We start from the raw sequence: 144,179 nt of genomic DNA on the forward strand, positions 1-144,179 counted from the left end.
GAAAAGGAAGACATACAGACACACAGATGTAAAACTTTATATATAGAAAATAGTTAAAAAAAATTTTTATCGTATTGGGAATTAGCTCGTTATGAACGAAGAAAAATATCACTTAATGTCAAAATTAGAAGGGAAAAACAAAGAATGGCCTTATTTTGTAAATTTTTAACAACAGCCAGTGAGAAAACCAAAAAGAAAAAAAAAGGACATAGAACATATGACTGTAATGATAAACACGTCAATCACAAATATGTGTTATGAATATTTTGTGTCATTTTTAAACTGTGAACTAAGCGTAACTTTTAAGCAAAAACAATATGTACTTTTGATAAAAAACAATGGTTCTGAAATGTGATTTCTTTTTCCTTTTTTTCACTAATTGTACGATTTTATTTCTTAGGAATTTTTTTTTTCTGACATGGACAATTTTAGTTCCATCGAGTGTTCTGAGACTTTATAAGTGAGTCGTTTTATTTTATTTTAGAAACGACTGTATTTTAATTGTAAATGTCTAGGTATTTTTTGTAAACGACTGTGATTTTTCTTTAATTTTTAATTCTGTGGAATGGTAAAAGATGATGCACTATGCAGCCGACCTACTTGATGACGTGGTCAAATGAGTTTCCACGAATCTGTGTTTTGTTATTTGGAATTTTGTTGTTAGTGAGATGAGACTTTGTGATTGCTTATAGGATATTTTTGTATTTTTTAATTTATTATTTTATGTAATTGATGTGTTGTCAAACGGTATTGGCAGAATTTTCTTGTTCTTTGACATGTATTTTTTTTTCGCAGAATGGTGAGGTGAAATCTTTGCTTGTGGGGTCTATTGAAAGAATGATTAATAAAAGAAAGAACGTGTTGTTAATTAATTAATTAATAATCATAACAGTAATAATAAAATAGGGAAAAAGAGAAAGAAATAAGATTTAAACAGAGTAATAAATAATAATAATAATAATAATAATAATAAAAAGTTTCGGAAGAGTCAAAGATTCAGTCGGTATTAATTTTAATTTTCGAAAAGTAGAATAAATGTTCTATTCGACATGAGTGACGTTTTGACCACATAAGTAAGGTAGAAAAAAAGGATAAATATAGGGCTAAATAAACTATATGAAGAAATGAAAGAAAAAAGTGGGGCGTGAATGGAATTTAAATTCTGTGGCAAGCATGTTAGAATTTTGGAGAGGTGTTGAATTACATGGGTAGTTATTAATTTCATTATTCTCGAGAAATGATTCGAATTTTATTTTTTTATCGTGATTTCTATTGATTTCGAGTAAAATCAACATGGAGCAACTTTGAGTACTTCATGTGTGGAAATCCGATGTTTTCCGTGAAGCTATGTGTCTTCAAGGCAGGTTGCGCTTACCGACATTAGAAAAAAAAAAGTTTTTTCTGACATAGCAGTAAACGGAATGTATTCTGTCCAGCGTGAGCGGATCTAGTTGTAATCAACTTCAGAGAGCAAATGAAATGCCCTCTGACATGGCGTAAGGGGCAGAGGGGGTGCAATGGCTGACGTGGCCACTATGTAGTGAATCTGAGGATGGAGAAAAAGAAAAAAAAAGATAGAATAGATGCCGCTTATACGTAAGAATTTTCGAAGTAAAATGTTACCCCATTGTGAATTAAAGGTACGAAAATTAAAAAAAAACAAAACAACCATGCTGGGTGAATTTAATTGGTATTATTAAATTAAATTATTTTGGAATAGATTTGGTTGGTTTAGTTATATTTTAGGGACGTTTAGCGCGTAGTTGCATTTTTTTCATGAGAATTACAAGGCAATTAGGCTGTAGAAAGCAGTTTTTCTGTTGTTTTATTTTTTTTATAAGCCACGGTATTGTCACAAATTAGAAAATTTGGCAGGGGAAATACTATTTTAGAGTAATGAGTACCCTGTTAAAACAATGCTAGTGGTTCCAGTGAGTTGGAAGATGCCACGTAGGCCCAAGCAACGGCAATAAGTCTTGTCCAACAAAAGTCTGGCGTGCGAGGTCGCGATAATTCCTCAGGGTACGGAGCGACTGGACAGTCGGTACCAAGCCTAATCACGGGGAGATAGAAGAAAGGGAAAGATGCAGATTACGTAAGGGACAAGATAGAGCCTTATTATTTTTTTTATTTTTTTTAGAGGAATGTGTGAGGGATATCTGGGTTGGAATCTTGGGACTTGCTGGAAATGCGGAAAATCACAAAGGGAAAGCTACTTAGTTAGAAATCGATGCGCAAGTAAGCTTTGGCGCATTAGTTAGGGAGTGATGATTCCGTATCTTGTCGGGTTCCAGGAACTCAAACAGGCTCCGAGTGAATCAGTGTGAAGGCGTATCTTGGCTTAGACCAACCAAGGGAGTTAGTAGAAGAGCTTTGTGAAGTCCCGAAGTAGTAGATAGAATAGAACAAAGCTCTAGTAATAGGACCACTCAGAGAAAGACGTCAGGGCATTACAGTAAAGGAAAAAAAAACTGGGACTTAGGCCTATGCTGAAAGTCGAGAACGCGAGTGGGATGGTTGGGTCGGTAGAGCATCAGACTTTTAATCTGAGGGTCTGGGGTTCGAGTAACCATGCGATAAAGCTACCACCAACATGGAGCATCCGACGTTCTGGTCGTAATTGCGATATGCTGGCCCCATTTCGAAAAAGTGATCGAAAATGGAGTCTCCATTTGTTTGGCCAAGTGGTCCAAATAAAGAGCAGAGTCAGTGGAAAATATCCAACAATGCGACCGCCTAGACAAGATGTATATCTGCAAAGCTGTATCTTTGTCTAACTTGGAAGCAAGTTAATGTCGAGGAGAGACTTTCGAGAAGCAGCAGAAGGGTTGATAGTGTAGTAGAAGAGTACTGGTGCCTGATCTTTCTTGGAAAAGGGGTGAGTCCGGAAAGTGAAAAAATAAAGATGTACTTCGGACATAATTATTTTTTTTAGTTAGTTAGTTATTAAAAATGTATGGCTTGCCATACATTTTGATAAAAAAGGGGTGGAGGAATGTTAACTAGCATCTCTCCCCCCCCTCTCTGGCTTTCTTACTCTTTCTATTTTCTCTCTCTGTGTCTCTAAAAGAGAATAGAGAAGGAGAGAGGGAGAGAGAGAGAGAGGTGAGTAAACGTGGAGGTAGACACGTTTACCAGAACCAAAGGTCAGCTGACCAAATTACGTATGTGTGACGTGGTTGGCTAGATCTGTGAGATTTGATTTGAGCTTTGAAGAAGACGGACGTTTTTCCGTGGTCTCCCCCTCTTAACAGGGGAGGGGGGAGACGAACGCTGACGTGGGTGAAGAAGAACCACACAAGCAGATTTCACTTTACACCTGCTGCAGGACCTCTGGGGAAAGTGAAATAAAAAACTATAAAACACATTCATCGTCTTGGAGTGATAAATCTTCGTCAAACAGGTATCAAGTCTCCCTCCAGGATGAGAAATTTCCAGATGGTTCAACAGCGAGAAGAAACAGAGGTATGTTCAGAAATTACATGTCACTCACACGATTCCCTTTATGATAATCAAACACACAACCATTTATATTGGAGACAATCATACGCACACGGAATCTTTGATGTTATACAGTGTATACACCCAAACGTAAAAAGTGCCCCTAAATGAAGAACTCTGTATAACATATTCAAATGTAACGAAAGTTCAATTTGGTACCCCTCAAGGATAACCTCGATGATAACGAATATATAACACTTATAGATTTTTTTTTCCTCATTTCTTATTATTTTCCTTTATTTTATTTTATTTCTATTTTTTCGTTCTGTATTATTCCATAAGTTTTAAGCAAGCTTAAATAGAAAAGAAGCAACTTCCATTATTTACAATTATCCCCACGCTTGTAGCTTATGGGGAAAAGATTCATCGTCTAGGGAAATAGTCGGCCCAATGTCAGTTTCGCTTAGAAAGAATGGGTCTGGTTTGGAACATTGACCCCTGATGTTGGAGAATGAGACATGGTACTGGGGTTCTACGTTGGAAGGAGTTCTGGGTTTGTTTTATTTCTGTAAATTTTCAATAATTGAGTTTTAGGATTTGTGAAACAGGTCGACAGACTTGGTTAGAGCAGGAAAGAGAGTGAAAGTAAGTAAGAAAAAGAAGTGAAGAAATATGTTTTTGTGACATATGATAAGGTAAAGTCGTAATAATCACCCACTAATATGGCATCGAAAAGCTACTAGAAGCTACTGCATGATCCAGAATCTATTCACCAAATGGCAAAACAGCAGCCCCAGTACGTTATACTTGCTGATAAGACGATCCTTAGTGGTTAGTCCAAGGTTCGTGTTCCTGACTATCAGGCTTATAACGTCAGCCCAGTAAAACGTTTATCTCCAGCACCCTTATTAGTTACATGGTTACAAGGATAGAAATTCAAGCAGAAAATTTCCGACGTCTCAGGCGACTGCTCTCACAAAAATACTGCAGACCTAGAATACAGTTTTTGTTCTCCCTTTGTCAGAAAATATCACCCATTCTAAAGGAAGACTGAGAGACAAATTAGAAGAAGCGAGATTTATGGGAGCTACCGACAACGCATTTACTTTTTATTTGTAAAGTATCTTAAAAAGAATCGCGTCGGCAACTTTTTTTGTGTAAAAGAATGTGAGCAGACGTTAATTCAAAATTGGAGAATGTGTTTATTTTGAAGTAAATACCAAGCGAATCACAAAACGCAAATTGACAATGAATTCCAATAATATATTTTAATAGTAGTATTTGGGAGAACGTTGGGCAAGTGTAGAAAGAAAAACAATTGGATGCATTAATTAACACAAAATTGATAGAAAAACAACCTTTTAACATCTTTTTCTTTTAATTAATTATTGCTTACCAGAATTCAGTTACCTTGTTTACGTATGTAATTCTTGAGCAAATCGGCTGCATTTCCGACTTGATTTATATGAAAAATTGTCTACCTCTTTTGCTAACGTTTGACGCTAGACGGTACATTTATTAATATGACTATTTTAAAAGTATACTAAAAGGAATGGTGTCGGCAGCTTTTTTAATTTTCAGTTGCGCGTAGCCCGACAAACTGTCTTGAATTGCATATATATCCAACGGGGGCGTGAAAATCTCTGGCATTAAACCAAAACGCGGGATTATTTAGGAGGATGAAATTGCCGAGAGCGACTGCTTTATCATCAATTGTGGGGCTTTCTGATGCCATTACCTCATAGATATAGATGTGATAATGATCTACTTGCGTGAACCTATTTCTAATTCTTGGAAGAAATTTGAAGAGGATATATAATTCATATATATTTAACGTTAGCGTGTAATTACTTGCCAAAAAAAACAAGGCACGGGATTTACTCTCTCAGAAAGAGTGCCGAACACCTTGTCAAATCATCGTTAGAACAAATTATGACGAAAACCTATACCAAGACTTTTGAAGCCTTGACATCAAATTACTGTGGAGGAAGGATTTCTTAAACATAAACAGTCTAGCTTCTCAGGCAGAGTTTACCACCTCTTTACGCAATTTAGGGTTGCCTAGCGGATAATTTGTTCTAGTTTCGTACAGTATAGATGCAGCATTCTTGTTTACATCGTCGTGCCCACATAGTAATTTGAAGGCTCACTAAAAAAAATTGGCTCGTTTTCTCGGGCTACACGAACTGGCAACAGTGTGTATAATTAAATTATATTGTATTTGCATTTCCTTTAACAGGCTGCTATTTTCCTGGCCTTTTTTCTTGATTGAGAGAATCGGCAAGCATCACCTCTGATATATCTTTGACTACACTACCTGACTCTGGTGTAACGCACATCCATGCCCCACACTGAAACGTCTATCATCTTGTTATATTAATAAATATAAGAATTACCTTTAAACCCCAAGCTGAAGAGCCATTGCTCAAAAGGACTAGATACTTTAAAAGGGCTGATTGAGATCAAATCAGAGACGCTACTGAGTAATATATTTTCTTTCCTAGATAAACGCTATGTAAGTGGGGCAAGTGAATAAGGTCATAGCAGAAATTTAAGAGCATGTTCTTATACGGAAATTCTATAGTAAGCCATACACTCTCCAATGGTTCACGTCAAGCTTGACAGTTTCTATTGCATGAAAACAGAAAGCGTATTATCAATATGTGTTATTTACCATATCTGGAATAAAAATTAATTGTGGCATTGTGAAAGTTTCCTCCCTGGCTCCTTGAACACTTTCACGTGAATGGGTGGTAGGGTGAAAAGAAAAATTTCCAATAACGGTAAAATCCAAGAAAAGTTGTTTAAAGTTCCGCATCCACAAGTAAAAATCCAAAGGAATTGCGTTATTGGAAGATGTTTCGATGTAATCCAAAAGGCTGAATTCCGTGAAATAATTCACAAATGGGTACAAGGAAAAAAGAGTGAGTTCAAAATATTATTATTAAAGGAAAGATAAATTGTGCGTATAATGACGAAATGGAGGATTTTAAGACACATTTTTTAAACGAATAAAGAAACAGAAAATATGAACGGTGATTGAGTTATTTTGGATTACATTGAAACATCTTCCAGTAACGCGATTCCTTTGGATTTTTACTTATGGATACAGACCTTTAACCAACATTTCTTGGATATTACCATTATTCTATATTCTGCTGTTTACCAGACCATCCGTTCACGTCAAATTATTTTCTCTTTTTTCCCTATTCCCTCTGCTTAACTAGTTTTTACCAAGTAAGATCTATGGCTTACTTGTAGTTTCACTAAATACTTTGCAAGCAAAATAATATTCCACATTTTGCTAATTCCTTCCCTCTGATGAGAAGGAAAGTATTTCTTTCGAAACTTCGCGAACTAAGGATAATCCACTTAAGAACAAATAATTAGTGCAACATATTAAAAACACTTTAAGAAGAGTTAAAAACATATTTAAATTTCAAAAAGGAAACACAAATTATTATCAGGTATGTGTCCTATTTGGTTTTATTGAGATTTTACATCTGGTTAAGATTACTTTATAAATAATTAGTATTTAATATTTATAATACACTTTAAGTTTGCTATTTTAGATTACCTTGGTAAACTTAATTGTAATTCTTATTTCATATATATATATATATATATATATATATATATATATATATATATATATATATAGTGAGACAAAGGGAGACATGTGAAGATATTGTTCGTTTCGTTTTCAGGATTAAAGATATATGTTGATCGTCTTAAATGGTAGACGACCATTTATTCCCTTCAAGATATTGACAAGAATCAATATATCTATGATAGAATGTGCCATGTAATGAAACAAAACTTCGCATGCTTACTTATTGACTACTTGGTAAGTGACAAGTACAGATGCTTTTGTCTACAGACAAATAAACTTGGCGCTTTTATTTTAAGCATAAACATGAACCTCCATATATGTCCCTTCTATTTTATTACGCTCTTTTATATCCACACATTATATATATTGATAAGTAATATATTAATATTTACCCGTATTCACATTAACTTTTATAAGAAGATATAATATTGTATGTATCGATTTTCAGTATTTACTGAAACGGTGATACATACGTGAGTACAGCAAGATAGTAATGATGGTCCATATATTTTCATTACTTCGTAATGTATACAAATAATCTACATCTATAATCTTATAATTCAAATCTATAAGAACACGTTTCTGAATATTTCAAGTGAGGATTGGTTATTCGTATGATTTAACTTTCTAAACTAGTGTTCTCATCTTAAGTGTCATTTTTACAACGTTTCGGTCGATGTAACCTCCGACGTTGTTCAGGTGTATCTTGTCGAACTCGGCAATGTTTCTGTCGACATCGGGAATCTGGACGGAGTTTTGAACAGAACAATTAATTTACTTTACGGGGGTATCATGCCCTCGTTCCGTTAGCCATGACAGAATAGAGGTTCTAGGTAATTAGCAATTTCATTTTTCGATCGCCTACACTGACAATTGAACATTCAACTGTCAGGAAAATAACACTTTTACTATTGATTTTTCCATGTACTCTAACCACTGACTCACACTGGGAAAATCACACTCAAGATGAGAAGAGCAGTCGAAACAATCTAAATGATACAAATAAATTTGTTGTCTGTAGTTCTTCAGCTGATTTACAACGAATCTAATGCGCTGAATCCAAACGTCACATTGGTTTTGGTTAAACAAACCAGGTTTTTGAGTCATGGACACATGTTTTTTACATTTTTGTTTACATGTACGCATGTGTGGAGCATTTTAGAATACGGTGACAAGGGTAAAATGTAGTATGAAATAAGTTTTTTTAATGTTTAATTACAAGAAGTATTCAATTCCAATAGATCTGGGTGATTATATCGAAATGGGATCAGTTTGAAGTCATAAAATCGAAACCCTCCAGAAATTGGTGCTCAGCATACACGACGAAATTTCATCAACAACCGACTCGTGGACAGAGACAGAATACTCTTCCCACCGCTGTACATCAAGTTACGCATCAAATTTCCCAAGGCTCTGAACAAGGATGGTGACTGCTTCACTTACTTGTGACAGGTTTTTCCAGAATTGACTATGAAGAATTTGAAAGCTAGCATCTTTGACGGTCTTTAGGTCCTGCAGCTCATTAGATATCCAGAGTTCGAAAACTCAATGAACGAAGTGGAGCTTAAAGCGTGGAATGCATTTGTTCTGGTAATGAATAATTTCATTTGCAATAATAAGGCCAGAAACAACGTAAAACTTGTCAACAGAAACCCAGGTTGCAACGTGCGCATCTAGATGCACTGCCTATTTTTACATTTCTGAGAACTTGGGTCCAACGAGTGACGAGAAGGAGAAGGTATTCCATCAGGACCAGAAATCAGGGTCGCTAGGATGATGGCTGACTACTGTTGTAATCTGAATGGAGACTTCTCTGCTGCTGAGTTTTTCATAAGTTTGTAGAAACGGAAGTTCAAGCCCTGAAGTTTGAACAATGGTGAAGCGACATGCACTTTATGTGTACTTACCTTTATTAATGCCCACCATTTAGTTTCCAGTAATCGATGTTTATGTCAGTTAATGAATATATATTATTGGCAATATATTTTTTCTCTTACCAAAATATTTACGATGATATGTGTTGAAAAAAGTCAACTGATAATGCTCCAAAAATGTAATCTATTTTGTCACAGAATCTGATTTTTTTTAAATCAATTAACCCGCAAACCTTAACTAATGGAAAGAAACGTATGCAGTGCAAAAATGCCCTAAATCTGATGCAGTGCAAAAATACCCTAAATTAGTTGTAAAAATTTAGACAACATTCACAAAGTAAAAAAATTGTTGCCCAGTCTAATATGTTGTATATTCTGCAGATTGGGCGTTTACTGTTTTCCTGACTCTTATCTATCATTATCTGGAGTTCTTACTGTTTACTTGTAAGACGGCAAAATGAACTGGTTTTCTATTTTAAATGCCACAGAGAAATTTATATCTACTCTTTCCCAATTCATTTTGTCCATGTATCTTTAGTATGTTCAGTGAAGTTGTTTGCACGGTAATAAGTGGACTTCTTTCTCTATCCACTCATGTCTGTTTGTGCATTATTTTCTGTTTTCACATATGATACGCTTTATGCTTTCGTCTATTTGCATACAGAAACAACATTTGCATTATTTTATGTTGTTTTATTCCATCTTTAATTTTATATAATATGTTGTAATTGCATTGTTTTGCCTAACTGTGATGATAAACTTTTTAGTGTTTCAGATGTACATTTCTGTACATTTTATTGTGTCCTCTACGCAGTTACCAATACTTATCAATTCTACTATGTTTTCTTTATCTACCTATATAATAAAATAATGTCGTTTTCCCCTTTATTTCTAAATTCCAAAATCTTAATATGCAACACAAAGTAAATATATCTTTTGTCATTTCCATTTATTTTTTAATCTGAAGAGGATTTTAACCGAACAGCTTTTTAATAAATACTAATATTTTTCACATTATTCTAATTATTGTTCTATTCTTGCATGTTAGTTTCAAAACGTTTCGAAGTTTGTAGGTTGAATGTTCATTTCCTATTACGGGTTATACTAAAATTATATGCAAATTATATAAGACTCCTAGAACGATAAAACAATGTTTCTATTTAGAAAGAAGACAGAATGAAGAATAGTATTGTATTTCATGTTGAATCTCATAAGCCTTAATGAATGAAATCTTTCCTTTCCCTTTTGACGTCGTATACAAAAAAAAACTTCAGGACGTTGTTGATTCGTGAAGTACCAAGTATAAATGGCATCACAAAGCTGGGGGGGAGTTCGAGATGGAATCACAAAAATCATCTCGAATAACATCTTGACAAAGGAGAGAAATATTCTATTATTTGATAAGACTTTTAGACGACAAATAATAGTTGAACTGAAGACAATTTGAGACTAGATTGGGCGCTAAATGTAAATGCTACTTAAAATTCGTTCACTGAAAAGAAAGAACTAATTTGTGAATAAAATGTAACTGACAGTCGTTGCAATTCTTGTGCTTCAACAAAAATGGACGTTTACCCGAGGACGTCATCATTCACTCGTTATCTCTGCCATTGATGTCGTCTTTAGATTTGTCACTCTGCTTACCGGAATTCAAAAAGTTCTTGTGGTATCAACCGATTTTGCATACGATTCGATTAAAAGTTGGCCAAATGTATTGTTTTCCTCCACTATTACCCTCGCTATTTTGATTTATTTTTCGTTTAATGATCGGTTTTTGTGATTTCCGACCATCTTAAATCCATATTATACGAGGTATTTTTAATGCTATGCCATCGGAAACGTTTATAACAAAAAAGATATTTAACTAACCAGGATAAAAATTAAACGTCTTGTTGAAATTTCGTCAAACTTTTATCTTATCCGAAACTTACAAAGATCAAATTAAAGTTTATAATAGATGTGGGACGTCATTGTCTTCAATAAAGGCAATGCAGCGAGTCTCTATGCTGATCAAAACTGAAGGTATTGCTAAAAGTGTGAGTCTTCTCCTTCTTATGATCTTTTCCTTTACCTATGACTAAATATACCTTTATTAAATCAGTTCTAAGCTAAAGTATGACCGATATTCCGGTCAAGTGTTTTTATAACAATTCGTCAAGCGATGTAAGCATTAGGCTTTACACAAGCAATAAAGACAGTGATAAACTTGACCGAAAACATAACTTCTACTTTGGTGAAGGTAATAAATGTTTTGAGGTCCGTTATTGCACAGCGTTTTTTTCCTATCAAATCAATTGTCATTTAAGAACGCACACTACCGTTTCCGTCAGCTGAAAAACTGCTCAATGGTTTTAGTTTCAATAGGTGAATGAATAAAGTTGTTCAATTACTGATTTAGGACACATACTGATCAATAGTTTTAATTTTACTTGTGAGATATTTTAATTTTGTTATAATATTTTACCTACAAACATATATACTCTTCAAGCTATAAATAGCAACGGCTACTGATATAAACGAATTTAATAATTCAGTAAATTGAACTGTATATTTTATAGTACTGTTCTATGTTAATAATTTTGATAACATAATTCCTGTATCGTGTCTTTACTTCTGTCCTATAAAAAGGTTACAGAAAATAGTATGTTTCCATAACAGAGTTATGTCTATTCGCACACTCATATGTATAGCCACAACAACACAACTTCACCAGAAAAGCATTGTTTTAATATTATATCGCAAACACACACACACACACACACACACATATATATATATATATATATATATACATATATATATATATATATATATAATCACACGATTTTGATTAAAGAAAATGTCTGAAATTTAAACCTGAATCTTAAAGGATGTTTAAAATGTAATTGATGGAAGCTTGATTTATTAGTGTCTAAGAATCGTTAGGTATATTTAATGTAAATCTAAATATAATAAGTTCTTAAATGTACCAATATTATGAGCTCATAAAAATGTTTTTTAAATACCTGAAAGAAACTAAAATTGAAGTAATATTTATTAACATCCTGTATATACCAGCAAAATTGTACAACCGAAAGGCACGTGTTATTGCTAGTAGTTATAATAATCGACTTTCCTGGGGTTTGACACATTGGATTGTTATTTTATAATTGCCAATTATTTGCTTTTTACACAAAACCAAATAAAAATATTTCTCAATTTTGTAATTATTATTTTTTCTTGAATAAATATCGCTTAATGGATAACTTGCAATTTTAATTTGAATCATTTTTTTTCTTCGAACATAAATTAATGTCAAGATTTGTCTTGTTCTTTTCGCAGTTGTTTTCCTCTATTTTTTCTCATTCGAACTTTTGCGTCTTTAATTCAACATTCATACGTTTTCGTTTTGTATATTTTTCTCATATGCTTGTTCATTAACTGCCCACTTTTTATTATGTGCATCCACATATTTCAATAAGAGGCTTTGTCTGTTGGTGCTCCGCACTTAAATTTACAACAACACCATCATCACTAAGTTGAACAAAAAATACCTATTTTTAGATTATCACAAAGACGTGATTGGCAAAGTAGGTCACTTGATCGATTAGGAAAACGGAAGTAAAGAATAAAGCCGTTGGTTAGAGATAATAAATTCATGTTCACATTAGATAGGCGTTGCCGAGAAGAGGGAAATGAACTATGTAAATTACTATGAACCTATGACGATCTAGAGCCTATATAAAGGTATAAATGCGATGAGAACGAATGTTAAAAGTAACTATATTGTAAAAAACTAATCTTTTTCTTCTTCCGTTCATCGATTTTAGTTTTTCCTTTGAATTTGTTCCGTTTTGTATAAAGCAGAAAACAGATACACTCAACCCAGTAGCTTCATGCCGTTTACACCAACTCCAAGATAAATAAATAAAAAGGATTATTGCACACAAATATGTAGAAACCACAGTTGACACACAATAAAATGATTCCTCTTCGTTCGAAACGATTCTCTGAGTGAACCTAACCTGTATGAAATACTAATTTCCAATTAAAACGGCAATTCAACAACCCAAAATTTGGAAATCTCATTGCATTTAATAACAAGACACGTAAAAAAGATGGCAGTCAATTTCCCCGATACTTTTACGTCCTATGAAGTAAATGATAACTCAGGCACGACGAAGCCCGCATACGCATGACGTCTTTTAAACTGACGCACGCATAATTACACTGACAGAAAAAAAATATGCGTACAGACACTTATAACACTCGTGTCTTCTTCAACTCTGCAAATATTCTACAAACCCAATAACATTTAATTTTTCAAACCAACGGTTTCTAACTCAGAATAGTTTTCACACCAGTTTATGTTTTTAAACATGTTTTTATCTCTTTTGCAACCCGCTTTTCATGTATTTAGCACTTGAAAACTGATGCTTGATTTTCTATTCTTAATAACATGTATGTTTATATATGTTATTCGTCACTTCAAACATTTTAACCGTTAACGTTCGTTTTCTTTCATTTTTAAATACTCGACCATTTATGTGATATGCATGTAAAGAACTTCGCTACGGGCCTAGAATACGAGAACTATAGTTTTATTTAGGCCATAAAGTAATGTCATTAAAAGGCTCTCTTACTTCCAATATAGCTTCTGACGAGAGAAAAATAACCCGCGGAAATATAAATAAGGCCACTAAAACAATATATGACACTGAATAGATTATGTTATTTTAAAATTAATAAACAAAGCAATAGTTTGGGCAACTGCTGGATTTTGTCTTTTAAAAGGGCTAATCAAAACAACAAAAATACGCGTAAACTGATTCAGAAATGAAATAATAAAGTTTTTGTAAGTGACTAGATTTCATAATTCAAACGTGAGTAGTTCAGTTGAAAAGGTTCAAGCCACCTTCCTTTTCATTTTTAGCGAGAAAAAAAGTGTAGAATTTCAAATATATCTATTTTGATGAAATTTAAACCACATGTAAAATTTTCCGAGAAAGCGTTAGCCTCACGGAAGACGCCAGGGTGGACTTGCTAATATTCGATTGTAAGATCGACTATTATTATTTAAAGTTAAATGTAGATGCTTATTTAAAGAAGTTATTATGAAAGAACATTATTATTATCAATATGAAAATTATGTTGTGTTAAAGGATAAATAATATTTCTACGTTTGGGTACGTAGTGGATATCTTAAGAACAATAAATAAATGTAAAGGAACGTAAAATACATACACAAAATAGGTTTTCAAACAATAGATTTGACCAGAGAAAACGTGATTGAAATGTCACCTGCTAAGTGTAGTCGAATGACATAAGCACAAAGGATTAGTTTTAATATATAGAGACAAGTTAGTTGAAAAAAGATAGTTAAAGAGGAGAAGTCAGAGAGTCCAGACTGGATTTAGAAGTCGGGACAAGAATTAGTCTCTCTTATGACGCTAGGAAGCGGCGTATTCCAAGATGGGCAAAATGTGAACTAAACGTTGTAATCTCTAAAGATGTCCTGCCGAAATCAGAGAGTAAATGTTATTATATATAAATATAACTATTGTTTCATGTCGTTTTTGAACAACCAAGTATGTGTTTATTTGAACAGATTCACATGAACTCTTGAACATACCATCATCACCCGACATCTTAAATGTACAGACCGTCTATTATATAGACTGCTATGATATACATTCTCTTCGTCATTCAACATTCCCCTTTTCGTTGTCATGCACAAGCATTCGTTTGTACAAGTAATTGCCTTTCTCTCTCTGTAAACAATACTTCCACGTCCTTGTTTCGTGTCAGCACCACAACGCAAGTTATACGTCTATAAGATTGGGCCTGTAAACGACAACGTAACATCTGTATAATTTGGTACAACCATTTTATACACACAGAATATATACACGCGTACATAGCACACCTGTAACGTACACACATTCCACTACGTAACAGAAGTTATCAGAAGTTAACGGAAGTTTTCCCGAATATATATGTTAACCTATATATCCTCAATGTTTATGTTAACCTATGTGTCAAATATTTACGTGGTCCTACCTTTATGAGTGGAGAACTCCTGTTTATCTTCCAATATGCATATCCGATTTTAATGAAGTTCAAACCATATAAGACACTTGTTTAAAGATTTTTCCAATATATCAGCTTCTGCGACTATATTAGAGGTGGGTCGATAGAATAGGAGCATTAAAAGCAAAAACTAATATGTTATTACGAGCATAATGATATTAGTGCTTGTCGTTCAATTCCGATCAACGTCTGGTCTTCGTGTTAATCACTACGAAACTTAGTAGCTTTATTTAAAATAAATATGACATAAAAGTTTTCGTAAAAAAAATATTTATCTTATTCGCATGTAAAATTCACTATGAAAAATATTAGCTTAAAGATCTTTTTGGGAACAATTTATAGAAAATGCCCCTCACTTTATAATAACTATTTAAAATAAGAGTGTTTATTAAAATATATATTTTACATTATATTTACTTATTTTTATTTGAATACATATTTGTTTAGACAAAAAAAAACAAAGAAACAAAAAAGTCACGTACTGCTAAATGTTTATTTCCTTGGGTAGCAACAGATGCTAAAGGTGCCCAAACGCTATTTTACAGCCTTAAATCTTATTACTTAAACATTTACTTTCCCGGAAAATCTGCTGAATTAAGTTCATAAAAACAAAACAAAAACGTCAGGCTAATGTACAAGAAATTCATGTCAACGGGTGCTTTCATACATATACGCTGTGTTTAGTCTAGCTAGCCACTCAATCAGATTCTTTGGTATTGCCTTACGGGGATTAATTTGTCGAATTGCAGGGCTTCATCCAAACAAAAGTTTGGCTAACTTTTATTTCCTCTTATTCTGTTTTGTTTTATAAAAGGCGAAGTATCTTTTTTGTGAATGTGTCTTATTAATAAGCAACATGATTTTTACACTTGCTTACTTAGAATACTTTTTCGATATCAATTTAGATGTTGATATAGTTTAGCTTTTTATTTAATTATTTTATCATTTTATATATTATACTAAAGTAAACTTTATCGTGTGTATACATTAGTTTGCTATTTCATAACTACAGTTTACAGTTAAAAAAAACTATTAAACTTCAGAAATAAAATAGGAAATAACTATATACAGAATCAGCTTATTATTATATTTTATATGTGGTTTCAAAGGAAAGATGTTGATTAAACTTACTTATCTGTGTTATCGTTCGAGTAATTAAACAATAACAAGCTTAATACTTGATTTTTTTTAAATAAGTTACCATGAGCCTTGGCGCCATTGTGAATGCAATTTGAGTTGTTTGGTAAATAAGTCTAATATTATGAAGAGTGATTCTATGTACTATGAATTGACAGCCTGTACTGCTAAAATGAAACTAATTCCGGAATTCCGTTATTCCTTGAATACAATCACGAAGTCATGTGTAGTCAGGAAACGTTTGTTGTTTAGTTTTAAGATTACATGCAGTATGTAGTATGTAGAAAATAGTATGAGTTAAGAAATGAAAACATAAACGATGGCTTAAAATAACATCACCTATTATAGAGAAAAACGGTTATTTGAGAAGAAGAAGAAGAAGAAGAAGAAGAAGAAGAAGAAGAAAGGGCTTTAATGGATAGAGAGTGAAACTTTGCTACTTTCTTTGTGGGACTATGTATTTAAAAAGTTGCTTGTTCGTCATTCTTCATTATTACATTTTTATTATCACCTGTGGGGAGAAGTGAACATTAAACCACTAGAATACTGTTACCCAGAACTGATTATTTACTAGCACTTTATTCGTTGCGCCACGGGTTCATACTCAGTGGAAAATTACGTACAGATTAATCAGTTCGACATGATGACCAGGCAGAAGGCTGAAGATTAGTTCGGCCAAAGTATTGATAGAATAATAACAGTTGTCTGAATGATCCAAATTATATAAACTATTAATCCTAATGTAAAAAAAATTCCGAAACCTATCCATCTTTGTTAGGAGTTCCGAGTTGTAGAACATGAGGGGACGGGGCCTAACGAATAAATCAAATAATATATACGCCCTGGTACTAATTCGCGCTCGATATTGGAAGTTCTATTATTTTTTTAAATTTTAAATGCTTTACATGATAATTCAAGATCCATAGTACAAGTATTAGTAATTCTATAGGATAGAACCCATATCGAACCAAATTACGAATTACAAAACAAGCCTGAAATTGCCGAGCCGTTGCCGAACAGTCATTTATTACTGATATTAAATAAAGCAACTTTTTCATTTTTCCTTGACTTAATTAACTTGCTTAACTACAACTACTACACCTACGTGTTAAGAATGGGTATAATAATTTTTATTAATTCAATTAGTGAAATCAACTTTATTTCTTTTCTTTTTGTTTTACTTCTTTTTTAAGAAATGTCTCTATCTTTTTTTTAAAGAAGACTATTTTTATACGCCGAACCTATTAGTGTATTCATATGCTTTAATATCCTTTTCATTTTTATCGGTTTTCAAATCGAAAACTGTTTCAACCATTTCTGATTTTTCCTCTAAATAGGAATCCGAAATATTTAGGTTTATATGAGTCTTCTCCTAGACAATCACCGAATTATTTTCTGGTGTTAAATTCCTTGGAGAAAGGAACCACTTACTTAGGAATCCACTTACCTAGAAATAAATCTTTATATGAAAACCAAGCTTCTGTATTGCATTATTTCGATTCGATTTTTAGTAATGTCGTATTATGTTAACTTCAATATTAGAATCTAATGAAACATATTCTCAAAATAAGAAAAGCCATTCTGCGGAATTTTCTATGCAATACTCATATATATTCAAATAACTGGTGCTTGTCTATAATTGGGCCGCAACATAATTTTTACAAGAAAAATCTGAAAAAATCTTTATAATGTACGTACTTGTCACTGCATGAAGGTGTGATATTCCAAAAATCACGTAAATCGATCAAGTAGTTGTTTTTATTTAAGAAAATCAAATATTATCACACGTTTTAGCGAAGAATTGCTTCACGCAATCTTGTTTGAGACTAATACGCTAGTAACGACACCTGTCGGAAATATAGGATCAACAAGGGCAGGCAATTCACTTGGAAGCAAAAATTACAAAACCCTGTAAATGTCGTAAATGTCGAAAACACTTTTTATAATACAATATAATAAATTAACTTATTTAATAAATAAATAGACTTCTTTTAATAAATAGAATGCCAAAAACACTGGGTTTTTTTCATTTGAAAACAAACTTTAATAAGCGGACATGAACAACGTAGATGAAAACATACAAGATAAATCAATCAAACATATTTTTTTTAAAGAAAATCAAATTTTACGGTTTCCAACATTTAAGAATAAAAAAAATAAAAAAGTCGATTGTCTGCCCTCGTTGATCCTATATTTCCGACAGGTGTCGTTAGTAGAGTATCAGTCTCAAACAAGATGGCGTGAAGCTAAAACGTTTGATAATATTTGATTTTCTTAAATAAAAAAAACTACTGGATCGATTTACGTCATTTTTGGAATATGACATCTTCATACAGTGACAAGTACGTACATTATAAAGATTTTTTTTTCAGATTTTTCTTGAAAAAAATTTTTTCGGCCCAATTATAGACAAGCACCAATTAACTAAGTAAAACCTTTTCTGTCACGATAATTGAATCTGTCATTACAGGTGTGTTGACTGTTGGCCGCCTTAATTTTCTTTAAACATAAAAACAGAGAAATCAGAAAGAAAAGGTGAAGGATTTCATGTTTTCCAAATCTTTTTCGACCCCTAAAAGCATATTACCGCTTGAAACGTAAGGGGGTACTATTTCGCATCGTGTCTAACAGAAGAGTATGGAGAGTTAAGCAGTGAGCTGGCCGTTTACATTACATTTAAAACTAATTAGGATATTACAGTCAGGGAAGCAGGAAACAGAGCGAGTACTAAAGCTTATCTAATCGACGATAGAAACTATTTGAGTAGAAGATTTTCCAGCATATATGGGCTTCCAAAGTTAAGTAGTGGGATTTTGCTACGTGTTGGGTTATTCGAGAATATGTACGTCGAGAGGGCTTAAGTGCTCGAAGTTCATTAGAGCATATTCCATTATAGTACTTCTAAAACAAGCACAGCAATGCAACATTGCGGCGAAGGGATAGAGGTCATAGCTTAACCGACAGTACGGGACTTATTAGAGTTGATTTTACCCTAGTAGAGACTAGTCGTAAACTAGCCTACATGTGAGAACAATACTCTATGCATGAGTGAACTGTGGTTTTGTAAACATATATGATTCTCTCTTATGTGAGTAATTTTCAAGTTCTGTAGAGGGCGTCAATCTTCTTTGCAGCAGCCTTGGCAATTTCCCTAATGTATTTGTTCCAATTCATGATGCTTGTGAATGTTACGCCGAAGAATTTATTGGCCATAAGGCATGATGTTATTTGTCATGGCAGTCGGTGGTTGAGAAGTTTTTTTTGTAGTTGTTAAATGAAAGAAGCTTAGTGTTAGTACATTAAATGTTATCCATTTACGGCCCATTCCACTACAGACTTAAGATATTGTCTAGCGTTTTTAGTATTGCTTTGAATAAATATACATATTTTTCTCGTCTATTATAGAGCATGGTGTCATCAGCAAAGGCCTAAGGATCAACCAAGCAGCACTGCATCAATAGCATTTTGTTTAGATTTACAACTATCGGAGAAAAAACTAGAATTTTCTCTTGTCTATCGAGGATCTGATTATGTTACGTTATTTTCAAATTTACATCATGACAAAGAAAAAGAAAAATAGAAGAAAAAAGAGAAAAAAAACACAGACATGCCTTTAAACTTTAATCTAAACCTTATTTTTCCGAAGGCAGATAATAACTTAATGTTTAACCTATTAAAATTTGGGAAATACTACAAATTTACTTTTTTTTTACTCCTCTCTGCGTTTATTTTAACCTCACACTTCCCTCTTCACATTTAAAAAGAAAACTTATATATTTTGTTTTTATTCTAAATATCATTGTTATATGTCTGTGTTTGTTTACTTAGAAATAATGCAAGTGAAAATTTTGCAAAAAACTCGGCATGCATCAAACAGAAAATAAATTTTCTTCGTTTTATAAAACAAACATAAAATTACACAAAAATATCTGTGAGTAGTTAGAATTGTCAGACGAATTAAATTGCAAATATTTATAGAAAAATTAAGAAAACGAATCTATTTCAAATTTTTATACCGATTTGTACGTTTTTCTTTTCTCTTTCGTTTTTATCATCTTCCAGCTTTTTTATTTTTTTCTTTCTTTTTTAACTTCACAGATCTAGACGTTATTTGATATGAAAAATTGTTTATAAATGAAGATAAGATGCTGTTTACTTCATCGTTGATTATTGGGATCAGAAGTAAATGTAGTTCATATACCTTGCAATGTAAGTGTTTTGTGTGTGTTAATTTATCTTATTCTTTAGTTATGATTATCACTGGAAATTCTCTTTTTGTGTATAAAACACTGTTTTTGTTGAGCGAGAGGTCAATTTTCATTGGGAGTAGTGAGAGCACTTCACTAGGATGTTGAATATTATTTAGAAATTAATTCATATCCACTCGACCTGAGAATACAATTACAGGTTATTTCGCCCAAGGGAAATCATGGAGCCAGAGATAGTAAAATTAAGCTGAGATATCGCAGTTTACTGGAGAAAGTGATGCAGTTAAGTGGATGAAGAAAATGAAATTGGTAGTTCAGCAATATAAGTAAAAGACCTTGCTTGTTTTATTTCTCTGCACAACGATGCGCTTGCATACTAACTTGAGAATAGTACTGAAGATTGGTTATTAAGGTCACATATTAAAAATGAGATAAGTGGGTGCGTTAAATGGAATGCGTTTTAAAGCATATGAAACGATTCAAGTGGCGTAGAGAATTAGTAGACGTTTAGACCAATATAATCAAAGGATCGAGTAGACTATTCCAATCAGGAGAAGTGGTTAAATTAAACAGACAAACTAGCTTTTATTATGGGATTCTGAGACGACATATATGTTGCACTACTACGGTTACCTTATGTAGAGTCAGAAATAAGAATTTGCGGGATTATGAGAATGGTAGCGAGTGCACAAAGCCCTACACTGCTAAACAAGTATCTGGGGCATTAAATGCCGCACGGAAAAAGCCGCTTAGAGCTAGAGTAATGTACTAGGATTGTTGAAATTTTGGACGGATTGCAATTTGTTGTTTTTCGTTTGTTGTTTTACGGCATATCAACCCTTTTCAGGTTATTTAATGCTGAATACAAAGATTGAAGAAAAAATTTTTAATAGAATATATTTGTTGTTTTCAAGTCTGTTTCTATTTAACCTATAGTTGGGACCCTAACAGGTACTACCACTCCGGATCAGAGTGGACCTGGGAGCAATGGCAATTAAAGGGTGGCTCCACACTCCTCAAAGCCTGCAAGCTGGGGTCTCACTACTGGATATAGTTTAAGGTCATATCCAGCACCGGACACATTGCAAGATATTGCTTACAGGCCAAGTAAACGAGTAACGGAGAACTTCTACGTAAATAGCTACATCGCCAGCAGAATAATGGCGCAGTACCGATTATTGTCTAATAAAATAAGTAGCAGTTAAGGATACAGACAGAGTGGCACTTGTCGATATCGGATGCATCTCTATTTGACTCAGTTCTAAACCTGTGTTTAAAAGCAGTTGGAGTTGCCCTGTGGAATAGAAAGGAAATGACATGTAAAGGAGCCTTGCAATTAAAAATAAAATTATGGATAGTATGAATGAAAATGAAAAAGATTAATATGGATCACATTATTGTTGGACATGACGCCATAATTGAAACCGATGTAATCAATGAGTTGGGGAATGTGCGGTGAGGTTGTTTGGAGACGTATACTGTGCCATAGCTATCTGTGAATTGAACGTGTATAAAATCAAGGATAGAGATTTTGAAACAGATTACGATGGAAACAAATAAAACATCCACTGAAAGTGCTTGGAAGAACGCCGATGTAAACTTAATTTACATTAATTCTCTGGATAGCAGAAAAAGACTTCAGTTTCAGAAAGATCTGAAAAGATAGATGAACTGATACTTCCTTACCATGAAAGTGCGAAAGGAAACGTGAGTGAACTTTAATGGCAGTATTCCAAGCCATAAAATCAGGCCAGTCTTAGGGGGAGGTTTAACCGTTTTGTAGTGAATAATATGAAGAGCAATATTATATACGATAGTGGTGAAAAGTTTAGAAAATACGTAAGGTGACCTTAAATCTACATGCAGTTTCACGTGAGAAAGGAACCCTGGTCTGCTATAAAAGAGGACATTACTGCTTGACACGATTCGCATCTGGATATAATGTCGCACCAAGTATTATGGCAGTAATTCAAATACTGTACTCATGAACATAAGTATGAAAGTCCACTGATTCGTACATTGATGATATAATGATAGATGTGACAAAGATATCGACAGGTGAAATTCTGAAATGGAATTTGAACTGACAGCAGCGTCGACTAAAGCTCTGGATGGAGGAGCCTATGCATTAATCTGATAAATTGAAAAGGTAGTAGCTAATTAGTTCAGAAAGAGAAAGAAGATAACAGAGATGACAGGAGGAATGAGTAGTTCCTTATCTGCAATAACTTGTTGGGGTAAAATCAAGATGTTATATAGTTGCAAATAGCATGCAGCTATGTTACTAGAAGAGCAAGTGAAGTAGATTGAGGGGGCAAGGTAGATCATAAATTGTCTACGTAATAGAGGAGATTCTAGTTGATGTAAAAAGTGGACTCGTTACAAGAGCTTGGTACATGCTTGAAATATAAACAGGAGTTGTAAAGTGCTATGTTAGCAGTATTACAAGAGCGGCTGAAGATACTTTGGTGCAGCATCGATGAGGAAAAAGTGTGATCATAATCAAATTACGTGGCCGAATTAGATATCAATTTAGCTATAAAGTAAGAGTTGAAAGAGATCAAATCAAGGATCTATTAAGCCGCTGTACTACGATGGGTGATAGCAAAAGTCTGCTCATAAAGGCTTATGGGGAAATGTTTGTAAAGCGGGGATATTCAATAATTGGCGAGTTGATATCCAAATTTGACTATAGAATGAAATTAGTGTTTACAACTTCGGAGACAAAAAAAAACAAACAGATCCGCTAACACGCATAAACAAACGGTTGTTAGTTAAGAAGAAAGCGGTCTCGGTATGTTATCTGAACTGTAGCGCCAGGAGAGTTGCATAACATGCACCACATGGGATGAAACTTTATATTTAATACAAAAGGTTGGTCCACTTAAACTAGGAGAAAGTCCAGCAGGTGGTGCAGAATTGCATCCGAATTCGATCAATCAAACCTGTCCTAATATACATAATCTTAGTTAAATTTGAACTGCTAACAATTGGATAAGGTGACTAATTGATATAATACATAATCGTGAACTGCATAATTGCCAATAATTGTGCGGAGAACTGAAATACTAACAATGTACAGGAAGTTACATAGGAGTAGGCAGCTACGGTATCAGAGGAATTGGAAAAAAGTTAATGCTTGAACGAGATCCTGTAATCACAGACAGGAAATGACTATTTAAAACTTAAGTATTACAGGCCAAACAAAAAACTTGTTCCGAACTTAGGCGTGACAGAGCAGACTAAAAGGTCATTTTAAACTTAAGCGGTACAAAACGAGAAAAGGATAGTTCTAAGCAAAACCTCACATAAATGGTTACGGTGATGTAAACACTATTTCGATCTTAATCTTCACAGACCGATAAAAAGTTATTTCAAGTGTAACAGATCAAAAATAAGTTGTTACAAACTTAAGCGTCACAGAAAAACGGAAAATACATTAAACATTATAGTTGCAAATCGATAAACAGCCATTATTATTATTATATGTGAAAACAATCTACGTTTTTCATGAATAGGATGCTATTTGAAACAGAAATGTGGCAGAAGTGTGACAGACAACTTCTATTCTGTCCATGCAGAAACGCATTTGAAAATATATTTATCCAACAAAATAGTTATAAATTTATAAATTTCTTGTGAAAACATTTAAAAAGCACTCACGAAAAACTAAAACTTGTCAAAAGAAATTATTTTTGCGGTGGGAAGTCATTATCTGAAATTTTATTTATCGACTTTTCTCTGTTAGAAAAGATGTCGTCTTGCGTATGTTTTGTTGTTAGGATTGAAACATTCCAACATTTGCCGTAGGCGTTAATTATACATTTGGAATGAATAAATAACAGACTTTGACGAAAAATCACAAATAATCACTAATGGAAAGTGTTAAGTTATAAACATTGACTTCGACTGTTAATAACTTTGCGGCAGTTTTATAACATGTAGGAAATGATAGACCCTCTTACTTATCTTACATATAAATATGTACGTAGTCGTCAATAGACATTTTCGCTGTACCACAGTTCTTAAATATAGTTAGAAAAACAAGTCTTATTTTGAGGTCTAAACTCAAATATCTAGACGATAGTACACGCTACTAACCACTTAGCTGACAGTAAGAGAAATCTCAATGTAATTTAACTTGTAAACTTCTTAAGAGCTCTCTTTGATAGCAGAAAGAACAATATATCATAATGTTGTGGATAAACTCTTTATGAATTGGAATCTTTCATCGCCAAATTGTTGTGGCCCGGGAAGAGTCACTAAGAAAAATACAAACACAGAGATGAGTTAACAAAGATAAAATATATTGAAAACAAAAAATGGTGGACTACGAAAGTACACTGACAGCCTCGAGAGTCGTAATTCAGTTAATTTATAGTTAGTGTTCATCTTTAGCGCATGGGTGAGGCCATAGCACCCCCTCTCAAGCTACTTTGCTCCGATAAAAAAGCTTCTTTCGGTTAATAGTCAGTGGTCGGAAAATTTTCTTTATTTTCGATCATCACATGTGTTTATTGAGGTTAATCACAACCGAATGTTTTAAAAATGGTGTCGATCGAAGTTTCCTCAGCATGTAATGTTTATATACTGTCATATAACTGATGTTATATTTGGTATTAGTGGTGTTTTACGTATACGACTTGTACTTTAAATGATAGATCCGATACTCCACCCCGTTATAATGTGATTTAAGGTCTTACCATTCATTAATTTTTTAATGAAATCCCAATTCCATTATTCAAGTTTAGTTAATTTTCTATTTCTGTGTTTATCTAAATAAGCTAAAATATTAGAAGTTGGTGAAGTCGAATCATCTTCGTATTTGTCAATCTTAATGTTTTAGTGGATTTAGGTTCTCTAAACACTTCAACCTATTTTGTGTGCGTTTAAACAAAACATCTTTTGATGCAACTCTATTTGCGACTTTTTTATGTTCTGCTCACTTTTTAATTGTTGCTTTTATCGGCATATTTTTTTTATTTTTACTGTCTTCCTTGATTTGCTGTATGCAATTAATTTTAAAAGTTGTTGATTGTTTTATATAAATTGATTTTAAAAGGATTTGGTACAGTACGATTTACTTTCTTTAATATTCTTCAGCTTACTTGTTTTCTAATTAAAAATGTTTGCTGATAAATTCCAAGTTTTAAAATATTTATCCAATGCAAACCAAGTAGATTGTAAACTTTTGATTTTTTTTTCAAACGCGGTTTGTTAAATTTTCGCCACGTATGCAAATTTATAATTGACATATCGGATCCAATGTTTTTGTTAAATATCTTAACAATTACGTATTTGCGTAAATTCCCGTCAGACTTTTCGCTAGATCTTGTTTGTCTGAGTCTATTTTTTTCGATTTAAACAATGCGACATTTTATCTCGAAGTTTGCTACAATTTTGACAATTAGTTTTCGAAATGGGAAGAATATTTACCAATACAGTTCGCCGGATCTGTAACTTAGTCTAAGCCGTAATTTTTCTAGTCTTTGAAAAGTCCGTTCATTTTTAACCTATAGGCAGCCATTTTCATTTTTCTTTTTATATAAATAATCCTTTGTTTTATAGTGACATTACTCGTTTTTTCTTTTTTGAAGTTGTCACTTTTTAGAAGTGTACTTCAGTTTCCTGACGTAAGTTACACCCGACTCCTCGGTGATTTTTAGTAACCTCTCATGCTTTAAACTCTTTAGCAATCCTCTGTAAGTTTCTGTAAAATGAGATTATGTTCGTTTTAGGGTTTTGCTACTCAGTCTAATCTCAGCATTTTTTGCAGACACTAGTTCTTGAGCAAAAATGAGACATTTGAAATTATCTACCGATAATTTCTCTATCTTAAAATCGTCGCAGTACTTATTAACGATCGATTGTATGAAAAAGAGATGAAATTGGACTAAAAAGTTCTAAGTAAACGGTTTCTGAGAACTGCAGATCCATAGTTTTTTGCTTTTTTTAGGTAGAATGTAATCTACTAATCTACTGTGTTCTGTAGTTTTAAGCTTTCGTAAAAGCAGGCAAACCTTTTTCGCATTAGGCAAATCTATGCAATGATAGAAAAGATCTACACAGAATCTAAATAATGTGTTGGACATCTGGTCTTGGTCTCAAGAGTGTTCCAAATCGTATTTTGCGAAAATACTGTACCGCTGTCCTGGTTAGGTGTATAGCTTAAACTATTGAGAATTAATTTCTGATTCTTTTGTATATTTTCTTCCATTCGAGCTGTTCTCGTTGTTGTTGAATTAATCTTGCTTCTGTTTTCTGCTGGTGTAGTATGTTGTTTCTGAGGAACTTGTTCCTGTTAAAACATAGTAAAAATTACATCTTCAATGGCCTCCATTCTGTAGCCGCCCATTTCTACTTATCTAGTGTGAAATGTACTTACTCGAAAAAAAAGGGTTTTGCAGTTTAACGCTGTACGTTAAAAGGACATCTTTTCTCAGAAAATAACTTAGTTCGATCAAAACGAGCTTACCGCTTTTTATTCACTTTACTTTTAAGTGAAAACTCTTTGTGTACAGACTTTAGGCATTTTTTCGGTGTCCAATAAAAACGACTTTTTTCTTTCTCGCGTTAATTGCAAACAAATTTGGTCTTTCCGTACTACGATAGTTTTGGTGAGCAATTATCAGTACAATTTTTCTTTTCCTTTTTCCGTTAGTTGAAACTTTCATTGGTCCTTCATTTCGTTAGTTGAAACTTTCATTGGTCCTTCATTCCGTTAGTTGAAACTTTCATTGGTCCTTGATTCCGTTAGTTGAAACTTTCATTGGTCCTTCATTCCGTTAGTTGAAACTTTCATTGGTCCTTCATTCCGTTAGTTGAAACTTTCATTGGTCCTTCATTCCGTTAGTTGAAACTTTCATTGGTGATCCTTTTTCCAATTTCAGTTATTGTTTTTCATGTTGTGAATTAGAACGTCGTAAACACTGGAGAATTTTGAATTCAGCTTTCTCGTAGATTCAGTTGTTGTGAATATTTCCTTTGAAAATCCGAACTCCTCGTTGCCAAGTTACTGTGGGCATTCTCTTCGAATTCGAATCTTTTTTCGCCAAGTTGTTGTTGTGGTCCTGGAAGGGTCACTAACGAAAACACGAACGGCGATGAGTTATAAAAAGTAAAATATATTAAAATATCAAAAACAGCATATACAAGAGAAACCGTCGTAATAACGAAAACTGCCAAGATTGCGGACTACGAAAGTACACTGATCAGTATTTACCACTTTCCCGCTGCGGGAAGATGTGATACAAGGTTAGAACAACTGCCGATAAACGTGTTCCTCTCAAAAGTCAGGAGGGTAAACCTCTTAGGGCTACATAAAAGATTTTGCATCAATCCGAAAAAAATATGTTATCGGACAAATTTCTATCGGACTGATTGTCGAGGTTCGAATCTCAGTGCAGTACGGAATTTCGAACGAAACTCTTAATTTACTTCACGAAAAGCATGTCTGTTTTCCGTCAGCCATGATTGAATAGAGGTCCTAAGTAATTCGCAATTGTATTTTTCGGTCGCCCACACTGAAAATTTAAACCGTCAAGAGTATATCGCTTTTGCAATTGATTTTTCCAAGCACTCTGACTGCTGCGGCACGGGTCTTTACGAGTTCAACAGAACATTTCCAGTTTCGACAAGATACATCTGAAGAATGTTGGAGGTTACATCGACCGAAACGTTGTGAAAATGAGATTCAAGATAAGAACAGTAGGCCGACGAATCCAACTAATACGCGAGACATTCTGTTATGTGTGTTTGTGTGTGTGTTTTGCGGTTAATAATTATTTAACTTTGAATAGAGTGTTGTCCAGATACACTGAATGAATATATGTGCGTATGTATATATGCGTGTGTATAGTATTAGTAGTAGAAGGAGGAGGACTATCGTTTCAGAGTGTATGATGAGTAACACCACATCGAGGTATGTGACTGTAGAGGCAGGTACGAAAGTGAAAACCATGCTCCTAATTATTGAAGCCATCGCTTTGCTTTCAGTTCTTATCTTCCCTTGATTTGAGATGTGTTGGATCAGTTCGCTGCAAGATTCTCCTAGGAGTAGGATAATTAATGTTTATTAAAAAAATAGTATTGTTTAAAGCAACTTTAAGAGATTATAGTTAAGCTGTATGTATTGAATTGAAAGTGAAAGCACTCATTTAGCACACATGCATGATTCCAAACTCTCTGTTTAGAGAATACCTTCATGATCATTGATTAAAACGGGTTGTTTACACGGTTTCATAAGTATCTAAATTCACTTTCATCGAAAGATTAATTCCCGGTGGTCGAAAGGAAAAACTCTATTCCGCAAAGTCAAATTTAACTGGGTTCGTATAACATGGTCAGCAGTAATTGCTACTTTCTGCAATAATTATTGCATAAGCAGTAAACACTAGTTTCTGTAAGTATATAGAAAATTATTAATATTTACAGAAAAAAGATTATTAGCGCAGGATTCATATCTTTAAGCAATATTTTCACTCACGTTGACCCGAAAACGATTGTCTTAAGTCAACAAAATGAGAATATTCTTCCATCATGATAATGCTCGTCATCAAACAGCATTACTAACCAATGATCTAGGAGTAGTTGGTTGGAAAATCTTACCACATTTTGAATATTCTCTAGACTTCGGATTATCACTTATTTCAGGGATAAAAACATTTAAATGAGCTTAGGTTAACACCATAAGCGGAGGCTAAACATGAATTAGACTCATATTTCGCATTAAAACCTTGTGAATTTTACATTTAAGTTCATTTACAAATTGAATAAAATTATAGAGAGCAAAGTTCATTATTGTTATGGGTCGTTATTATTATTGGTGAAATTAATTTTTTTTCAAGATGAAATTTTAAATCGAAAGATTTTTCCACTGATCTAATATATATACATATATATATATATATGCAAACATACATATATACATACACACACACGCACACACACACATATATATATGTATATATATAAGAAAGAAAATTAAAACTGTAAGTCGAAATTTACAATCAAAATGTATTGTTCGACTGAATACTCCAAAAAACAGTCTATGAAGTCCTTATTCCGCAGAGTTTCAAATATATATATATATATATATATATATATATATATATATATATATAGATATATATATATATATATATAGATATATATATATATATACATATAAAAGAGTGTAGCCATCAAATTTTTTTTTTTCAGATTTTTATCATTTTTTATTTTAAAATATTTTTATAACGCGTGTCAAGTCTTGTTTAGTTCTCTTCAGATATTTTTATATAATGGTTTTTTTAAGTGAAAGTTTGAAATGTTTTTTGGAAACATTTTAACTCTGACAACACTGATTGTGTTTTTCAGAGAAATCTCAGACTTTTTGTCACCAATAGTCGGTGTGTTGCTCCAGAGTTCAATCAGAGTTAAGTCCCTTTAGTACTTATAGTAGGGGGATTTTGGTCTATTTGGTGGATATTTTTATGTGAATTTATGATTTTCTTTCTTTTTTGATGTGTGCGTATGTGTGTGTGTTAGTGTGTGTCCGTGTGTCAGGGCGAGGGTTGTTTATTGTGCGTGTGTGTGCGTGAATATGTGTGGGTCAAGACCCGTGATTTTTTCTTCCACATGTGTGTGCCTGTGTGTGTGTGTGTGTGTGTGTGTGTGTGTGTGCGCGCACGCATGCCCGTGCGTGTAAGAGGGAGACAGAGGCTTGATACTTAGATAGGTATAAGGTCGGTTTTCAATCCAAACACACATACATAACATATATGTACTCAGTCATCCAAACACAAGCACACGCACACACACAAACAAAATGGAAAATAGATAACATACGATATATACACACACACGCACACACAATCACACACATACACAAACATATATATATACATATATGTATATATATACACATGTTACATGATAAGGGCTGCCCCTTTTCATGTAAGTAAAAAAATAGGGAATTAGTTAAATGTAAATATGAAATAGGATAGTCAAGGATTCGAACTTGCGAAGCTAGATTTGGAATTGAGAATTCCAATCATAAGTTAAAATAAACACAGAATGTTATTATAAATGAAATGTCGAGTAAATTGTTGATTCTGTTAAAATATTTAATAAATACAATTTTGGCTGGAAACTGTTCACATTCTTAGAAAGAATGCATAATAAAATATGGGTTACAGAATTAGACAAGTAGATTAAATTCCTTTGTAAAACAACATAGAGATTGGGAAATTTCCTGGTCGTCAGAAATGGTTTCAAAAAGGTGCAAATCGCGCATGTTGATAACACGTGAGTTATGGTCACGTTGACCAGACATACATGTGATTTTTCAATATAGGAAAGAGTTCGAAGTTAGTTAGAAGGAGGTAGATCACTCAGATCAGAGAAGAAGAGAGGTTCAGACCGATTCTCGGTTAGAGTCAAGGCTCCCTCTGGAAGCAGGAGGGTTTAGAAATAACCATGTAACAACTTTGAATCCCTGAAATACAGAATCATTTCCGACCGGTCGAAGAATAAATGATCATCATGTTTTTTTTATTACTGTCGTCTTTCTGTGTTCATCATTACAACGAGAAAGGTAACGTGTTTATATCATATGTACAACTGTCAAACGTAAATGTCAAACGCACTCTCGGTCTATCTATCAAGATATTCAAAAATTACTTCTAGTTGAATTACAGGCTTGGTGCTCTTGTAGTAACATGTACGCTGTCTATTATATATATACAGAACTGTCTCTCTCTCTTTATATATACCCTGTTTATGTCTCCAATATGTTATCTCCACAAACATGAACATCTTAAGACATATGAACACTCAACAACACGAACACTCCTAAGACTGTCTCTATCACTCTAAGACTCTCACAAACATGAACAACAACAAATGTATAAGTCGTCATCTAAATAAGAACAACGAAACATACACTCATATTTGGTACTATTAAAAGTAACACCTAGTATATAACACACACACACACATACACGCGCATACGTATGTAGACACATACACACATACACACACACGCATATATACAGAAACACATGCAGGAGCGCACATATATACACACACCTACATATACATCCATACACACAGGCATACATCCACACACCCACATATACACACACACATATTGGTTAAAGTTTTCTTTGTTTAGAAATATTTTCTTTTATTAAGTGTGGGCAGAGTGGTGTATTTCGTTTCTAATTGTTTGTTTAGTTTAGGGAAATGGAATTATATTGGATACGGATGCGCCTGCCCGTGAATGTGTGCGCGTGCTTTATCGTATTTGTTTTGTTTGGCGTTTGAATACCGAATCACGAGGTGTCTCGTATCTTTTCGGTCTAATTTGAACTGGAACAAGAAAATCGTGCGGATTTGAATTTTGTCTATGCTGTCGACGAACCTTGAAAAATGAATGAAGAGATTGAGAACGGTAACAGAACACAATTCGATAGAGCGATAAATGCGCTTCAAAATGATATATAACATGGTCATATATATATACATATATATATATATATATATATATATATATATATATATATCAATGAAGTAATTCAGAAATCATATACAACATAACATATATAATAAAACGATATTGTTTTTGCACCAACGCAATGTATATGACACATACACTATATATATTATGCGTATATATATATATATATATATATATATATATATACAGGTTGTCCATAAAGTCCGTGTGCACTTTAAAAAAATTATAACTTCATTTGTATTTGCAATAGAAATAATCTGTAAAATGGATTTGAAAGAAGTAAATCTATACTTTATTAAGCTTTTATTGAAATTTTATTTAACTTTCCACATGCCCTCCATCATTAGCAATACAAAGGATAATACGATTTTGCAGTTCACGAAAAACATTTGCCAAATGATTCATAGTAATGCCTGAAATCACAGTTATTCTAGGTTTCAAATCTTCCAATGAACTAGGTTTGGTTGCATACACAATTGTTTTCACATATCCCCATAAAAAAATCTAATGGCGTCAAATCTGGCGAACGTGGAGGGCAATGAAATTGTCCATCCCTTCCTATCCATCTGTTAGGAAATTCCTGATTTAGAAACTGTTAAACACGCCAAGAAAAGTGACAAGGAGCTCCATCTTGTTGAAACACTGCATCATCTTTCAAGTTTAATTGTTCAAGTTGCGGAATAAAGTAATTCTGCAACATATCTAAGTATCTGTCACTGTTAATAACACGATCTTCAAAAAAATATGGGCCTATGATTCGATTTATTCCCAAAGCACACCACACATTAACTTTAAGAGAGTCTCTTTCATGTTCAACAGTTTCATTAGGTAAATCTACTGTTGCCTATTTTAAAAAATAAAAATCTGAATTTTGATAACCTATTGCTTTCTGATATGAAAAATACTTGGATAAGCAAAGCAATCGCTTGTAAAATGTTATCCACGATCTGTCATTTAAGTAACAAAGGTGGAAAAGTGATATACTGATTGTACACGTGTTCGTACAGATAAAAATAGTACAGCACGCTCAGGTTGTGCAAATTCATAAGTTGTCGCAGCACACTATAAAATTCGTTTATACCAATCGTAAATTGAAGTTGTGTGAGGTAGTAGTTTAAGATATTGTAAGATGGTACATGTTTACACACATAGACCCAACACGTTGTAGCAGAGTACGTCGCAAGGAACAGAAAACAAGTAATAACTCAATTCGTTTTTTCTTTAACCATATTAATTTCCGTGTACTTTCCAAGATAAATCGTAATTACGAACGCTCTCATGTTTTCTGACGCCTGTCATCCACATATCTCATGTGATCCTTCTTCTAACGTGCTCTCTCCTTTTTATAGTATTTTCCTTAGACTGGCGTAATTTTGCATTTGGTATGTATTTGCTTGATACCCGCGTCCGAGCTCTGTTACAGTATTTTGCACGAGTATCAGTCAAAGAGAAAAATTATGTTCAAAGTGAGTGCCGCGTTTGCTCACAGTCGATTAAAACAACAATCGCGTGTCGTCGATTCCGAACGTTGTTTGCAATTATTTTAACGGCAATAAAATGGGGTTTTACATCATTATGTGACAGTAGATAAAACAATGATCCATTACTTAACTTAGAAGGCAAACCAGGCGTCAGTTGGTAAATAGCAGCAGGCAGGGACTTAGTATCTGCATGTTTGAGATGCCTCAGGTATTCATCGATTACTTGGAGAAATAAGAAACTATCAATAGCGAATATTATATGTTTCTTAATGGTGTTTGAATAAGGAAAATCGTATAAAAACGGCATAAAAAATGTATTCCACACCTTGTCACAAATCGATTGTAACAATAGCAAGGTTGTATGAATTGTATTTTGAATTGCTTTTACATACCCCATATTTTCTAAAGTTGTCCCAGCGACTACTGGTTGTTTGCATACCTAAAAAAAGGCTTAAATAAAGAAGTTTTATCGGAAACTGAAATGCATTTTATTTACAAACAAGGCATCAAATTACTAGAAAAAGGTTAGAATCAATGTAACACCCGAAAGGAAAGAGACTATGTTGATGGATAAGATCTAATTCTGCTAAAATGATTTGTTTATTATTTATACACAGAAAAATAAACTAAAGTTTAAACGTAGTTTCAAATGAGTATATTTTCATTTTGTTTTAAATGCGTCTCCACATTTTTATGAAATTGTAGTCGGCAACCCTGATTAACGCCGATATCTGCCACTTTCATTTAACCAACGCCTCATCATAGAATTACGCACCTTCCATGTCTAGGCTCCTTCTGTTGCGTCGCACTTTTTGCTACATCAGGTGGTAAATTACATCGAAGACATTTTCTTCATTATTGACTGGGGTCAACATAATTAGTTCTGAGTTCAAATATCGATCGCTCTTTTCGAGTAAATAATATACTCTTTTCACACTTGGTGTCTGGTACAATTCTTTGTATGTAATGAAATTCACACATCATATATATATTTATATATATATATCATCACATTTATAGAGGGAAAATTATTCCCAACATTTAAATAAGAATGCACCTTCGTATGAATGACTACATTCGTTCAGAAGTATCGCACACAAAAAAAAATAAACAAAGGTACAATATCGATATAAACGGTATCGATATCGATATCCTCAAAACTTGATTGAGTGGTAGAACATCAGGTTTACAACTTTGGAGTCCTGGTTCCGAAACTCTATGATAATACTATTTTCAGTGCCTTGAGTTGACTGGTGAAATTAATCAGATCTTTAATTAATGAAGCAAATTAAAATAAATAGGCCATAGTTTTTCATACAGAAGTGCTTCCCGACTGAGGTAAATAAGAACTGGTTCTCGAAAAATAGCTTTAGTTTGAAGAGACCAGGTATGCTGTTTATAAGAAGGCATACGAAAGGAAAATTAACCTTTTAGGTTCGCGAGGTCAGGCGAAGAGCGAAAAAAATAAAAATAAAATAACAAAATTCCGAAAATTACAATTCGCAATAATAAAAAATGTTGAAGAAAAGAATAAAATGTCTATGTTTCTTTTATATGTGCGTAAATATAGATAAATGTTTCTTGGTCATATTTTTATTATTTGGGCTGCGACGGAAAAAGTGTTTCTTTTATTTTCTGATCGGTTTGTTTTTATATTTGTTCGCCACGAGTAGCAAGTAAAGATGGCGGACGGTAGATAATAAACGCACGTGTGTTAGACGGGTGAAGCTTGGTGTGCAGTGAAATGTGACAAAGCGTATTTTTTAACAGCGTCTTCTACTTTTTTTATTTTTAATTGTTTCGATTTTTAAAAGTTATTTTAAGAACTTTTTGTTTTGTTTATGTTTTACTTTTATAGTCGTACCGCGGTTTGTCTTCGCGATTATAAAAGTTGAAAATATTTTTTGAACGTAAAATGTTGTTCAACGTTGACGGGTAATTGTTGATAGGTCACCGTGCATGTGAAATCACGTCGGGATCTACCAAACTTGTAGAGGATAGGATGCCCGTTATTGTGGTTGGGGATCCCATTCTCATGTGTGAATGGTAAAAGAAGCAAAGGTCGCGCAATGAAGACACGTGGTCCTCCGTTATACGATGACAAATAAATGTAGATTTATTTACATGTAATTACAAATCGAGATCATAAGAGTTTGAAGCGAAAGGTTAATGAGTAACGTTACTTGCGCTTAGGCCTCAATATTCGTTGAGCATTCGAACTCGGCCAGAACAGAGAGGTTGATTCCGTCACATCTGCAATGTCCTGGAGTTCGGCAAAAAGAGAAAAACGATACAAAACGAGCTGTATCACCCCGTGGCGGCAAGGTGTGGTGTTACCAGAGTTGAAGGGCAATAATCGTGTTTACCTATTGGTCCTTCGGTTTTGTCTATGTGTCGGCGTGTGAAGAACTAAGCTCCCATATACTTAATTATGAAAATAATTAAGTTCAAATTACTGGATCATTTGAATATGAGAAAGTAACAATTAAAATCAATAATAAAAAAAGAAAAGATAAAGGTTACCAAATGCAAATACGTTGAAAGCTAACAAAAAGTTTGACCTGTCAACCAAAACAATTGTTAGGAGGTGCACGGAGTTGTCACCAACAAAACAAAATCCTTGAAATTTTAATAAAATGAAAATAGCAGAAAAAACAGCGAACATTGGCTGGGTGAATATAATCAAGGCATAGAGTGTAAAGTTCGACACGAGACCTTGGGAGCGGTCAAAGAAATTGAAGTCCAAATCATTAATTACGGCACTAGTCATTGACTGCTCAAGAAGAATGAACAATCATATACGAGTCCGAGGGAGTGGCGTCTCTTCTTGCTCTCCTCCGTGGTCATGGCGTTAAACCATTGGTCGACAGTCCTGATTGGCAAACCAACCAGAACGCGTATTTGCCAAAAATCGGGTCCATAAAAGGGGAACACCAAATTGAGAAATCGAGTTAGTTCGTTTTCCGTTAACCGAGAAACAAGTCCCTTGCCGACAACTCTGCCACCGCCGTACTTACCATTTTTGACTATCAAAAATTTTCCACCAGTCAATCATATTTTCCCCGTATCTCCGGTATTCGACTTTGTTTTAACCAAGATTTTTTTTCCACATATTATGGTAACACTAACATGTTTCAATAAACCATTTTATTGTTGTCGATTGGCTGTTTTCCGCTATTTTTGGAGTTGCTAAATTTGTTTGGTAACCTTAACTAAAATCATTGAACATTCTTTTGGTCGAATCACATCAGGCCTTCTTTTATGAAACTATTCTAACACAACGTGAGGCACGAAGGAAAGGTTTGAACGGCTGAAACCCTATGTTGTATTCACCAAACACCGACCACTCCAGTATCACGAGAAAGTTAGAACCACAGCTCGCTAAGTTAAGCCGCGGTGCTTACGATGTAACACATGTTTATAAATAATTTATTTAAAAAATATATGTCGCTCCCTATCTAGAGGCATCACATTGGCAACGGAAAATTTATTCCCAACTAGCATTTGGGTGAAATTCACTTTCGTATAAATAAATAAATAAATATCGCAAGCAAAAATAAATAGATAAATATATAACATTTACATAAAAGCGATACACTCTGGTACTAGCAGAATTGAGCTCAGTGGTAGAACTTTATGCTGCTATTCTGAAGCAATTGTCCTTAGATAAAATTAAAATTATTATTGTAACAATTATATATATATATATATATATAGAGAGAGAGAGAAAGAGAGAAAGAGAGACAGAGGGAGAGAGAGAAAGAGAAATGGAAACATAAAAATAGTATTATGAACAAGATATTATTACAAAATTGAACATAGACGATGTGTATTTTATATTTTGAGTTGAAAGAATTTAATCTCGGACATTTTTCTATAGAGAAAAAATACTTTTAAAGACTAAACTTTCCAACAATAGTTTTAATATAATTTGCAAACTTCTACATTTCTTGAAAAGGTGTTTATTTTATTAAATATAATAGAAATATTTATTTAGAGAATTAGAAATATTTTTAAAATTCGAAACAGATGTGCAGTTGCTTCAATATTTACTTACTCTCAGATTGCTTAATGTATTTTTGCTTTTTCGCTTCGTTGTTTTTTTTTTGTTGTTTTTTTGTTTGTTGTTTTTTTTTTTGCTCCGATTAGAGACTTCATTTCGGTAAACATCCACTTACCGTCATTTCCTCTGTCATAGAAACAATTTTTGAATATTTTCTATCCAAATATTTAAAATGCTGCAAATCTATTTTCTTTCTCATGTTTGATGTACCAAAATGACAAATTACAAGGAAGATTGGAAAAAATTCTAATAATGTTAATAGAAAAATAAGATGTGTTTTGGCAGCCGTGTTGAAAGCATATCTTATCTTTCTATTACCATATTACCTCTACTTCACTTTTTGTTATCAAGTAAGATCTTTGACTTACTTGCAGTTTCATTAAATACTTTTGTATGCAAAATCCGATCCCGCATTTTGCTAATTTCCTACTCTCTGATAAGAAGGAAACTATTTCTTCGAAACTCCGCGGATTAAAGTCTATCCTTATTAAGTGTTTCCTTTTAAGATTAAATATGTTTTTAACTCTTTTTCAAAGTGTTTTTTTTAACATTTTTTATTAACTATTTGCTCCTATACATATATATATATATATACATATATATATATATATGTTCATATATATATATATATATATATATATATATATATATACACATATATATATGTTCATATATATATATATGAACATGAAAACCCAAGACACGGAATAATAAAATAATGTTAAAAAATACACATTGTTGGTGACTACTCCCTTATTTAAATATACATACATATATAGACGTATATACACATATATTTTCATATATATATATGAACATATATATGTGTATATATATATGTATATATATACATATATATATGAACATATATATACATATATATATATATATATATATATATATAGAGAGAGAGAGAGAGAGAGAGAGAGAGAGAGAGAGAGAGAGAGACGGTGGGTAACAAGAAACGATTCCCGAAAGGATGAAACACAGGTGTCTGAAGGTATTTAATAATTATTATAGTAAATAATTATGTCAGACCATTTAAGAAACTCGTTCCTTATCGTTGAGCACTTTCAGTTAAATTAAAGTCTGTCAATTTAGCTCTTATGCGCAGTTCGTCATATAATGATTAGATCACTCTGACTGACGTTAAAAACATTTAATGAAATAAATGTTGTAAATTCAACAGCGGTTAGCTATAGCTGAATGGATATGGTCCTTGCTAATTAAGCCAGAGATGGCTTCTGTCGCCGGATTCGAATCTATCCACTGGCGTTAATCGTGACACCCTGCACTGAAGATTCCCGAAAGGATGAAACACTAGTGTCTGTAGGTATTTAATAATTATTATAGTAAATAATTATATATATATATATATATATATTTATATATATATATATATATATATATATATATATATATATATATATATATAGTAGAGGGAATATGGTAATAGAAAAATAAGATATTCTTTTAACACAGCTGCCAAAACATATCACATTTTTCTATTAACATTATTAGAATTTTTCCCCATCTTCCTTGTAATTTGTCATTTTGGTACATCAATATATATATTTACTGTAATATATATATATATATATATATATATATATATATATATATATATATATATATAATTATTTATTATAATTACTATAATAATTATTCAGTAAATCTTTCATATACCAATGAATATTAATCGATTTATCCCGGACGCATCCTTTAAGCACTTGACAAAGGATGCGTCCAGGATAAATGTTTTCGCATGCTTCATTTACTGTAAGGGAAATTTCTTTAAATAATGCTCTATTGTTAAGTGCTTTTTATTCAAGAAATCTGAAGAAAGGCTGGTTATGTGAAGATTTTCAAACGCCATAATGCTTGAAATTGTCCAACCGGTATTGAAACAATTGTATCTTACAATGAAATACACTTTTTGATACCAATTCCTTTTTTGACTTTTGGTTTTGTTAATACAGCATATTAATGCTAAATTATGAAATATGATAATTTTGCAGCTTACTTCTTAAGTCATCTCTTTTTCGATTAAAATTCATTGGTATATGAAAAATTTACTGAATTATACGAACCCAGTAAAATCAGTATATTACAAACAAGCCTATATATATATATATATATATATATATATATATATATATATATATATATATATATATATATATATATAACGGATTTAAATAGCACTGGGGCAAATGCCATTATTATTAAAATTGAGGACTTTTTTTTTTTGACGTTTAATCAAGAAACACTACAAAGTCTAAAATCAATCTCCAAAACATGTAGTTCAAAATTATTTGAACTGAATGAAGGGGGAAAAACGTATGAAAAAAGGGGGGGGGCTACAAAGAATTAAATAAACGGAAGACGTCTTTCGGCCGATCCTTTTCAACAGTAACATCGGCAATTTGAGAGCAAAAAAAAAATATATATCGAAGTCTAAAGACTAAAATTAGCGAATGAGGGGGTGAAATTAATGAGGATTGGAGAAACAGAGAAGCATTCTCAAACCACACCCATAAGTTCAAGATTATGGGTGTGTTCTTTTTGCCTACACAGAGTTGGCTTCCGTAGAATAATTGTAAACGCTTCGAGAATTTTCAAATGTATTCTCGAGCGGGCTCTGTGTAAAATGGAGAATGCTCCATCCGAATAGCCTCCAGTGCAGACTTGACACTTTAATAAGTGTTCACCAATGGCCGAACTATGAGTATGTAAACGCCCGGATGTTGGCCATTGTTTGTGCCTATATATATATATACATATATATATATATATATATATATATATATATATATAAAACGATGAATGAGCTACAAAAAGAATATTTTTATCAAGATAGTAGAAAGTCTTGCCGGATGGGTAGAGCAACCCATAAATGAAATTTAAAGAAGTAGAAATAAAAGTTACATAAAGTTACATCAGGTGAATAAGGACGAAAGTGATAGAAAAACTGAAAAAAAATGCCGTAGAATGTTGAATTTTACATTGCAGTCCATCCTCGAAGGGCTTTATCATCATTCAAAGTGATATGAGGTTCAATTGCGTATTACCTTACTGAAGATTCCTTCTATTTTTCAACCGATTCCCATTGGACTACTATGTCCCACCTGAATTTATATTGAGGATTACCTCAAGAACTATCTTTCCTCTTTTAAATTTTTCTGTCCTTTTTCTACTTAAATTTTTCTTTCTTCTTTTCTCTTAAACTTTTTTATCATATGTTTCTTTTCTACTTCCGTGTTCATCTTTCGTCTCTATTCCCCGTTTTTCCACTCCTCCCCTTACCAACACCCCTTTTTTCTCATCCCTCTCCCCTTAAATAGTCGTCATTAATTCATTCCATTTTTTTTTATTTTTCATTTTAAATCTAAATATTGTAAATGGTGTATATTTATATTGTATTATAATTGCAGTTTCTCTTTTCTTCTGATGAGAAGATTTGAGCTTAGAAATGTTATGAATTAACGAATTTTTCCGTTTTCTCTTTATTTCTTCCTTATCAATCTGATGATTTAATCAAGTTCTATGTAACTTTTATTCTTCATCTTTTTAGCTTGAATATATATATATATATATATATATATATATATGTATATATATATATATATATATATATATATATCTTTTGTTGATGTACTGTCAGCAATATCGAGCATCCCGTGTCGTATTAAGACTTTATCTACTGATATATTTTTGAAACAATATATATATATGTGTGTGTGTGTGTGTGTGTGTGTGTGTGTGTGTGTGTGTGTGTGTGTGTGTGTGTGTTTAACAAAGAAATAAAATCTGCATAAAAACTATGGGACTAAAATATTCTAGTTTGATCAAATTCTTTGAGTTATGTATGTTATTCTGTTCATAAGTTTATTCCGTTTTTCTCTTTTATTCTCAATATCAACATTCTACATTTCTACCCGTTCACCGGACTTAATACTCGCTATACATGCTGCCGGGTTTCTTATCTTTTTCTTATCGCGAATATATTTCGTTTTCTTAGATAAATAGATAGATATAATATTATCATGATTGCTTCTTTGCTTCACGTGTTCTACATTGCTTCTAAACCAAACAATTATCTTCTATCCGATGACAGGATAACATATAAACAAATCTTCAGTGCAAAGTATTCGGTTTCACATATTTATAATTTCATTAATGCGTTTCTCCTTCAGAACGCATATTCAACATTAATGGATAGAAATCTGTTTGAAACGCACTGAGTTTTAAATAATTACCATTTCTCTCCTCCAAAACACAGCGGAAGTACATTAAAACATTGGTGACTGACCATTTGGTATAATTGTAACAGTGTTCACTAAAGGCGTAAGAAAGTCATACAAATGTGTAATAAAAACTACTTGACATTTCTGAGCAAAACACTCTGCATTATAAAGGGATGATAGATTATAAGCATAGTAAGATTGGAAAAAATAATGACGTCTACCCTTACATCTTCATATCAGAAAGAGACTTCTCAAGTGATTTTCAACTCTGTTCGACCACTTTACATTTTTTACATTTGATTTTAAATACTTTCAAAATTAAGATAATGTTTCAACGCTTTTAGATTTCCATCCGTACTCACCATTTCGATTGCTCTTTCATCTACTGATAATAAATAAAGTAAAATCGATTTTCTACTAGTTCTGTAGATAAAACAGGAAAATAACCGAACACTTCCGGAACATATCTTGTGCACGCATCATTTGCCGCACCATCTGTAGTGTAGCAGAATGCATGCATATAAACAGTGTCTATTTATCAGATGTCTCTTTAACGTTGCTGTATATACAGTAGGCCGTCTAGTGCTTAAAATGTTCTTCTATTATTGTATGTATGTAAAATAATCATTGAGTGTGCGGGCGCTTCTTCAAAATGCACGTAATTAACGAGCGTGACAAATACCTACATAATTGAACAAAAAAAAAACGGTAATTTTTAAAACTTTGGCCCCTATTATAACTCATTAATATTTATTATTTTGGCTCATATCAAGTTATTAAGTTAGATCCATGTCCAAGGAACTAATATATAAAATTTCAAGTGTTTAGACCCAAAATTTTCGGAGGAGTTTGGTAGAGATCTCAAAGGGCAAATCGTTGAACTTTGACCCCTTAACAGCGAAATTTCTGGCCGAAAACCGATCACAAAGATTTCCCCAAACTCAGTACTCTGTATATCAAATTTCGAGTTTGTAGACTTAAAATTGACAGAGTTATTGCGTAGGGAAATTACACACACACAGATACGTTCACTTTTATAGATATATAGATAGATATATACTGCGTATCAAATTATTAACGAGTTTACATTTTTTTAATATTTAAGGTACGAGTAAACAAAAATCTATGAAACTTTAAGAAAGTGCTTTCAATATTATTTAGCTACTCCAGTCAGAAAATAAAAGTATTTAAAGCAGTATTAGCGAAACTATGACAGAAGATAGGAATGTCTGTTGATTTCAGTGTGTCAAGTTATTAACGAGGTTGAGAAAAAACACAATATACCCATAACTTGTTTATTGAAATAATTTTCAAACATTAAATGAACTAGGAAAAGTCCTTAGAGCACAATAATTACATAGCAATTTCTACGTTGACATAATTAGAAAGGGATATGCGATCCTATTTTATGAATGACTTGTAAAAGACGTTAGTCTACAGAATTAGTCAAATTTTTGATTTCGTCAAAAGTTATTCCTCGCGATACATCTTTGAGAGCATCCTACAACTCATCATTGCTCTTTAATGGGCGTCCACTTGCATAGAGGCGTCGCTTTATGATACTCCAAAGATTTTCAATTGGGTTCAACTCTGGTGAATTCGCAAACCACTCCATCTACCGAAGCCCAGAGAACCCAAGTTGTTGCAAATACTCTTTGCTTTTGTTTGCTGCATACGAGGTAGCATTATCCTGCATAAAAATAATGGTTCTTCTGAACGTCAACCTTTGCTTCTTCAGCCACGGTTCAAAGTGCTCCTTCAGAAAAGCTATGTAAGCATTTGACGTCATTTTTACGCCTTCTGGGACTCTCCATGGGCCAACTAAAGTACCACCGATAATCCCAGACCAAATCATTATCCCATCATGACCTTGTCAGTGCCTTAAACGCTGATGACGATATCGTTCATCTAGGACCCATCCCTTGCTCCAGCCATCTGGGCTATCAAGAATGACACGCACTTTATTCGTGAACAAAACTTTGGAAAAATCCGTTTTCATGTTGTGCTCTGCCCATTTCAATCGGTTTTGTATGTGATGTTTCCTTAATGTTGCCAATTTCAATCGGTTTTTGTATGTGATGTTGCTTTAATGTTGCCAATTTCAATCGGTTTTTGTATGTGATGTTGCTTTGTCACAGGCTTAACAGACTTTGCCACTTCTTTCAGAAGGCGACATTGAGTACTTTTTGAGACATTATTCACTCCGGCTTGGTCAAAGACTTCTCGACTTGTCTCCCGAGGGTTCTTAATAATTCACGTTTAATTCGGAGTGGAGAATGGTGTGAAACAACTCTAGATTTGCCTTTATCAGCTCTCTTACGTACCTTTGTAGGGTCTTTGACAAAGTCCTTTACAGTTTGATGGAACCTTCCTATCATTTTCGATATTTCGAGGGTAGTTTTATCTTTTGTTAGCTGTTCTGTAATAGCACTCTTTTCAGAACTACTCAAACCACCTTTACGACCCATTTTATTGACGAACAAACTGCCTTGTTTGTAATCTGACACACTTCAAATACCGTGGATTCAGCAATTACGATGGCAAGTTGTTTACATTGCGCGAAAATATCATAGTACGCGCAGTTCAGCATTACCAACGTTTCCGAAGTTTTTGATACAAGAAACTACGTTTCTGAAACTGGTAAAAAAATGTTATCTCGTTAATATTTTGACACGCAGTATATATATATATATATATATATATATATATATATATATATATATATATATATATATATATATGTGTGTTTAAAGAAAAAATAGAAAAAACCGAATGAAATTATTAAAAAATCAACGTTTCGTCCTTGTCTCAGAGGACATCTTCAGGATAATTGAAATAAAAATGTGATAAAAGAAAAAGTCATAGATCGTGCGAAAAAAGACAGTTTTTTAAAATCCAACCCATGTCGGGAAAGGACGAATATGTGTGCGTATGGGAAGGTTGTTTGATGTCTATATATACAATTTTAAAATGCATTTAAAATAAATATGTACATTTTTTTTTTCTGCGAAACTACTCATTTTCCTGAAACATTCAAAGAAAAACGGCTAGCCAGGATCCACCCTGATACCTTGCTCTTTGATTATTATTTTCCCTATGCTAGGGGTTAAATGGTAGAAGCCTTTTCTTTGCGTAAATGAGTAGTTTCGCAGAAAAAAAAAAAAATGTACATATTTATTTTAAATGCATTTTAAAATTGTATATATAGACATCAAACAACCTTCCCATACGCACACATAGTCGTCCTTTCCCGACATGGGTTGGATTTTAAAAAACTGTCTTTTTTCGCACGATCTATGACTTTTTCTTTTATCACATTTTTATTTCAATTATCCTGAAGATGTCCTCTGAGACAAGGACGAAACGTTGATTTTTTAATAATTTCATTCGGTTTTTTCTATTTTTTCTTTAAACATAACGTCAACCACCGCTGGTACATTTTTTCATTCCTTATACATATATATATATATATATATATATATATATATATATATATATATATATATATATATATATATATATATATATATAATCAAGCCAGAGATGACTTGTATTGCCGGGTTTGAATCTATCGACTGCTGTTAATCGTGACACTCTGCACTAAAGATTCCTGAAAGGATGAAACACTAGTGTATTCAGGTATTTAATTATTATTATCATTATTATCATTATTATTATTATTATTATTATTATTATCATTATTATTATTATTATTATTATTATTATTATTATTATTATTATTATTATTATTATAGTAAATAATTATGTCAGACCCTTTAAGAAACTCGTTTCTTATCGTTGAGCACTTTCCGTTGAATTCAGTCGGTTAGTTTAGCTCTTATGCATAGATTGTCATATAATGATTAGATCACTCTCTACTGATGTAAAGAACATTTAAAAATAAAAGTTATTTGACGCGGTTAATGGTAGCAGAATGGATAGATCTTTGCTAATCAAGCCAGAGATGTCTTGTGTTTCCGACTTCGAATCTATTGACTGGTGTTAATCGTGACACCATGCACTGAAGATTCCCGAAACGTCTGTGGGTATTTAATTATTATAGTAAATAATTATAAATATATATATATGTTATTTTATAGGAGGATTTAGACCTTCAGTCTGAAAAGCAAATTTTATTTTAATGTATAAATACTTTAAAAGAACAGTGCTCATAATACTGTAGATATATAATAAGCTCAATATGCATATTTATCATAGAGCTATATTAATATTGAGCATAAGTATTAATAATTGTAAATTATTCGTACACATTAAAATTGTATCTTAACGCATATAAACCCTTAACTGAAACAAAATTCAATACATTTTATCTATAAAGATAGATACTACTAAAAAATAATAATAAACTTAATTCTTATTCTAACAGAGGTCATTGCATTATTTTCATTTTAAGAGGTTAAAAAGTATTCTTACAAATCAATTTTAACGAATATTTTGGGGTAATATATTCTAGAATGGTCAATTAATGTAATCAGTAACTATAGTTAACACTATTAGCCACTACCAGAGCATTCTTAGATTGCTAATCTTACGAGAAGGTTCTAATAACGCCTTAAGGTAAAGAATTGACTATTTCACAAAAACAACTGATTTTGTCTCTTTAGAAAGATGGAAACAGTTACAGAAAGATTTCCAGCAACCTGAATATTCTTTTTACTACAATTGCTTCATTCAATGCGCGGTTAAAGATTCGAAACAGCGTTAAAAACCAAAGACGAAAAAGGTGCTCCGAGGAAAATTTCTCAAAGATCAGCAAGGATATCTCGCCGACAGATCCAACAAAATCCAAAGATTACCAGAGAATAGCTGCAGGAACGTCTGTGTGCGTATGGGATTAAAATAACAAAGCGCACAATAAGTAATGAACTACACAGAAACAGTCTGAAATCACGCACCCAAGGAAGACTCCACTCCTCTTGAAACGACACAGATTCTTGGTTAAAATTCGCTACAGAGTCTAAGGATAAAGTGTTACGTTTTTGGAAAAGGTACTATGGACAGATGAAACTAAAACAGAGTTGTTTGGTCATAATTATCGAAATCATGTGCGTAGGAAAGACTAAACCTATTTACTAAAAACAAGTTGCCAACTGTAAAATGGTTGTTGGTGGCAGCATCATAGTATAGGGCTGTTTTTCTGTTAAAGGTCTTGGTGTAATATAAATAATAAAGTGTAAGGTGAACACTGAAAGCAAGTGCGACACAAGATAATTCAATGACTTCTGTTGACAAGCTTTGCCTACCTCCTGATTGGATTTTTCAACAGGATAATAATCCTAAGCATACTGCTAGATCTAAAAATAAATGGTTCGCTGGAAATAACGTTAATGTCTTGCAATGATCAAGTCAGTCCCCTGACTTTTACCCATTCGAGAATTTATGTCAATATTTCAAAATTCAAATTGAAAAAAGAGCCCCCAAAATATCAAGAATTTTAAGACAATACGCCAAGAAAACTGTGTGCAAATCATTATATATAATCAGGAATAGACAGGTAGCTGTTGAACTCACTAATGAATATTCCACAAGGTATTTAATTGAATTAAAATGCTTTTGTTGTTTTGTACGAATACATTTTCACGGGGTCATAATAGAAGTTCAATTTTAAAAAATTGACCGTTTTTTTTTGTTTTTTTTTAATCAACATACACCTCCAAGCACCCGGGCAACGCCGGGCTGAAATGCTAGTATACATATATTTGAGAACAAGAGAGGCTGTAATAATAAGTAGTGATCTCTAGTGATATGTAGCTATAATCACCATTCCAAAACTATCATGGGTTTGAGGTACTCAAGATTGATGCTGGAATATTTCGCAAGGACTCATGGCGTATCGGTAATCGGAGTACAAGGTAAATTCAATTATAAATGACACTTTTCTGAAAGTTGTAGATCTTATCACTATAATAGCGATTTATGACTTCGAACATGCTACCTTCGTGGATAAATAATGGGTTCTGTTCGAAATTACATGCAGATTCCCATGTTCGAAAAATAAAAAGTTTTCGTGTTCAGAAATTTACATCTGAAAAATATTGATGGTTATATCGGTTGACACACTATGAGTAGCATTCAATATGATAACAGTAATCTAAAAGATTCAAATAATACTTATTGAAATTGTATAGTCAAAATGACAAAGTGAACAGATTTTGTAAAAACTGTTATTCATCAAAATAAATTAATTTTCGAAATTTAATGCATCATAATTAACTTAAATGTCGCCGTTCATTTTTTCCATGAATAAATTACGAATACGTGGACAAAGAGAGGTTAAACTATTTTATTTATGTATCAAATTTCTGGTTTGTACGTTTTCAGCATAAAACATTATATTGAAATGCGATTTAATACGCTGATCAATTAAACAATACAAGTTTATTAACGACAATTATCTGCTTATATATCTACGTGTATACGTTTTCATCATCTAAGTTTCGATTTCCGCGTTTTAAAATAGACGTTGAGACATTGAAACCGTATACAAAATGTAGTGAATAAAAATATATTTTTAAAATGTGGATTAATACAAATGTTTTCGTTTTTCTGTCAAAACTTCTGTTTTTCACTTTACGCTGGCAACATTGTGGTATCGGTTCTGCTAATGCAATATGCTGCAGGAATAAAACGGGAATTTTTAGAACCTACCAATTTGGTAGTTAAGCATAAAAATAGTGGCAGAAAACGAGTGTGATTTATGTCTTTATCTTACAGTATGTGACATACAGTAGCGTCCCAAACTAAGGGACCAAATTTAAAACCTAATATTTGTTAGAAATAATAACTGTGAAACAGCTGTAATTTTGACAGCTGGTCGTCGTTATCATCCATAATAGCATACTAAAATTTGAATCATTTGTAAAGGATAGAAAAAGAATTATAACATACAAGTAATAGTCGTAGAGTGATAGAGTGTAAGTAAAACCTGGAATATCCGGTTGTTTCGTTTCGTTTTAACAATGGAAAGAGCAGAAAATGGAGAGAAAAGAAAGAAAGAAGGAAAGACCGAAAGGAAAGATAAAGATAGGGAAGTACCCCCACCACCATCACCCATAAAGTAAAAAGACAACGAAAGGTAAGAAAGAAAGAAAGCAAAAAAGCACGTAAGGAAAGAGCGAAACGGAAGTTGTGTTTGTGTAAGTAAGTAAGTTTGGTGCGTTTCACGTAAATGTCAATTCAGGTTTTCATTAAACTTTAACCACGCGGGTTATAACGAAATCGAAGTAATGTAATTGTGAATTCAATTCCAGGTAACGGATTGTGTTCTGTTTGAATCTAATTTTATTATAATAAATGCTTTATAAATTGTGTTTATGTTTTATGCTAACCAATGGCAAAGTAAGAATGGTTCGTTTCAGTGTAAGTCCAGTCCAGTTTTTAGATAAAATTTAACCGGTGATCGGTTTTAAATGTCTCCTGTGAACGTTCTGGTACGGTGTAAGTGAGTGGCAGTGGTAGGATGAATTTGTTAGAGAGAGTTTACTTTACTACTTCCATTAAATGTAAGCGATTTTTACAGTGGACTCTCACCAGACAGAATATAGGAAACTGTGATCAGCGAGATCCTTGATATGTAATAACCCTATAACATACGGCAGATTTCGTGATTCAGTTTGTGAATGATACGGCTGCACCAAATGTATACAGGTGCAGTCCTATAAACGTCAAAGTCGGAGGGGAAAAAATGAGTTCATTTTATTTATATAGAGATTATTTATTTCCAAAATAGAAAAAAAATTGAGAAAAACAATGTAAACAGCCAAAAAACAATAAAAATACATGGACAATCAATATGCAGTAAATGTGCCCTTGATCTCAATGGCAGCTGCACCTCGACTACAAGAATGAATCAGTTCTTGACAATCCTCGATACTAATTTTAGACCATTCTTCTTGAAGCTTCATACACAAATCCTCTGTGTTAGTGGGATTTCCTTGCATGACTTTCACTCCTAAGGTCTTCCAAAGATTTTCTATTTGATTTAAGTCAGTTGCGGTGGCCAATCCACAATTTCGAAATCTTGCTCGCTAAGGTAATTCATTACCACCTTTGCCTTGTGATATGGGGGGATTATCTTGAATAAACGTAGCCCTATCGAAACCTGATTTCTGTATGATTAGCACAATATGACCTTGAACAATGTTTTTATAGATCTGTGCGTTTACACGAGTTTGTAACGTGACAAAAGGCGTTGTACCTTGGCTAGAAAACATTCCAAATAGCATGACGCTTCCGCCCTCAAACTTGACAGTTTGATTAGTACACTTTGCACTCAATCTTTCACCAATACATCTCTTTGCAGTGTTTTTTCATCATTTCCAAATAAATTAAACTTGCTTTCATCACTGAAAAATACTTTTGCCCAATTTTCATTTTATGCCCAAATTACATAAATGTTCGCAAACTCTAATCTCTTCTTCTTCTTCTTCTTTTTCGTCTTCTTCTTTAAACATCCCTATTTATTGCAGTCGTCTAGAAACAGTCTGTCTTGACACATTAAGTATTATCCATGATCCTTTTAATTTCCGTGCAAGACTTCAAACGGTCCTTTAATGATATACGCTGTATTATTCTATCTTCTCTTGTCGAAGTTTTGCGGGGTCTGCTGGTTTTAAAAGCACGAAGTATTTTGCCAGTATCATTGTAGGATTTAACAACCCAGCCTACAAAACTCTTGGAATGTTTCACTTTCTCTGAAATCTCTCTAATGGTTTGCTTTTCCATGTGTAGCTTCACAATAGCTTGTCTCACAGAATAATCAAGTTTTTGGCGTTTCGCCATGATGCCGGCTGATGCAACGTTTACAAATGACTAAGTAATACTTATTCTTTAGAGGAAATTAAACAATTTGAATATAGCATACTGTTTATACTATTTTTCTCAATTTTGTCCCTTACTTTTGGACGTTCCTATTTTGAAATTAAATGATATAATCGTTATAATTCTTTTTCTATCCTTTGCAAATGATTCACGTTTTAGTATGTTATTATGGATGATAACGACTACCAGTTGTCGAAATTTCAGCTTTTCACATTTGTTATTTCTAACAAATTAGGTTTTAAAATTGCGTCTCTTAGTTTTGGACGCTGCTGTATATGATTGACTCTCCCGTCTATATCAACGTATGAGCTTCCGCCACAACAACTAATTGCTCGGAAATCCATACGGGTGATTTGTTTATAATGGTGAAGGCTTTGTGTAGAACCATCCACTCTTTTTGTTATTACTGTTAACCTTTTGGAAACATATATATATATATATATATATGTGTGTGTGTGTGTGTGTGTGTGTGTGTGTGTGTGTGTGTGTGTGTGTGTGTGTGCATTTGTGTGAATAGTAAATAAAAACAATTTAGTTGCAAAAGATTATTGCTATATATTTATATAGAAACTTATGTGTTTTCATCTCGCTTTCTTTCTTTTTTTTTCTTTTAATATAGACAAGCTAAGATAGATAGGCATATATATGTGTGTGTGTGTGTGTGTGTGTGTGTGTGTGTGTGTGTGTGTGTGTGTGTGTGTGTGTGTGTGTGCGTGTCTTAAACGATAGAAATCGACAGCACGTGGGTTAGAACAAAAAAAAAAGAGTTAATCTGATAAATCGCTAGGAACATACAATTTCAAAATTAGAATTATACATATGCAAAAAATAACAAACGTTATTTCTTTCGGCGTTCTTCGATTCTGTCGAGTTTTGACATCTGCAAAATATCTTGCAGGCAAAACCTTTCTCGGCAGAATCCGCTTTTCCCCCTGCTGCATTTTCTGGCCTGAATACATATTTTCAAAAGCACACCTGCTAAATCTGCCATCAGTCAAATTATTTCGAGTCGACGGCGTTCGATTCAGCTAGAATTTGAGTGATAACGTACAACGCCATTTTTTATTTCGGTCTTTCTGTTCGTTTGTCAGGTGGTTATTTTATAACAACGATGGTGGATTCAAATTGCTTGCCTTTTCGCCCGTCAGGAACACTTGCATGAAGGTGATATAACTTGATCTTAGCACAGGCTAAGTTTATTCTATAATTTTGTATTAGATTATATTAGTATATTAGAATATATGATTTTCTTGGTATCTCTACTATTATATAAAAGTCTCTATCTCTACCTCTAGTATTATATAAAAGTGTTTCTTTTTGTGAGTTTTTTTCTTCATACGTTCCGAAACGACTGAACCTATCTTTTACAAACTGCACACAAAAGTAATTTATATTTCTGTCACTCTTCTTAGATATGTTTTGTAATAAAATTCATCCGATAAGTATCGAAAATTGAAAAAAAAACGATCATAAACATAGTCTTTCTTCTCTTATAGATAAAAATGAATATTTACAGGAGAATATTTTACGTTACACCGGTGTCACTTTGGCCAGTGTAACGTAAAATATTCCCCTGTTCGTTTTTTCTTTTATTTATATCTATAAGTAGAAGAAAGACTATTTTTTAAGATCGTCACGCCCATATATCAGAATTTGGTGAACGATATTATCATTATTTTTAATTTTATTTTTAGTTATTTATTTATTTTCAAATTAGTCCACCGGGCAAATTATTCTCCGTAATATATGATATTCAATAGAGGATTAATTCTATAATAATGCATACACAATCTGCATAAATTAAAATATCATGTTTAAGCATATTATGCGACCGAGCAACGCCGTGTGTCCAGATAGTATACCCCTATAAGCACAAGTTAAATTGTGTGGATCTTACAGAGGCGTAAACTTTGACAACTAGAATAACGAGGCATACGCTGAGTAAGGCAAAAGTGTACAAAGAACTCATCCAAAATTTGCGGCAAATCATTGTTTACAATTTACAAGCAATGTAAACATATCTCCTTGTTGCAGCAGGGAGCAAAAGTTAATGAACGCATTTTATGTTGTTGTTTTTTATATTGACAGATTATTTCTGAGAATATCCTGTTATTATTATTATTATTATTATTATTATTATTATTATTATTATTATTATTATTGGCTCACATGGAGCTTTCACACAAGTCAACAAACGATCTGATTGGAGACCTGTGTTGTTCTCTGGAAGCTGAGTGACAACAAGTCTCCCCAGAAACCCCAGCTCTCTCCTCCTCCTGCGATAGCATTTGCAAATAAATTTTGCATAATCGCAACAGCCTCTTACCATTGATTTCTCGCTGGCAGTGGTCATTGGTTTATACTGGAAATTGAGTGGCATTAAGCCTCCCCAAGATCCTAGTTTTCTTCACACTTGTCCAGCGGAGGTCTGGCCAATGCTCCCTCCTCGGTCTTTCTATCCTCCTTGATCCTTCTCGGCTCTTTGGTATCACTTTTTTGTTGGGGGAGCGGTGATGAAACAATGGAGGGGGTGCATGATGGGGGTGTAGAACATACAGTTCTGCAGCTTCGGCGTTCTTCATTCCCTATAACGCTTATTCGTTATATTGTCTTGTGTTGTTCTCCGCATTAAAGTGTTTTCCTTAATATTTCAATCGTTTTCCTTATCGTTAGGCGTTGTATTTTTGCAGTTATTCCTCTGATTCCAATTTCTGACATTCTTTTTTCCAGGTTTTTCGGAATTGTTCCTAGTGCTCCTACTATTATCGGTACTATTTTGATTTTCTTCATCATCCAAATCCCTTTTAACTCTCTGGCTAGTTCTATGTATTTGCTTCGTTTCTCCTTTTCTTTCATACTGTGGTCAGCTTAGACAGCAAACTCTGCGATTTGACAGGATTTTTCTTTCTTGTTAATTATTACGACATCTGGTATTCTTGCTTGGATAGGTTTGTCCGTCTGTATGTCTATCTCCCATAGGATTTTGTGGTTCTCGTTTTCGAGTGCTGTTGCGGGTTTATACTTGTACCATTTATCTGTACGCTACAAAATGCAACCGTTTGCACAATTCCCAGTGCACCGCCCTCCCCACTTGGTCATGCCTGCTTTTGTATTCCTTTTGGGTCAGTTTACTGCATTCACTTGGTTTATCGTTTCCTCTCTTTGTTCACAGAGTCTGCATTTGCTGTTTTCTTCTTTTCCTTGCTTTGATATGGTTGGTTCTTATCGAGTTATCTTGTGCTGCAGTTATTAGAGATTCAGTTTTTCGGTTTATATGTCCTTTTCGCATTCATGTCCAGGTGTTTTCGTTATTCTCATCTTTTGTAATTCTTATGAATCTTCCGTGGAGTTGTTGTTGTTGTTATTATTATTATTATTATTATTATTATTATTATTATTATTATTATTATTATTATTATCTGGATTATTCGTCCACCGTTCTCATCTTAAGTGTCATTCTCACAATATTTCGGCCGAAGTAACCTCCGACTTTTTGCAGGTCTACATTGTTGAACTTGGGAATCTGTAAGAAACTTAGTACGGAAAACTTTATTTAATCAACGGAGGTAGCATGCTCTCGTTCCGTCAGCTATGATCGGGTAGATTCGCAATTGTAAGCATGGTATCACTGGCACTGAGAATTAAACCTTTAAGCTTCAAAAGAATGTTACTTAAAACTGCGTAACGTAATGAATAAAGTAGTACTACGTATAATTAAGTTCCTAATAATACTTTTCTAAAAATTGAAGAATCTAAACTAAGCGTGGGCTACTAAAATTGTTATTGATGGCAGTACACCTGAAGAACATGACATTAATGCGTGTGGGTCCAAGAGGGCGATCTTTGGATCGTGATTATTTCTAATCTCTATAAACGTCTTCCCCGATGAAATTGTATCCGAGATGGATATATTGGCAGATGACATTACCCTCTATTCCCGGCGTGTGAGAAAAAACAAGCTAATGCATATCCAGAGACATTGCTTATTCCTTATAAAATGAGCGCCAATCTGTAGTGGAATTGGGTACATAAATAGTTAGTAACATTTAATGCTACGAAGACAAAACTCATTTTTTTCAGTAATTATAAGAAACCTTTTCAACCACAAATAGTAGCTTACCTGAGAATTCATCATTCACACAACTCATCGTAACATTTACAGATAACATTAATTGAAACAAATATATAGAACACATTTCGAAGGCTTGAGCTGGAGAACTTTTCACACTGCCAGTATTAAATATTGCTACGATGTCACCATTTATATAAATCCGAGCGGGTAAATCAAATACTTGCATCTTCCTCAAGAAAAGGCTCCAATAAATGATTTCTAATCTAATACACCCCACACTAACATGTCCTATTCTCTGTCTCATTATCGCACCCTGTGCTTGTTTTGCAAGTGTTTTAATAGAATGTGTCTAATGAACTGCACTGATGTCCGCTATGTGTAAATACCGTCAGTAAAACCACCAGTCTGTAAAGGTTCCCAGATTCTGGAGGGTTTTATACATTAATAGCTTCTTTCTGAAACTGCTAGCGTTTAGAATTCATTCCACGATTCCTGTTGCTTTGACAGTACGAACATGCAGACATTTAAGTGTAATGTGAAGGCGCATCTCCCTACTCACCTCCCCACTTAGACTGCTTCTAATTCTCCAAAGATATTTATTTCTCAGCAGTGTTGAGCCTTGTCTTTAGTAAGAGACAGTAAACAAAATAAAATGTCCTAACGCGTTTATACACCTGATAAACCGCGATAGATAGATAATAAATATAATGTTCTACATACGAATAAAGAAATGAATCACAATTTTAATGAATAAATCCACAGATGCAGATATGCAGATGTTTACAAAAATGAATAGTTCCCATATAATTTAGAAAACCTATATATAAACTAATATCAGGATGGCTGGGATTTAAATAATGAGTAACACCTCCCTATTTTTTTTTTTTTTTGTCATCAAATTCGGTGAAATTGCCAATTTTTCAATCAAATCGATTGATTGCGTGCTCTAGTTGGGGGCTCCTCGACGTGACTTATTTTAAAATACATTGGACTCTACATTGCACTGCATTAGTTTTAATATTTATTATTATTATTATTATTATTATTATTATTATTATTATTATTATTATCATTATAAATATATTTTATATATAATGGTTTATATTGAAACTTTAAATGCAAAAGTCAAGTATCATGCTTTATTTGTGCTCTGAACAGAAGCATTCATTTCCAACGAGCCTGTGCCATATCAAAGAAACTACTGTGATTTTATAAGTCGGATCTTCTGGCTTTTGTAGGGATAAAACTTCTCAAATGCAGTGTTAGGTTGTATAAGGTTTTAACTTTGGTGAAAATGGCCTATTCCATTTTATCGGATTATTTCGATAATCGATATTTCTTGAAGATATTCTGATACAAAAACTATCTAAATACACTGCCAGGCACATAATGAACCGTCCTGTTAAATTTCATAAAAATCGATCGAGCCGTTTTTAAGTTCATATTGAAACGAATTCTCAGACACAGACAGACACACACACACACCTAAAGTTTCTTTTATATAATAAATAAATGAAAGTATTCAACGAAAGAAATATAAATGGAGTTCATGATTTTAAAAAATAATCCGATAAAGGCTTTATTTCGCTTGATATAGATAAATCAATTTCAACATTGAGAACCGATAATTAAGAAAAAGAAAGAAAGTAAGGAATAAACAAAATGATGTTACACGTGCTAAAATAGTTAAATAATACAATAACATGATTTTATCAGAGACAATTGCTGGTAGCGACGCCGGGGACGACAGATATCTGCTATTGATTGGAATCATAAAGAGGCGACAACAGAAGCGTGGAAGTTTATTGTAAGCAATTACTAGAAGTAAAGCTAAGTCTTAATTATGTAGGAGGAGGAAGCTGGCAAAAATAAAAAGTTGATTATATAAAGAGCAGAAGAAATATTTGCATTGCAATCCGGAGAATTCTATACATGAGAAGCAGAATATTTGTCATGCGAGCCAAAAGCGTATTTTAAATCAAATATTATAAGTTTAAATATTCATTGCGAACGGTTGAAATACATATGAAATAACATGCAATATATTAAGTAGCAATAGTAGTACTCTAAACACCCATACATATATTTGTGTGTCTGTTTAGTGTGTAAATTGCGGCATCAGAGTTAAACGATTGATCTAAAAGACGAACTAACGACACATCTCGATGTAGCACCTTCAATCTAATATCGGTAAAGATGCCATAAGTTATTGAACTTTTTTCGAATTGATTATTCCCAATGAAAACTTAGAAAAATAGCTTTAGAAACAAATGTTCTCGACATTTTACTGAACTATAAAGTTCAGCAATCGACTATTTTCTACGTCAAACTATCATACGCATATATTTACTTTGAAAAGATATGTTTTTAATGGATAAATTATTTTATATATACAGTAGAACTCCGGGATAGAGTTGCCCTAGGATACAGTTTTTTTCGGGTTACAATGTGGAATACGATGTTTTTTTTCGGCCCCTGGTTACTATATTTGCCCCGCCTTTCGATGTTATTTATAATGTTATTTGATTATTTATATGTGTATTATATACTTTACTGTATTCTCTTATTAATTATTAATGCCGTATCCCGAGGTTCTACTGCTTTCATATATTTTAGACAATCAAAAACTTTTAAAAGCTCTTTTTCAAAGTCATTTAAGTATGTTAAAATGCAAAGTATCTTCGTTGGGTCAGTTGCCCTGTGTATACGTCGTTTATATACATTTTTACACATTTTATATCATCGTTGGTTCGAATCTCACAATTGCTTTTTTCTTTGCTTTAGTGTTCAAGCAATTATATATCGACCATCATCATAAATCTGAATTATTTGTAACAGAAGGAAGATTAGAAATATGTAATAGATGGTTTTAACATTAAGAAACCTAACATAGACGTGTAAGTCTGCTGGTGTTTTTATATAAAGAAGAAATGCGCCATAATGATGTCAATATCGCTAAATACATTCTTACATTGAGAATGAAAAATTAAAATAAAATAATATAGCGAAACCCCGAACAAATACGACACGTGTTGTTAAACTATGAATGAAAAGAAATGTATGATTTATCATGAGATGCTACTGAGAGCGATGCCGGGGGCCACGGTATACTGGGCATGATTCGATTCTTTAGATGGAAACGTATAAGGACATAAAATGATATAGCAATATATATATATATATATATATAGAGAGAGAGAGAGAAAGAAAGAGAGAAAGAGAGAGAGAAAGAGTGAGAAAGAGAACGAAAAGGAGTAAGAGTAAAAAGAATTTAATAGAAACAAAGTAAACAAAATGTCTAATGAAGATTTTAAAAGCTTATGAATTTTTAATATCGCGTTTTCATTTCCTTAGAGAACAACTTTATATATATATATATATATATATATATATATATATATATATATATATATATATATATATATATCACGAGAAAAATATATAATCAATTCCTTGCTATTTCTATTTATGCATATTCAAAAACAGTGTTAACATTGAAGTAACCTCTTCTACTGATGAAAATTTGTCATCTGTTTATTTTCGAAATTCTAAACTGCGCCATCACTTCTATTAATAATGGAGTTGTGATATAAGTTCATCCGAAGACATAACTATACATTTACTATTAATAGAGTTTTGGTACCTGTCTGTCTAAATCAACAATCATATTATTACGTCTATCCATGTACACCTGTAGTGGGTTTTTTTTAATACTCAATTAATGTTACGACATTACTACAGTCTTAATTCAGAGAAGGTAGTGTAGTATCTGTTCTATTGCCATGATACTATCCTTCCAACCATTACTCTCTTTTTCGGGGCAATATAGTTTATGTTCATTTGGATTTATACCATGCTACCGCGCGTTACCTTCTTTTTTTAAAGAGGGGGTTCTTATAGTATCTCCTCTCTTAACATGATACCTCCGTCCAGAGATTATCTTATCTTTTTAGGGGATAGTACAATGTCGATTTAATTGTTATAATACCACCGTTCCAGGTATTAATGCATCACCTTGCCGTGATATTCTATGTTCTGTTGTCATAAAAAACACACATAGGCATTACTTTTTCTTTGCGGAAGCAGTGTAGAATATGTTCGTTCCTAATAAGTACTAGCAAAATATCTTGGCGAAAGGTAACGTTTCTTTTTATCAGTTAAATATGACACTGACATAATTCAATAACAGGACGGTCATAGACACTAATCAATGCCTATACTAAACATTTTTGAGTAATTATTTTGGTATAGCAGTGAATCGATCTGAGAAAGTGGTAAATTGGAGTAAGTAAATGATAGGTTTCAACGGACATTTCTTGCTTTAAGTAAAATTAATCCCAACATAACCATTCACCATCTCCGGAAGAAACCAGAAATTTCCAGACATTTTATCCAATTTTATATTTTCTCAATCAGTATTATTCGATGTTGCATTAATAATATGCCAAGACGCTCTGTCTTCAATCTTATTACAATCACATTTTTTTTGTATATTTTTATATTGCTTCGTGTATGTGTGTGTATCTGTGTGTGTGTTTACAGATATGTATATTATATAAGTGATATAATTTGATTCGTCTCTGTAGAGTTAAGAAATACACTTTTTGACCCTACATATTATTGACAGGTTTGATTGAATATTTATTTCATAGATAGGTTCAGAGCATATAATATTACGTACCTATATTTTTAAATATTTTAGGCTACTGTCATATGGAACAAATTTATAGGGGCGACCTAAGTGAGAAGTAAAAGCGGCAAGATGTTTGTTTTCGTTGCATTTAAATTTCTGCATACTAAAAAGGCCAATATACCCCGTAATCGCATTCATATACCGGTTCACGTTATATTACGAAAGTTAAGCAATGTTGAGCCTGGTAAGTACTAGATGGGTGACCACTTGGAATAACAGGCGTTGTATGTAGGAGGATGTGGACACCTTCCTGCAAGAACTACAAAAACCTAACGTCATCGTTTCCCTTAAAGATATGCATGAGAATGGGGACCGATTATGAATATATTCCCATGAAACCATCCGCTTCAATCTGCCTATGGTGAATACACGTTGAAGTTAGGTTGTAGCATGGTATGAATCTTCATTTTATCTTAACTTTCCTCCACTTGAAACTTCCCTAACTTCACCTGCTATACACAGTGTGTATTATATATGTTTACAGATTATTGTTAGGATATTCACAGTAGCATGATACAACCTTGATCCATAAATATAAGCAGTCATTAACTGATAGATATATGGATATATAGACATAAGTAAATAATACATTTCAGCTGAAATAGACATATAGTAAGTTGGAAATGAATTGAAATGCTTACATATAAGCTGAAATTGTCAGATACACACATACACACACACACATACATATATATATATATATATATGGATAGACAGATAGATAAGTAGATAGATATATATGCATGCATATACATATTAATATATGGATTTACAACTAAGTGGAATAATAGACCCAACACTAAATTCAAATCAAATATATATGCAAATATATATTTGATTTTTATTATCAAAAATTCTTCATCTGTTTTATCCAGCTTTTGATAAAGATTAAGATATAGTGTCTGCTAAGTTTGAGGATGCTATCTTCACAGTCATTTAATTCTCTATTCTGAGAGGAGGGCCTGAGGCTGTCACATTCACAAGGCAGTTCCGACAGACTTATATAAGTATTTTTGTCTCAATCCAGAGCGCTCCTATAAGGGGATATTAGTGAGAGTTAACTAAAAGAAGCAACATTGTTTTTGTTTGTTTGCTTGTGTGTTTTCCTACATTTGAACGCTTAGAAATCAGTGAATAACATTTATGTTCTGATTTAGATAAATTAATTTTGGGCGGGCGATAAGAGAAGAAACAGAACGAATGAGTAGACATAGGAAGAAGAAACGGTGGAGAGAAAACCACCGCCATTCAAAATAAAAGAAAGGCTTCGTCGATTAAACTGCTGACAAATGATCAAATACAGAACCAACTACTACTTTGATTTGAAGGGTAAGCACGTTTTGACCATCTAGTTGGTTACTTTGTCCCTTTAAATTATAACGTAATTTGATGTCTGCAAATTATAGTTTAAATAAAGAAACTATTAAGTTGATCTTAGAAGATACGAGGCATTAGTAACCTTTTAAATCTCAAAACCAATTTATTCGTCTCCATTCGTTGAAACAATTAATCTTGACATTTTGACATTTTGATATTTTGACACAAAATCTGACGGTTCAGTATTATTGTTCCGATAATTCAACCTCCGTGATTCAGAATAGTATATTATTATTATTATTATTATTATTATTATTATTATTATTATTATTATTATTATTATTATTATTATTATTATAATAATAATAATAATAATAATAATAATAATAATAATAATAATAATAATAATAATAATAATAATAATCGTTTTTCTATGGATGTCATTTCAATATAGGAAACATTAAGTTTTATTGTCATAAATAAAAATCACGCTAGAAATCATCAGTTAAAAATGACAAAACTGAAAATGATGGCCGTCCATAAACAACGCTCAAAAGTGTACTGACCTTGTGATACGCTTTTTTCCAATTACCTTAAAGCTGCGGCTCGGAAAGGTTATTAAAGAAATATACAGATATAAGTCAGAAAGGTAAATTATATTGAAACAAAACAGAATATACAAACAGTAAGAGTCATAACATGTACCGCCATACTACGAAGTACACAGACCGATATTTACCTCTCTCCTATCGCGAGACAAGGTTGGAAGGCGAGAAAATGAATCGGTGCTTCCAAGGAAGCAGCACTTCGTCCTACAAAAATATGCCTGAGTCGGTATTTATCAGTGAGGGCACCTCAAGCACAAACGATAAACTTGATACTCCCGGAAGTCTGAGTCCAAGGCCTGAGAGGAGGTGACCTCCTAGACCTACACAGAATATTTTGCATCAATCTGACAGCAAAAAGGTCGTCGAAATAGTTCAGTTTCCGTTAGACTGATAGTCAAGGTTGGAAACTCGAGTTATGTTAACTACAAAGTACACAGACTACCCTGAGAGTCGTACTTCTCGGTCTCTTTATACATTTATTTATTACTATTTTTACGGGAGGGTTCATCTCTTGTGCATGAGTGAGTCTATAAATAACGCTAAAAAATATGTTGACTATTTAAGTCATTATTTTCCAATTAACTTAACATAATTTAATAATACCCCCGTACTAGTAAAATACCTCATAGTGCCACACCATATCAAAATCACGAAGTTTTATAATAATACAATAAAAATGGCGATAATAATAATAATAATAATAATAATAATAATAATAATAATAATAATAATATTGGCTGAAAAGAGGAACTCTTTTTTATTCTTTTTTGGCAAAGACAGACAGAATGTTTGCGTATGTGGGTATGTATATAGATATATACGTGCGTGTATGTTTGTACTAGAAAAGACTGTTACCCCACCCTCACCCCCTCCTTGCCCTTACCCTCTACTGACCAACGACCTGGCATTTAGCTCAAGGCAGGAGCCCATAGAGGGAAGGGATTAGCAGAGTCGTGACAGAAAACTCTTTTAAATAAACCAACGAGATGTGAGTTTACGTCTTTTTTAAAACTTCGAATTTATTTCGGAAAGCAGTCTTTGTTTCGATATAAACGTATAATTCTGTTTGTTAATTCAAATTTAATGAAAATCCTCTAAAAGTGAATGCAAAAATAACCAGACGGGTGACAGGCGAATTATCTAGTTAAATGTTAGTTCGAATTTATAACAGAAACCAGTCTTTTTACCGATATTGACGTAGAAATTTGCCCCGTCTTTGAACGAGGGAATTAAATACTACCAAAGCGACAGGGAAAATTGCCTTCCTCCTCTTTTCCCATACAACATTTCCAGCGGCTAAGCAATATGGTGTAAGGTAGACCTATCTTCAAACGCCCTCTTTCAGAGCATGACTTTCGACTTTTACTAAGTAGAATACTTATTTTTTATTTATTTTTCTTTTGTTCATGTCCCATATGTATGTGTGATAGTGGACGATACCTCTTGTATACATGGGAGGGAGCTTTACACTATCCCTGCATCAGGACCACAGGTAAAACAATTCTGGGTTCGGTGTTGCCACAAACACCAAAATATGAAAAATATCAATTACAAATAATCTGGGTGTCATGATCGGCAGGTACTCCTTCGGTAGTCAGCATGGGAGACCCGGTCGTCATCCTGCGAATGTTGGCCAACTGAAAAGGTAAGTATAACTTCTAATTACAAGGAACAAAATGATACCTAACAAACACAGCACAGCCATGATAACCATCAAAAGGAAAAGAAAAACGAAGAAAGAAATGGACAACAAAAGAGAATAGACTCGTATTGGAGTGCTATTATAGAAGTCATCCTAAATATAGATATGGAGATTATCGGAAACGAATGAAAGAACTATGGGACCTAACAGAAATTCAGCTAAAAGTAAATGAGGAAACTGAACAAGAAGCATCCCCCAAGTGAACCGCACATAGAGCAACCCCACAAGAAGCCTCGCAAGTAAAAACACCAAAGGCCGAGGACCAACAAAGAACGAAGCGTACAAACGTGGAAACCGCGAACAATGAAACAGAACTAACATAGAATGAAATAAATGAAATAAACAAAATAATACAGCTGATGAACGAGGAAAAAACAAAGCTCCCATCGTTAAGGAACCAAGAGCAGAAGAAATTTAAAACAGAAATAGAGAAGGTTAACAAACTCCTCCCACATACCCCAACAAATACAATCACAGACTTAAACAACCTCATTTACGCAGGCGCCAAAATAGTAAGTATGAATCTCAAATCAGAAAAAAAACGGGTACAAGCGGACCGACAAAACCTGGATGGGAAATGACAAGAAACCCAAATACGGAAACATAAAAAAGAAACCAAAATGATCAACAGGAACAAAGCAATGTGCAGAAAACTGAATATTGGACATGTAACTAACAAGGAGAGGCTAAACAAGAAACATGAAGAACTGGACCAAAAAATAAAAGCAAAAGAAGCGAGATTGAGGCGATATATATATAAATTTGAACAATGTAAACAAAACAGAACATTTGAAACTCGTGAAAGCCAATTCTACCAAAATGTGAACGGAGGAAAAACAAAAACAGAACAACCAAATCCGACAAAAACAAATCTTTACTGGAGTAAAATATGGGAAGAGCGACGAGATCACAATAGAAATGCTGAATGGCTGAAAGACATGAAAGAAGAGTTACATCAAACAGAAGAAGGAACAGCGGATGAAATCAACAAGGAAACCCTAAAGAAAACCATAGGAAAAATGGCAAACTGGAGAGCACCAGGGTACGACGGGATACATGCATACTGGTTCAAAAAATTCACAACCTTACACGAAAGGCTAGCCAAAAACCTGAGAAGCAAGCGTACCAGACTTGATGACAAAAGGTAGAACCACACTGCTACAGAAGGACACAGAGAAAGTAACCGTCCCTAGCAACTATAGGCCAATCACGTGCTTACCAACTATGTAGAAGATACGGACAGCACAACTTAGGGAACAAATCTACCACTCCCTGAATAACCGTGAACCCATCCCCGAGGAGCACAGGATGCCAAAAAGGAAAAAGACGAAACGTGACCTGTTATATATAGATCTAAAGATCATAAAGGTGGTAAAAAGGAGGAGATAGCATTTAGCCATGGCATGGATCGACTACAAAAAAGCGTACGACAGGATCCCCCAAGCATGGATAATAGAATGCCTACAAATGTATAATATACCAAGCGGGATCACCAACGTAATAGAAAATGCAATGAAAACATGGAGACTGGAATTGACAGCTGATGGACAACACATAACAGAAATTAACATACAAAGAGGCATCTTCCAAGGAGACTCACTATCACCACTACTGTTCATCATAGCCATGATGCCCTTGAACTGTATTCTGAGAAAGTGTCAAGCCGGATACAAGTTCTCCAATACAGAGGAAAAAAATGAAACACCTGATGTACATGGACGATCTGAAACTTTTCGCAAGGACCGAAAAGGAGCTAGAGACACTAATTAACACTACCGGGATATTCAGTCAAGATATCCAAATGGAATTTGGAATGGAAAAGTGCGCACAACTAGTTATAAGAAAGGGAAAACTGGAAACGACAGAAGGCATGGAACTACCCAACCAAACAGAAATGAGGGCACTAGGGAAACAAGACGACTGTAAATACTTGGGAATTCTGGAAGCGAACACCATCAGAGCAACAGAAATGAAAGAGAAAATTGGAAAGGAATACCTCAGGAAAACAAGAAAACTCCTAGAAACAAAATTATATAGCAGAAACCTAACAAAAGATATAAGTACATGGGCAGTATCACTAGTAAGATACTCTGGACCGTTTATAGGGTTGACAAAAGAAGAACTGAGACAACTCGATCAGAAAACCAGAAAACACATGACCATGCACAATGCACTACACTCAAAGGACGATATTGACAGACTCTGCGTGAATAGGAAAGACGGCGGGAGAGGACTGATCTGTATAGAAGACTGTGTGAAGGACACGAAAAAAGAACTAGAAAAATACATAATACAAAACACTGAAAGAATAATTATGGCAGCGAGAGACACTGAAAAAAAAAAACCCAACAAAACAGAAGACGACAAAACGACAAAAGAGAAATAGGAAGGGAAACAACTCCACGGACGATTCATAAGAATTACAAAAGATGAGAATAACGAAAACACCTGGACATGGATGCGAAAAGGACGTATACACCGAGAAACTGAATCTCTAATAACTGCAGCACAAGATAACTCGATAAGAACCAACCATATCAAAGCAAGGATCGATAAAATACAAGAAAACTGCAAATGCAGGTTCTGTGGACAAAGAGAGGAAACGATAAACCATATAGTTAGCGAATGCAGAAAACTGACCCAAAAGGAATACAAAAATAGGCATGATCAAGTGGGGAGGGCGGTGCACTGGGAATTATGCAAACGACTGCATTTTGAGCGTACAGACAAATGGTACAAGCATAAACCCGCGACAGCACTCGAAAACGAGAACCACAAAATCCTATGGGAGATAGACATACAGACGGACAAACCTATCCAAGCAATAAGATCAGATGTCGTAATAATTAACAAGAAAGAAAAATCCTGTCAAATCGTTGAGTTCGCTGCCCTACCTGACCACAGGTTGAGTATGAAAGAAAAGGAGAAACGAAGCAAATACACAGAGCTAACCAGAGAGTTAAAAGGGAGTTTGATGATGAAGAAAATCAAAATAGTACCGTTAATAGTAGGAGCACTAGGAACAATTCCGAAAACTTCGAAAAAAAAATGTCAGAAATTGGAATCAGAGGAATAACTGCAAAAGTACAACGCCTAATGATAATGAAAACGACGGAAATATTAAGGAAACCCCTTTAATGCGGAGAATAATACAAGAAGACAATATAACGAATAAGCGTTACAGGGAATGAAGAACACCGAAGCTGCATATCTAAAAGTTCTACACCCCCATCATGCATCCCCCCTATTGTTTCATCACCGCTCCCACCAATAAAAAAGTGATACCAAAGAGCCGAGAATTGTCAAGAAGGACTGAAAGACCGAGGAGAGAGCGCTAGCTAGACCTCGGCTGGACAAGCGCAAAGAGAACTGGGACCTTGGGGAGGCTGAGTGCCACTCAAATTCCAGTATAAACCATTGGCCACTTCCAGCTAGAAATCAATGGTAAGCGGCTGTTGCGATGATGCAAATTCATTTACAAATGCTATCGAAGGAGTTGGAGAGAGCTGGGGTTTCTGGGGAGACTTGTTGTCACTCAGCTCCCAGAGAAGACCACAGGTTTCCAATCAGATCGTTTGTTGACTTCTGTGAAAGCTCCATGTGAGCCAATAAAAATAATAATAATAATAATAATAATAATAATAATGATGATGATGATGATGATGATGATGATAATAATAATAATAATAATAATAATACTGTTGAATATAGATGTCTATATGTGTTAATGCGTCAATGGTGTATGACTTTGAATGCATGTCTGTGTGTCGTTTGGCATATTATATTAGTAGAAGTTAAGTGTAAGTGTTAATGACGTGTCGCTTAATGCTCGATGGAAGTTGATTGATTAGTTTAAGTTCGAATCTAAATATTTATAGGAGTTTTATTGCCTGTCATCTGAGGCTGTCACATTCATGAAGAAGTGTCAATATGATTACATATGTATTCGTTGACTCGGAATAGACATGCGTATATAAGTTAAAACATATAGCAGTAAATCATAGTTAAGGAATTGGTCCAGTATTAATGATTTTATTAAATGTATTTCAGGGGGAAGTTTTGTCTCCGTTCTTTAGTGATATTTCGGTGAGTAGTGCGCATGGCTACATAATTTCTCACAACTTGCCCTGAACTATGTTCAGTTTCTGTTCTGTCGCCTCTTGGATCTTCCGACCACTCTGTTGTATCAATTAAGATAAAAATGAAATGTAATAAGTCCCCAGACGTACCTCTCCATCGTACAGTATATCGATACACTAAGGCTGACTGGGATAGCTTCCGTACATTTATAACTGATCTACCTCTGCATTCCATATTTAAAAAGGATGTGTCCTCTATAGTATTAGACCTGACAGAATGGTTAATTGTAGGTATTGATCGTTTCATACCCTCGAAAAAGTTTCAGCAAAAACCTAACAGCCAGCCATGGTTCTCTCCAGAATGTGCTGCTGCCATTGCGCACAGAAATCACTTTTTCCACTGTTTCCAATGTAATAGATGTATGGAAACTAAAGCCGCTTTCAGGACTGCCAGCAACCATTGTAATAAAGTAATAAAGAGCGCAAGGTGGTTGTATGCTCAATCTGTTAAGTCCAAAGTAGCTGAGCAGCGGCTTGGTTCCCATCAGTTTTGGCAAATAGCAAACAGAATTCTGAACAGAAGCGTGTGCTCCATCCCAACTATCATCAATGGACCTGAGGTAATCTCGTCAGCATCAGACAAAGCCAAACTCTTTGTCAAGAACTTTGCAGCTAATTCTACCTTTTGCGATCAAGGCCGCCAACCCCCAATATTTCCTCCTGTATCTGAAAACACACTATGTGATATACGTATATCTGTACGTGATGTTGCCAAGCTAATCAAAAACCTTGATTCCAGTAAAGCAACTGGCCCGGACGGTATTCCAATTATAGTACTCAAAAAACTTCAATCTGAACTAGCGCCCATACTTACAAAACTATTTAAACGTTGTCTTAAGGAGAATAGTTTCCCATCTCCCTGGAAAATTTCATCAGTATGCCCTGTATTTAAGAATTCAGGTGATCGCTCATCTCCCTCTTAGTACAGGCCAATAAGTCTCCTGTGCGTCATGAGTAAGTTGCCGGAATCTGTGTTAAATACAGAAGTAATAAACCATCTCAACAAAAATAACCTTCTTAGTGACACTCAATATGGTTTCCGTTCTGCTAGATCTACAGCAGATGTGCTTACAGTTATATCTCATAGGATTAGCAAATCTCTCGACGGAGGCAACCTTTCTAGGGCAATTGCTCTTGACATATCTAAGGCCTTTGATAGGGTATGGCATAAAGGTTTACTTCATAAGATCTCTAGCTATGGTATAGCTGGAAATGTCTTCTCAATTATTAAATCATTTCTTTCTGATAGGTTCATAAGAGTAGTAGTTGAGGGGCAAAAATCAGAAGCCCACAGTATTAATGCCGGTGTCCCTCAGGGGTCCATCCTGGGCCCAACTCTTTTCCTGATCTACATTAATGATCTTCCAAATCACATCCTTACATCATTTGTAGACATTTATGCTGACGACACTACCATTTATTGTACCACATCTAAGACAGTAAACGACCAAGTTCTCTCCAATTCTCTCTCCTCTGATCTTGAGCATGTAGTACAATGGGGAAAGGAGTGGCTGGTTACTTTTAATGCATCTAAAACCAAGCTTCTCTCTTTACATCATCAACATTCTGATCCTCATCTGGCATCAATTGAAATGAATGGCTCTCGTCTTCAGGAGGCCTCAAGTTTTGACAAGCTTCTGGGCTTGACCATTACTCCTGATCTTAAATGGAACACGTACATCAAATCTGTTGCCAAGGCCGCTGGAAAAATGGTGGGATCTTTCTATCGATCCAGTAGATATCTCACTGCTGATGCAATTCTCTATTTATATAAGAGCCAGGTACGTCCAAGGATGGAATACTGTTGCCACATCTGGGCAGGGGCTGCTAGAAAGGACTTGGCCTGCCTTGATAGAGTTCAAAATAGACTTCGTAGCCTCGTAGGAGATGTCCTTTTCTCTTCCTTGCAACCTCTATCTCACAGAAGAGATGTTGCGAGTTTGTCTCTGATGTATCGTTATTTTCATGGAAAGTGTTCGACTGAGCTTCAATCTATGGTCCCCCCTCGCAAAACTTTCACAAGAAACACTCGTCTAGCTGTAAACACTATCAATAATTCCCCCCACTCTTTATCTGTGCCTAAACCTAAACGTAGATTCCATGAACAAAGCTTTTTTATTAGAACTGCACGCCTGTGGAATTGTCTTCCATTTTCCTGCTTTCCGGCTGACTACAATATGGTTGTCTTCAAGTCTAACGTAAATAAGTTCTTGATGAGCCGTTCCATATAAGTTATCAAATTTTACAAATTTTCATTACTAATGATTATTATATTGTCCAATTTCTACTGTACACTCTTTAACCCTTATCCTTGAGTGGCCTCTTAGCCTTGATAATGTGGTGATACCTATGAAAAAAAAAGAAAGTCCAATGTGAACAAGTTCTAATTGAATCGTCCCCCTAAGTAATCCAAGTTACAAAATTCCCACTGTTTACTATGCTAAAATCACAATGACTAATGTATACCTATTAACCCTTATCCTTGAGTGGCCTCTGGGCCTTGATAAGTGGTGACACCCATGTAAAAAAAAAAAAAATTGTTAGTTTTAACCGAGGATCAGTGGTTTTGGTTATATTTCTATTATGACCACCTGCAGCATTATATTACTTACTTTTGTCAGCTCTACCTACTCATTATTTGGAGTCGGGTATAAAAGTAGTGAATAAAATTAAAACCGTACTAGCCATTCTAAGATACTTATACTTTATCCCTATTATCATACCTAATATTGAACTAGAGATGTGCTCGTCCCAGGGCGTGTGAAATTGATTCCCCGAAAAAAAACAAGTTTTCACCACTTTTATGATGAAATTTAAAATCAAGATACACCGGTAGCAAATCTACCATATATCTATTGTTATTTTAGATTGTATCAAAATCCATTACATAATGCGGATTCTTGAAAATGTCCAAAATTTTAGGCTTAGGCTTAAGTGGCCTTCAGAGGAAATTTAAATACAGGACATCTCGCTTCATTGGTGTTTAATGATTATGAATTAACTTCAAAGAACGTCTAATATATTTGAATTTAAAAAATGCCCATATTATGTTTTCTTTATCTTCTTTAAGGAAACTGGAATTTGTAGAATATTTATTCATTTTTGCTTAATGTGTATTTTGAAAATTTCAGAAAAATTCGAAGTATTTGAATTTTTATGAATAGCCTCCACTCTCTTTTTATCGTGTTTGCATAAAAGCTAAATTAAAGTAAATACAGTCCACACTACGCATTCTTAATCCTAAACATTCTATTTCAAAATTCAAAACAACAATTTTATTTTTTATGGAAATTGCTCTAGGCAAGACCCGAAGCCAATTGATTTAAAGAGTTAAAACGAACACAATTCGATTATATGAAAGAGAGGATATGCCTATCAGCCTGAATACTGAAAAAGACCAAATCTATATTTAGGAATAAAACGGTCCTTGGGAAACAAAAAACAAAAAAAAACAAAAAACAAAAAACAAAATGTGCGGTTGATAAGCAATAGAAAGTTGTAAGTCATCAAATTATCAAAACTGAGTTTGCAGACGTATGAGCCAAACGAGCTGGAAACATAAAATATATCAGATAACTCTGAACAACAGAATTTTCTGTAAGACAAAGTGTAGAAAAAAAGAAAGGCTGATACCAACCAAGCCAGATACGAGTTTGAACCTAATGCACTATTATAGAGTTTCACTAATCCAAACGTGATCACAGTTCTCAATACAATGTCTGATAGTAGATTTGTAAGTTAATTAGTTCTAGAGATGAATGCTGATAGAAATGTATAAAGATAAATGAATAATGCACAATAACACATGATTATAAAGTTATTAAAATGCATTATTACATAGGTAATTATTAGGGCTAGGACAACAGCATATTCTTTTCATTGCTTTGACTCTCGCGTGTGTATCCGTTGATATCTTATATGTTTTTATATAGAGTGATATGGTTATCGGTTGATTGTGTCTGTGTCAGATATATACTCGAGAGTCAAAACAATGAAAAGAATATGCTGTTGTCATAGCTGTAGTAATGACCAAATAATGTCAGGGCTGTTGCCGATAAATATAATTTAAAATATTCAAACTACTTTTCTCATCTTGGATATCATTGCCACAAAGTTCTCTACATGTTGATTTTGTGGGACTTGAAAATCTTAAATATGGAATTAAATAACCATATCTGGCCCCTATTAAAATGAACGGCTCTTGCCTTGAAGACGATCCATGTTTAGACAAGCTTATTGGTCTGATCTTCACTCCCGATCTTCAATGGAGCACATACCTCAAATCCGTTGCCAGGGTCGCTGGAAAAATGGTCGGACCATTCTACTGCTCTAGTAGATTTTTCACTGCCAATGCAAGTCTCTATCTGTATAAGAGCCAAGTACGTTCTAGGATTGAGTACTGTTGAAACATCTGGGCAGGAACTGCTCAGAGCTCCTGCCTTGACATAGTTCAAAACTGACTTTGTAATCTAGTCGGCGATACCCTTTTCTCTTCTCTGCAACCGCTTTCCCGCAGAAGAGACTTTGTAACACAGCAGGTCACAAATACTACCACTATGTATTCTTGGATTTTATCTAAAAATTCGTAAACTGGGACACTTTAAGACATTTTTCTTGCACAACTAAAAATAAGTAAGTTATTATAATAAAATATTATGTTTATATAAAAGTAAAAAGTCTTATTTTGTTATTTAATGTACGCATGTATTTGTAGTGTGTAGAGAACAGTAAATTAGATGTCAATGTTGGAAAAAGAGTCACAATTTCTCTAAATAGTCATAAAGACACTAAGAACTATTAAAGTGGTTGAACCAAAATAGAGTGAGAAGGGAGAAAGAAGTACATATATAGATGAGAGAGAGAGGGTGAGAGAGAGAGAGAGAGAGAGAGAGAGAGAGAGAGAGAGTGATGGATGACCTGTTCAGATAATTATGAATTACAAATAATAAAAACAATGAAAAGATTTTTCAAACAACTTAACCCCAGAAGTAAACTATATTTTAGTATGGATTTTGTGTATATATAAAAACAAAAGCCTCGGGTGGAGGGGGCAAATGTTGAAATCGAATTTAGCACGATAAATATACTTTTATACACGTTTCGAGCCTGTCTCTGTGCTATCGTTATTTTCATAGCAAGTGTTCGATTGAGCTCCAATCTATGATTCCCCTCACCAATCTTTCACAAAAACACTTGTTCAGCCAAAATCACTATCAATAAATTCTCCCACTCTCTATCGGTGCCCAAACCTAAAAATGGATTCCATCAACAAAGCTAATTTCCTCGAATTGTGGAGCTTTTGTTCGGTGGTCTGCTTTTCAGCTGACTACAATATTGTCGTCTTCAAGTCTAAGGTAAACAAGTTTTTATTGAACCGTCCTCATAAATAATCTGATTATAACAAATTTCCACCATAAACGATTACTACGCTACTGTCCCAATGACAGCAATACACACATTAGCCCTTATACTCGAGTGTCCTCCGGCCCTTTATATGTGCTAACCCATTTGTAAAAAAAGTGTTTAGTTTGAAATTGCATACATAATGTCGAGTTCTACATACAAGTTGCTCAGATGAGATAACATCGGTCGAAATGTAGTGAATATGATAAATACCTAGTCACCGCTCGTAAACAAATAAAAGATTGTACAAACCACTGATTATGTGCAGCATGTAGAGTCCAGTAGCAAACAAAAGAGAATAAAGAAAATATAATGGCTTCTGTGTCTATTTATATGCTAGCCGTAAATTTTGATAATAGTGTGTCGATTTGAAGTTGTTTTTTTTTTTACAAGGTGGTCACCTGTTATCAAGGACCGGAAGCCACTCAGGGATAAGGGTTATTGCATGTACAGTACGTTATGTGGAGATTTAATAAAGTATCTACTTAAGGGGGCGGTTCACCAGGAATATGTTTACGTTAGACTTGAAGGCATCCAATTTGTAGTCAGGTGGGAAGCAGGCAGACGGAACAGAGTTCCACAGCTGCGCAGTTCTAAGAAAGAAGCTTTGTTCATGGAATCTACGTTTTGATTTAGGCACAGATAAAGAGTGGGGAAACTTTTTGACAGTGGATTCGGCTAGACGGGTGTTTCTCGTGTAAGATTGGTGAGGAGGGACTAGAGATTGGGGTCAAACGAGCACCTGCCAAAGAAATAACGATAAAACAAAGATAGGCTCGCAACATCTCTTCTGTGGGAGAGAGGTTGCAGGTAAGAGAAAAGGGCATCCCCCATTAAGCCACGAAGTCTATTTTGTACTCTGTTAGGGCAGGATAGGCGGTTTTTAGCAGCTCCTGCCCAGATATGGCAGCAGTATTCCATCCTTGGGCGTACTTGGCTTTTATATAGATAGAGAATTGCATCAGTAGTGAGATATCTCCTGGAGCGGTAGAAGAATCCCACCATCTTTCAAGCGACCTTGGCAACAGACTTGAGGTACGTGTTCCATTTCAGATCAGGAGTAAAGGTCAAGCCCAGAAACTTGTCAAAACATGGGGCTTCTCCTAGACGAGAGCCATCCATTTCCATTGATGCCAGATGGGGATCAGAGCATTGATGATGCAAAGATAGGGGGTTGGTTTTAGATGCATTAAAGGTAACCAGCCACGTCTTCCCTCACTGAACCACACGCTCGAGATCAGAGGAGAGAGAATCAGAAAGAACTTTGCCATTTACAACCTTTGATGTGTTGCTGTAGATGGTCGGGTCATCAGCATAGATGTCAACAAATGATTTAAGTATGTGTTTAGGGAGATCATTGATGTAGATCAGGAAGAGAGTTGGGCCCAGGATGGACCCCTGAGGGACTTCAGCATTAATACTGCAGGCCTCTGATTTTCGTCCATCGCCCACTACTCTTATGAGCCTATCAGAGAGAAATGACTTAATGATAGAGAAAACATTTCCAGTTATACCGTAGCTGGAAATCTTGTGAAGTAGGCCTTTATGCCATACCTTGTCAAAGGGCTTTGATATGTCGAGCAATTGCCCTAGAAAGGAAGCCTTTGTTAAGAAATTATTCTAATCCTATGAGATATAACCGTTAGCACATCTGTGGTTGATCTTGCAGAACGGAAACCATATTGCGTGTCACTAAGAAGGTTATTCCCGCTGAGGTGGTTGACTATTTCTCTATTTAATATGGATTCCAGCAACTTACTGATGACATACAGGAGACTTATTGGTATGTACTGAGAGGGAGATGACTTATTACCTGAATTCTTAAATACAGGGCATACTGATGAGGTTTTCCAGGGTGTTGGAAAGCACTTCTCCTTAAGGCAACGCTTAAACACTTTCGTAAGTATGGGAGCAAGTTCTGGTTGAAGCTTTTTTAACACTATAATTGGGATGCCGTCAGGGCCAGTTGTTTTACTGGAATCAAGGTTCTTGATTAGCTTGGCGACTTCATGCACAGATATTTGTATGTTACCTAGCGTGTTCTGTGTTATAGGAGGAAATACAGGGAGTTGATGGCCTTCGTCGCATAGGGTAGAATTAGCTGCAAAGTTCTTGGCAAATAATTTGGCCTTGTCTGATGCTGGCGAGAGGACCTGAGGTCCATTGTTAATGTTAGGGATAGAACGCACACTTCTGTTCAGGGTCCTATTTGTTACTTGCCAAAACTGGTGGGAACCAAGCCGCTGATCAGCTACTTTGGATTTAACGGACTGAGCATATAGCTGTCTTGCATTTTTATTACTCTTTTACAGTGGTTGCTGGCGTTCCTGAAAGCAGCTTTAGTCTCGGTGCATCTATTACGTTGGTAGTTATGGAAAAAGTGATTTCTGTGCGCAATGGCAGCAGCACATTCTGGGGAGAACCATGGCTGCTGTTAGTTTTTTTTTTAATGTTTTAGATGGTATGAATCGGTCTATGCCTACAATTAACCATTCGGTCAGGTCTGATACTATAGAGGAGACATCCTTTTTAAACATGGAATGCAGAGGTAGATCAGATATGAATATACGGAAGCTATCCCAGTCAGCCATGGAGTATCGATATACAGTACGGTGGAGGGGTACGTGTGGGGACTTATTACATTTCATTTTCATCTTAACTGATACGACGGAGTGGTCGGAGGATCCTAGAGGAGAAAGAACGGAACATGAACATAGCTCTGGATAAGTTGAGATAAAAAGGTCTAGAAGGCTTGCATATTGACCTGTAGGCACACGGGAGGGCTCGCGAATAATCTGAGTGAGGTCATAAGCAATGGCAAAATCATGACAGAACCTCCCCTCATTGTCTGCCTTATTTGATTGGGTCAGCCATTCCACGTTATGGACGTTGAAGTTACACCAGATGTGAATGTTAGCCGAGGGGTGTGCAGACAGGATGTGGTCTATTTTCTCAGATATACTCTTAAAGGTAGTAACTCCGCTGTTGTGGGGCCGATAGAGGGCAAATATAAATGCAGTGGTGTAAGCAAGTGCAACCCGGAAGCACCTATAAGGTAAATTAGGATCTTCTCTAGAGATATCCCTGCCACATGGGATTTAGATGTTAAGTTAGAGTATCCTTTAATTATGAACTCATCTAGGGAAGTGGTCGGCCCTATTCCAGTTTCGCTTAGAAAGAATATGTCTGGTTTCGTTTCCTGTAATTGGGTTTCAACCTCTGGAAGGTTGGCACGTAGACCCCTGATGTTGGAGAAGGAGACATGGTAGTAGGGGTCTACGTTGGAAGATGGGGTTCTAGGTTTATTCGAGTTGTTTTTTCTGGAGATATTGTAAGCTTTCACAGTAGTATATCGAATTTATAATAGTAAACTTTGATAGCAGTGTTAACAGAAGTTGTTAGCAGAAAGTATTGAATATTTAACAATCCATTAGGCAAAGTATGATGAACAATTAATTAGTTAATTACAGTGTGAATAACAGTTACATAACTAGGGCTGTGTTTGAATGGAAACGCGTGAGTGATACTTTTAAGTGCAACGGTGGCGAAAACGTCTTTTCCCCGCGAAGATAAAAAAAAATCCCAAGCAAGATAGATGTGTCAAATTGACTGTCTCGAGTGTAGGGAGGGCAGCAAATGTAGTTTTAACCGTAACGTAATGACCTATCTTTCTATCTATTAGGTTGGTAAAAAACAATATCGTTTTTTCACATATGTTACTTTTATATGGGATTTCTGAATTAATTCACTATATATATATATATATATATAATGCTGCCGGAACAGCTAGTGATATCAATAATGAGTTTGGTCCCAGAACCACTAACGAACGTGTGTCACAACGGTGGTTCAAGAAAATTCGTGCTGGTGATGAGCATCGAAGATGAAGACTGTCGCGACCGGTCGCTTGTGGTTGATAACGAATATTTGAAAGCCTTAATTGAAGCTGATCCCCGCAAAAATCACACGAGAAGTTGCTGTTGAACTCGAGGTGGACCACTCAACAATCGTTCGCCATTTAAAGCAAATAGAAAGTAAAAAGCGTCGGATAAATGGGTGCCGCATGAATTGAACGATAATAAAAAGAAATTATTGTTTTGAGGTGTTTTCTACGCTCCTTCTGCGCAACAAAAACGACCCATTTCTCAAACGGATTGTGATGTGCGATGAGAAGTAGGTCCTCTATTACAACGTTTGGCACAGTGGTATGATGTCGGAGAAGCTCCATGCCACTTCCCGAAGCCGAAATTGCACCAAAATAAGGAATAAGGTTATGGTGACTGCTGCCGGTCTCATCCATCACAGCTTCTTAAGTCCAGGCGAAACGATTATGGCAGAGAAGCACTGTCGACAAATTTACGAAATGCACAAGAATGCCAATTCTCCTCCATGATAACGCTCGTCCGCATGTTGCTCAACTAACCCTGAAAAGCTGAAATAATTGGGTTACGATGCTCTGCCTCATCCGCCATATTCTCCCGGACCTCTTGACCAAGGATTATAACTTTCTCAAGCATCCCGAAAGCTTCCTGCGTGAAAAATGCTTCAGAAGCCGAAATGATGCCAAATAAGTCTTCAATGACTTAATCACTTCCAGAACACCGGATTTCTATGATAACGGGATAAATAAACGTGTTTCTCGTTGGCAAAATTGTGTCGAGTTTAATGGTACTTATTTTGATTAAAATAGTTTATGAAAGGAGTGATGATATTTTGAATTTGAGCGTCAAAAACGACATTATTTTTGCACCAACCTAATATATGTTTGTATTTCTCTCTCTCTATCTCTCTCTCTTTCTTTCTCTCTCTCTCTCTTTCCCTCTTTCCCTCCATCTCTTTCCCTCCATCTCTCTCTTAGACACATACTTTCTCTGTACTATACGTACGAACCGGTCTCGCTTATTGTTCTTTAACTCTTCATCTATTTGTAAGGTCCGAGTAATTGTCTCCATAGAAAATTAAGAATCTGGGTACAGGACGACGACATGAGTGTGTAATAGCTTTTACACATACCTGTAAGTGAAAAATCGCATAACACTAATAATACGAGAACCGTAGTCCGAATAATTCAAATAATACAAACGATCAATCCTCCTGTCAAATTCTGAAACCTACTTGCTCACCACAGTTTTACTCTGCTTGATTGACCAGTCAACGTGCCTGACTTAAACCCTAAATACTAAGTGCGAAGTATCATCAAAGCAAAACAGATGAAAAGAGACACAACAATACAGACAAGATGGCGGCTGCAATCAAACCAACAGGGTTTGTGTTAGTGCTCAATCAACGATACCGGCTGATTGCATCGAGGCTACATAATGAAAATGATGTCATTTAGTCGGGCATTCACAGCTAAACTGAATATATACAATTGATAAACACATTTTTTTCACCTGTAAATAGTAAACATTAATGTCTGAAATTAGTTCGAGATATCTAATGTTTTATTCTAATAAATTTCAAAACTATACACACGTTTTATTTTGCATATCCGATTTTAGAAATTTGAAGAATTTTTCATATTCTAACGTTTTAAACCCATATATATATGTATATATATATATATGTATACATATATATATGTGTGTGTGTGTGTGTGTGTCTGTATAGGTATATGTGGATCTCTCTAAGTATATATATATATATATATATATATATATATATATATATATATATGTCGTTTTAGAGGTGGCAAACGTTAAATTGAAATAAATCACAGAAAAATATTTTTATTATGCAAATATGTGGAATACTCAAAAAAAATTATCGTTACAATTTAAATAAAATTTCGGCCATGTAAGCACCCAATTCTTACAACAATGCATTAAATTAATACAACAACGCATTTCAGCAATAACGAGACGAAAACAAACTGATTGTTTTAGTACTGTGCGATTTAATAGACATGTATTAAGTGCGATTTAATAGACATGTATTAAATGCGATTTAATAGACATGTGTTAAATATGTTAATTTAATAGACATTTAAGGAGAAATATTTACGGACACTTATTCGTGGTCCGATGATTAGAGTTGCCTACAGTCAATACGACGGCTGTAGGTTCGACCAACGTCTGGAAAACGGTGTATGTCTAGCCGCAATGATGAGTTGTGATACACCGAACTAATGCCGTTTGTGGATTACTATATATATATATATATATATATATATAATTAAAAGGAGCGATAAAAAGATTAGCAGAAAAATGAAAAAAAAAACCTTGTTGTATTCAACACAAGATGCCTTAACAATGACTTGCTGTCTATATATATATATATGTGTGTGTGTGTGTGTGTGTGTGTGTGTGTGTGTGTGTGTGTGTGTGTGTGTGTGTGTGTGATGAACTAAATATATAAATAACAAAGTTTATATAGCTAGGATCGATGCAAAAAGGAATCAGTTTTCACATACAAAAATGAAGCCCAATATTTAGAAATCAAGATTAAATAAAGTATTTAATAATCTTATTTGCTTTGTAACTTGATTATTTTTCATTCGATTTTTAACGGTTTTGACTGTTTATACTGGATAGATTGTATCTTCATATTTTATTGAATCTTATATATAGTAGCGTTCGTGTGTGTGTGTGTGTCTGTGTGTAAAATTCTTCTACAACCCACATCAGTAGACCTATCATGACCAAACCTGGCATGATGATGGTCACAACCATTTTTTAAAGTTAAGGTCAGAGGTCAAGGTCATAGTAGATGCATATATATACTCTCTTACAACCTACACCACTGGACTGATTATGCCCACTAAGGCATGAAGGTGGTCTCCGACCTAGGGATTGTACTCACTATTTTGCAATGTCAAGGTCAAAGGTTAAGGTCAGGATTTTGCTGTTCGCTTGGGTTCTCATGAAGTGAGTACCCGAGCGCACAGCAACGTCCCTCGGGAATCTCGGGTATCTTTGCTAGTAATTAATTATTGTAAGTTTGTACTTTAATCTCAGTTTTTCTTTGTATGATACTTTTTAAGTAATTATCAAATCTGGTTGAGTACATACATATAAGCTCTACGATGAGTAAAATGTAACTCAGCCTCATATTATTTACAATTGTATATATAGAGATATAATAGGCTAAAGAAGTTTACTTAAACCATTGTTTCATATGTATATAAAAAGAAATTTAGTGTTTGTAGACGGCTGAACAATAAAAGAGATGTAAGGAATAAATTCAAACAAGCAACTAAAGGTATGTCGGTGGAACCAGCTATGCAGTTGGACTTTATTAGTTCAATACATTCGTGCATGAGAGTGTAGATGCATAGCTGTACACACACACACACACACACACATATATATATATATATATATGTACATCTATATGTACAATTATATATATACATATACATATACATACTAAATATATTATATGTAATATGTTCTTACTTGTCATGTGGTTATGTGATACAAAATTTCGGGACTTCTACTCTTTGTCAGGCGTGTGTTTGACTTTCAAACGTGCATCTTGGATCTTATTGTACTGGGCTATCTCCTAGAGAGTGAAAATTAATTTATTTGTTTCAAATTTCTAACTAGTTTTTTTCGGACATGTGTTAGTACCCAATAAAATTTATAGTTGTTTTTTTTATATTTATATATCACTTTAATTATTGATATTTGTATTTTTAATTAATTTTTATTTGTTTAATTTATTCGTACATTTTTGCTGTGGTTCTGCTAAAACGAGCTATTCCGTAGAATTTGGAAATTAATTTATTTGTTTCAGATGTTTAATTAGTATTACCGGGCATCTGTTGACACTCAATATTATTTATAGTTTTTTTAATAGTTTACCTTAATTATTTAGATTTGTATAAATAACTAATTTTTATTTGTTTATTTTATGTGTTTATCTTTTTAATTGTTGCTGTTCTACTAAGATCGTTGAGTGTATTCGTATTTTTTATTATTACGGTTAATATTATTTGCATAGTTATTTATTTATGTCATATATAAATGCACGATCTTATTTGTCTTCCTGTTTCTTTCTTTTATTACTATTTTTAATGTTTATTCATCAGTTTAATTTTCTATCTTATTTATTTATTGTATTTTATGTGTTTGGGTATTATTATTGTTACTTCATATTGATTTGTTCACTTTGTATATGATGACTTTAGTCGTATTTCTTTGTATCTATTTATAATGATTGAATGTTTCTTTAATCACTTTGTCTATTTAATTTTGTTTTTGTTTATTTATTATTCATATATGTGTTTCTATTTGTTATTGGTCTGTTTTATTTTATTTTATTTATTTAATTCCATATTCGAGTTATTATATTGTTTACTTGGCTGTGCAAATAGCGATCTCTATTTGTTTTTATATTTAATTTTTTGTTATTTTTAAAGTTTCACTTAGTGTTCAATTATTTATCTGTTTGATGTATTGATTTAATTGGTTCGTGTCATTATAGATATATTTGTTTATAATTAACTATTTCCTATTTAGCTTGAGATACTATGTGGGTGCGTGTATTAAAATAGAAATGTATTTCCTAGTTTATTTCCGAGTGTGGTTTAGTAATTCAAATGAATTCTGTTATTCCAATGTCTCCAACATTTCTTTCGTTGGCTAGAATATATACTTATAGTCTTGTCGATGCTGTTGCTAACGTGGCTGTGCCTGTGAAATGAAGAATTACGTGCTTGCAGGTGTTTTTGATTCTGATTATATATATATATACATGCACACACACACACACACACACACACACACACACACATATATATATATATATATATATATATATATATATATATATATATATATATATATATATATATATATATATATACCCAGGTTGTATCAACTTCTCTTTTCGTATAATTTTCTCCATATAATTATCCACAACCACTCAAAAACTATTTTCAATAATTGTGCTGAAAAGCAAGATAGCGTCCATTCGCAGCTGAACATTTTGCTAACTGCATTTCATTTCCTCTGATGATATAGCCATTGTTGAAAATACATGGATTAAGGAAATTAAAATAACCCCTTCTATATATTCCTTTGTCAAGCAATAAATTCTTAAATCGAATATATGTCTCTATATGTTGTTTTTTTCAGAATGTTAAATTAAACCACGACACTTATATATATATATATATATATATATATATATATATATATATATATATATATATATATCATTCAACCACGGTAGTGGTTGAATATATGCTTAAGTCCGAAATTGAATGAATCGAGACACATTCAAATCCCCACCACTAATTCCGTTCGCAACCAAATTTCAAACAGGTTATATAGTTGGATAGAACACCTCATTAGCTACATTTTGAAAAAAAAAATTTCGAAAATTGGTTCAGTAGAAAAAAAGTTACAACAAAATATGTGGGTTCACAAACAGGAGAGTAAGTACATACATAAGTGACTAACGCTTTTTTTTTCTTTTGCATAACTTTTTTTTGTATATAAATATGTTTTACTGCGATTTTGCCAATCTGACATGTTAGCGAACGGTTAGAGTACCGGGTGTTGGTGGAAAGATTTTAGGTTCAATCCCGTGTATCGTTTTTTTTTTTATAATTAAAAAACCGAACTTTTTTTTAATAACTAATTTTTTTTAACTCTCCTTATGATTTTATAGCAAAAAATGGTGAATTTATCGATTAAAAATATTAGTGAATTCTATGATATACATATTCTTTGAACGAACTCAAATTTTTCGTTATCACATTTGATGAAAAATGTAGTCATTTCATAACAACTACTGTGATTCGAAATTAAATTGAAAATGTTATATGTTACCGCAACGGGTATAGAGCCGGGATTCGTGGAAAGATTTTAGGTTCAATCCCGTGTAATGTTTTTTTTTTTAAATTAAAAACCGATGAAAATCGAACTATTAATATGCTAATAATTCGCCGGTTCCAAGTTATTATTATAACTACTACTCTTAGAGCTGCTGCTGCTGCTGCTGCTGCTGTGAGATCGTGTCTTGTCCATATTATCATCAGCAGCAGTGAACCTGCTTGCCTAGTTTCGGAAGTAAATAAGTCGAATAATACAAATAATAAGAAGAAAATACTAGTGAGAGTGACAGAGACAATCAGAAGCAGCCAGAAAAGAAATGGATAAAATAAAAGGTTTAGTTTTTATTTTATTTTAGTAGAAGAAATGAACGAAAAAACAACACAACTTTACTTAAACTGACTTGGAAATACTGAAAATAGTTTAAAGATTTTTAAAGGTAAATTAAAAAAAAAGGATAAAAGCAGACGTCACTTTAAATGTCGATGGCAATGAACCTTGGATAAAATAAAAGGTTTAGTTTTTATTTTATTTTATTAGAAGAAATGAAAGAAAAAACAACACAACTTTATTTAAACTGACTCGGAAATACTGAAAATAGTTTAAAGATTGTTGAATTTTTATTTTATTATTCATTTATCTCATTCGTTCAGGGAATGAAAGAGAAATATTTTTTTAGAAAAACAGACAACATTGTCGATTATTCCTGTATTTTTCTTTGCGTGTATTTATATATATAATATTAACAACGAACTTGGAATAATCATGATAATAAATATATATTTATTTACAAAAAAAACAAAAAAATCGTCCGAAGGAGATTTTTTTTAAGGTAAATTTTAAAAAAAAAGGATAAAAGCAGACGTCACTTTAAATGTCGATGACAATAGATATTGAGTTAAATAAATCCAGGGCCTGAGAATAGTAATGATGGAAGTAATTATGAGGTGGGTAATCAATTAAATGAAGAAGAACTGAAAAAAAATGAACTTCAAAATAATACAAGAAAAAAAATGGAAAATGAAAAAACAAAAAATGCAAAAAGACAAAAAAAAATTTAAAGAACAAAATAAAGAAGAATATTTAATCGGAGGGATATTCAACATAATCTCCAATGCTCCAGTATGTGTGCTCGGATATGCTGAAGAAGTCATTAAACAAGCAAGTCTTTGTACCTTCTAGAGTTTCTTCCTCAAGTACAGTTTCTCTGTCCCGCGGATCCAGGAAACACATGCATACGACAAAATGGGACATACCATAGCAATGTATATCCACCTCATTACATACGGGTTAATTGCCCAGGTTTTCCCCACAATTTGTTTGCATTGCATAAGGGCTGCAGTCGCCTTGGAGGAAATCTTTTCTATGTGGCTTTTCCTGGTTAGCTTACTGTCCAGGATTACCCCTAACAGCCTTGCCTCCTGCGAAAGTTTCAATTTCTGTCCACTCAGAAAAAGGTCACCAAGTTGGCAATTCCTTTTATATGTAAACAAGACCGTTTCTGTTTTACGGCTACTGAATTCTAATTCATTTCGATTAGACAATTTATTAGGAATATTTAATGCCATTTTGGCAATGCGTCTGACCAATGATGCTTTTGAACCCGCGACCAGCACTACGATGTCATCAGCATCAGCCTGGGCATAAATATTCCTATTTTTAAACTCCTTTAAAAGAGGATTCAGCATACAGTTCCATATTAAAGGTGATAAAATCCCACTTTGGGGGTTTCATTTAACTACTTCCCTTTTAACAATTGCCCTCAGTAGTTCTACTTGAACTGTTCTGTGCCTCACCATATACTCAATCCATCGGATGAGTACTGGTGGCACATTGAGTTCTCGTAGCGACTTGAACATACTACTGAAGGGTATGTTGTCAAAAGCTCCAACGATATCTAAAAAGACACCGAGTGCCATCTTCTTTTTTGTTAGTTTACGCTCTATACAGATCACGAATTCATCAACCGCAGTCTCGGTAGAGACCCTGGCTCGGAACTACTGTGATTGAATGATAAATATTGCATAAATGTGTGTTTGAGAGCTAATCTTTTTTGACAATCATTAATAAATATTATAAATTTATATATTAATACAAAAGCAATGCCTGGAAAAATCATGGATTATATGGAAAAATGCGCGCATGAAAAGTAATATTCTTAAGATTTTATTAAACCTGGAAAAGTAAAGGACAAGAAATCCAACCTGGAAAAGTATAGAACAAGATATTCTAGTAAAGTAAAAAATAAGAACAATAATTATTATATCATAATTAGGATCATTTCATTCATTTTTATGTAAATTATAAAATTATTAATTCCATCTACTAACTAACTAACTAATGATGTAATTTTATTCAAACAATTTTCCCTACATAAATATATGCAAATAATAGGGGGGAAATAAGTTCAATCAAGCGACTGACACCATTTCTAACTCAACAATAAACAACAACATATGCAAATAATAAATAAAATATTTATCAATATTCAAATTTTATTTTTAGCTGCAATATTTTAAGTCTAAAAAATTATTATTTTTTACTTTACTAAAATATCTTGTTCTTTACTTTTCCAGGTTGAATTTCTTGTCCTTTACTTTTCCAGGTTTAATAAAATCTTAAGAATATTACTATTCATGCGCGCATTTTTCCATGTAATATATATATATATATATATATATATATATGTGTGTGTGTGTGTGTGTGTGTGTGTGCGCGCGTGTGTGTGTGTGTGTGTGTGTGTGTGTATGTGTGTGTAAAAGAGATTTAGAAAGCTGTCACAATGCGAGGAATGAATTATAGTCGCTGTTGGTAAGAGGAGACGAGAATAAGTGGCGATTTACAAATCAATAAGTACATACACATATATATATTTTATATATATATATATATATATATATATATATATATATTCAGTTGCATGATAAAATGTCTTACTTGTAAGTCTATGCGACGTATTCCATTATTAATTTCGGAAAAATTTTCCCTTTTCAAATGGTGTGCGTAACAGGTCGATTCAAAGCATGATGGATAAAGGGCCGGAAGTTGTGTAGCTATGTGAGGCCTCGTGGCAAATGTGAGTAGGGGATTTATGTATGGTATGATTAGGTAATTAACATGTTTATAAATTTGATATTTTTATTTTTATTTATTTGTCTTTATTTTTATTTTTATTTTTTTATTTTTTTGGTTTATAACTTGTTTTAACGTGAGCTTTTTCTCTGTTATGTTGTCTTTATTGTGATTATTACTATTATATATTTTTTCTGCTGATGTGTGGGTGTCTCTGCTTTTCTGGGTCGCTTGAGTCGCTACTGGGCTGCGTCCGGTCAACTACTGTAGGGGCGGGATGTGAGAGAGGAGGAGAGGTCGGGGTCGGAAGCTGGGTGTTTAGGTTAGTGTTGCTGTGGGTAGGAAGATAGGCGAGGGCAAGGGAAGGGGAATAGGGGTGACATTCCTTTGGAGTTGTTAATTTATTTATTTTCATGAGTGGTAGTAGATTTTTATATTTATTTATTTTCTTTTTAATTGGTTTGTATTACTTCAGCTAACTTTTAATTTTAGTTGGTTTGTATTAACTTTTGATTTTAGTTGGTTTGTATTACTTCAGTAACTTTTAATTTTAATTAATTTTTTTGAAATATATACTGCTGTTTTATTTATTAAGTTTCTTTTAGTATATTATTGTTATTTTATTTATTTTTTTATTATTATTTATATGGGAGGAGGTAGTGGTAATGTCCTGTTTGGAATGTAAGGCGGGATGTGAGCTGTGTGCAGTGGTGTATCTGTTCTAATAGGTTATGGTTGTAATGGTAAGTGTTAGGATGGAGCCGTATGTAGAGTTATATATATATGAGTGGTAGTAGATTTTTATATTTATTTTTTTTATAGTTGGTTTGTATTACTTCAGCTAACTTAGTGTTAGGTGGGAGCCGTGTGTAGAGTTATATAATGAATGAAGATCCGAGCTCCAGTCTGTTATTGAGTTCTGGCCGTAATTTGGATATTAGTAGCGATTCTTTTATGCGAAGATTCCGCAATATTAGGAATCTTCGCATAAAAGAATCGCTACTAATATCCAAGATTGGAGTTCAGACGAGCACCTGCCATGGAAATAACGATAAAACAAGGATAGGCTCGCAATGTCTCTTCTGTGGGAGAGAGGTTGCAAGGTAGAGAAAAGGGCATCCCCCACTAAGCCACGAAGTCTATTTTGTACTATGTGATGTAGGCAAATGTCTATATTCTTTTCCATAAGTAACTTAGGCGTGCTTTGTTATATTTATGAGAAAATGTAGTCCATTTTACCACTATACACCTTATTAGAGAAGAAGGTACATCATAAAAAATTGCCAGAAATCAACGAAATAAAGAGGAATACCTAAGGCGAGGAGAATTAAAATTCAAAAACTTGAAATCACACATTAAAGATGAGATCTAAATGCTGCTAGAAATCTAGAAAAAAACCGTTAGTAAATGCAGTAAATCAAATGCGAACTAAACAAATATATTTCGTAATAACGTAAACAATCCTCCGAACATATATGATTTTTATCCCAAAACATATGAATTCTACTAAAATAATATGTATTTCTTAGATTTAGTAACTATTTATTTACCTTAACTAAAACCCAGAGTTATCTATAAGCGGTCGGTTTATTTGGTTTTGAAGGAAATATTATGATCTTAGATCGAAAATTCTAACTTAATAAGATTTTAAAGTAAATAATGATTTATTAATGTTCAGTCGTTATTAATTAATAAATAGAGAAAATCTCATTTCAATTGGTTGATTTACTGAGATTTATTGGATTTTTAAGTGAATAGAAATAGTTAAAATGAATGTAAATTTTGGCAATCGGCTATTTATTCACGAAGTACTAAACTTTTTTTCCTGTTACAACTAATGACTAGAATCCTTATTCCAATTTTCATCAAAATTTATTGCATGATTTTGATGACAAAAACGTCTAACAGTTGAGAATCGAGCTTAAGATGTTGAATATTGAATAACTATGGATAAGTTTTCATGCAGATCAGATAATAAATAATAATAATTAATATGTATAAAACTTTGAAATCGAAGTTTATGTCCATATTATTTCCTCCTAAAACCTTTCAAAATAAGTAATAATGTGAAATTCAGAAAATTTATTAACTGATATCTAATATTTGTTGATTAAGTTTCAGAGAAAAAAAAACGGTATTTTACATTCACGAAGAGCTTCCATTCTTAGTTTTACACACAAATAAAACATGCAGACAAGGAAATTAAACAGAATATAAAGTAATCTATATAAAATGACTTGACAATAAATAAACAATAAACTTCGAGACTTAACTTTTATTTATATTAAAACAATATTTTTATAAATTAATGTCGAATGGGTGCATTCATGTTTTTTCAGGCACTATTTATCAAGACAGCACCAATATACGAATAAGAAAATTAACAAAACTGCCATTCTTAGAAGTTGTGTCTAGACGCAATTTAATTTAAAGTCTTGTGAGATTTTCAAATATTTGTTTTAATTTTCTCAAATTGTTCTTCCCTTATTATATAAATTATCTTACTCATCATGTGTGCCGTCTGGGAATGACGTTCTCAGCGGTTTTTTGTTCAATTCGAATTACTTTTTGTTAAGTATTTTCATCAGAAAATATCACCTACTGCGTTGAATAAAACCAATTCCCAAGAGTAATTCTTGCTAAGAAGGCAGACTTTCAGAATATAAGACAGATTCCCACTCAAATATTTTATATGAACTTTTATTGAACATCTTCGTTAAAGATGTAATGAAAGTATGTTAGTAAAAAGAGGTTATTAAAAATTCATGATGAAGAATAATACTGGCTGTCCACGATAGCAGATACTTATCCCAAAGGTCATACGGACGAATAAAGATAAAAGTTAGTTTAAAGACTTACAGAGAACATATTGGTATTTGGAAGTAAGTCTGTGCGTCGAAGTGGTATCTGACTAAGTTCGTGTGCTAACAGATCGCCATTTTGGACAGTGAAATATGCATGTCGACAGCGATAGCACAAGGCTATAGGTTGGATTTATTCACACGCCAAGAAAGGTGTTTATTAGTTGAACTGTGCGACGTGTGCACATCTGGGCCTACTCGCGGCTAAAAAGGTGAAACAATGCCGCGTCACGCTTTTAAATAATCAACCGAGAACCAATGGTATCCTCGTATAATAGAACATTTTTGATTTGTTAAATCGCAGTCAACATTAAGTATTTGTCGCAATCGGTGTCAATCTTAAAAGTTAAGCAAATATTGTTATGGTGGTTGCTGCCGTTGTTGTTGTGACAACTATTACTACAGACTTTTCATTCCCAATCAAACCATAACATTATGAAGTCATCATCATTATCATCATCATCAACAACAACAACAACAACAATAATAATAATAATAATAATAAAGAAGCTCTGACCCTATGGAAATTCCATGGAGTCTGAATTTTATATATCTCTCATTATACTATACCGAAGTTAATCAACATTTCGTTTTTCTTAGACATGTTTCTTTAAATTTTACTCAAACGAAATACAATATATGATATATATATATATATATATATATATATATATATATATGTGTGTGTGTGTGTGCGTGTGTGTGCGTGTGTGTCGGTTTTAAAGCTGTGTTATATTCGAAAAAATCCATTTTAATTGTTATAGCTCACTTAAAAAGTTGTTCTGCTTAATGGAACTTATTAAACTAATTTTGTGTCGCAACTTTCTACCGTGGAAGTCAAGTAAATAAAGAGTGTTTATCTGCTTTCTTTTAAAACAATCGTGAAGCCTTAGCGCATAGTGATTTTCGGATTTGCTTCTTAATGGGTTTGACAATTATCTCTGAATTAATTATGGTGGCATTTAGAGGTAATCTTTCAATGTATTCCTTTGGGAGTAAGTTGATTTATTGCTGGGCGTTTTGTTTTTCGATTCAAACAAGTGAATCAGCGCCTAATGGTTGGCCTAACGGACCACATTTTTCTAGTGTATATATATATATATATATATATATATATATATATATATAAATATATAGATATAGATATATATATATATTGATATATATATATATATTGATATATATAGATATTCAATAAATAGTTAAGAAATAATTTCAGATTACATATTGTATAAACTTTAAGTACATATAAATATTGATATTAATATTCATAAGGCAATCCCAACAAGATGGAAAGCCTCAATATTTTTAGTAGAGCAATAGTATAAGTAAAATTTTAAATTAAATTCTGTAAATTACAAATTAACAACAAATTTATTTTTCGACAAGGAATACAAAAATGTAAAGAGTTTTCCTTATTCTATTGAGATTCAATGAATGTTTCATATGCTCAGATGAAACGTTCGCAAAACAATATTCATAGGTAGTCTATAAAGGTTGCTGGATAGCACATAAATTGAAAACTAGTTTGTATGAAATTTTATAAAAGGCAAAATTTCAAAGGATATTCCGAAATAAAGTCCATGGTCAATAAAGAAAAGTAGAAACGTAGTAGTATGCTCTCGGGCAATTAAAACATGAGGTATAATTTAAGGCAAAGAAATAGTTTTATGTTTATATGTATCTATGCATATGATATAATCTAAAGAAAGTTCTAGTCGAGTAAAATCTATTGCAAAAATAACATCCCAAAAACTTGCTTTTAGAAAAAATTCAATGAAAAAACTTAGAAGATATTTATTGAAACTCAATTGTAAAAATAATACATTAACATTAAAACGTCCCTCAACGAGAGAAAAAACTCTAAACTCTGGCCAAGAAATTAAAACATAAATTAAGTTAAAATTCAAAATTTAAGAATACAACTATACAATTCTATTTGTGGAATAAATTAACCATTGTCGCTAGGCTTTTGAGGACAATACGACTTAGACATTTGAAGGGTAATAGAAAAATAGGGGAAAAAGGAAAAGAAAAGAAAGAAGAGAAACGGATTTTTAATTTTGGAAAAATAAATTAAAGCGGGAGAGTGAGGGAAAAGATACTCATGTATGCAAGTCAAAACCTATGACTTATGCACGTACGGAAATATACATTTATATCTTTTAGTCGCATAATTTTTCATCATTCTTATCTATCTATCGATAGCGCAAACGTTAGCGACTAGGGCTGGATGGCTAAATATTTTGGTTTCGATTCTAGCTGACGGCATCCAGGTCAATTTTTTTAACTTTTGAAATGACTACTATATATTAGGACCAATACATGATTGGCTTTGTAGTAATAAATACGAAATCCGCATGTAATAAAATACCATATTTAAGCATATTTTACGACTGAACAATGGCGAACAGCATGCTAATATGTGCACACGCATACATACATATATATGTATATATATATATATATGTGTGTGTGTGTGTGTGTGTGTATGTGTGTTTGATTATATAAAAAAAAACAATTATTTCATGCATATATTTCTGATCGATTCATATTACTCGGAATTGTTATGTCACAATTAAGCTTTATTCAAATAATCTCTGATATTTCTGATTTTTTCCAGAAACAATACATAAAAGGAATACTACCTGGTTGTATAAAAATATACTTTTGACATTGATATAATTTGATTACCATTAAAATTCATCAGACTAAACACACAACATCTTGTACTGAATATATATAAGTGTTCATTATATAGTTTTATTAACTAATCGAAACTCGATAAATCTTAAGTTTTAACAACAGAGAATATGTAATTAAACAACATTACACTAAACTCCAATAACCAATTCGATATTCATTTTATACAAAATTCAGATTGGATGATGTTTTCGTGCATATATAAACAATCATATATATATATATATATATATATAAGTAAATTCTTGGTACAGCAAAATGGAAGGAGAAATTTCAGAGGAAACATAATTTAATTTAAATCAAAAAGATCAAAGAAACAAAAAAACGGGCAGGTGGAATTGTTAAAAAATTTCCTTAAGGCCTTATCGTCTGACCCTCTAAGAGGAAACGTCAGAATGATAAATTAAAAGCTAAGAATCGAATGAGGAAAGAGGGAAATTGGTTTCAGTTGGAAAACCAGTAATATATATATATATATATATATATATATATATATATATATATATATATATATAAATAATTCTCACTGTTCAGGTGGTTTAAAATCAGTAAATATTTCCAACTGATGTTTCAAAATCTTTTGTCTACACAGGCTAGGTCGAGAGTTATTAATGACTAACGCCTCAATGATATTGAGATGATAGTTCGACCTAGCACTGTATAAAACAGAAAACCAACCATCGGAATATTGGTCAGAACACCTATTTATACTAATCAGGTGATTACGTTACAATTTACTATGGAGGTCGAGGACTGTGGCTCTCTTCCATTCCTCGATGTTCGTGTTTCTAAAGTTGATTCTACGTTTGATACCTCTGTATACAGAAAACCTACATTTACAGGGCTCTATCTTAATTGGTGTTCCTTTGCCCCTCAGTCTAGAAAAATAAACCTCATTAGCGCTCTTACACATCGTGCACTCATGATTTGTTCACCAAACCGTCTTGATGCGGAACTTGGTGAAATCACAAATATTTTTCTCAGCAATAGATATCCCATAAATATAATAAAAACTACTATTGAACGTAAAATTGCTACATTTAATAGTGTTAAACGTATTGGTCCACCACGTTGTCCTATTTATTTAAAATTACCATGGTTAGGTCCTGATGGCCTTCATATTGTTGAAAGGATTTCTTCTGCTACTCAACGTTGTTTTCCAGCTACTATGCTTAGAGTAGTTTACACAACTCGAACCTTTTTCTCTTCTTTTCGTAAAGATGTTTTGCCAACCATTCAAAATAATTCTGTTGTTTATAAATTTGTTTGTCAGTGTGGAGCTGACTACTTTGGCAAGACATCACAAAGATTGGAAATGAGAATATCCCAACACATCCCTCGGGATATTCGATTACACCAGGTTTCGAGAACATCCGGGCACTCCCAAGCTCATGAATCCGCCATCGGTAATCACCTGATTAGTATAAATAGGTGTTCTGACCAATATTCCGATGGTTGGTTTTCTGTTTTATACAGTGCTAGGTCGAACTATCATCTCAATATCATTGAGGCGTTAGTCATTAATAACTCTCGACCTAGTCTGTGTAGACAAAAGATTTTGAAACATCAGTTGGAAATATTTACTGATTTAAAACCACCTGAACAGTTAGAATTATATATATTTTTTTCTCACTGGTTTTCCAACTGAAACCAATTTCCCTCTTTCCTCATTCGATTCTTAGCTTTTAATTTATCATTCTGACGTTTCCTCTTAGAGGGTCAGACGATAAGGCCTTAAGGAAATATATATATATATATATATATATATATATATATATATATATATATATATATATATATATATATATATATACGTGTGTGTGTGTGTGTGTGTGAAGACCCACATCCAGTATGCTGTCATTTTTATGTTTTTACTGCTGTAATATAGACATCCGTCTGAGTGATGCATATTAGTGTATAAAAATGTATTTCCTTAGGCATGTTTTTCTGAATTGTAAAAACTTATCAAGTAGAAGCTCAATGAATGTTAACTTTTAACAACAGAGCATACATACATAAACAATATTACGCTAAATTCTTATGACCAAGTCTTTATTTATTTTATTAAATATTCAGAAGGTGCTATTACTTGACGATTCGTTCTGTACATACATAAACAACTAGGAATATGTATATACATATATATGCGTGTGTTTGTGTGTGCGCGTGTGTGCGTGTGTGAACACACACAAAGTATGTTTTGATATTATGATGTGATTGCTATGAAAAAGACATCCGTTCGATACATGTTTTGATTTCGTATTATTTTCTTTTGTTTTATCTTTTCCTCAGATTGTCGTTAACGATATTTCGGTGTTCGTTAAGGATTCAAGCTGCACGAATATTTTGTCACGACAAAATAACATTATCAACAATATTGATCGAAGCACTTCAGAAAAACAACAGATTCCGATCAATAACAATAATGTTACTTAAAATACATGAGCCAATTTCAAATGAATTTTATTATCGCTGAAAATGTATAATAATAATAATAATAATAATAATAATAATAATAATAATAATCAAAAAAAAGATCAACAACAACAACAAACTCATAGAAACTAAGCTATATATTAAAAATCTAATAAAACATATAAACACATGGTAGTATCAATAGTAAAATACTCTGGATTGTTTATAAATTGGACTAAAGAAGAACTACGGCACCTTGACCAGAAGACCAGGAAACTTATACCCTTCACAATATCCAAAGGATGATGGCAACCGACCGTACGTAAAAAGGAAAGAGGGAGAAATAAGATTGGTTTGTATAGAAGACTGTGTGAATGACACGAAAACAGAATTAGAAACATATATAATGAGAACACAAAAAGGATAAATATCGTAGCAAGAGACATAGAAAAAAATTAACAAAACAGAAAACGGAGAGACAAGGGATGAATGCGAGAAAAGAAAACAACTGCAAAGACGATTCATAAAGATGAGAAGATATGAAACAAGCGAAAACACTTAGACATGGCTACAAAACGAAACCTAGACAGGGAAATTGAATACGTAATAATAGTTACACAAAATATCGCCATAAGAAGTAACCACATGAAAACAAAGATCAATAAAATATAAGAATACAGCAAATGCAAACTCTGTGGACAATGAGACATAACGATAAACCGCATAATAAGCGAATACAGCAAACCAGCTCAAAATGAATAGAGAAACAGAAATGATCACATGGGGAAAGGCAGTACACTGGGAATTATGAAGACAACTACTTCTTGAACACCCAGACATATGGTGCAAGCAAAAACTGGATGCTGTCCTTGAAACCAAAAATGATAAACTCCTTTACGACATGAACATACAAACCGATAAAACCATCTAAGCAAGAAGACTGGATTTCATGATAATTAACAAGAAGAAAAAGTTCTGCCACATCGTAGATTTCTCTGTTCCAGCAGACTACAGAATGTATATCAAGGAGACTGAGAAGTGGATCACACAGAGATAGACAGAGAGCTGAAAGGAAATATGAAAGATGAAGAAAGGCAAGATAACACCAAAAATAGTTGTAGCATTAGGGAGAATTCTGAAAACTTTGAATAGATTGGGAGAAATTGAGATAACAAAAAAAAGCAAGGCTTAAAACGTATAATGAATAACAATAATGAAAACGGCTGAAATAATTATTCAAACCGTTGAATGCTGAGACTAATACACATGAGCCACAGGCGCGAGTCTGACGCATAGAAACCGCTACAGTTGGTCGTTTTCAGTGATAAATAAATGATAAATAGCTATTACGATAACTCAAATTAATTTACAATTATTATCGAGAAAGGGGAAGAATACTGGAAGTCTGAGTAGAGTTCTTGTCACTCTAGGGAACCCCACATGTTGCTCTCAAAGAGAATTCTTTGATGATAGCCTATGTGAAAACTCGTAGTTAAATAGAATCTGAAAAGATGTATCCATGAAGCACACGTGTCAGATTGGATGACCAAACTATTGCAAAAAGATTCGGAAAAGGGAATTATCCGCAGTAACTACAGACCTATAACATGTTTACCTACAATGTGGAAAATACTAACAGCATAACTAAGGGAACGAATTTATCATATAAACAAGTACTACACTAAATAAGTGAGGATTAAGGAGGATAGGATGAGCGAAAAGCGATAACACTAGCTAGACCTTCGCTCGATTAAGGCAAAAAGGACTGAGGCCTTGGGGGGGGGCTTTTGCCATCCAAATACCAGTGAAGACCAATGGTCGCTGTGAACTAAGAATCAATGGTAAGCGACTGTTGCGATAACGCAAATTAATCTTCAAAGATTATCGAAAGAAGTGGAAGGTACGAGAAATCTGGGGAGATTTTTTGTTACTCAGACCCCGAAGAACACCACAAGTTGTACTCAAAGAGAAATCTTTGATGATGACCTGTATGACTACTCTTAGTGAGTAAATAATGATAATTATAATAATAAAGATGTGTAAATAATAATAATAGTGTCAATAAATAAATAAAAATAAAAATAAAATACATATGTAAATTTAAAAAGAAAATGGAAACAAGCAAAGTCTCGGTTGATTCCACACAAAATAGCTGTGAAGGATCAAGAAGGATGGAAAAAAACGATGTAAGAAAGTCCTAATTAGACCGCCTATAATAGTGCAAAGAGAACTATGGGGAGGCTTATTGCGATCTAAACTCGAGTGAAAACTAATGATTGCTGACAACAAGAAATCGGTTGCAAATGGATGTCGTGATAATGCAAACTTATTTGCAAAGATTATCGAAAGCATTGGAAATCTAAGAAAACTTCTTGTCACCGACACTTGAGGGAACACCACCGATTATTATCAGTAAATTGTTTGTGATGATGATTGTTTAAGAACTCCAAGTAGATGAAGAAGAAGAAGAACAACAAGAACAACAACAACAATAACAATAACAATAATAATAATAATAATAATAATAATAATAATAATAATAATAATAATAATATTAATAATAATAATAGATCGAGTCTACGTACAAAAGGAAGAAGGAGGAAGAGAACTATCAAGTGTGAGAGCCCGTGGTGATAACACAAGCAAAAATTGGAAAATACTCAACCCAGAACACAGAAAGGCTGATTAACGCAGCAATATATACCGTCAAAATGAATATAGGGGCAGCAGTGAAACCAGAAACGCAAAGAAAAGTAAAGTGGGAGGATAAAAAGCGACATAAACAATTCATAAAATGACAACAGAAGAAACAAACGGAAATATCTGGACATGGCAACGAAAAGGGCACTTAGACAGAGAAATTGAATAGATACTGACAGGGATCAATTTGATCTGTTATTATGTTTCTCTTTTTACAAAAGTTAACAAAAGTACAAAATATCGTTTCGATTTGCCAATGCCAATTTGTTATGCACTTAATCAAAGTAAAGTTTAGTGAGATCCAACTAATATTTTAATTAGATAAAAAGAAAACCTCCGTTAATTGGCAGCAGTTTACAAAGATTAACTTATTTCGTGACCAGAAACCAAAGTAATGCTGTAAGATATTGCATTAACACCTTTTGATATTCTTGCAAAAACTGAATAGAATTTGCTTCTGTTCTTAATGAGGAAGACTTATCTCCATTGTTTTCTACCAACTACGTCCCGAATAGTTCATATATATATATATATATATATATATATATATATAAAGAAATGAAGCTTCCGCCCCATTTCAATTTAAGGTAAAGCTTAATAAATAACATCTACATAAAAATGCATCTACCATCAATCGTTATTGATATTTTTACTGTTTCATGTTCTTAGTAAGGAAATATTCAATATTCAATTTTTTTGTTTTAAATATTCGCATTTCGCTTTATATTATAGAGGCATATCATATCATATCTTATAATTACGTGTTTTGCATTTATTCGGCAATTACTTGATAAATATTCTCTTGTGCCGTTATTGCCACACACACACACAAACACACACACATACATACATACATACATATATAGATAGATAGATAGATATTATTATTATTATTATTATTATTATTATTATTTATATAAATACAGTCATATCTTGCTATGGTGTGCAGACCATTTCAATCATATTAAATTTCATCAGGCATAAAAATTAAAATACAAAAATCAAAAAGGTTCAAAATCATTTTCAAATTTTGAGGAGAGAAAATATGACATGAGTGGCGGGAAGCAAAGCTAAAGTTTATATGGTTCAAATTAATTACTAAAAACAAATTTTCATTAAGGAAGAGGGGGTAATAGGATAGTTTTAGGGAAAAGTTAGAGGGAGTAATAAGATGGAAGGGTAGTATAAAGATATAGAAGGAGTATGATATACACTAAGGAGAAGAAAAGGAGAAGGGAGGGAACAGTTGGCATGATGCCAGACTACGATACTAACAATATTATAATTCAAGTTCAATACCAGAGTGCAAGAGGGAGAACATGGAAAAATTAATATCAAGATCTGAAATGGGAATAAGTTAGACGATTGAAACTTAAAGAAACCAAGGTGATTTCTATTGGAATCGGAATGTTTGGGATCATAACGTAAAATCATCATAAATGGTTTAATCAAATTGACGAGAAAATGTATTTCCTAATTCTGGAAAAGGCTTGTCTGTTAGGAACAGCGAAAGTGTTAAGGTACAGTTTGAATGAAGTTAAAGAAATTGCCATGATTTTCAAGAAAAAAAATCTAACTAAAAACACCCAAAACTTGATACAACTATAATTCATGATAATGATAATAATAATATGTATAGTAAAAACTTACAATTTATCATGTTGATAACTGCTCTTATAGAAAGCAAATAATTCTATTGATATGACGTTAAGGGATGGTATAAAGATTTTAAGATTCCCCAATGTTCCCGTGGAGATGCCGGGACAATAATCAGGCACGAACATGGACACACCTACTAAAGGAAAATAAATATTACGCACCAGAACTAGACAGATTTTAAGTTAGGGTGATGATTAGGGTTAAATTTATAGTTTGCAAAATGTATAAAGACAATTAGAAATTATTGACATCTTGAAGCTTACTTGACTTTAAAAGCAACACTTTTCTCTTTGCTCGTTAAACTTATATTTCAATATAGAAACCCCAGAAGTATTTATAAAATATTTGAGGCGAACATCCTTAACGTTAGGCATATTTATTTTCTTCCTAAATTGAACAAAAGTACTATTCCTGCTTAGTTATAGTAAAAGTTTAGAATTTTAAATCATTGATTCGAAAGCTACCGCTATACTCACTACAACTATAGAAAATATTTTGATCTTAATTAAATTTTAAATAAATGTTATATGAAACTAATAACTCATTTAAGTTGTTTACCTAGTTTATTTGAACATGAAAGAAAATCCAATCATTTTGAAATTGTATATTTTTGGTTTTATATTACGTATTCATAACGGATTGATATATATATATATATATATATATATATATAAAGTAAAGTTTGCATTATTTTAATCAAATTTTTAGCTTTATAAATAATAAAATAAGATACGTATTGAACACGTTTGAAGCCAAATAACTGCAACGCGAATTTGTTTATAAAATAAACGAGTGTTTATATTTAAGAAATATATTTCGGAGATATACTCCTTTGTCAACTATATATTTTTCTCTTTTTCTTCGCCATGATGTCGAGTGGAAGAATGTGAATTAAGTCTAATGGGTATAAACAAAAAACTACCCAGATTTTATAAATAATATTTAGCCGCTTCTACTTTCAGTACTTTACAGTTTTAATTCGGAGTAATAGAACAAGAATTATAAAAATCATAAATCAATTTAACTTTGCTTTTCGAAAATGGCTTCAATGCAAACATCTTTTTAAGATAAATATTAGGACAAATACTAGAATATAATTTTAAGTAATTTATATTTCTATAAAATCAGATGCAACAAAACTATAGTTTAGAAAACAACAGTTTTCTGACATATTTCGTAATTGTTGATGCTGACGTATTAAAACATTGACTGAGTGTTTTTTTAAAGCTACATAAAACGAAACAAGACATTAAGAGAAACAGTGCTTTAAATAATTTTCATTTTACAATTTCGAACAAAAAAACAGTAAAGCCAGTAAAGACAAAGTTATGATAACTCAAATGGAAATTGACGGAAAAGCTACGTTATGTAATTTAGTAATAAAATAAGGTGTACGGTTACCAAAAACTTTGTTCACGAATTATAGAACGGGCAATACCTTTGATGTAACACAAAAACAAATACAATAGCTAAGAGAAAAGAAACGCATTCGTTATATAATAATTGCATTTTATTGTGCGAGAATGTCTTTGATAATCATATAACAGTCTTCTGAAATATGAAGATTTTCGATTTAATTATTTCACGATAGCACGGTTCTTGCGAAATCTGCTGAAATTTAATTAATTAATGTTCTAATAATTTTATTTTTCAGCCATGTTTTAACAATGATTAAACGTGTTTTAGAAATTAACCGGCAAGAAAATAGAAGACAGCAATAAGTTGCAGACATTATTCAGATTAGAAAAAGTTATACTTTCTCTGGTAAAATTTATATATATATATATATATATATATATATATATATATATATATATATATATATATATATATATATATATATATATATATATGACGAGCGAACACATGCTATACTGCTCTCTCCAAAGAAGGAGATGATACATGAAAGAATGGCGCCATGACCAACAAACATATTTTTAATTATTCCACATAAAGACGAAGTAATGCCTGGTCAGATTGATTCGTCACTTGAGAATAGATACTATATAACCACTGCTAAAGGAGGGGATACTGCCTAGGGGTTGTATTATGATAATATAATAAATATTAAATTACCTCCCTACATGCACACAAAAAAAAAGTAAATAATCCTAGGAAGGGTAATATCATGATCAGAGAAGATATACTAATTTAACTAAAGGAGTAAAATGCTGGGTATAGAACAGATATTACACCTATATCCTGACTTGTAAAATGAAAGATAGAATTTCTTAGGAAATTCTATAGTAAACTGAAGTCAGCATTAAAAGATAGTAATATTTTCCATTTTTAATAGAAACAAGAGTATAATTCCGGCTACAATAAGACTGATACCGAATATCTATTAGTAATAGAAGCAATAGGCTTCGGTATTAATAGAATTTATATTAGAGTTTCAGATTTAATCAAATAAGTATCAAATCTCCATTAATAATAAGTGGGCTTAGAACTAATTTAAATGATGTTTAAGCATTTCTCCTAACAAAAACCCCGGATATCTTAGCACTAAGTGAGACTAACCTACACCCCTCCATCCCCTCTAACTACTTTAACATGCCTGGATACCTCCAACTCTGCCGTAAGGACTCTGACAGACATATGCCTGGGCTAGGAGTCTACATTCGAAACATCCTCCCCTTGACTAGAGAAACTAAACTAGAATCGGACGATCAAGCCTTTATGCGCTTTAGACTAAACATACAACATAACATTAGCTATTTTTATTTTCTCTACCGCTCTCCCTCGACCCAGGACTGTACCCTAATAAATAAGCATAGATACAGCACTTTCCCTCGACACTAGCGCACAAGTGCATGTATTTGGTGACTTCAATGTCCATCACAGCAACTGGCTTGGATTTTCTAATTACACAGACACAGCTGGTACCACAACACGTAACTTCTCTATATCTCATTCCCTATCACAGACGGTTACGTTTCCAACCCGTTTCCCAGACCAGCAAGAACAACATGCATCCCTTCTAGATCTGTATCTGACCACAGTTCCCGATGACTGTATAACGAATGCCCAAAACCCTCTTGAGGACGCCGATCATGCAGTGGTAATGGTTGAAATCGTCCTAAACTCTAGAGTCAAAACTGAGGAGCCACTGCTCAAAACAACGAGATATTATAAAAAGGCTGACTGGGAAGCCATCAGGGACCTCATCAGGGATGCTCCATGGCAAAATATATTTTCACTTCCTGCTGAACATTGCGCAAATGAGACCACTGAATGATTCAAAGTGGCAATTGAAGCACATGTTCCCACACGCAAATACTATAGTAAACCACACTCTCCCCAATGGTTCACTTCAACTTGTGCAGCTGCCATAGCGCAAAGGCAGCATGCGTACCGCAAATTTAATCGACATAAGTCCAGTTCAAACAGGCAGCAGTACATAGAAGCCAGAAATAACTGAAAGAAAGAAATAGCAACAGCTAAGAGAGACTTTACTGAAACTACCCAAAAACGCATCGAAGCACAGAAATTAGGAACCCGTGACTTCTGGTAAATCTACAACAGTGCAGTAAATAATGGGCAATCAACAATTCCCCACTATTCAACTATCAGGAGGTTGTTTTCTCAGCAAATGAGAAGGCTAACATGTTTGCCAGACGGTTTGCCTCCAACTCCACACTGGACTCTGCTAACCACCCCCTCCCTGACTTTCCTTTGCGTGCAGACGCCACACCAAACGATCTTAAAATCACCCCTGCTCAGGTGCATGATATCATAAAAAAGCTTGACACTGCAAAAGCATGTAGACCTGATCTCATCCTGGCTGTGCTATTAAAAAAGTGGTCAGTCGAAGTAGCTCCAGTTCTCTCCAAACTTTACAAGAAATGCCTTAATGAATCTTGCTTTCCTGTCTGCTGGAAAACTGCTTCTGTAGTACCAGTTTTCAAGAATTCTGGCTAAAGAACTGAACCAGTAAATTATCGCCCCATTAGCCTCCTCCTACTTTTCGCCAAAATATTTGAGACCATAATTAACTAAGCTCTAGTCCATCACCTTACAGATGCTAAACTTCTGACTGACCAACAATATGGATTTAGGCAAGCCCGTTCCACAGCAGAAATCCTAACTGTAATTTCAGAACGTATATACCATTCACTGGACAAAGCGAGGGAGGATAGAGCGGTAGCTCTAGATATATCTAAGGCTTGTGACAGGATATGGCATGAAGGTTTTCTCAGGAAAATCAGATCATACGGCATCACTGGAAGAATACATAACATAATTAAATCCTTCTTAGATAAGAGAAAAATCCAGGTTGTCCTTGACGGTCGTACATCTAAACAATGTGATATAAATGCGGGAGTGCCTCAGGGGTCTATCCTTGGACCTCTTTTATTCCTAATATTCATAAATGACCTCCCTGACAAAATTGTCTGTGAAATGGGTGTGTATGCTGACGAGACCACGCTCTATAACAGACACGACAGGAAAACAAATGAACACATATCTAAAGAAATGGCAGAAACACTAGAGGAAGACCTCCGATCCGTAGTCGAATGGGGACAAAAATGGATGGTCACCTTCAATGGTGCCAAGACTAAACTTGTTTCCTTCAATAACTACAAAAAACCTTCCCTACAGCCAATAGCAATGGCCAATGACTCTTTATCTGAAAGTAGATCTTTTAAACTCCTCGGCCTAACGTTCACAGGAAACATGAGTTGGAAGATTTACATTGAGAACATTGCCATGACCGCTGCGAAGAAGGTAGGTTCTCTCTACCGTGCTAGAAAGCTATTAATGCCTGAAAGTATCCTATACCTCTATAAGGCCACCATTCGCCCATGTATTGAGTATTGTTGTCATAGTTGGGCTGGTACATCTGACACTAGTCTCTCGCTCCTAGACAAGGTTCAAAAAAGAGTCGCCAATCTGATATGTCCTGAACTGTCAGCTAAACTTCAGCCTCTGTCACATCGACGAAATGTAGCATCTCTCAGCCTGTTTTACAAGTACTTTAACGATGAATGCTCTGACAAACTGCAAGCAGTTGTGCCCGCACGACGTAAATACCCCAGATAAACCCTACAAGCAGCTAAATCCCACCCATTCACAGTAGAGATCTCTAGATGCAAGACAGCCTTCTACTCCGGTAGTTTCCTCCCCAGAACAGCTAGACTTTGGAATTCCCTTCCTGGTCCCTGCTTTCCCGACTGTACTGACATGCAGAAGTTCAAGTGCAGCGTGAACCGACATCTTGCTGCCCAACTTCCTATACAGTACCCCTGATGCTTATGTCCCTGATAGTAGCCCCCAACAACAAATTGGCAATGTGCCTTGTTTGGGGTGAAAATGTAATAAAAAAAATTAATAATAAATTAACAATATCTATTATAGAAATAATACTTTAATCTCTATTAGTAATAGAAGTAAAAATTTTCCATCATTGATGGAAGTAATAGTTGGCATCTTTCGTTATTGATTTATTTATTGTTTTGTGTTCTTAGTAAGGAAATATTCAATTTTCAAGCTTTTGTTTAACATATTCGCATTTCGCTTTATATTATAAACGCATATCATATCATACCTCATCATAATTACGTGTTTTGCAGTTCTTCGGCAATTACTTAATCTCTTATGTCGTTATTGCTATACACACATTCACATACACATACACGCAACCACACACACACACACACACACACACACACATATATATATATATATATATATATATATATATATATATATATAGTACAAAACTTTGTTAAAATTCAAAGAGTTACATTTTTTTCTTTTTGATAACTCTTGCTTATTTCATCTTGGATTTCTTCATTACAGCCGTTTCGTTAATAGTATGCCAATTTTATGATTTTATGTGTTCATAAAAATCTTCTATTCTCACCAACTCATCAGACGTTATTTCCATTCGATGTTACCAACAAAAAGTTAATTTTGTACATGATAAACCTGGTGTTTTCCTTTGGCGAAAAAGAAATTCCATCCCCATATTGTTACAAGTCGGCCATTTTTGGGTACCGTGCAAAACAAAATTTCTGCTTGAAACCTTAATTTCGTATTTTTTTTTGTTTTAGTTTTAATTTCCAATTTTTTCCTATTATTTATTCTTTCCTATTTTTTATAATAATAATACGTGTTTATTCTAATATTCATTTTGTTTATTAGTCAATGTCTTTGTTTCAAGGGAGGTCACTCTCATGGAATATATTTTTATTACTAGAGTTACTTCCCTTACATCTTTTTCTTTACCTATATTATAAGTTTTGGTTTTTGTTCATTTTCTCATTTAATTGTTTCTTTCTTTTTCATTTTTTTAATCATATATATCCAGATTTTTTAATTATACTCTTACGTTTGATTTTGTTGTTCTATTTATACTTACATTATTCTTACATGGTCGATTTGTCTATTTTTTTCTTTTTTACATCTCTCTCGGTTTTATTCTGGTCTAGCTTTTCATTTTTCTTTTTAGTGTTCATTGTATGTTCTATTGTTTCGTTGGTTTCTGCTTTTTTTGCTTTTTTTATATTTCTTCATAGACATGTTGTCAGATATTACATTTGCGTTGTTTGTTGTTCTTGCTATACTTGTATTATTATTTCGAATTTCCTTAACAAATTTGATTTGTTCTTATATCCTGATATAGCTAGGGCTTTGTTATAATATTCTTTATTTTTATTAAATAATTCTTCATTTTGTGATATTTTAGATAATCTTTTTGATATGCTAGGTATAATTGTGTTTTTTCATACTAATCTGATGGTTGGACTTGTGGTATATGTAGAATTACGTTTGGTTAGGCTTATAGTAGGGTTCATAAATGTCGTTGTCTTGATTCAAGGTTATGCGTAAGAAGTTTACACATTTATGGTTTTTGGTCTATTGTTATATCTCGGTTCAGCTTACTGAAGAATTGTTTAATTTCTTGTTTGTTCGTTTTTTAAATAAACTATTTGTAGAGTTTATGCAATCCGATATATCGGGAACGAAAAGGTGATATATGCTCAAATTCGACCGCGTCGTAATTTGCATATATCGAATTTGAGCATATAAAAAACGATGATATTTGATTCCTTCGAAGTGATTTTGTGTATGTCAGTGAGAAACCGAACGACGGATTTTTTGTGTGTGCATGAAACAATATTCGGCAGCGAGAAAACGTTAATCTCAACACTTTAAGTTTGTTTGTTAATTTTGCCTCTAACAATTGTTTGCTTACGATCTTGCGATTAGTGATGTCGGTGTCTCGATAAAAAGCTCTGAGCATTTCTGAACAGTTGGAGCTCATCGACGATGTCAAAGTGAAGAAACTCAAACTGACCACTGCGGCCAAAAAGTATGGAATCGGTTATTCAACAGCAAAAATTCTCAAGCTAGAAGACGGTCTCAGATCTGGCATGCAAATGAACGGAAACATTAATAGCAAACGAAAGTGCCAATCTTTGTCCAAGGGCGTTAACGAAGCGCTTACACAATGGTTTACGCAAGCGCGTGCTCATGGAGATACCATCACCGATCACGTCATTAGGCAGAAATCATCATAACTGGCCGTAAATCTTTAAGTTTATTTTGAAGCGAGCAATGGCTGGCTTATGCGCTCGAAGCAGGCCAATAACGTCTCGTTCAAAAGATTTCACGGCGAATCAAAGTCAGCAGATCACTGTTCTGCCACCAAATGGGTGACAAATGTTTTGGCGCAATTTTTTTCGAACCAAAAGATGTTTGGAACTTTGATGAAACGGGACTTTTCTCCAAAGCCATGCCGTCTGAATCTTTGCGATTTGCTGGCGACGAATAGTCAAATGGACAAAAGTTCCCAAAGACACACTCACGATGCTTCAGTTCATGAACATGGACGGCAGTGAAAAGCAAGTTGTAGCCGCTGATGCGTCCGCAAAACTACGCTGCTTTAAAAATGTAAAAACTCTGCCGTGTTCTTAATTCGCTAATCGTAAAGCCTGGATGACTAGTCAGCTGTTTATTGACGTTATGAAAACGTTTGATCGAAAAATGATTGCTCAAAATCGAAAGATTATTCTGTTTTTGGACAATGCAACTTTTTATAAATTACTGCTTGGTGCAAATCTGTCAAACATCAAATTGTCGCTCATGCCACCAAATACTACCAGTTTCATTCAACCTTTGGATCATTCGTTCATTCAAAGCGTATTATCATCTGGAAATTGTTCGAATGCAAATCGCAGCGATCGATGATACGCCTCCAGTGCCGTTGTCCGAAGTGGTCAAGCAGATCACTGTTTTGAAGGCCATGCACATGATGAAACGAGCACTTTTTGTGGTCAAACCGTCAACAATTCAAAATTGGTTTAAGAAAGCTGGCTTTGTTATTGAATCATAGGCTGAAGTCGAAGAAATAATTAACGAAAATGGTCAATTTTCTCCACCATCCGGCATGGGGTAAACAGATTTTGACAAATTTATCCGCTTCGATGACAGAAGAACTTACTAACACGGACATCACACGTGGTATGAAATAGGATGATCAAGATTTCGACGAAGATGATGATGCTGAAGGCGTAAGTTCTGAAGTTTCTGAAAGTGACAAACCTGTGCCAAATTCTGAAAGTGACAAACCAGTGCCAAATTCTCTGGCTGCATTGAAACCGCTTGAAACTCTGACAGCCTAGTTTGAAGCAAACAACAGTAATTTTGCTGGCGCATGAAAAATGATTTACGGACTGTATGAAAGTCTTAATGATGTTAATAGAAAAAATTCTGTACAATAAAAAATGACTGACTTTTTAAGAAAAAGTAAGTTTACATTGAATTATTTGTGAAAACTTATTTAAAACGTATTTTTGTTTGTGTTTTTGTCTATAATTGTTAAATAAACTAATGTTCTGTACGTAAAAAGCGTTATATGAAGTATTCCCAGAGATACCTAAACAAAATAGATCTAACCCGGATATATGAGAAATCAGGATATATGAGAAATGTTCTCAAGTCTTTACACTTCTTTTATATCCGGATTCCACTGTATATCATGGTTTATAAAGCAATTTACCTATTTTCTAAGTTAACTCCATTTTACTTATTAGCCGCAATTTGCAATTCTCTCACTAAGTGTCTTATTTCTTGTAATGGTTATGTAAAGTGGGGAAATGTGTCCTCCCGGCTTGTTACTGAGCTCAATACAAAAAGCAAATGGTGCCCCCATATCTTTGCTATATATATATATAACCATTGGAAAAGATCATCATTGGTTACTGTCTTCAGGAGAGATTATCCTTGATTACTTCCTGTTTAGGGAAGATCGTCCTTGGTCACTTCCTGTTCAGAGGAGATCACCCTAGTTATTTCTTGTTCAAGGAAAGACAATTCTTATACCTATACATCTTCCAAGTGCATATTTAGAATAAACACTAACTACACTGAGCATTTTAGAATACTTTTACTAGTTTCGTATGCAGTGTTATTAATTGTTGTTTGCTTGGGTTTAATATAAAAGGTTACTTGTATGTTTATTTTTTCTTAATTAGTTTTGGATATAATATGCATTTGTTTGGAATTTGTTAGATGAGGGATGATTGTTAGCATTATTTGAATAAGTTGGAATAATGTTCTCGTCTTCAGTGTTATTTTTACAACGTTTAGATCGGTGTAACCTCCGACATTACAAAGGTGTATAAGTCGTGCCTTTCTTTTGCCAAGCATGGCAACTTATACATCTGAAGGAACACTCAGGATGAAAATGCAGGACCAATTAATCAAAATAATAGTAAGTAAAAGATATCTTAATTCATAGAAGAGAAACATCGTGCTTTAGATGCTGATAAATTCAACTAGAATTTTACAAAAGTGCGAGTATAGTAAATGTACAGAGAAAGATACTTCCTTAAAATTTCGTCTCACTGCGCATATTTAACATTACACTAGGTGTCCAGACGACGTGAGGCAATCAGAAGATATTGTTTCAATCCTTAGTTTTAATAAATTCTAACAATTTGAGAACAGCAAATATTTCCATCCGGTAAATATGAAACCCAGTGTAATGTTGGATATGTGGGGTAAGAATCAATATATATATATATATATATATATATATATATATATATCATGCTTCTTTGAGGGCTACAAAATTTATATAATACAATCGTGAAAGGAAAACGAAAATTCATGATAAGAACGTTAAAATAGAGTCAACGTTTAAAATCAAGTTAACGGGGTGAAAAGAATAAAACGGAAAAAAAATGGGGGCGTCAGCTGACCGGTTTTAAAAATAACGTTATGTATAGGGGAAAAATTTGGGAAAGTAATTGAAATACAACGTTATATTACTCGAAAATCCTAGAGACTAATCACGCTCAAACCTAAAAGGCATTCCTTCTGTTTGCAGAGGGAAGGCCTTCTCAATCGAACGTGAACAGTCTCCAAGATCTTTAATTGAAATAATGAGTGAGCACGACTCAAAATTGTAAAAGAATTCGTGCTAAAGTTCGCCGCACAAGACGTTTTTATAAGGTGATCAGTAATTGAAGGCCCGTATGTATTGGCAATTACGTCTATTGTTTAGTATGTCCCATTTCTGATTTGGGTAGTTACGTGCTGTTGGCCTCTTTCATCCAATCTTAATGTTGTTCGACCTACATAGTTGGCACTGCAACTACATTCCAAATTGTAAATTACATTATTATTATGATGTGGTGGTAGAACATCTTTTCGAGAGGATGGCATTAACGTTCTCGTAGAGAACACAACACGTACATTTGAAGCAAATGCACTGTTGAACTGGTTTGCTTTGCATATTTTTCACTTACTGTCCCCCAGCCAAGGTAAACGCAGATATACTGGGCATTTATTGGCCGTTTGAATTTTAGTTGCAGAGGCCTCTGCTTTTTTCCTCTGTATAAATGACTTAATCACATCCAACGGGTACCCATTGTTGGAGAGGGTGTCAGTAATTATTTTTAATTCCTCATTCAATTTTAATTTTGAGCAGATCATAAGGGCATGATATGTTAGGGTCCAAATGAACTTTTTCGAGGGCAAAATGAATCCCAACGTGTATACAGTCCCGTGAACGTAGGTTTATGGCATATTGATATGAGGTAACTGGATGGTGTTTTCGTTACCAATAAATCAAGGAAAGCTATAGACGAATTAGACCCTCCTTCATAAGTATACTGTAACGCGGGATGCATCTTATTAAGTGAGGAGAAAACATTATTTGCCCTTGTTTGGTTATTGAAGAGGCAAAATGTGTCGTCCACATAGCGAAAATAGATCAATGGATTGATGGGCCCAGAGAGCAATTGTTCTTCATGGAAACCCACGAAAATATTCGCCATTATCGAGCCCAAAACTGAGCCCATCGACACACCTTCTATTTGCAGTCTCTGAAATCGGGACGCAAGTAAACAGGTTGCTAATGTCGTAGAAACACATAAAGTTATTAACAACCTTAGACTATTGAATAAAGTCTGCAAAATAAAATGAATCTTTCAAACAGTATTTACTGTATTATTTTATTACTGATTGCAAAATATTAAAGATCTATTTTACAACTATTTTTATTACATTTTCACCCCAAACAAGGCACATTGCCACTTTGGTGTAGGGGGCTACTATCAGGGGAAACATCTACTGGGGTACTATGTAGGGATTAGGGCAGCGAGATGTTGGTTCACGTTGCACTTGAACTTATGCATGTCAGTACAGTTGAGGAAGCAGTGACCTGGAATGGAATTCCAAAGTCTAGCTGTTCTGGGGAAGAAACTACCGGAGCAGAAAGACATTTTACATCTAGGGATCTCTACAGTGTGGGGGTGGGATTTTGCAGCTTGTCGGGTCTGTCGAGGGTGTTCACGTCGTGGGGGCACAAGTGCTTGCAGTTCTTCAGAGCATTCACCATTATAATACTTGTAGAACAGGCAGAGGGATGCAATGTTTCGACGATGGGACAGAGGCTGAAGTTTAGATGCCAGTTTAGGGCCTATCAGATTTACGACTCTCTTTTGAACCCTGTCAAGGAGCGAGAGACTAGTAGCCGATGCACCGGCCCAAATATGACAGCAATACTCCATACATGGGCGAATAGTGGCCTTATAGAGGTACAGGATACTTTCGGGTGTAAGAAGTTTTCGAGCACGGTAGAGAGAGCCCACCTTCCTTGCAGCGGCCCTGGCAATGCCCTCGATGTTCCAACTCATGTTTCCTGTGAACGTTAGGCCAAGGAGCTTGAGAGACGTACTCTCAGATAAAGAGTCGTTGGCCATTGCTATAGGTGGTAGAGAAGGTTTCTTGTAATTATTGAATGAAACCAGTTTTGTCTTGGTGGCATTGAACGTTACCATCCATTTTTGTCCCCATTCCACTACTGATTGGAGGTCATCCTCTAGTATTTCTGCCAGTACTTTAGATATATGTTCATTTGTTTTCCTGTCGTGCCTGCTATAGAGTGTGGTGTCATCAGCATATATACCCATCTCAGAGGCAATTTTGTCGGGGAGGTCATTTATGAATATCAGGAACAGCAGAGGTCCAAGGATAGATCCCTGGGGCACTCCCGCATTTATATCATATTGTTTAGATGTACGACCGTCGAGGACAACCTGGATTTTTCTCTTATCTAAGAAGGATTTAATTATGTTAAGTATTCTACCAGTGATACCGTAAGATCTAATCTTCCTGAGGAGACCCTCATGCCATACCCTGTCAAAAGCCTTAGATATATCTAGAGCTACCGCTCTGCCCTCTCCCGCTTTGTCCAGTGAATGGTATATGCGTTCAGAGATTACAGTGAGCATGTCTGCCGTGGAACGGGCTTGTCTAAATCCATATTGATGGTCGGTCAGAAGTTTAGCATCTGTAAGGTGCTAGACAAGAGCATGGTTAATTAAGGTCTCAAATATTTTGGCAAAAAGTGGGAGGAGGCTAATAGGGCGATAATTTAATGGGTCAGTTCTTTCGCCAGAATTCTTGAATACTGGTACTACAGAAGCAGTTTTCCAACAGCTCGGAAAGCAAGATTCATTAAGGCATTTGTTGTAGAGTTTGGAGAGAACTGGAGCTACTTCGGCTGAGCACTTTTTAATAGCACAGCTGGGATGAGGTCGGGTCCACATGCTTTGGAAGTGTCAAGGTTTTTTATGATAGCATGCACCTGAGCACTTTATGCTGTGATGACCCTACCATAGACACAATTGACTTTAAGGGAATACCTACGTTATGAGTTTTCGTTAAATCATACAATCTAGGGTGGATCGATCCTGAGGACCTTATCTCATTAGCTATGTCCGATGGAAGTACCGCACTCTTAACCCACTTAACTAATCTCTTTTGAAATTTAGATTCTAAAGAGGTTGTACGATCATGAGTTGCGACAGGACCCATTTTTATAAATTTGCCCGTGTCGTTCAGTATGGTAGATATTTTGACGACATAATCATCGTGATCTAGTATTGCAACCATTCGTGTCTTTCCTTTTTTTTTCACTCAAATCCCTCGATATAGCTTTTATAAAATCATAACATTTAATCTGTTGTTAAAAAAACAAATGGAAAGGACAAAATAAATTAAAGATGCTAATTTCATTCATTAATTTTGCCTGCCTGGAAAGGTGATTCTTTGATTATTGAATATATAGCACACTAATATCCAAAGGAGGAATTAATGCCTGGGAAGCTACTATCATGGCAACACACACATAATTATATATATATATATATATATATATATATATATATATATATATATATATATATATATAATTTATTAAAATAAAATACGCATCAGGTGCACTTGAAAGCCAAATCACAATGCAATATTACGAAAATAAATTGCTTTGCGTTGTGATTTGGCTTTCAAGTGCACCTGACGCGTATTTTTTATTAAATCAACGCTTCTATAACGGAACCTATACTCTGAACATTAATCTCATGTAGCTAATGCACGTTCCGGCATTTTAAAATACAACCGCTGAGAGACAACGTACGGATCTTTACCAACTGATTTTTCTTTCCTTAACTTTACAACATTGCCAGAAAGAAGAATACGAAAAAGTACAGCATATTGAGGATATATTTCAATTATAAATTTTAAGCAAGTAAAATACTTGCTTATATTCGTAATATTGCGTTTTAATTTGGCTTCAAGTGCACTTGATGCGTATGCCACTGCACACGTATGCAAATGGAATGGGGTCAGTTTTCTGATACAATGTCTGTTGGCAGAGGCAGTGGGGAGAGACGTGCTGGAAGTTGAGAAAGAAAGTTGTCAGTGACGAATTCTAGCTGGACTTTTGCGTATTGTATTTGGTTTATTTTGTTTTGCTGTTTACCAGCCCATTTAACGTCAGACATAACACCAAATCTATATTCGTTTTGTTTAAAGTTGTGTTTATAAGTTCAAATAGCACAATTTGTATAACCTCGGCCTGAAGATGTCAATCTTTCGGTTTCCGAACATGGTATTCACTTTATTTGTTAGGAATTTATATTTTACTATTAATGCAATATTCTCCAGTTCTGAAAGATCTTGAAATTACAAATACGTCAAAATAACACGAATTCTGCAATGTATTTGTAAAGTTAAAAAAATTATGACTGAAAGACAGGCCGATAAAATCTACTTTTATAAGATATTTTTTTATATTAAACTAACTTGGTGAGCAATGTGACAGTCTCCTTTGGCAGGCTGTTCCATGGAACGGAAGTATACATAGATGGCGGTTAAAACTATTTCAGACTAAACGAATCACATTTTTTTCTTACTAGATTAATAGAAGTATTCAATATTTTCAACAGGAAGTCGCACACATGTATTCGTATGAATAATTCAATAAACATCCGTTATAGAAGTGAAGTAATTGGTTGCTGTTCTGTTATTTGAATCACTATCAGTTTTTTTTCAGTATAAATGATGGACGAGGAAGAATTTCCAGCTTCCGTTTTGTATTCAATGTTGGTGGTTTTATGGCGAATTCTTTGTTTTATTTCTTTTCATTTAGACTTTCCCAATCGTTTTTTTCTTTTTTACAATCTTAATTAGTGCAACATCTCATCGGGAATTCAGTGGATAGCAGTTTTCTATGAAATACGAGCTTTTAAATTAAATTCACTTCATAGAAGTGATTGGTTATTTTATTTTGCGACATATCAATTGTGTTCGGCTTATTTATAACGCCACATACGGCAATTTTAGCGAAAGTATTTCTACTTCAATTACTTAACATCTGCTAAGATACATCCATGTTGCCAAAGTCCATGCATTCCGTTTAAGTTTTAAACCTTAATGTGGATTAATATTACCCACTCCATGATAAAGAACAATGTGTATTTAATTGTATACATATTAACAAATATATATCACACAATATTTAGCCAGTATGAAACTGGCGGATGAAAAAATTTAAAGAGTTTAGTGGAAATAGAAAGTTCAACAAAACTTGCCGTCTAAAATAATTCGAAAAAAAGCTATTCTTTCTATTGTTACACTAATGTCTTTCTTTTTGGGAGTCCTTTTTTCTTTTTATGCCGATTGATACGTTTTTTTTTTCTTTTTTTAAACTTCCCAGTTGAAGACGTTTTCATTACTTTTTTCTTTCAATTTTTACTTCATTGGCTTAATCGGGGTTTGATATAAATATGAATATTTTGTTAACCGCTAGCAAAGCATAATTTTTGTCGGATTGTGTACATTTTTACTTTTATGTTTTTTTCGTTTTCATTTGTAAGATCCTTATATACTTTTATTATTGACAGACTGTTTTCAATAATTTTTATAATTTTTTATTGTAGATAAAATGGTTTCAAGAAGTTTTATATGTTTTATTGTAGACAAACTGGTATCAAGGATCTTTATATATTTTTATTTTAGCAAAAACTGGTTTCAAGGATTTTTATATATTTTTATCGTAGATAAACTGTTTTCAATGATTTTTATACATTTTTATTGTAGACAAACTGTTTCTAAGGATCGTTGTATATTGTATTTGTTTCAAGGATTTTTATACATTTTTATTGTAGACAAACTGTTTTCAATGATTTTTATATATTTTTATCATAGACAAACTGTTTTCAAGGATTTTTATACATTTTTATTGTAGACAAACTCTTTCTAAGGATATTTGTATATTTTATTGTAGACAAACTGGTTTCAAGGATTTTTTTATATATTTCTAATACAGACGAATTGTTTTCAATGATTTTTATATATTTCATCGTAGAGAAACTTGTTACAGAGGTTTATATATATATATATATATATATATATATATATATATATATATATATATATATATATATAACATTGTAGAGAAACTGGTTACAACAGTCTTTATATATTTTTATTGGAGACAGACTGCTTTAAAGGATCCTTGTATATTTTATTTCAGACAGACTAGTTTCAAAGATTTTTTAGACAAACTGCTTTCAATGATTTTTTATATTTTTTTATTGTAGGCAATCAGTTTTCAAGGATCTTTAAATATTTTATTTCAGGCAAATTTTTATTGCATTTTTATTGTGGACAAATAGGTTTTAAGGATCTTTATATATTTTTATTGTATTCAAACTGGTTTCAAGGATGCTTCTATATTTTATAGTATACAATCTGGTTTCAGATTTCTTCATATATTTCAAGGGATATATAGCGTTCGCTTTAATTTTGTTCGAAGAATTTTTTCATATTTCTTGTGTTGTAATTTTTGCTGTCACTGAACGATGCAGAGTTATACACAGATCTCATGAAAATTGTGCCTGGTGATTTCTCACTTGGAATAAAGTTCTTTTCGCTGGCTGTAGCTATTCGTTTAATCAAAAATGGCACATTTTTGATGCCGACATCCAGAGCAAGAAGGCATGCGAAGTCAGGGAATGTTTTGGCGAGAACATACAAACAAATGAATGTTGTATATTTGAATAAGTAGCATTCAAATAAATGGCTTAGGCACAAGGTCATATTTTGGCTGGTGAACATATGTTCCATTTGAGAGATTTTTTTTTTTTTACCAAGTAGTCACTACTTATCAAGGCCAAAAGGCCACTCGAGGATATGGGTTAATAAGTATACAGTTAATTTTATTTTTATTTCGGACTATTAGTCTCATCTTTATTAGTTGTTGTTTTTGGATCTTTTTTTTTATTATTGGTTCACAACGTTTCGGCCAACTTCCTCTGGCCTTCGTCAGGTGGTAACCGCGACGGATAGGAACTTCGAATTTCCGAACTGCATTCTCAGCCATCACTGCCATCCGTAGTTGTTGTCGTCTCACCACATTTTTTGACCAATTACCTCTGGCATGCTTTGGGTGGGATTGAAACCGCTATCTTCAGACAATGTTCATCTGGAACCGTAGAGGTTCAACGTCTCTATCAACTGCGCCACGGGCCCCGAAGGGCGATCAAGGTTGGATTCAAGGAGATTCGAAGTTCCTATCCGTCGCGGTTACCACCTGACAAAGGCCAGAGGAAGTTGGCCGAAACGTTGTGAACCAATAAAAAAAAGATCCAAAAACAACAACTAATAAAGATGAGACTAATAGTCCGAAATAAAAATAAAATTAACATATAATGCTCATCTAAAAAAAAATGAATTCCAATTAAGGAATAATATATATATATATATATATATATATATATATATATATATATATATATATATATATATAAGTATACAGTGGTCAATGGGACAATGGCGTAGTAATTATTAGTAGTGGAAATTTGGTAAATTGGATTACTTAAGGGGAATGGCTCATCAAGAACTTGTTTACATTGGACTTGAAGACAAGCATATCATAATCAGTCGTAAAACGGGTAAATGGAAGAGAGTTCCACAGATGTACAGTTCTAAGAAAGAAGCTTGGTTCATGGAATCTACGTTAATGTTTAGGCACGGATAAAGAGTGGGGGAAATTATTGATAGTGTTTTCAGCTAGACGAGTGTTTCTCGTGAAAGTTTGACGAGGGGGGACCATGGATTTGAGCTCAGACTTGCCATAAAAATAACGATAAAGCAGAGAGAGGCTCGCAACGTCTCTTCTGTGAGGAAGAGGTTGCAGGGAAGTGAAAAGGGTATCCCTCACTAGGTTACGAAATCTATTTTGAACTTTGTCAAGGCATGATAAGATCTTTCTAGCAGCCCCTGCCTGGATGTGGCAACAGTACTCCATCCTTGGACGTACCTGACTCTTATATAGGTAGAAAATTCATTCAGCAGTAAGATATTTACTAGATCGATAGAAGGATCCCATCATTTTCCCAGCGACGTTTGCACGAGATTTGATGTACGTGTTCCATTTCAGATCAGGGGTAAAGGTCAAGCCCAGGAGCTTGTAAAAACATTGAGCCTCCTCAAGACGAGAGCCATTTATTTCAATTGATACCAGATGGAGATTTGAGCGTTGATGATGTAAAGACAGAAACATAAAATATTATTATGACATATTTTGTTAAGAATTGTCTGATTTATTTCCTGTTTCTTTTAATCCAGTTTGTTTGACTCGTTGGTCTAACAGTCTTCATAAATTCACTGTTGTGATAACTCATTGTAATAGAGCTTCCTATCCCAGTATCTTCTTTGCGAGAACTGCAAGCTTGTGGAACTCGCTTTCTACTGACTGTTATCCTCATACTTATAGCCTTGGTGCTTTCAAGACTACGGTCAAAGACATCTTCCGTCTTTGCGATAATTATCTTTCTTTCTTGTTAGCTCCTAATATCAAGTGGCTTCATATCGTGTGTTAAGTAATTTCTATAAAAAGGGGCACGTATAGTTTGCAATATCCGGCGCATCAGGATAACACTCTGGTCTATAAAATGTCCAAGCAGCCCAATTGGTATTTTCTAACTGGGTGCCTCGGGCGATTATCAACAAAATAACCCTTTTTTAGGTAGATGGTAAAGCCAAAGAGGGTGAACTTCTTCGGTCTTGGCAGTGTGACACTAATTCTCAGTGGCACGGTTGTTAACACACGCCTCAGCATAGCCAGGTGGTAATTTCGCTGTAGGCGGACGGATACACAATAATGCAACCCCAGAATTCCCTTTCCTCTATCGACCTTTTTTTCGTCCGGACAGCATGAGGTGAGCACGTATTTTCTGTCCCTCTTTAAATGAGAGGAGGGGGAGCCTCCTCCTCTCATCATTAGTTAGGTTGGGTAGTTTAATTTTGAAGATTATCAAGAGTAAATTGTCTTTTTGTATATATTGTATACATTTTGTAGAATAAATAGTTTATGGCGATTGTGTTGTGTTGTGTGTTTTCTTGTGTCTGCGATAAATGTCTCCATTAAACAGCGAAGCGGCCCGGAGGACGAAGGAAAATTCCAATCCGAATGCCACCAGAGTGAAGAGGTCATCTTGAGAGAATGAAGGAGCCACACACCTACATCCAACATCTCAGGTATGATTTTCTTCTCGATACACCGACCTGAACGAGTGGCCCATCTTCGCATCTTCATGGGATCGTTTCTAAGACATTTAGTGTAAAACGTGAGGCTGGTCACACGCCAGTGACCGGTTGATCATGTTATAACAGAACAATATTTCAATACGTTCACTGTCGGACTGATTTGTAGTATGATTCTATTGGTATCCTCACTCGGTGAATTTGCGATTCCACGTTTGACACGTCATTACTTACCTCACACAGAGGCAAACGACCAGCGGACGAGGAATCCTTATTTTGACGCTCCATGAACTTTCACTAAAGCCATGTTAACCGAGTAGCCCTAGAGGACTTCGATATATCAAAAGCTTTTGATAAGGTGTGGCACAGAGTTTTTCTTAACAAATTTGCTAGCTTTTGAATATCTAGCAATATTTTTGCAACCATCTATCCTTTCCTAGTAGTGTTTTTTTCTCTTCGCCTCTCCTTCCCCCTCCTTCTCCGTTGCGACGTCAGCACGCGCACTGGCTTGGTCATTTGCATACGTGTTATACGGCTGCTGCTGTTATAGATTGCATATATATATATATATATATATATATATATATATATATATATATATATATATATATATATATATATATATATATTAGTAAACGTAAAATAAAAATACCAGCGATGGTTGACGTTATGTTGTTTGGAGAAAGAAAACCCAAAGAATTTATAAAATGGTGATCGTCCCTATTGCATGGCACATCATCAGCATATCAAAAGGACAAATGCAGAAGAAAAAAAACGATCATAGACCATACGCGGGTGAAAAGAAAACAATATTAAAATCCTAAATGTGAGCGTGGGAAGGTTGGATTATTCAATGAATATATATATATATATATTAAACAAAATGAATAAGATTAGGGAAGAAAAAAGTGCTTGTACATATGTATTTAAATAACGTTTTTTAAAAGTATATATATACATATATATATATATATACATATATATATATATATATATATATATATATATATGTATATGTATATACTTTTAAAAAACGTTATTTAAATACATATGTACAAGCACTTTTTTTCTTCCCTAATCTTATTCATTTTGTTTAAATTCTTTAAAGAAAGACGGTTTAGGACAATAGACTGAATTACTCAGGATCTGTATTTATATTTTGTTCTTTGATGGTACTAGTATTTGAAATAAGTGCTGACTCTAGAAGTCTTCTTTTGGCTCTTTCTACAACGAATTTGATAATTTTCGCATTCACTTTAAAAATTCCGTACAGATTCCCAATTTTGACAAAATATATCTAAGACGTTGTAAGAATGACAATCAATATGAGAACAGTAGTCTGCATAATTTAAGTAAGGATTTTTTATCTGAAAATTTCGAAAATATGCTCCTCTTTTTTATCAAGATTATAGATTTCTCTAAATCAGGTATCTCACATCTCTAACACTGCGTGAGGTGTTCTTCCGTCCGCATTACAACAAGTTACCGATGTTATGTTATAAAAAGAAACAGCTGTTTGCCTATCTGGTCTGTAATTTTTTTACTCATTGAATAGAGATAGTTTGCAGTAATAGTGGCAGTAATAATCGCAGGGATGTTCCTTCTCTTTTAAGGTAGAAATATGAAACCTATTAATAGAACAATAATTAACTACAATATTTGTTTTTGAAATCAACCTTCTTCCACGGAGTACATTTCAACTTCCTGAACAGTTATGGTATGTCCATATTTATTTTCAACGAGGCAGAGTCAGATACAAGGTCGGTATAAAATATGGGGAAAATCCAGCTCCCCAAAAATCGGATACTTTGGGTTAAAAAAATATAAAACTTCTCTGTTTAGAAATAGTTATCTCTTACCAACCAAGGACAGAAGAGAAAAATGTAGTCTAAAAATAGATATCCCACTTTGATTCCGGCAAAGATATCGATTCAGTGAAAACATTTGATGGTAAATTAGAAACATGGATAGATAAGTCCAGAGTGCTGTTATTGTGTTTTTGCTTCTGTTAGACGGGTTGTTTAACCAACATTGTCCCCGTGTGTCTTAAGTACATCAGTAAAGACATTAAAACACCTGTCATTGATCGTCTCTTTTGTCGCAAAAAGATACTGGCAAGAGTTCATGAAGCTGAATCCAGAGGCTTAATATAAGTGTTAAGTCTATCCGTCTAGTTTCATCACATAGGTGTCAAAAATATTCGCAGATTTCCAGAGAGCATTAGTAAACGTGATACAATAATACTGGTACAAGTCCAACATGATACGCTCTATTCTTAGCTACGAGAAAAGTATAAGATTTGTTTTAATAATAAATTTCAATTTATTTATCCTTGGTCAGTGAATGAAAACTCATTCTAGATTGAGGATTTTTCTTTATTTTTGTCTTAATCTAGAGTGCTCGTTTGTGGATTTAATGGATGTTGCTATCATTATAAACAGAACTGGTGTCTAACTCTACCCTCGGAAAGAAGCACGTAAAAAAAGTCAGCTGTCTTCAATCTGGAGTAATCGATCATCACTACTAGAAATCCATGTTGAATGTTTTCTCCGCTAGCGTTTGTATTAAATGCTGCTATGTTAGTATTAGTTGTTATTGTTAGTATGAATATACATGTTGAGTCAGACATTTTTTGAAAAAGAAAGAAATATCATTTCAATACCTGATAAAATCGTTCATGGGCTACACATGTTGAAAACCATTGGAATGGGGCTTAGTAATTTTTCAGACATTCAGTAAAACAACTTCTTAAAAATATAAAGGTGTTAGAGGTTTACGAAATCATAACATAAGGACGTTTTTACTTGCACACCCCAGAATACAAAGTTCAACCAGAACAAATGGATCTATGCATATCTGCTGAGGTCCTTAACAAAGAGGAAGACCCTGACCTTCATGCAAAAGTGATGGCACATATGTTGAACAGACCTTGTGGACCATTGAATTCAAGATGTCCATGTATGATCGACAACAAATGCTCCAAAAATATCCTAAAGAATTTCTACAATGTACCGAGCAAGGCTAACACTCTTATCCCAAGTAAAGGCGAAGGAATGGAGGCCAAACTGGTACAGTATGGATGAAGAAAAATGGTTGGTATGTTTATCAAGAAATCACAAATCCCTACAACAAGGTCCTCCTTCAGCAGTTTAACGCTCACATTAATGTAGACATTTGCAGCTTGACCCAAAGCATCAAATTCATCCTTAAATGCGTGAACAAAAAATTGTTACCAAGTAGTGTTTGATCTACAAAATACTGATGAAGCAGTTAATCAATAAGGTTAAGTACAAAAACAATTTGTTGATGAAGTCCAACAGTTCCAGAATGCAAGGTATGTCGGCAGTTCAGAGGCAGTCTGGAGGATATTGAGGCATTCATGAACATTTCCCTTCAATTGTACAACGTTTTGTTCATCTTGAAAATAGGAAGCGTGTCATGTTCTCAGCTGATACTGCTCTGAAACAAGCCCAAGGGCAACCGCCTGCCACAACTTGGACAACATTTTTCAATATTGCCATGCAAATAACTTTGCAAGGGCCTCGAATATGCAGAAGTCCTCGAGTTTTACACTTGGAACAAATCAACAAAGATATGGAACAGTCGAATGGGGAGAAACAAGTTAAAGGAGCTGAAAATGATGATTATTGGAAGGCACCATGCATTGGAAAAATCTACACGATTAGGCCAAGAGTTGGGAAGTGTTATTTCTTATGCCTGTTGCTCAGTGAGATTGCTGGTAAAATTTCGTTTCAAGATTTGTGAACATACAATAGTAAGATTTTTGAAACACACAGAGCAGCATGCCTTGCCCGAGTCTTTCTTGAAAATGGCTGTCGCTTGCATCAAGTAATGGGAGAGACAAGTGACACTCAATTAATTTCGAATTTGCGAAGACTGTTTGCGATAATTTGTACAGCCTGCGAGCCAAACAATCCTCTTGTAATTTAGGCGAGTTTTTATGATGTCATTTCTGAAGACATTCTTCACAGACACAGGCAACAGATTAACAATGCAGAAACAGATTTTAATGATGACATCTACAACAAAACACTTTGCCTAATTGAATAAAAACTTCTTATGTGCGGTCAACCATTGGCAAACTATGTATTACCTGTACCGAGGCAAAGAAGAGATGAAAGACTTGCAAGAGAGTATCAACGTGAAGTTAAAAACAGTATTGAAGAACATTTGATACAAGTAGAAAATATGCAAGAAAAACTGATGGATTATCAAAAAGAAGTTTACAGTTCATTCATGGCAATGTTAAAGGCACAAAGTGATATGAACAAAAACATAATGTTCCTTGATGCTTTAGGTGTCACAGGCAAGACTTGTGTAATCAATTTGATCTTTGCAAAAATTAGATTCATGAGAAAGATTGTGCTTGCTAACACTCTACTTCAAGGTGGCCACACTCTTCACATCACTTTGAAAGTACCCTTCGATACTCATGGAATGGATCAGCTAGTTTGCAAAATTACTGGTACATCAGCCTTAGCAAATGTCATTCGAGCCATCTCAGCAATCATCGTAGATGAAGTCACAATGACACACAAGAGTGTTTATGAAGCAGTTGACCAAACACTGCAAGACATCACCTGAAATAAGAATCTCATTGGTGGTATTCCATCAAATCCTTTCAGTGGTTAAAAACGGCACAAGGGAAAACATTGTCAATGCAAGTTTGAAGCAGTCTTATCTCTGGAGGCACATTATAGTGAGGAGACTGACTATTAATATGAGAGCCCATATCTCTAGAAATACGGCCGCAGCTGACTTCTCAAATTACTTCTCCAAATTGGTTATGGTTATGACAAAATTAAGATTCCGACCGAACTTGGTAAATGTGTCGGTAAGCAGAAGCAAATGAAAGACAAAGTTTACCGGACCTGAAAAACAACGAAAAATCACCGGAATGACTTGCTGAAAGAGTTATTAATTTGCCATTAAATAGCAATGTGAATCGCTTAAACAATTCGATAAAGATGAATTTCCAGGAGATTCAAAGTCTACTAATGATGGTGAAGCTGTTCACAACCCTGCGGAGTTTTTAAACTCTTTGGAACTATTTGGAATGCCTCCTCACATTTTAAATCTCAAAATTAGACTCTCAATAATGATTCTTAGATCCTTGGAACCGCCAAAAATCAATTAACAGAACCAGGTGTGTTCTCACCAGATTTCACACCAATGTACTTAAGGCCACCATTTTTTGTGGTCTCTACAAAGGCGAAACAGTTCTACTCTCGTGGATCGCCTTAGTTTTATCTTACTCGGAACTTCGATTTAAATTTCGGATGCTCCAGTTTCCTGTGAAGGTGTGTTTTGCAATAAGCATAAATAAAAGTCAAGGTCAGACATGTAAAACAATCATAATGCTTAAGTCACAGTATTTCCTACATCTCCATCAGCTGGACAGGAAGTTCAGAAAAACTGTACATTCTTGGAAGAAGGGTGTCAGGGTGACCACTATCAGTGGAGAAACGCAGACATATTGCGGGGTGGGTGCGGTGAACATTCGTACAAGAACTGAAAAATCGGAAAACCTCAAAGCACTGGTAGCGCTCTAAAAACCGCTGAACTTTAGGTGGTGTTCACATAACGCAGACGGGAGCAGTACAGTTTCAGGAGAGGGTCCCAGTGTGTGCAGTGCTGACGATAGACCAGCCAGACTTTAGTGTCTTATTTTGACCAGCATCAGACAGCTTGGATCGCCTTATAGAGGTGGTCTGAAAATCAGAAACCAGCCAAACTGCGAACGGAGTAGTCGTGTACTACGTGCCCAACCAAATGAGGTCTGCACATGTTGAATACAACATGGATGGTTGGTTGAGATCGATGAAAAACTTGGATCTCCCAAAGGCCTGATCCCGCTGATAACAGTTGCTCAACACAACAAAACAAAGGTGAAGCCAGTGATGGACTACCGCAAACTAAATGCGCATGTTGATGCATTCACAGCAGAAGCTGACGTTTGGGCCAGCAAGCTACGAGAGTCGCGCCAGCAGGGTTCCAATGTGTCCCTGCTGGATCTAAGAAAAGCGTACCTGCAGTTTCGACTCAGTGAGATGATGTGGCCGTTTCAGATGATGGTGTTTACCGACAGGAGGTACTGCCTTACCAGACTTGGCTTCCTGCTGAATGTGGCACCCCAAATAATAAAGGTCACCGTCAACGCTGATGATAGAAATAATAAAAGGGGACACATCGGTGTATCTTGATGACATATACGTGAACGAAGATGTTGTATCATCATTACACGTAAAGTCAAAACTGGCCGAGATTGGTCTGATTTGCAAAGACTCAGAAAGTTTGGAGGATGGCGCCCGTGTCTTGGGCCTAACGTTCGACAGGAGCGAGAGACCTTAAAGTGGAGACACGGAAATACAGTTCCTGAAGTACCCGATGTCTGCACGAGGCGAGCTGTATTCTCTATGTGTGTAAACTTGTGGGCACCTACCAGTGTGTGGATGGACTCGTGCGGCAGCAGGCACCATAAAAATAAGGGCAAGCACAGTCAGCAAAGTCTAAGACGATAAAACAACAGATAATCTGTTGGTTCACATGGTTAAGTAGACCATCGTACGGGTAAAGCAGGATGACCCCGCCAAAGGAGACTGGTGCATGCAGGGAGACGAACTGAATGCGTGGATGGATGCTAGCTCTTTGTCTATTGATGTGTTGTTAGAGAAAAATGGAGCTGCGATTGAGAACGCCTGCTGCTCATATCAACCTGGCAGATGCGGTGATAAAAGGCATAAACCTGGCACTTCAGTGGAAAGTCAGGAAATTATGCATACACACTGATTTGCTATGCATGTACCACTGGATATCGGAAACACTGACAGTCAGGACTAGTCTGCGTACCAAGGGGGCCACCGACATGCTGATCAGATGGAGGCTGGAGACCGCAAAAAAGCTGATAACAGGGTACAACCTGTGGATGCGGCATGTGTCACTTCAAACTGCAACCTTATAGGCTTACTCGGGTGCACTTCAAACTCCAACCTTATAGGCTTACTCGGGTACCACAGAGATGTTATGATGTCATGAAGAAGGAAGATGAGCCAATACCATTACTATGTGCTTCCTCTATTGAGGCGGCAGACAAAATCCGGGAGAAGCATCACAACAGTGACCACCTCGGAGTGAGACGGACATGCTATTTTGTGCAGTTGACCAATCCGTTAGTGTCGAAAAGTGCTGTGAAAGCGGTGATCATGAAATGCCAAACATGCCGGTCAATCGACTCCGCTCAACTAGATGGCAGAAGGGTCGCCTGGAAGAAGATGCGACTTGTTGCCGACTGGGTATGGACATAATCCCTTACGGCACCCAGCTCTTCCTCACACTGATTGATTGCAGACCGATGAGGTTCGCAATCTGGCGCCCATTAGTAAGACAGGAATCCTCCAGTGTCATCCGTGAATTGAAGTCCATATTTTATGAAAGGGAGCCGCCTAAAGAGATCCTGATTAACAAAAACACGGCTTTCTGCGGCGGGGAGTTCAGGCGTTTTGTAGACGAGTGGAGGATCCGGCTCGGACATCGATGTGTGTATGTGCCAAAGAGGATCGCGACTGAGAAGCAATGCATGATCACGGAGGCGGTTTCTAGATATAATGCAACACGAAAGGATACGGTGACTGCTGCGAGCGCTTCTGCCAATCCCATCCATTTCTACCGAGTGTGCATCAAGGGCACTGACGCGTGTCTGCCTAATCGGTGGGGAACACGAGGGCCATATGAGTTAGGAGACACCGTGTGGGTGAAACCTCCTAATAGCCGGTGCACCACCAGCTTTCGAAGAAGACAAATCACCGGCATCGTCAGTAAGCAGGCTGTGCTGGTCCATAATGCTCCACGCCATGCGAGTGATGTTTGGCGCGCCCTAAATATGAACCAGTCGGCGAGTAGTGGCAGTGGTGAATCATCCAATGATAAACTGTGGATCCAACATGCCCCGAGGGTCTGATGGTTTGACTGCGAACCCCAATATGCCTAATGCCGATAGTTCCGATGCACCTTCTGAGAGCTCCGATGAAGATGGAGTAGTCCAGCCAATGCCCTTCCGTATGTGTGCCCACAACAAACGAGCACATCCGCAATGCCACGTGTGTGATCTTGCAACCGTGGAGGGGTGAACATGAAAGTGAGACTAACTTTAGCTCTCGAAGTAAGAGAGTTCGTTTTTGTCTGAGGTGCAGAAAGAAACTACCATTACGGTGAGTTGGTCTTATGGGAAACACGATCTCGTATCTGCGAGGATTGGCAAGACGTGAACTTAGCTGTATACAAATTGGCATAAAGGTGACGGCAGAAGACCACTTTAGAGAGAGTGTGTAGCGAACAATGAGGCGGTTTTGTTATTGAGTGTGAAGATCAGTGGAGTTTTAAGGCGATTGTTTCTGTAACGAACCAACAAAGTTGTGCGGAGTGGTTTTTCCTTCTTCGTCTTTCTTTTTGGAAGCCCTTCTTACCAAGAACTGAGACTTTTCGTATCTAACAGAAAGTAATTCCATCGAACTGTTTAGCATTTAATGTGTTGAAACTAAATTGTTTTAAGCAACCTGTCTTGGAGTTAACGAGTATCTCTCTTCTGGAAGTAGGCCGTACTAGGTCAACTTGTTCTCTTTCTATTGTTTGTTCCTGACTTTACATACAATCACTTTCTATTCTATGAATAAATTCGACTCTACTCGAAAACACTAGTTATACAAGAAATCGTTACAGGTAAGTGTTTTTGTTTTTTGTTTTCTTGAGTTAGTAAATATTTGCTAAATTTCTGGTGCATTTTATTGATATTCTGTTCAAAACTAATTTACTTCATGTGGACTAAAGTATATGGTAGTGTTCTTTGTTTTTTGTCGGAAAACTAAACTTTTAAATTCTAACATCAACTTAAACTCTTTATCTTTTTCTTATTTTTCTAAAGTATTTATTAACAACCTTTTATCAATATGTTACTCCTCCTTTTAATTAAAACAAATATTTAGACAGGCATATGCATGGATTCACAGTCGTAACTTTTTCTAACTAGAGAATCCAAACAAATATCAATATTATATTTTCTCTATCGCTTTTCCTCGAACCAGGACTGTGCCTTATTCAAACATGTCCCTGACAACATAAATACAGCATTCTCCCTAGATGCTAGCGTTCAAGTACATGTATTTAGTGACTTCAATGTTTACCACAGTGATTGTTTTGGTCTTTCTGGTTACACAGACGCAGTCGGTAGCGTCATATATAGCTTTTCTATATCCCATTACCTGACACACATTGTCACCTTCTTACCCGTCTCTCAGATCTTCACTATCAGCAAGCTTCAATTCTAGACCAAGTTCTGACCAGTTTTCCTGAGGATCGCATAACAAATGTCCATAACCCACTTGGGGATACTGATCACATTGTGATATTAGTAGACATGACCTGAACTCTTGAGCCCAAGTTGAAGAGCCATTGCTTAAAACAACGATATATTTTTAGTCATTAGGGATCACATAGGAAATTCCTCATGGACTTATATCTTTACTTTTCTTACGGAACAATGTGCAAGTAGGGCTACTGTCCCACACGGATGTTTTATAACAACCCTTCTCTCTCCAATGGTTCACTTTTGTGCAGCTGCTATTTCTCACAGGCAACATGAATTCCACAGATGTATCCAGTACAAATAGGCAAAAGTAAATAGAAGCTATAAATAATTGTAAGAGTAAAATATCTGCAGTCTAAGAAAGGGCAGAACGAAATCATCAGAAAACGCAATGAGTCGCAGAAATTAGGAACTCGGAATTTCGGGAAAATGTATAAATATATAGTAAGTAATTGGCTATCAACAATTCTCCCACTATCCAACAATCATAAGGTTGCTTTCACAACAACCGAGAAAGCTAATTTGCATGCCTGGAAGTTCGCTTCAAACTCCACTTTAGACACAATAAACTATTCCCTCCTGAATTCCCCTTTTCACAAAAGCCACACTCAATGTTCTAAAAAACACCTCTATTCCCATGTTCGTAACATCTTAAAAACTGAACATTTCGAATAGTCTGATCTTAATGGTGCTATACTATTAAAAACATGCTCTGCTGAGGTTGCCTCAGTATTCTTCAAACTCTTCAACAAACGCCCACACAATTATCGACCGATTAACATCCTTTCTCTCTTTGTAAAAAGTCTTTGAGTATTTACTGGATAAGGCAAGGGAGGCTACAACAGTAGTTCTAGATATATCAAAACCTTTGATATAATCTGGCACGAAGAGCATCGCATGGAAATAAAATCGTATGGTATTACTGGACAAATAATTAATTAAATCCTTCTTAGACAAGAGAAACATTCAGATTATCGTTAATTGTTTTACGTCAAACCAACATAATATAAATGCGGCTGGGTCGCAGAGATCACTCTGGGAATGTTTATTATTTATATATGCATAAATTACCTTACTGAGAAAATTCTATCCGAGATTGGTACATTTACTGATGACACCACGCTCCATAAATAACACGAGTAGAAAAAGTAATGAATACTTATCTGATATATTGGTTTAAATTTTATAGGAAGACTTCCAGTCTATAGTGGAATGGGGACGTTAATGGATAGTAACATCCACTGCTGCCAAGAATATGCTTTTTTTCTTTACACGCTACCTGAAAGCTCTTCGTTCAAACTCCCCGGCCTCACATTCACAGGTACTATTAATTGAAACAAATACATTGAGAACATTTCCAAGGCTGCTGCAAATAAGGTAGAGTTTCACACACATTTGAGAGTATCCTATATCTCTACAAGCTCAATATTCGCCCATGTACGGAGTATGGTTGCTACATTTGGGATATTGCATCTTCCACTAATCTCTCGCTTTTAGACAACATTGAACAAAGAATCTCTAGTCAAATAAGTCCCGCACTATCAATCAAACTCCAGCCTCAGAAATTTTGTATCTCTCTGCATGGTTTACAAGTATTTAATAGAATGTGTTCCGATAAACTCTAAGCACTTGTCACCTTTCGACGTAAATACACCCAACTAATCCAACCATAAGCAAAATTCCACGATTTCACTGTAAAGATCCCTAGATGCCGGAAAAAACTCTTACTCAAATAGTTTCCTCACTGAAAATACTAGACTTTGGGATTCCTTTCCTGCTTCCCTGAGTGTACTGAGATGCAGAAGTTCAAGTGAACAGACATCACGCTGCTCAACGTCCTTCCTTGGTTCTAAATAGTAGCCTTTTACGTCTAAATCACAATGTACCTAGTTTAGGGTGAAATAACAGTAATGAAATCTCTTTAATTAGTTTCTAGGTATGCGTTACAAGTCCATGAAAAATATCAGGGAATGATATAAGAATTTCAAACGCTGCTTGAAAAAGAAATGCTTCGCAACATCTGGAAAACTTTTGTCAATCTGTGCAACATTTATAAATCTTTCTTCATCTTAGTACAGAGCTATAAAACTTCTGTGCAACGTGAGTAAGTATATTATATTGCACTCAATTAATTATCTTCCACTGACGAGAAAACAAACGCTTGATTAGTTAGGGTGCATTATATGTCAGAATAACTGGTCATGAATAGACAGATGAGGCTAATTACTCTTGATAGCAAGTAGTGTCGTATTCAACCCTAAAACATTGGTTAGAGTGTAAAGCCAAAGGGAGGATAATTCCACCAAGAAACCCATTGTGGATGGTGAATTAACAAAATTAAAACTTAAAGGTTTTGATGAAGAAATAGTGAGTAAACAAATTATGGATAAACGAAAGGAACTTTCGGCATTTGCATAATAATATTATATTATGATATATGATAGAACATGGATGAAAATGTGAATGATGTATGAGGGGCGTGCAATAAGTAATGCCCCTGAGCCACTTCCCATAGGAGTAAAGCAACGAAACTTGGCACAGTTATTAGTCTTACTCTACATAGGAACCACCCAGAGTTATGCATTCCTCCCATCGTTTGATGCAACTCTGGAGACCGTTTTTGTAGAACACCCCAGGTTGGTCCTCCAACCACGACGTGACTTCAGAAATCAAGGCTGCATCATCTAAGAAACGCTTTCCTTTCAAAAACAACTTTATGGCTGGGAAGAGGTGAAAGTCAGAGGGTGCAAGGCCAGGAGAGTGGGGGAGGATTTCATAACCACACGTCTGTGCTTCTGATCTGGTGACATGCGAGTTGTGGACCAGAGCGTTGTCCTGTAGGAGGACCGTACCTTTGCTGATCTTGCCCCGCCTCTTAATTTTGCTAGCTTCCCTTAATTTCCTCAAAAGTGAAGCATAATAGGCTTCTGTAATTGTGGTACCCTTTGCTTTTGTCATCACTACTCCGTCCTGGTTCCAGAAGACTGTGAGCATGACCTTGCCAGGGGAGGGCTGCACCCTTGCCTTCTTTGAAGGTGTTGAGTCCAAGTGCTTCCACTGCATTGACTGCGCTTTTGTATCTGGATCATTTTGATGGACCCAGGTTTCATCCTGTGTAATCAGTCTTTTGAGAAACTTTGACTCATTTTCTTGGAACATCTCCAAATTTATCCTGAGCACGCGACGCGTTCTCGCTTCTGGAATGGTGTGAGCAACCTGGGAATCCATCTGGCAGACACCTTATGCATATGCAAATGGTCATGAATGATAGTGTCCACAGACCCTGTACTAATCTTGACATATTTGGCGAATAGTAACGTGTCGATCTTCCAAAATGGCAACCTCAATTTGCCGGCAGATGCCTCATCAATGGCAGAAGTGGGGCGACCAGGTCTGGAAGCTGTTTCCACAGACTTCCGTCCATGTTTAAATTCACGATGCCAGCGTTTTACAAGGTCATATGATGGGGGCATTATCACCATGTTTCTTTCATTTCATCAAATGTCTCCTGTGGTGTGCGTCCTTTCAAATACAAAAACCGGATCACTGCTCGATATTCAACAGGCTCCATTTCACACCTGACTCAGTTCAAGCACCTACAAAACAGAAACCACAATTAGTTCAGAGCTGTAATTTGGCACATAACCCGTAGAGATATAAATCATTGCACATGCATAATTTCAGCTAGATCAGACAACTGGAAGTGGGTCAGGGGCATTACTTATTGCACGCCCCTCGTATGTACAAGTTATTCAAGAAATATTTGATTTCCGAAATATTCTTTTTAGAATATTTAATAACAGTAAAGTACACATGTCTTAATAATGAGTTTTATGCCCGGAGACCGTAAATGATGGAAAGCAACTCAATATTATAATAGTCACCTAGGTCATAAGTCAATCGTATTCAACCGTACCTTCGACGTATTTTCCAGTATCTTCGACGGCACATAAACACTTATAAATATATATGACAATATAAACATGCAGGAAATTATGTCTGTCGGATTTGATTAAAAGGCCACCATTAAAAGTTGCGGCAAATTCTGATATTATATATTATTTTAATTTGTTTTTAAATCTTTTAAGCTGAAGTTTCATAATTTGTGTATATATTTTATTGCAAACTGTTATCCTCATCTTTATAGTTGTTGTTTCATCACATTTTGGCCAACTCATTTCCCTGGTCTTCTTCAGGTAATTAAACACTACAGGATAGAAATGCTGGGCCTTGTAACTGTATCCGTAGTAATTATTGCCTTCCATAGTTGTTGTTATCCCATAGAATGTGTTCGCCGAGACGTGGTAAAATAACAACAACTATAAAGATGAGGATAACAGTCCACAATAAAATGAAGACACCAATTTCGATATGTTGTGTCTTCTATTAAGAAATGTACAAATATTCTTGAATTTTATATTTTTTCCGGTTGATAATTAAAATTCTCAAGTGCCACTAAATGAATTTCAGAGAAAAATGAATTCCATAGGTGATGAACACTTCAATAAATTGAATATATTGAGTGGACGAATGAGAACATTATTGACAATCGATGTTTGATTAGTTCTGTCAAATGGAATTTGTTTAGTTACGGGATTTTATTTATTCAATATTTTAGTCAATATTAATCAATACTTCGATTTGTAATTGTAATGATGTCTAAAAATGTGATCTTAATTCATTCTTTGTTGTATCTGGTAATGTTGGCCTAATTTCTTCTTAGTCGTATTTACCAATTTACCAGTGTTGTCCTAATTTCTTGTTTTATTATATCTGAGAATTTGGTCCTTATTTACTCTTGAGCGTATATGGCTATGTGGTTATACTTTTATCATGGTTGTATCGGTTGATTTATTCCTAAATTATTGTTGGCCCTATCTGAGATTTGATCTTAAATTCTTGTTGATCATGCATGGTTATTTAGTTCAAGTGTCATATAAGTTTTATCCAGTAATATGACTTAGGATTCTAAATTTTTACCATTCAGCCCTAAATCGTTTGTGATTCTAAATTTGTGCCGGTTGTATATTACAATTTTCTTAAATTTTTGTTGGTCATATCTGATTGTGTGATTCCAAGTTCTTGTTTGTCATATTTGACCATTTCTTGTTACTCGAATGATTCAGTGAAAAAAAGGTTACAAAGTCGTAGCCCTCATTCTGAAATCAAGCCGGGGTCTCTTTGGACTTGTGGGCCAGCGCAGAGTCCTGTTGCCTAGCTCAGGGTTTGCCAGCGGCCACCTGATTGCACTAAAGGATCTCCACATTCTTCAGGAATTTCAGGTATACTTTAGTGTTGACTTCCAAGCTGACTTTGAAGATGTGAGGTGGCATGATGTGGCCCTCTCTTGAAACCACACTAAAACCACAACCGTGTGTCGTCCGATGCGTTGAGCTATTCCCTCAAGCGTTGAACCGTCAGGATTGGCAACTTGAGGTTGCTGTACAGCAGCGCATCTCCAATCTCGCTCATTGAACGCTGTTTCACTTTCAAACATAATAGAAGGCTTCCATCGCTCTTGGGATTTGTACACAACTGGCCAACTAGTAGATGGTCAGCAACAAAAAACAAAAAGAAAACCGGTTTTCATCAAACAGAAATGGAATCATGTTGTCTTTTCTATGGCGACAATTTTATCGTTCCACTCTGTATATCGTCATTTGGTCCTAAATTCTTCGTTTATTTTAAAATTATACTTTAAATTCTAGTTCGCCGTACCTGACAATTTCGTTCACATTTTTAAATAGTTGTCTCTGGTAAGTTTTTTCGAAATTCTTGTCAGTTATGTTCAACAATTTGGTTCATTCTTTTTTTTTATTTTTTTGTAAATCCTATTTTTAAATCCACATGTATTTTTAATGCAACGGATAAAGTGATAAGTATAATCGCTTATAAGAGAAAGTCTTATGAGATTTTAAGGTTTAATTCCAAAAACAGGTGATACTAACACAATTTGTTATGATAGACACAATGCAAACAATCTACTCAGATTGATTAAATGAAGAGAAATTAGAAATTCTGTATAGTTTTCAAAGGTTGAAATCGCTATAGTTTGACAAGACTCTCATGAAAGTATGAGGTTAATTCTCACGAAATGTTGTCAGAATAACGTCCAAGATGTGAACAGGATTTCTAATAATCATAATTTTGTAAATTATAAATCATTGGCTAAAATTATCGGAAATAAAATATCAAGTATTTAATTTATTTGGGGCAAAATATTAAAACCTGTTTTTATTATTAATAAATATCAATGATCATAGTGCTCATATAAACATTTAAAATGTTTATTATTTTTACAATTATTTTTCAATTTCCATTTTTGATAATGAAACAAAGTAAGTTTTGTTTTTAATGTTATCTCGCCCTAAAAACGTAAAAGGCTACTATTTGTAACCAAATTCCTATGGACACTATGTAGTGAGTTCAGCAGTGAGATATCTGTTCACACTAGAATTGACCATCTGTATTTGAGTATAGTCAGGGAAAGAGTGATCCGGAAGAGAATTCCAAAGTCTAGCAGTTCAAGGGAAGAAACTATTTAGGTAGAAATTTTACCGGCATCTAGGCATCTCTAGATTTTGCTGCTTGTTGGGTTAGTCAGAAGTATTTAGGTGGAGAGGATACAAGAGTTTAGAGTTTGTCGGGGTCCTTTACATTAAAATACTTGCAAAACCGGCTAACATTCACATTTGCGGTGACTTCAATGTCCATAATGTGGAATGGCTGACCCACTCAAATAAAACCGATGACGAGAAGAGGTTTTGTCATGATTTTGCCATTACCTATGACCTCACTCAGATTGTCCACGAACCCACCCGTGTGCCCGATACACTCGGTCAATATGCAAGCCTTCTAGACCTTTTCCTCACAACTTCCCCTGAGCTGTGTTCATGTTCTATCTCCTCTGGGATCCTCTGACCACTCCCTTGTATCAGTTAAGATAAAAATGAAATGTAATAAGTCTTCAGACGTACCTCTTCACTGTACTGTATATCGATACTCTATGGCTGACTGGGATAGCTTCCATACATTCATATCTGACCTACCTCTCCATTTCATGTTTAAAAAGGATGTGTCCTCTATAGTATCAGACCTGACCGAATGGTTAATTGTAGATATAGACCGATTCATACCATCCATAAAATTCCAACAAAAACCTAACAGCCAGCCATGGTTGTCCCCTGAATGTGCTGCTGCCATCGCGCACAGAAATCATTTTTTCCATAGCTACCAATGTAATAGATGTACTGAGACTAAAGCTGGTTTCAGGACTGCCAGCAACAACTGTAAAAGAGTAATAAAGCATGCAAGAGAGCTATATGCTCAGTCTGTTAAGTCCAAAGTAGCTGAACAGCGGCTTGGTTCCCACCAGTTCTGGCAAATAGCAAACAGGATCTTAAACAGAAGCGTGCGTTCTATCCCAACTATCACCAATGGACCTGAGGTCATCTCGTCAGCATCAGACAAGGCCAGACTATTTGCAAAGAACTTTGCAGCTAATTCTAACCTATGCGACAAAGGCCATCAACTCCCTGTATTTCCTCCTATAACAGACAACATCCTATGCAACATACAAATATCTATGCGTGAGGTCGCCAAGCTAATCAAGAACCTTGATTCCAGTAAAGCAACTGGCCCTGACGGCATTTCAGTTATAGTGCTGAAAAAGCTCCAACCAGAACTTGCCCCCATACTTACAAAACACTTTAAGCGTTGCCTTAAGGAGAAGTGCTTCCCAACACCCTGGAAAACCTCATCAATATGCCCTGTATTTAAGAATTCAGGTGAAAATCTCCCTCTCAGTACAGACCAATAAGTCTCCCGTGTGTCATGAGTAAGTTGTTGGAATCCATATTAAATAAAGAAGTAGTCAACCACCTCAACAGAAACAACCTTCTTAGTAACATGCAATATGGTTTCCGCTCTGCAAGATCTACAGCAGATGTGCTAACGGTTATATCACATAGGATTAGTGAATTTCTTGACAAAGGTTTCCTTTCCAGGGCAATTGCTCTTGACATATCGAAGGCCTTCGACAAGGTATGGCATAAGATTTCTTCACAAGATTTCCAGCTACGGTATTACTGGAAATGTTTTCTTTTTCTCAATCATTAAATCATTTCTCTCTGATAGGTTCATATGAGTAGTGGTTGATGGGCAGAAATCAGAGGCCCACAGTATTAATGCTGGAGTCCCCCAGTGGTCCATCCTGGGCCCAACTCTCTTCCTGATCTACATCAATGATCTCCCAAAACACATACTTAAATCATTCGTTGACATCTATGCTGATGACACGACTATCTATGGCAACACATCAAAGGCCGTAAATGACAAAGTTCTCTCTAATTCTCTCTCCTCTCATCTTGAGCGCGTGCTACAATGGGGAAAAAGGTGGCTGGTCACTTTTAATGCATCCAAAACCAAGCTTCTATCTTTACATCATCAACGCTCTGATCCCCATCTGGCATCAATTGAAATGGATGGCTCTCGTCTTGGGGAGGCTCCATGTTTTGACAAGCTTCTGGTTTTGACCTTTACTCCTTATTTGAAATGGAACACATACATCAAATCTGTTGCCAGAGAAGCTGGGAAAATGATGGGATCCTTCTACTGCTCCAGAAGATATCTCACTACTGATGCAATTCTCTATCTGTATAAAAGCCAAGTACGTCGAAGGATGGAGTACTGCTGCCACATCTTGGCAGGAGCTGCTAAAAACCGCCTTTCCTGCCTTGACAGAGTACAAAATAGACTTCGGGTTTAATGGGGGATGCTCTTTTACCTTCCCTGCAACCTCTCTCCCACAGAAGAGACGTTGCGAGCCTGTCTTTGTTTTATCGTTATTTCCATGGCAGGTGCTCGTCTGAGCTCCAATCCCTCGTCCCCCCTCGCCAATCTTTCACGAGAAACACCCGTCTGGCTGAAACTACTGTCAATAATTTTCCCCACTCTTTATCTGTGCCTAAATCCAAACGTAGATTCCATGAGCAAAGCTTCTTTCTTAGAACTGCACGCCAGTGGAACTCTCTGCCGCTTGCCTGTTTCCCACCTGACTATAATTTGGACGTCTTCAAGTCCAACATAAACAAACTCCTGACAAACCGCCCCCTTAATTAAGACACTCTATCAAAACTTCCAATACTAACGCTTACTACAATACTATCTCATTGATTACTGTACACGCAATAACCCTTATCCCTGAGTGGCCTTCGGACCTTGATAAGTGGTGACCTCGATGTAAAAAAAAAAAAAAAAAAAGGTGGTAGATTATTGCTTGATTTCTTAAGAAAAGAGAAGAGCGTAATAGGACGATAATTAAGTGGGTCAAATTTTTCGCCAGAATTTCTGTAAGGCATTTGTTGAAGAATTTGGAGAGAATTTTGGAAACCTCAGCGAAGCAATTTTTAAATAGTATAGGAGAGATGAGATCAAGCCCACACTCTTTTAAATTATTTATGTTTTATGGCATCACAGACATAAGTAATGGTGATTTTCAGATTATTGAGTGTGACTTCTGTCCGCAAAGGAAAATTTTAGAAGGGGTGGCTTGTTGTGTCTAAAATTGAGTTTGAGGCTAACCATCGGACAAGTAGGTTTGCCTTCTCGGTTGTTGTGCTAAGGTTGATCGATACAAGAGGAATTGTTGCTTGTCCATTATTTATTACACTGTTATCAACGTTTTAGAATTCGCGAATTGCTAATTTCTGTGACAATGTATTCTCCGATGATTTCGGTACGGCTGCAGTTATTTTACTCTTACAATCATTTCTAGGTTCTATACAGATTTACCTATTTGTACTGGACTTATGTCAGATAAGTCTACCGAATGTATGCTATCTTTGAGCAAAGGCAGTTGCACAAGTGTAGGTGAACTGTTGGAAAGAATGGGTTTACTATAGAAAACTTCCGTGTGGAAACGTGCTGCAATTACTGCTTTGAACCATTCAGTGGCATTATTTGCTCACTGTTATGTAAGAAGAAAAATAATAAATTCGTAAACGTTACTGATGTTACCCTCATGACTTTCATGAAGTCGTTTTGAGGAATGGATCCCGGACTTTTGGTCCAGAGTTTAGGATAATATCAATCAGTATCACAACGTTACCAGCATTTCTGAGTTATCTATGAGTATTTGGTTTACAATCCTCGAGAAATGTGACTTTGAATAGATCTAGAAGTCAGGTTTGTTTATTCTGTCGATTTTGGAGACGTGTTGGGAATCTAACTATCTGTGACAGGAAATGGGATACATAAAAGCTGTGTGTGATGCTACCAGCTGCGTCTGTATAACTAGAAAAATTAATCCAATCACTGTGATGGGCATTGAAGTCACCAAACATAAGTTCTTAGGTACTAGCATCTAAGAAAAATGCTGCATCTATTCTGTTGGAGATATGGTTGGTTGGTTGGTTTTAGTTCTGTCAGTCGGAATACACCAGCCAGATAAACTTTCAAACACGTACCCACGAGCCCAAAAAGTAAAGGTACCTGTGCTGTCAGTCAGCCAGACAAACTGTCAAACCGGTACCCTCAATCCTGTCAGACAAGTGGTCCAGTCTTATCCCATGGATATATGTGGCAATAAAGCACCCTCAAAATGTCCAGTTTTAGGGGAAAGAGATGAGGGGGAAGCAGAGACGGTGTTCATTGCCCAAGTCAGGAAACAAGACCAAGCACTGGGTGTCTCTGCTAAGACTCTGTGATTGCAGCTCTGTTGTTGACGAATAAGCAAAGAAGAAGTATAAAACCCTTGAAATAGGCAAGGCATATCTACTTCTTAAGTGGTTTAGGTTTGCAAACCGGTCATTTGTTTGAGTCACCAGCTCTAGAGAGAGGTTGTAGATTAGTATAAAGGGGGTCTCCCCTCCCTATTTGTTCGATGCCAAAAACGTATGAGATCAGTAGCACATGTTTAAAAATCAGAGTTTTTATTCTCCAAGAGTGATAACTTGAAAATATCTACAGATCTATCAGCACCGGGAGAGGTAGCCACATGGGTTCTAAATTTATATTTCTGTGCCCCAGTATGGGGAGTTACTATTATATCAGTTAGTCCTAAAGATTTATCTACTGTTACACGCCTCCTCAAGAATTTTACCTGTTATTTTGGACGATGGGTTTTCATTACAGAATTTCAAAACATCAAATTCAGATACACTTGGTCCTTTTAGGCCTTGTATTTAAGAAAACATTTTGTCCAAGAAAAAATAAAAAATTTGAAACTTGAAACTGAATGAAAGACAAAATGTTATCGGAAAATTAAGATAGGAATTTAAAACTTAGGTACAATACGAAAAATTTACGATGCTTAAAATAAAGGAAATTCGGAAAAATAAAAATCTCATCTTTACAATCGGGACAGTTTTTGGTTTCATTTTGCGTTCCACCTAACGTGGGCTTGACGAAGGAGTGGATAAGATTTTTTAACGGAAGAAATTATTTTTGAAGTTAATTTCAGGTATCGGATATTTAAAAATTCTTCTTCTGCCTCCTAAAATTGAAAAAAGATACAAGATCTCATAAGAGATAGGTCCTACTCTCATAATTAGTACTAAGTATGTAATTATGCAACAGAATGGATAGCTAACTATTAATTTGGGCTTAGAAGAAATGGTATAGTTAATAGATACAGCATCAATGTACATTAAGATGCACAAGCGGATTACGGTAAAATTAAGGGGTATAAGGATGACAAATAATGTTTACAATACGAAATAAATATAGGTAGTTGCCTTGGACTCATAATACTGATCCTTTTAATTACGTATCTAGAAAAAAATTCCCATTTTTTTTTCGGACGACAAATTTTTATTTCAGACCCGTTTATTGCTTTAAACATCTTTATTTTAAACATTATTTTTAGACATTTTCTCCAATATCTGCTTTAATCAACCGAATGTGTTATGTATGTCAATAAAATCCGTGGTTTCTTTGGCAGCTTGAGTAAGAAACTTAAAATAAAAAGAAAACAGCAACAGTCCATTTAACACTAAATTAAATATTCTGGAACAACAATCGGCATATACACTTTAACTAATGAATAGTACCTCCACTTTAAGCATATAATATTACCAACAAAATTAAACTACTCTATATGCGTGCATATGTTTAGAGATACATGTGTATTTATCTGCACTTTTACATACATTTGTATGTGTGAATTAAATGCAAGTGTTTTTATATTTATACATACGATAGTGTGTATACGCCTGTACATTTGTATACAAACTTTTACTAATTTACACGACGCCCTCTCTAACATCCGGCTTTAATATACACTAATGGTGAATAAGACAAACCCACAAAGGCATATCTTGGTGTGTGTGTGTGTGTGTGTGTGTGTGTGTGTGTGTGTGTGTGTGTGTGTTAGTGTATATACACACAATCTAAAATATACATATAGATAAAATAATTTATATTGTATATGGTGTATATATATATGTAGCTTTGGTCACATGTACTGTGCTTATATATACATGAGTGTATGTGTGCATGTACATATATATATATGTGTGTGTGTGTGTGAATGTGTGTTTATATACGTATATTTATGGGTGTTTTGTATTGGTTCATAATATAAACTGGAAAATTTATACAATGTATGTTTTTTAGAAGCTTCAATTTAAATATATGAAAAATGAGAGCCATCGATATTACACCGCCTAGAGCTATTAATTACCACACTTTGGTACGTATCAAAGTTTTGGTTTTCTTTTTTTTTTTTTTTTGCTTGAAGATTTTTCTGTGTTGATATGGCATAAATTGTATCATCACAAGTATATCTCCCTCGAGGAAAACAAATTTCACATGTCGTCTACTGCTACAAGACAATAATCCGGATTTTAAGAGTAAATAAAGTAGCAATGCTTTTATTAATATCGAATAGTTGAAAAACAACATTTTAATGCGATTTAATTGTCTCATGTAACATTTACCAATGCATCGGCATAAAGCTAATAATTCAATGCAGAATCCAATATGCGAATTTATTGTACTATTGATATAGTATTAAAACACTCACCAGACAATTTTTTGCCCAAACAATCGTTGATGTCCTATATCTATCTATCTATCTATCTATCTATCTATCTATCTCCATCTCTTTCTCTCTTACTCTCCCTCTCTCTATACATACACATATATATATATATATATATATATATATATATAAATATATATATGCGCGGCATAATCAAGTTTACACATCGATTCTCGCTCGTTGAGCCTGGTCAATAGGAAAATGAGTGACCATTTGGGACTTTTCAGGTATTGTACATGGTGACCCAAAAAAACGGGCCCCAACTCTAATTAGGCCCGTTTCTTAGTCAGGTTGAAATGAAACTTTGGTCATAACTAGTTTATTATATTCAAAACATCACATCAAAACACTGGGTCTCTGGCCTTTTTTTCTCCGTTCTACAGCATATGTTCTAGATTGCCTCCATTTAGCTTTTGCTTTTTTTGGGGGGTCGCCCTGTATATACTCTCCGCTTACCTCTGCATTGCTTCCAGTCGTCCGAGACTTCTCTCGACGACTGGACTCGAACAGTGTCGATTCAGATGTGTGGTTAGAGATTGCGCAAACCTTTTTTCACAGTTTCATGCGTAGCTTCCCATACAGAGGGTATCCATTGTCTTTCGAGACTGAACGGGGATATATATATATATATATATATATATATATATATATATATATATATATATATATATATATATATGTTACATCCACCATTTGAAAAGAAGGATCCTTGAAATATATTATGGAAAATTGTCACATACAGTAGACTTCTTCAAGTAAGAATATATATATATATATATATATATATATATATATATATATATATATATATATATATTGATTAGCCAATTGTCACTTGTTTTTGTCTTTCTTCTCAACACTGACTACATTCCATTCCTCGCATTGTGATAGCCTTCTAAATCTCTTCTACGTACCTATCTCAGACAATGCTTCAAGCAAACTACATCTCATTTTATATATATATATATATATATATAACGGAAATGATAATCTCACAAATCCATCTCAATCCAAACAAATGAAACTGTCAGATAACTTGGTAATTGATCATTCTCAAAGTTTTGAAATTTCATACGCTGGCTCCAACCAGCGATCGAATAACATACCTTATTCACTTATTGAAGACTCTGATGAATCATCCTAACAAAGCAGTTTTATTCTTTCCGTATTATTGTATTATAGTTCATTAAAAAAGAATTATGCATTATAATGTTTTTGAAATGAAACATGTTCATTAAACAATGTCTTTGGTTAAATTTTGTTTTTGATTTTTAATAATTGTTGAATTGGTCCATTTTTTATTAAAAGTTGCATAATCTTATCTGATCAAATTGGCAAAAATAGCAATTTTGGGTGTTTATTTAGCATTAAAACAATTTTAAATAAAACTAAATTGCAGAAATTTTTTTTTAGATTTTTAGATTAACATAAAAATGAGCATATGTTCCCTGTTGAACAGTATAAATTTAATGTAATATATATATATATTAAATGACTTACTGACTTTAATGTAATATATATATTAAATGACTTACTGACTAGATGGTTTTCTAACGAATGATAAAAAATATTTTTTTGTATAGTTTTAAAGGTTAAAAACTTCCAAGACTATATATATATATATATATATATATATATATATATATATAGTAGAAAAATATTATTATTGAAAACTAATTCAGGTTAAAAAACATTTTGAACCTGTAAAGAAAGTATACAGAAGATATAATTATCTGACGAGGAGTATAAATAAAGTTTAAGGACCTTATTCCACGAAGTTTCGAAAAAATGCAATCCTTTTCATAAGAAAAAAGAGGTTTGCAACATATGAAATAATTTTTTCAAGTTAATGCATTAAAAGGAACTAGAAATTTGCAATGAATCACATTTGCATAAAAAACCTGTAAAACAGTTAGTGAAAGTTTATAATGATTAGGAACGAGGAAAAAAGGAAAAAAGGATAAGGTAAAAATCCAGCGAATAAAAAGATAAAATCCATTGATAATCCATTGGTAATCCATAAGAACTGGATAATAGAATTACAGATGGCCAGGTTTAGTCAATACTTTCATAAAATCGATTAGATTATGGAGAATTAAAATTCAAGTTTGTTTTTAAATTTGTTTTTGTTTTTTAGTGTAACAGATAAGGCAATATGAAAATAAGAAACTGCCATTTAAGTAAATGGGAAAGGTGAAGTGAGATTCGAGGAAATTGAGAAAAGAGAAGAAAGGAAAAATAAGGAAAATAAAAAATAGAAGAGAAAAGGAAGAAAGAATAGTAATAACCTGAAAAAAAAAGAGTGGAGAAAGAAAGATAGACATAGTGGAGGGAAAAAGAGGAAAAAGAAAAAGGAAATAAAAACCATCGTTATCAATCTATTATGAGAACAGATAAATATAAGTCAGTTGAAGTCATTTTGAGATAGAAGATGATTGTGTGGAAATGATGACACAAAATAGGAATAAAACTACACATTAAAATAAGATCACCTGTCAATTCAACACACTCACAAAACAAAACAAAAGCAAATGTCTAGTAAATGTAAGTCGCACTTTTGTTTGGGAGGAACCTTGTCATCAGAAAATATAAATATTAATCCATGTGAAGGATTAATAATGAATCGGATTGCTTATCTAGTTGAATGTAGATATATACAAGAAGTCATGAACACAAATTCCCTAATTTTAGCGTAGCTTGATGTTTTCTTAGGAAATTAAATATGGATACATCTGTATAGATTAATTACCAAACATATATGCTCATAACTTACTATAATATATATATATATATACATACATACATACATATATATATATATATATATATATATATATATATATATATATATATATATATATATATATATATATATATACAGGGTGTCCAAAAAATAACTGAAGAGTTGAAAATCTTTGTCATTTTACCATTAGTGATTATTTTTTCTTTATTTCAGATATATTGCAGATCATAGTTTGGAAATTAATTCTGGATAAGTATAGTATTGAACAACGCAAGCAAGCTGTGAAATTGTTTTACAAAAATCAGAGATCAATTGTCTTGACTCAAAAAGCTTATCAACGGCATTTTCATGTAAAGGGGAGACGAAGGCACAATACAATTCGAAACATTGTGCGCCGATTTGAAGCCTAAGGAGCTATACTTGATCATTCACGATCTGACAGACCTCCAAACGTCATCACATCAAAATAGGGAAAAAGTGCGTGAGAGATGTGGAGCAGCATCCTGAAACATCGATTCGATGACGTCCCGCACATCTTGGAATATGTCGAAGTGCACTACACAGTATTCTGCACAGTTTAAAACTCGTTCCTTATAAAGTGCAGCTTGTTCGACAAGATGTTCAGTTAACGGTTCAATGTGCTGTTCGAATGCAAGAACTTGTCCAAAACGATCATAATTTTCTGCAAAAGTTGATTTCATCAGATGAAGCCCATTTTCATTTAAAAGGATTCGTTAACAAACAAAATTACAGATTTTGGGGCTCTGAAAATCCAAGGGCAATTAATCAAAAGCCGTTGCATTCCATAAAGTGCACTGTATGGTGTGGAGTAAAGGAGACGAAGATTATTGGGCCTCATTTTTTTGGAAGATCGAGACGAAACTGCTGCCACTGTTACTGAAGAGAGATACTGGACTATGATTGCAAACTTCCTGCTCCCACAAATTCAAAATAGGCTCGGATTATGGTTCCAACAAAATTGAGTAATTGCGCATATGGCAGAAGACAAGGCAATGCTTTGGCTACAGCAGTATCTCTCGCTATGGCAATGTCAAATAGCCACCACATTCCCCAGACTTGACTAGCCCTGACATTTTTTTGTGGGGATATCTTAAAGAAAGGGTTTATGTTAACAACCCCTGCAAAATTTGAAGAAAAACATCAGGAACAAAATAAGGGAGTTAAATCGCAATCCAGAGATTCTGCAATCTGTCATGAATAATGTTTTGAAAGAGCACAAATATGCGAAGCTGAAAATGGGCAACATTAAAAAGACTATATTTTTCATAAATAAAGATTGTTTGTATCTTTCATTTTTTTAAACAAAATTTTCTAATGTCTTAATTAGATTGTGTTAAAATTACAGAAGCATATTATCAAAAATAAAGAAATTATTTAAGTTCAAAATTCTTCAGTGAAGCTGCCGATTAGTGTAATGGTGAGGAGCCATGACTGCCGTACAGGCGGTCGGGTGTCGATCCTGGCTTGAGGTAGTTGCCTGTTTAGCCGCACTAATGAGCTGCCTAAACGGCACTGAATGTGGATGTATATATATATATATATATATATATATATATATATATATATATAAAGAGACTGACAGATAGATTTTCCTGAACATTTCTTCGCTAGTAAAATATAATTATCTTATATTTTTTGTAAAAAGATGATGACTGTAATTCAACCGGTGTAATTGCAAAGTAATAATCAGTATTAAGTGACAGTCTTCCAGAATTTGATGGTTCAATCCTCGGTGCGTTCGTTACTAAGAAAACATTTACAAATTATTCAAGAGTTTTATCCGGCCATGGCTGATAGAACGAAATCATGTTACACTTGTGGATTAAATAAAGAGTTTCGTTCGAAATTTCGTACAGAATCCCGAGTTTGACATAAAAAAATATTTAGTTCGGCAAGAAGCACCTTAAGAAAGTTAGAGGTTTATAGGCGGAAATGTGTTGAAAATAATCTTTAAATTGAGAACAATAGTCCGAATAATCCAAATAATAGAATTATCTCTTTTGTTTAATTATTAATTAAATTATTTGTGTTATTTTTTATTGAA

This window comes from Euprymna scolopes, chromosome 16, assembly GCF_053919585.1.
Source record: "Euprymna scolopes isolate OS-2025 chromosome 16, ASM5391958v1, whole genome shotgun sequence".
Taxonomy (NCBI): Eukaryota; Metazoa; Mollusca; class Cephalopoda; order Sepiida; family Sepiolidae; genus Euprymna; species Euprymna scolopes.